General features: G+C 36.9%; 7 protein-coding genes, 2 long non-coding RNA genes and 1 other non-coding gene across 18 annotated transcripts; 3 read left to right on the plus strand and 7 right to left on the minus strand.

Annotated features, from left to right (window-relative positions):
- Nucleotides 1-2,111: 2,111 nt before the first annotated feature.
- On the plus strand, nt 2,112-19,843 carry slc7a10a (solute carrier family 7 member 10a). Its single transcript, XM_058781218.1, has 11 exons — nt 2,112-2,592; nt 6,110-6,314; nt 6,597-6,748; nt 12,178-12,303; nt 14,395-14,548; nt 15,860-15,983; nt 16,087-16,190; nt 16,279-16,375; nt 17,052-17,201; nt 17,885-18,062; nt 18,157-19,843. The coding sequence occupies exons 1-11, from the start codon at nt 2,445-2,447 to the stop codon at nt 18,252-18,254; spliced, it is 1,536 nt and encodes a 511-aa protein (XP_058637201.1). The 5' UTR covers nt 2,112-2,444; the 3' UTR covers nt 18,255-19,843.
- Nucleotides 19,844-20,584: 741 nt separating this feature from the next.
- On the minus strand, nt 20,585-38,265 carry lrp3 (low density lipoprotein receptor-related protein 3). The gene is made up of 9 exons (XM_058783550.1): nt 38,229-38,265; nt 37,495-37,726; nt 34,689-34,827; nt 30,345-30,550; nt 28,567-28,961; nt 28,259-28,480; nt 26,374-26,846; nt 24,856-24,988; nt 20,585-24,523 (listed from the first exon to the last, which is right to left on the minus strand). The coding sequence occupies exons 2-9, from the start codon at nt 37,577-37,579 to the stop codon at nt 23,672-23,674; spliced, it is 2,505 nt and encodes an 834-aa protein (XP_058639533.1). The 5' UTR covers nt 37,580-37,726; nt 38,229-38,265; the 3' UTR covers nt 20,585-23,671.
- Nucleotides 38,266-38,543: 278 nt separating this feature from the next.
- On the minus strand, nt 38,544-38,617 carry trnat-agu (transfer RNA threonine (anticodon AGU)). Its single transcript has one exon. It is a non-coding gene; the product is annotated as a tRNA-Thr (tRNA).
- An 801-nt stretch (nt 38,618-39,418) lies between these two features.
- gpatch1 (G patch domain containing 1) lies at nt 39,419-48,271 on the minus strand. 2 transcript variants are annotated; one of them, XM_058783634.1, is made up of 19 exons: nt 48,140-48,271; nt 47,849-47,983; nt 47,675-47,760; nt 47,408-47,571; nt 47,158-47,255; nt 46,995-47,050; nt 46,245-46,490; nt 45,997-46,147; nt 44,695-44,774; nt 44,390-44,594; nt 43,188-43,559; nt 42,910-43,088; nt 42,618-42,745; nt 41,747-42,065; nt 41,301-41,577; nt 41,058-41,198; nt 40,190-40,284; nt 39,944-40,077; nt 39,419-39,810 (listed from the first exon to the last, which is right to left on the minus strand). In XM_058783634.1, exons 1-19 carry the CDS (start codon nt 48,207-48,209, stop codon nt 39,783-39,785), a joined length of 2,964 nt encoding a protein of 987 aa, XP_058639617.1. In that variant the 5' UTR covers nt 48,210-48,271; the 3' UTR covers nt 39,419-39,782. The 2 variants fall into 2 exon arrangements, with proteins under 2 accessions (XP_058639617.1, XP_058639616.1); XM_058783633.1 differs by having other exon boundaries at nt 39,421-39,810; nt 39,944-40,080.
- Nucleotides 48,272-49,074: 803 nt separating this feature from the next.
- On the minus strand, nt 49,075-52,686 carry cnep1r1 (CTD nuclear envelope phosphatase 1 regulatory subunit 1). Of its 2 annotated transcripts, XM_058782135.1 has the most exons (7): nt 52,441-52,686; nt 51,573-51,702; nt 50,527-50,598; nt 50,236-50,309; nt 50,029-50,138; nt 49,851-49,905; nt 49,075-49,744 (listed from the first exon to the last, which is right to left on the minus strand). In XM_058782135.1, the coding sequence occupies exons 2-7, from the start codon at nt 51,595-51,597 to the stop codon at nt 49,703-49,705; spliced, it is 378 nt and encodes a 125-aa protein (XP_058638118.1). In that variant the 5' UTR covers nt 51,598-51,702; nt 52,441-52,686; the 3' UTR covers nt 49,075-49,702. The 2 variants fall into 2 exon arrangements, with proteins under 2 accessions (XP_058638118.1, XP_058638119.1); XM_058782136.1 differs by lacking the exon at nt 52,441-52,686 and having other exon boundaries at nt 51,573-51,720.
- Nucleotides 52,687-56,327: 3,641 nt separating this feature from the next.
- LOC131544392 (arylamine N-acetyltransferase, pineal gland isozyme NAT-10-like) lies at nt 56,328-58,550 on the minus strand. Its single transcript, XM_058782563.1, has 2 exons — nt 58,233-58,550; nt 56,328-57,673 (listed from the first exon to the last, which is right to left on the minus strand). Exon 2 carries the CDS (start codon nt 57,664-57,666, stop codon nt 56,800-56,802), a length of 867 nt encoding a protein of 288 aa, XP_058638546.1. The 5' UTR covers nt 57,667-57,673; nt 58,233-58,550; the 3' UTR covers nt 56,328-56,799.
- A 1,547-nt stretch (nt 58,551-60,097) lies between these two features.
- On the plus strand, nt 60,098-71,668 carry LOC131543709 (uncharacterized). The gene is made up of 3 exons (XR_009271966.1): nt 60,098-60,117; nt 71,017-71,120; nt 71,539-71,668. It is a non-coding gene; the product is annotated as an uncharacterized LOC131543709 (long non-coding RNA).
- Nucleotides 68,111-71,053, minus strand: LOC131543707 (arylamine N-acetyltransferase, pineal gland isozyme NAT-3-like). Its single transcript, XM_058781401.1, has 2 exons — nt 70,017-71,053; nt 68,111-69,432 (listed from the first exon to the last, which is right to left on the minus strand). The coding sequence occupies exons 1-2, from the start codon at nt 70,046-70,048 to the stop codon at nt 68,583-68,585; spliced, it is 882 nt and encodes a 293-aa protein (XP_058637384.1). The 5' UTR covers nt 70,049-71,053; the 3' UTR covers nt 68,111-68,582.
- On the minus strand, nt 71,150-78,895 carry LOC131543708 (uncharacterized). Of its 2 annotated transcripts, XR_009271965.1 has the most exons (5): nt 78,547-78,895; nt 73,386-73,708; nt 72,503-72,574; nt 72,288-72,373; nt 71,150-71,737 (listed from the first exon to the last, which is right to left on the minus strand). It is a non-coding gene; the product is annotated as an uncharacterized LOC131543708 (long non-coding RNA). The 2 variants fall into 2 exon arrangements; XR_009271964.1 differs by lacking the exon at nt 78,547-78,895 and having other exon boundaries at nt 71,152-71,737; nt 73,386-78,199.
- A 306-nt stretch (nt 78,896-79,201) lies between these two features.
- Nucleotides 79,202-104,783, plus strand: abcc12 (ATP-binding cassette, sub-family C (CFTR/MRP), member 12). Of its 6 annotated transcripts, none has more exons than XM_058781395.1 (32): nt 79,202-80,435; nt 82,204-82,418; nt 82,553-82,608; nt 82,743-82,888; nt 83,130-83,276; nt 83,494-83,641; nt 83,955-84,191; nt 84,384-84,557; nt 84,665-84,812; nt 84,911-85,059; nt 85,538-85,645; nt 86,008-86,202; nt 86,316-86,387; nt 86,481-86,605; nt 87,701-87,773; nt 87,885-88,088; nt 88,954-89,088; nt 89,258-89,354; nt 91,275-91,340; nt 91,453-91,542; nt 91,643-91,746; nt 91,856-92,038; nt 92,364-92,590; nt 92,718-92,855; nt 93,585-93,774; nt 93,878-93,967; nt 94,073-94,262; nt 94,525-94,684; nt 103,216-103,294; nt 103,845-103,958; nt 104,037-104,201; nt 104,282-104,783. In XM_058781395.1, exons 3-32 carry the CDS (start codon nt 82,564-82,566, stop codon nt 104,372-104,374), a joined length of 4,092 nt encoding a protein of 1,363 aa, XP_058637378.1. In that variant the 5' UTR covers nt 79,202-80,435; nt 82,204-82,418; nt 82,553-82,563; the 3' UTR covers nt 104,375-104,783. The 6 variants fall into 6 exon arrangements, with proteins under 6 accessions (XP_058637378.1, XP_058637379.1, XP_058637380.1 ...); XM_058781396.1 differs by lacking the exon at nt 79,202-80,435 and adding an exon at nt 80,463-81,230; XM_058781397.1 differs by lacking the exon at nt 79,202-80,435 and adding an exon at nt 80,463-81,214.
- Nucleotides 104,784-124,046: the final 19,263 nt, after the last annotated feature.

The following is a 124,046-nucleotide window of genomic DNA, read 5'->3' on the forward strand; positions in this document are numbered from 1 at the left end:
TGTGAGAATGGGTGATGAAGGGGGTTGGCATAGAAAGTTGTGATTGTATAATTAATGTGTGTGTGCATGTGTGTCCATGTGTATGGAAGTGAGCATGTATGGGTGAGAGTGTTTGTGTGTGAAAGACCACACGAGCTACATTGAACGTTTGACAAAGTGATTGATGACAGAATCGTTGGGTCCAGCAGTCTCCCATGCACAGATGCATTTTGTACTGGCAATCTAGACTATTAGAGTTCAGGAAGTGTCTCAACCATTAAACAACCCCTGTTTATTCACTTAAAACTGCCAAGAGGATGGAAAAGCCAAGAAGGAAAAATACATTCTGCTTTTTTTCCCCCATCAATTGGCTCACATCATGAACCATATCTGGAGATAGAGCTATTCGGTTTAGCCGCCTGATAAAATTTTCCATGACGGTAGAATAAAGGTTTCCACTCTGTATGTCCAAATGGTTGCTCTGCTGGTGATACTCTAAAGTTTTTACAGTCTCTACTCTAGAGAGATTATTTAAAATTTACTGTAAATGAAGTAATATGTTTTTTTTTTTTTTTTATTGTATTTAATTATTGCAAAATATTTTAATTACTATAAGCTTTGGTTTAATTAAACCTGAAGGAAAGAGAAAAGACCACTGTATATTTGAGAATGGGGTGGAGCTTCTGTCCTCACAGACTCCCACGGTGATTCAGAATGAGAGTTTCTTCAAATGCTGTGATATGTTTGTTTACAGGCTGACTACTCTCCATCACACACAGTGTCCTGTTTTTCTTTTTCCTAATGTTCACATTGCATTGGTTTTCTTTATGGGCATATAAAACCCTCTTAATTTTCTGCTTAAAAAACAACAAAAAAAAAACTCTTAGTCTTCACTCATTTTGTGGAATATGCAAAGTTTACAGTTCATATAATTTGCTAAACAAATTCAGCTCAGTGAACAAGCAGCACAGTACGTACTGCACATTATCATTTAAGTAACAGTGAGTTTTCAGCATTGTTTTCTTGTTTCTTTACATTATCAATATATTATTAAAAAAAGAATGATTATTTTTACTTTTTATATTTGCCATTTATTTTCATCTTTATTTAATCTAACTAATTTATTTAATTAGATGGATGAAATAATTGAATTTTGATATTTCTATACCAAAATACCAATTAAAAAGATATCATCAGGACATACATTTTACAAAAGATCTCAACATGTATAAGCAGATCAGTCTAAAGAGAATAATTTGTTGTTCAGGTGTCATTGGACCCCCATAACAGTCAGTATCACCTTACACACACTCAGTCACAAGAGGGCCACATCCACAATGAACAGGATCTTCTGGGATTTCTTTTGTTTTCCACTCACTCACAAAGAAAAGGCATGATTGTATCAAATCAGGTCTAGAGAAGTGAAGAGAGTTTGTTTAATGATGACTAATATTTCTTCTTCTTCTTTTTTTTGACGTTCAGCAAAGAGAATGAGAGGGGGAGAGATGGATGAACCATTTTTGAATTATTTCTGTACCATTTCAAGTTAAACATATCTTAATCCAAACCAATTAAACCGGTGCTTTTTGAGCACTTTGATCCTGTGCTCTCAGCTGTCTCAAGACTGTAATGATGTTTATGCAAATTTGTATTTACTTTGTACAGCAATGGAAAACAGAGTCAAACTGAAAGTCCATACCGTCATATCACACCGCTTCAACATAAATCCATGAACACACATGAGTACATATATTGAAACATTGTAAAGGCATTTGAGATCACTCCTGACACCCATGAAACCACATAAAATCCCCACAGAGCGGAAAGAGTGGGTGGCACTGCCAAAGGTCTAACACAATGTGTAATACCTGCACTGACGTCATGCCATAGTATCTAATGCAAGAACGTGAAGTGAAGAATGTGAGTGAAAGCATGGCATAGGTTTTAGCCGTGGGTTGTGGTGGGAAGTGCTATATAATTTTTTTGTTTTATATTATTTGTATATTGTACATATAATTAGGCTATTATTAATACTGAGAGTAAATTGAATATTTGTACTTGTGTTTGTAACACTGCAGAAAATGAAATGGTGATTTAAATTTTTTTTTTTTTTTTAGCTAGCCTAAATTAAAAAGAACATAAAAATGTTACATGTGAACTAACCATTTACACTATGTCACGGACCCACATACAGGCAGTCACACATTAACACCAATACTCAACCCCAATACAACTGGACACTGAATGCTGTGATATTGAGGTGCTGCAGTGCCACACAGGTGTCTAGCTCTTTGTTCGCGTGTGGTGCAGGTGAGCACGTGCCAGCGCACAGCACAACCTGTTGATCTCTACGGAGGCAGGCAGCAGGGGGTTCTGCGCATGCGCGAGCGCCTTGCGTCCTGCATCACCTCGCTATATGAGACCGGGCGCGGATACAGATGCAGTTTTCTTGAACAGCCGCACAAATGGATGGAACTGAAACGAACCGGAGAAACTGCGCGAAAACGGAGCAACAGAAGATGTTAGACTCCGGAGGAAACCAAAGTGGATCTAAGGACAGAGTGACTCTTAAAAAAGAAATTGGTCTCTTGAGCGCGTGCGCCATAATTATAGGTGAGATGTTTCCTTATATTTAATATGCCACCGCGTGCGCTCTAACCAGCTTCAACTTGCTCTCCGCATGTTCCTTTGTCTGTCATTTTATCATTCTCCGGTTCTCTTTCCAACATATATCATCAGCCCTCACTTTTCATATTCCTTCTCTTCAATGATATCAGTCCACATCTGCTAACAGAAATGCGCTTCGCTCTAAATGTCGAGTGTTAGAAATAAAGTATTAAAAACTAGGTCTCAATACTTATATTGTCACGCTGCACGGCTGTCTTACTTTGTTAGGACAACAGTCCAAAGCTTTGCTTGGTTTCCGTAGAGAAGAGCGTCTCGTGCCATGCCGCTGTTACAGTAGTCTCCATCAGCCTCTCTTCATAAGAGCGCGGATTGCATCATTGAGGAAGAGAATCAGGCTGAAACTCAACTCCGCGCTTACGTGGCTACAGCCCACTACACTGTGTCCTTCACGTGCCCCGAACAAACCCACCATATATGACTCCGTTGCTATATAAGTTACACTGCAGTGGAAAATATAAAATTAAAGTAGGCGGAAGTGTAGACTTTCGTGCAGACTAAGCAAACTCGTACTGTTGCCTTCGATGCAAACACAAATGTCTCGTGTTATGGATGTCATCTATCTGTAGGATTACCGTAGTCAGTAAATCATGGTATAAGATTAAATGAGTTTTGACAGGAAAATATCCTACATCACAATTCAGATTCAGATTTTCTAATGTACCGTATGACATCCTCAAAATTAAACACAAATAAAAAACTTTAGGCAACTTTTTTTTTTATCATTAGTGTGCTAGGCACATCCATCCAATGAATAATCCTCAGTGTGTATGTATATTCACTGTATACAATACATTTTACAGTGTTTTAATGTAAACTATTCATTGGAATGTGAGCTGATGATCTTCAACAAAACAGCATGAGATATTTTGTTGTTCAGATGAAGGTCATCTAATGGGAGCTTTAAAAAGATGGACACTATGCCTTTGTACTTTTGTTAATTTCATTTGTAATGTGTTGTGTCTCTCATAACAGTGATATCTGATTATAAGCCTTAAAGCAGCACTATCAAGGAGTAGTATCAAGGAGATTAGCAGTCACTCTTTTTACTCCAGCGAATATTTCTTGACATATTTTTATTTTTTAAAGTCGGTTTCAATACTGGAACTTACTTTAAAGAATTAGCAACATCAACAAAAAGCTAATCTAGGTTTCCACCTTTAATGTCCAGGATAAAAGGTACAGTTCACACAAGGTTTTTATAGAGATATATAAACAAGATTAAGGGATTAAGATATAATGTTAACTGTTTGATTATGGCTTTGACCTTACTGTAGTACGATCAAATGAAAGTGGTTCCTTTTTTGTGGTTGGTTTCCCTGTGGAACATCAACATACAGGTGCAGCTGTAGATTTCAGTTATGTTTATGGTTTAGTGGCTTTACGGGTAGGGTTGACACAATTTTGTTCACAGCCCTTCACTACTTTAAATGTTTGACATTATTCTGACAAGGACCTTTAAGTATAGAATCGCAGATTTCTTTAGATTCATCTTGTGAATAACTGCTGAAATTTAATTGGCGACTTATTTACCTCCTGACCATGGGAAAATTTCTCTGGGCTAGAATGTCCTCCTGATATTACTCAAGGTCAATAACAAATTTTATCAGTTACTTAACACATTTCTTTGCCAGTGCAGTTTATTTTCTTCTTTAAGTAATGTGGACACAGTGAAACCTCATTTACCCATATTAATTCTGTAGGGTTAAACCTTAATTAAATTAGTGGTTGACTAAAATTAGTTTGTCAATAGTCGTATCTAGATAGCAGAGTAACAAATAGCCTGAAATCGTTTAAGATAATCTTTTTTTTTTTTTTTTTTTTTTTTAAGATAACAAAAAATGATTTAATATCCAGGGGATGTGTCCAAATTTTGGAACTGACACGAGGCAAGAGGTGAAAAGTAACTAATTACAAATACTTTTGTACATTTTTCTACTTTCTTGAGTAAAATTGAATTGTACTTTTACCTTTACTTGAAATGTACAAAAATAAAGTCTTCAACTTCACTTTTTATTTTTCACCAAAGTAAAAAGTACAAAAAAAAAGCTGGCATTTGACAGGCACTTTTCAAACTGCTGGGGTGGAGCCCTGAGCTTCAGGCAAAAACATAGTCAAGTCTAACTCGTGTAGAAGGATAATCGGGACTATTTTTGAAAGGAATTGCAAATTGTATTTTCAATTGTGGACGAATAAATAGTGACATAATCCAAACGCAATTCTTGCATTACCATTTGCATTTTCACTCTCTAACCTGAAAAAAACACAAATGGAATCACGATTCTTCTTTTAAACGGACATTGCATGAAAATGTTTAATGCTCCATAATGCTCAAATTGCCTCATTTTGGGTAAAAATAGATAATGCAGTAACTTTTTCAGCACACTACTTTTTTACTCTTACTTGAGCCATATTTTTCAGTACTTTTACCTGTATTCAAGTTACATTTTTCCCTAAGTAGCAATATTTTATCTTAAGTACAGTTTTTTTGTATTCTTTCCACCACTGCACAAGGCAGAGTTAATACTTCTGTTAATCAGCCAAGTGGACATTGTTTTGTTATGCTGTCAGTTGTATGACCAGTCAGAGTCAAGTGTGGTGTAGTGTGACCCCATGAACTTCATTCAGGAGCTTTGAGCCTCATTTGACTGAGTGTTTTTGAGATGCGCTGGGCTCTGTCTCGTCAACTTTATTGCCTTATCCTCTATGCAGTTCTGAGGCGCTGGAAGCAAACATTCACATCCACTCACGATACTACCAAATTCTATTTCATGTGAACACCCGCAGACAAAGAGAGAACCCAAAAGGATTACATAATGCTTCTGCCCATAGCTGTGGCTGAGCCTCATATAATTGAAACTCTTTTGTTTAAGTTTCCTGAGGCATAATCATTCAGGCACTGCATATGCTCTGGGTGGTTTGACTAAGATGTACTGTATATGCAGTGATGCAGAACATTTACCTTTTACTGGATACTGGACTCTCATTTTGGATTTCGCAACTGATGTTGACACAAACACTGTTGATCTTATTTTTCGTGTCTGTTTGCCTGGAATGTGCAGCAGCGTTTTGACAGCTGTGAGAACAGATCTTTTAGAACACATTGTCTTGCACTGAAAAAAACCCAACAATATTGCAGATTTTTAAAAAAGATATTTCAAGTAAGAAACTGATATAAAAGCAAGAGATAGACAGCATAATTAAAATCTCACTTAAATATTCCCATGCACTTAGTACAAATAAACTCTTTAAAATGCTCTAATGGGAGAAATTGACAGTAAGATTTTTTATGTGTATTTATTTCTGATACAGAAAACCAATCATGTCTTGAGGTGAAGGGCTCATAATTCAGTCCAGTAATGTAGTTTATTTAGACTGAACAATATATGAAGACTAAACAACCCATTTCTTATTCATTGTTTTTTTATTTAAATTTTTTATTCAGGCAACATCATTGGCTCAGGGATCTTCATCTCTCCAAAGGGGGTTCTAGATCATGCAGGCAGTGTGGGGTTCTCACTCATTGTGTGGGTTCTAGGAGGAGGAATCTGTGCCTTGGGATCTCTTTGCTATGCCGAATTGGGCGTCACCATCCCCAAATCAGGTGGAGACTACTCATACGTGACTGAGATCTTCGGGGGACTGGTGGGGTAGGTCTATTGTTGCCCTCCAGAGTGTTACACTCAACATTCATGTAGCTCAAACAGTAGAGCATGGCACTAACAATGCAAAGGTCATCGGTTGGATTCCCAGGAAATGCATGAACAGATGCAATGTTAATTTCTTTGGATGAAAGTGTTTGCCAAATGCCTAAATGTCAATGTGGATGTATCAGTTTGTGTGAGAAACACATAGAAGAACTTCTCCTTGGGGAGATTCACATGTGTTTACTTGCTCGCTCAGATGCAACACTAACTGTTTTGTTTTCACAGATTCTTGTTGCTGTGGAGTGCTGTGTTGATCATGTACCCAACAACTCTGGCTGTGATTGCGCTCACCTTCTCCAACTATGTGCTGCAGCCTGCCTTCCCTAACTGCCTGCCTCCATACATCGCCACCCGGCTCCTCTCAACCACCTGTGTCAGTGAGTAAAGCACACACCATGAGTAATAATGCAGTCTTCTGCTTTTGCAGGTCAGCTCTGATTTGGTACTACCGTCATATGACTGCTTAATTAAGAATGTCTAGTTATAGCAAATCATTTGATAGAAATGCAGTGCATACTAGGGATGCACCTTTACAAAAAAAATGATATGATAATTAAAATTTTGGCCAATAATTATTTTCATGTTATGGCTGATAAGCAAGAAATAGCAGATATGAAAATTCTGGACTAATAAATTAAATAAAAAACATAAAAAATACAATTATTTGTTTTAAATTAAAAAAGGATATTTGAAGATTTGCTGAAGATTACATGTAATCCATCCATCCCTTTTTTTCCCAAACCGCTTATCCTCTGTAGGGTTGTGGTGATTACATGTAATAGTGTTATTAAATTTGTAGTGTTTTTAAAGATAATCTTTAATGAGTATTTGATGACAGCAAAGGTAATCTACATGTAAAAATAGAGGTAATGAGCATTAACAATTATATATCCAATATCCATCAATGCTGTTAAATTAAATAACCTTTAATATGGTGATGACATACCATATAGTTCATGCCTAGTGCATTTAGAATTGAATTCTGACTATTAGACATAGTCATGATGAGTCTACTTTGTCCTTCATTCGGTCTTTCTCTCTTTCTCAATCCCTTTCTTGTGTGTGTATATATATACCACTTCATTCTTGATCCAAGAACTTAACACTGGTGGGCACGTGGCAGGATATTTTTGGAGCTGGTGGAGATAAACCAGTCAAATGTATGTATATGCGTGTGTGCATGTGTGTTTGTTTCAGAAGAGCCCCGTGACTCAGCTGGTTTGGACCTGTCAGATCTGGACAGGGTCTTCCAGGAAGGAGTACTGGGGGTGTGTCAAAGTGAGGGCAGTGGTCCTAATGACAGTGCTGGCTGAGTTGAGCCATCCATCCCTATTTTTGGCAGCAGAATCCAGAAGCTGTCCTGAAGAACAGCCAACAAAAGCTTTGAGTCAGACATACTCCAAAGAGCACAGTGACGAGGGCCAGTGGCTCTATTTAAGGAACACACCTCATGTATGTGCCCTATCAAAAGATGCTAGACCTGCATCCCAAATCACTGCGCTCTCTTCCGATTAGCCAGATATTCGGGGAACGCATTTGTTTGGGTCTAGATAGCTGGGTGGGGTTGGTATCGATGTCGTGGTATTAGGGCACCTGATCCTCAGGCTGTGTGGCGTCAGACTCCGTAATGGTGCCAGGCTTTGAGCCGGCGGAACATGTGGGCGTCTCCTCTGTATTGTGTATTGTTTGGGGACCTTGCGGTTGCCCTAGTTACCCCAATGCTCTTTGATGGACAAGAGCATAGAGGCGGGACTTCGTGAATGCCGCTAAAATACCGTTAAACCTGACAAATGAGGAGCGAATTATGATCTTTTGATAAGCCGCTTGGAGTGTGTGAGTCATGCTTAGGAAGGGCACAGTTCTAACGCGCACCCTCCCACTGTCTGCCATTAACCTTTAGACCAAGTTAATACCCTGAAATAAGATGAGACATTCAAAGACCTCAGGAAATCACCTAAGGTCTTCATACACTTTTCACATACGGTTTCCACACAAATGCCCACAAAAATGCCCCTTGCATTGTAAAATAATAGCTCCCTTTCAGTTCATAGTTGGAATGTGAATTGAAGTGGGCATGCCCACAGGAAATTTGTTTTGTAAAATGACATGAGATCTACTGGATTACAACTAAAAAAAAAAAAAAATGCAACAGTAACACAAAAGTTATAACTACACAGAAGTAACTACATTAATTTTTTAATAATAAAATCTGAAATAAATATTGACAGCAATATGAATTGTTGGGAAATTAAGTGTTCTTTCACCATTCTCTAAAAAATGAAAGATATTTGATTAAATTTACTGTATATCAAATGCAATGGCTAATACAACAATTGATTATTGAAATTCAGGAACATGCTCTGTAAATACACAACCCTAGCTTGTACAAGTTTTTTTTCTAGCTGTCTGTGTTGATGCAGCAATGGATATTTTTAATGGTAAACTGATGCATTTGGAAACCTTTGCATGAACCCCTAGTTACGTGCGAGTGACTGTTCTTAGTTGCACTGTGTGAGAATTTGTCTATATTGCACCACGTGTTACATTTGCCCTCCCCTTCTGAATGTTCTGAATGAATGTCACAAGCTCTGTCTGCTGCAGTCAGATTACTCTCTCACACACACACACACACACACACACACACACACACACACAGCTCCTGCTGGTCTGGACACACAAACAAACACACAGACCTTTGCAGAGCATCTAACCTGCACAATTCAACTCAACTCAATCTCTCATTTGACTTGGAAAAAAATATGTGTGCCACATTACGTTTTTACAACTGTATCTTTAATGACAGCTAGTTTACTGTTCTAATGCTTTGTACCTTTTTATTGGTTTATGAGTGTGTGGAAAGCTTCTCCTGTAAAGGCCACACAACTCCAAAGATCTGTTCATGTGACTCAACTCTTGTTGCTCATGTCTGTTATATTATTTCAAAAACATTTATAAATACATAAATCCTGCCAAAGAAGTAAAAGGACAATACAAATCAAAATACCATCAAAAATATGAAATAAAACAATGCTTTTTCAAGCATTTTTAAGAAGTTCCCACATACGCTGTTTTTTTTTGATTAATGTCTTTTTAATAAAACTGTTTAAAAAGCCTGCCATTTTCAATACTGAGTAAAGATGAAAAACACTTATTTCAGGCTTTGGCCACAGAGAGTTGTAGTGTTTTGCACATTTTTGTGTATTTAGTGCATCTTTTGTTGGCTTTATCGGTCAATTAGCTGCAGAGGGATGCCCCTCTCGGGGGTTTGAAGTGAGTGGTTGTATTTTGGCAGATTTAAAGGCTGTTAGCACTTCATTAGAATTCTCCTCTCATTAGCTTTGTGTTCATTTAACTTCATTTGGCCACCCTTAGTCACTTCTGCACTGTGATTCAAAACAAGAAGGAGCTGGAGTCAGATCCGTTAAAGCCAAACAAGAGGAAACAAAACTCATGGCAAACACTGTAGTGCTCTGAAACCTATCGTATAAACTGGATGATACCCGTCACCGCATATTATGTAGTAATGTGTGTTATTATTAATTATATGCGTTATGGTAAAGTGTAATACAAAAAGTCATACAAGTTTAGAACAACATGAGAACAATATTCTTGGGTGAACTATCTCTTATACAAGTTGCTATGTTGCCTGGCTTGAACGTTGTGGCTTTGATCATACTGCTATTTCTGACATTTTAAGGTGCCTAAGAACACCTAAACCTGTGAAAAAGAAACACAGTGAGGCGTATTGTTTTAATCACACTGAACCAAGAAAAAAACATTGTTACACAATCAACGTATGAATCATTTTTTTCTGAATCAAATATGAAAAATACATTTGGATGCACTCTGGATGCAGGTTTAGGTTTTAAATGTGTTTTATTTTTTGCTTTTACCTGAGTTGTACTATCAAGAAAGAAATTCACTGAATGCTGTCTGGCATGAAGGTTGACAGGTGGTGTGTATTGAGCTCAGGATCACACGAGCTGATGAAGTTGTGCAGGTTAGCTGTTAGTTTGCAGGCCGTGAGCCTCTCTTGTCGACTGCCTACTCTCGCCAAAAATTCAGCTGGCGTCTGGGCCGTTTTGTTGTGGGGCATCGGAAGCTGTTTGTCTAGGGGGGTCTGACAGATGACCCGCATGTGTTTGCGTGTGTGGGCGGGTAATTCCGGCCATTGATGGATGAGTGGGGGGTAACCCGTCTCCCCTTTGCCCAGTGTCTCCCTCGGCATGCCTGGGTATACTGTGCCGTCAAGCCCTGGAGACGGACCGCTGTGTACCGGATCTACACCGGAGCTGTTACACAATGCGGCTCAACACAGAAGCCACTAACCTCAAACACAGATGTACAGACAAGCAGTGGCCTCTAACGCCTGTACTTCCGTCCGTTAATGTATAGTGTAGTTTTACTTTTTGAATCTGTCAGCTTTAGTCTGCTATGTATTGATGCCCCTTGATAAGGGATTTGTTTCCCAGTTGTCCCAATTGTAATGTGTAAAGATATAAAATAAATCTGTAAGGTAACCATATCAATCCGAGGCCCTTCATTGTTCACAACAATATTTGAAGACCTGACACTTCTAGTATCTGTAAATTACATTTCAGGATTCCTAAAGTTTTAAAAGCTGCATGTTTTTCAAGGCTCCCATTTATTTTTAAAACCAATGAATTTGCATTATTTTTCAAGTCATTAGTGATTTACAGTTTTTACCTGATGAAGTATTTTAGAGCTTGACAAGCATAACTATAAACATCTTTCCACATTCGACTGCTTTTATTTGGCAGTGAGTATCTGGTGTGGCCACTAGCTGCATTAACAGTGCATCTCATCCTCGTGGACTGTTCTTGCTGTGAGATATTACCCACTCTTCCAACAATGCATTTGCAAGTTCACGAACACAGGGACACATGGATACACATGGTTTTCCACTGCAAGGACGATTAGCTGATCTTCCTGTCTTCCTGTAGCACTGTCTTCTGCATCATACATTACAGACATTGCCGTTTATTGCTCTGTCTACATCTGCAGTCCTCATGTCTCTCTGCAGCAGGTCTATGGCATATGTTCACAGGTGATCAGGAACATCTTTCTTCTGGTGTTTTTCAGAGTCAGTAGTTAGGTCTCTTTAATGTCCAATGTGAATGTAACTGACCTTCATTGCCTATTGCCTGTAAACCGCAAGTGTCTTTAGTAATGTTTCAAAGCTGCATGTGCAATAATTGTTTATGGTTCATTGAACTACCATGAAAAGGGACGTTTGTTTATTTCTGAGTTTATATTTATTATAAAAATTACCCACAGAGTTTTAAGATTTTAGTAAGTTGATTTTTTTTTCAGGTCTAGAAATCACACTATAAGATATTCCAAGACAAAAATAAAGTTGCCGAGAAGTTGAATTAAAATAATATTTTTTGTTGTTTTAGCTGATTTTAATGTGTACTTTGTTTTATTTTCAATTATTAAATTATCTTGAGGTTCCCTTGGAGGTGTGCTGAGTGGGCCCCGGCTGTAGTCGAGAACCACTTAGCCATGAATGGGTTAGCGTTTTGCCTGCAGCAGTAAAATAAGTTACATCTGATCTTTATTTCCCCTCTTTAAACTAATAAAAATGGACCATGTGACCAGTTAGTGCTGCTCTGCCAACAAAATCACACTGCTTCCATTGCTGTGTCACAACCTGATTTGTCCCCATGACACTTAAGAGTTTGCGTTTTTGGGGTGAAAAAGCTCTGTTAAAACATCTGAAAAAATGTAAAACTGTTTGGAATATGTGAATGAATAACTGTGTGTTCACTGTGTGTGTTTACAGTGTTCCTAACTTGGGTGAACTGCTCCAGTGTGCGCTGGGGGACACGGATTCAGGATATTTTCACTGTGGGGAAACTGCTGGCCCTTGTCCTCATCATTGTAGTTGGAATGATCCAGATTGCCAAAGGTGTGTCAAGTACACTTAACACTTATGTTCTTGCCAGCCGTTGTTTTAAATGAAACATGCTACTTTATCTGAAAAAATGGTTTGTGCTGTCTAACATTAAAATCGATGCGGTATGTAAGTATCAAAGCATCTTAAATTAGATAAATGTGCAGTGACATTAATTATTAAAATTAAAGGGTATCACAATTCTATACTGTATTGATTTTTCCCTTCACTTTCAGTTGACTGGCCAAACTGTAGCACAGATAAGCCATTTAACATGTTTCCTGAACAAAATCTGCCTATGTACAGATACATTCAGTCCAAAATATGATGAAAAAAACTATATATTCCCAGTGATACTGCTAAGTATGTAGCCCACAGAAGCAGACAGTGAAGTAAAGAGATAAAAGAGATATAAGCAATAGGCAAAATAGAGAAAGGAGAAGAGTTTAATAAACTGACATCTGTGAATAATTCCCACAGTTGAATGCCATGAATCATCAAACACTCCCAACATTAAAGCCAGCTGCTGTCAGTCTAAACAGACCAGTTGCCTATTATCTAATGAATAAAAAGCAAAAGATTCACCTTAAATGGCACAGACCACTGAAATAATCCAGTAAACGCAAACAAATAATAGGCTATTTTGAAAAAAGAGAGAAACCCATCTAAACCCATCGTTTCTAAAACTTAAACCCTTTTGGAATATGCTAACATCTCACGAATAAATACAAATTCTCTCATTATTTACTCACCCTGATGTTGTTTATTCTTCTGCAGGTTTTGGGGAAAACCATTCCTTTAACTCCAATTTTTTTCAATAGTGACATCTAGTGGTAGATCTTGTATTATGTGTTACTATGCAAGGGTGCATTGCCCAAAAGCATTGTTAGCTAACTGTGGTCGTTAATTCCATTGAACTCTATTGGCGAAGATGGAACTTGTGACCATAGTTGCTTTCAGGGAAATGCACTCCTGATACTTACTTGTTCAAAGTGATTTACAGTGAAGCATCCTGCGGTTAAGTGCTTTGCTCAAGGGAACAATAAAATCACCCCTAGGTTCATAAATCACCCCTTCTAAAATGTGAACCAATGACCTTTAAGGATGCACTACACAATTTTTAAAGTCTAATCTGATTTTAAAACACTTTCCGATATCAGACATCATACACCTGCCGACTTTGGAAATGGCTACAGAGTAAGGTGACCAGATAAAAGCATAAGGAGCCGTCTGCTCTGCTCTCTAGCTCTTGCGGTTTGATATTGGCGCAGTGCAGCAGTCAACACCTGGTTATTTTAGGAAATTTAAAAATCCTGTGCCGAACGTGTCCCCAGAAAGTGGCACGTCTGGTCACCTTAATACAGAGAAAAACTGGACACCATGCACTACACAACTACCAGACTTTCAAGTTATTCCAAACACAACAAAAGTTGTGTATTGTATTCCAGCCTTTAGAAAACTCAATTTATTAAAACCTTCATTTTGCATTATCTAATTGGTTCAAACTTACAGTCAATGGAATGAACTTTAGTTAATTGAATCAGAAAATGTTATCTTATTAAGATGTTTTGATAGTGTTTTGAAGTGTTGCAATACAGTATAAAGCTGACTCATTTACTTTAGGCTTTTCACAACAAACTAAGCTAAGACTGTAGCAAAATGGCAATTTTAACCTCAATTTGCAGAATAGTTTTAACAATGTGATCTTTGTGTGACTTTGAGTGCTCTTACAATAAAGCAGTGGTGCTTAGTCATGCTCTGTTGTGTACTGTCCTGGGTCTAGAGTTGCAGGTAATGGCTATGACCCATTATGGGAAGGCTTTATTTTTATTTAGCGAGCTTGTCTGGAGGCATTCCCTAAACTGACAAGAGAAGGAATTGAGTAAACGAGAGAGCTAAGCACTGCAGTTTCACACATGAGTGACAGGAGAGAGAAAGGCTTTTTGGAGGCTTTGACTATCTAGTGGAATAATGAAATCAAATTGATGACTCTTGAGTGTCAAGATGAATATGAACAGATTATTCCCAAGAGCATCTGAAATATACAACATTTTATGCTATAGGGACAACCCTGAGGTCATAAGCATTTCTGTATTTTCTCTCTAGGACACTATGATGCATTGGAGCCCCAGACAGCGTTTGAGTTCATAAAGGATCCATCAGTAGGGCACATTGCTCTGGCCTTCCTGCAGGCCTCATTTGCCTACAGTGGATGGAACTTCCTGAACTACGTCACTGAAGAGGTGGTTGAGCCTCGCAAGTAAGTCTTTTATAGTCTATGCCACAATCATGGCCGTCCCATCTTACAGGCAATAGAAGCAGTGCCTGGGGGGCCTGGCGAGGAGATGTATGTGTTTTAGTATGGTTACTACAGAGTAAATATTCTTTGTTCTCCCTTAACAAAATGCAGTCGGACAACAGCATAGTGCACAAACAGGAATGCATGCATAGGCCTTGTTTAACACACAAACCACAGTGACCGTAAGCCTAAATAAGCCTATGTAAAAGGAGCTTTCGATCACCAAATCGCAAATAAATGACAAATACCTTCAATCACCAAGTGACAATAAATACTGCAACCATATAAATAAAAGCAGCCACTAGTGAAGCAAAAAAGTATTGTAATCTGCATAATACATTCATGTCACGTAGCTTCAAGTACCGTATTGTTCACAGATTCCAAACCATCCTCAAAAGTGCTCAAGTTGTCGGAAATACACAAAATAGGTCACAGAAAGGATTACTTTGCGGCCATTTGAGATGCTTTCTGTGTTTCAAGCACGTTTGGATGGCAGAAACAGCGCTTCTGTTGCCAAAGACAACATGTTTTCTCAAAAATAATCTGGGCAACGAATTAAAAGACAGTCAACAAAAAGATGCAAAAACTTTGAGCAAAAATGTGGCCAATTAAACTGGACATTAACCAATCTGCTCTCTAAGAGGTATGTGTACATAATCATTACTTATATTTCATAGTTTATTAGTTATTAGTGTATGTATGTAGGACCTATGTAAATTAATTATTTTATTTTTTCATACTTGATTTTCACTGATTTTAAACTTCAGTTCAGTTTTGCCCCACTATAAATAGTTCTGCCCCACTTTTTGTCTACACGTTTTACGTATATTTATTCTGCTACAGGAATGTACTTAAATGAAAATCTGTTATTTTACATTTACTATACAGTGTTATTATTTGTAACTAAAACTACTAAAATTAGAACTTAAGAGCCTAAGATACTAACTGAAATAAGTTGAATTAAAATTGCTAAAACTAAAACTGAAAAAATTTAAGCTAAATAAACGTATTAAAACAAATAAATAAGCACAATTACTAATTAAAAATAAAATTAATTTAGAAAACATACAAAAAAAAATTAAATATTAAAAATAATAATAAAATATAATAGCAAAGTAATACTGTTACATATCAAACATGTTGGTACTGTCAAGGCACCTTCTCTTGAATTAAAAGTATGCATTATAGTATGTACATAGGAAATGCTACTTAAAATACAATACCTTAGGTAACTCTTACAGCATATATTTTATGGTGTGGTTTCTGTTCTAGGAACCTTCCACGTGCAATCTACATCTCCATCCCCCTGGTGACACTCGTCTATACTCTCACCAACATTGCGTACTTCTCCTCCATGTCCCCTCAAGAGCTGCTGGAGTCTAACGCTGTCGCGGTGGTGAGTTTCTCTGACCTCTTCTGGCTTATTGTGCTAAAACAACGTACCATCTATTAGGTGCTTTGATGAAGTAGCATCTGTTTTTTTGTGTGTTGTGTTGCAGACATTTGGAGAGAAGCTGCTAGGAGTGTTCTCCTGGGTGATGCCCATCTCTGTAGCTCTTTCCACCTTTGGGGGGATCAATGGATACTTGTTTACATCTTCTAGGTAAAGAAACATTTGAGTATAAACTGGCCTAATACAACAACCCTTAAAACGTCAAACTAAAACTGGCTTCATTGTCCATCCTCCACAGGTTGTGTTTCTCAGGCGCCAGAGAGGGTCACCTGCCCTACCTGCTGGCTATGATCCACCTTAAGAGCTGCACACCAATCCCTGCCCTACTCGTTTGTGTGAGAGAGAAAGACCTATTCACACACACAGCACATGCAACACAACAATGCTTTCAGTCTGAATGATTTGGTTGATCCGATTCTGGTCTAAACGGGGTTCAGAATGTTTTCTGTACAGATCACACAAACCACATTTAGAGGTAATAGAAAACTCATGTGACTGTATTGAATTTGTTGTACAAACACTAGCTAATCTGTCCTGTTGTGTTCCGGACAACAGTAAAGGACCGCCTACTCACCTGTCAATCAACCATAGTAGTAAAACAGGGTTTAAACATTGCTGGTTATGTGCCCCTTTTACAAGAAAATTACTGTCCAGTTGAAACATTTGGGAAAAGCAACCGGTGACACAGATCAAGCACATTTAAAGTTCAAATATGTCCCAAAACATCTTGTTTTCCTTCGTTGTTTTTTCAAAATGGTGGATATGCATCTTATTGGATAAAGAAATTATTCCCCTAAATTGAGAACATAGACATTTTTTTGCACATTTTACGATTTTATGTGCATATTGGAATTTCCATTCCTTGCTGTTTCAGAAACGCCAGAGAAAATATATCTAATATGGCCAATATGGGCCTTCGAATATTGTGTTGGACAGTGGGGGCCTTGAGTCAAAAAGACTGAGAACTGCAGCATACAACATGTCAATAGTGTCTCCTCTTGTTCTCCATAGTGTACGGCGACCATAGTGATCCTGTGCATCGGGGACACGCATAACCTCATAAACTATGTATCATTTATAAACTACCTCTCATATGGAGTCACTATAGCTGGGCTGCTGTACTACAGATGGAAGAAACCCAAACTGGTCCGACCCATCAAGGTAATTCAGTCACCACCTACAGACCTAATCAGGAAGATTGATTAAAGTGTTACTCCACCCCAAAACTAACATTATGTCATTAATCACTTATGTGATGTCATTCCAAACCCATAAAAGCTTTGTTCGTCTTTGGAACACAATTTAAGATATTTTGGATGAAAACTGGGAGGCTTGTGACTGTCCCATTGACTGCCAAGTCAATAACACTGTCAAGGCCCAGAAAAGTATTTTGGAGAAAAAGCCGTTTTGGAGAGTATCCGCTGGACGCAAATTGCGTACGTCCAGTGGATATTCTCCAAAATGGTGCTACGGTGACGTGGAGGAGACAAATTGTTGAATAAAGTCGTTATTTTTGTTTTAAAAAGTATTCTCATCGCTTCATAACGTTACGATTGAACCACTGATGGCAGATGGACTATTCTGACGATGTCTTTAATACTTTTCTGGGCCTTGACAGTGTAATTTATTTGGCAGTCAGTGGGACAGTCACAAGCCTCCCGGTTTTCATCCAAAATATCTTAAATTGTGTTCCGAAGACGAATTAAGCTTTTACGGGTTTGGAACGACATGGGGGTAAGTGATTAATGACAAAATTTTCATTCTGGGGTGGAGTAATCCTTTAAGGTTGACTGGTCAGTGTTTAGGTGGTATTTATCTCCCTCTTCTTCTCTAACTTTGCGCAGGTAAACTTGTTGGTCCCTTGCAGCTATCTAGTGTTCTGGGCAGTGTTACTGGGCTTCAGTCTGTACTCGGAGCCAGTGGTGTGTGGTATGGGCCTGGTGATCATGCTCACTGGAGTCCCCATCTACTTCATTGGAGTGCAGTGGAAGAACAAACCACACTGCATTTCCAGTGCAGTGGGTGAGTAAGACCAGCCAAAACAGCTTTGCATTGTTTTGTTAGCACTCTGAAATGAAAAACCATCTGACATCTGTAAATTTCCTTTTTTTTTCAGAGAGAGTCACCTATCTGGGGCAGAGGTTGTGTTATGTGGTCTTCCCTCAGGATGATCCTTCTGAAATACAGCCTCTTACAGAGAAATCAGAGCTGTGAGCGGACTCCTCGCACTCCTTTTTGGAATAGCAAAGACCTGTTTTCCATCCGTTCTCGAGTGTTTTCCTTGTCTGATGCTGTGCGTGAGGAGATGCTCTCCAGAAGCTCCTCTGAGACTCAGCCATCACAGCAGAAGAAAAAGAAGTTGTATGTTTTCTCGCTCAGACGTCACATTTCTTAGTTGTAACTGTTCTCCCCTCGCATACATTTGATCGGACATCACCTTGTTATTGAACGCACCCTCCTCCTGTCCTGTCGGAGATGAATTCCCTTGACCTCTTCATGTTTTCTCTGGGAGTTGTTCAATTTTTGAGAACTGTTGGTGTATTCTTATGTGCCTTACAGGATCTCGCTCCGTTTTTGAGGTTTTTATCTTTACTTTAAGTAGACTTTTTATTAGTAATCCCCCTGTAAATGAGCAGAAGGGGACTTGTTGAAGCCCGTTTACCTCTTAACCCAGTCTGAAATCTAAACTCCATTTGTGAGTCTGAACTTTTTCACCTTGAGGGTTAGGCCTTGTCCTCTAGTCCTCCTAATAATTACTGACTCCCTCAAGCAAAAACGTAGTAACGTCTAGCTGCGCTCAAAATGTCTATGCAAGAATAGTCTAGGCACTTTAATTTACTTGCAAATTTTTAGCTCTTATTGCACGATAAACTTATTGCCTTGCTTCCTAAATAAGCAACAATCTCCTGCCACTGTTTAACGGAGGCTCTGCCCCAGCACTTATTAGCACTGCCAATCTCTTAACCTTATGCTAATGATAAGAACCATGGGAAGTTCATTCTTCTCGGAATAATGTTATTTACATAAAAGGTGCTTTACATAAAAAAACAAAATCCTCTTAGCCAGACACTTTCAACTGTTGTCCAAAAAGAAGATGAATGCCTTTAGATAACCATGGCATTTGTCTATTTTGACTGGGATGCATTTATTCTGGGCACTGACCATGGACATTCCACTGAGCTATGCAACAGCGATAATATCCATTTCTTCGTTTTAAACTGACCACCAAACCCCCAAAGTCCGTCAAACAGATTTTGAGAGTTTGGATCTGAAGGAGTTGTGATTAGCGATTTTGCACTTGAACGTCACTCGAGCGCCCTCTTCTGGTTAGATCTTTCTTGACGCCCGATCACAACCTTTATGAACACCCCAGTGCTCTTCTCTTTCCATGGGTCCAGCTCAGTGTCTCTCACTGAGGTCCATCAGACTAGCAGTGTTCATGCTCACATGGCCCACAGCGGCACGGTACATTGAAATTCACAGCACAGTGAAATCGTAATGTAAATATTGCTTCACGTTTCAAATATATCAGGGATTCATTGTGAGATCGCATTCCTGACATTAGTGAAGTGTTAGGCGTATGTATTAATTATACATATGCTCCATATTGTATGCACTATAGATATGTATGCTGATGTACTTGTGTTTTGTAAAAAAAAACAAAAAAAACAATGTTAAAAGGTGTTTATCAATAACAATATTAGCACATTAAATTTAATTCTGGAAAAGGTCGCAAATAATTGTGTGTTACTATGTGTGTGTTTGAGTAAAGACATGAGGCTACATTTGTCGGCCACATATGTCATTGAGTCTGCCTCATTTCAGAAAAGTAGCCATTATATTGCAAGAATGAGACATCCCCTGACAGAAATGACCATTGGAGAAGAAATATACTAACTCTAGAATCATATCTGTTTAGTAACTAGGATCTTAATACTTTTAACAGGAAGTTTCTGTTATACGGCCCCTGGTCTATATATGTAAAGGGGGGTAATTGCATACATTAGGGAAGATTAGGTTTATGAATGACTACACTTTATCCAGATAACAGTAAGTTAGTCTGAATATCTAATGAAGAAATGTGGATTTAATTCAAGGTACAGGTAAACAGTTTTTTCACCCTTCCAGCAAATGAAATGCATCAAAACCTTTTCAAACATGTAGCAACCTTGACCATTATTACCAACCACACAACCAGATTGGAAGAGGAAAAAAAAAATATTTACAAAATATGTTCAAGGCAACCATAGACTGCAATGAAAATGAAAAAGAGGAAAAGGGAAGTCAGTCTAGGACAGTGGTTCTCAACCAGGGGGCCTCAGTAAACATCCAAGAGGGGCACGGGATGACTTACAATTATTTAATTAATTATATGAATGTAATGCAATTAAAATGCTAAAAAAACTAAATATAATTTATTTTCCTCCCTCAATAACTATTGTTTTTATTCAAGAACATACAGTTCTTCAAAACTTTTGTAAACACAAAATGAATAATGGTGAATTGTTGTGGTCAAATATTGTGTTGGACAATGGGTGGCCTTCGAGTCAAAAAGGTTAAGAACCACTGGTCTAGGATTTCAAGCTGCTGGCCAAATAACTAATGTGTTGATTGATCTCTTCTATTGGATTTTACTTGAATTTCACAGAACATAAAATACACTATTAAAAAATGTCAAATAAGTAATGATGGATGTCGCAAGTAAAGTCTCTTAGAAGTGCTTTAATCTTCAGCCATTTAAAATGACAAGACAGAAAGTGCATGACCTCTATAATGGCACTGAATCTAAAGGCTTCACAATGTATTAAAACATCTGCGATTCTATAAAATCTGTCAATCTCTGAAATGGCACATTCTTAAACCTGTTGGATCAGACAAGAGATCCTGCAGTCAGAACATGGAGGATGGAAATGTGTGAAATAACAGGCAGTCAGCCAGCAGACAGAACGAAAGGAAGGAACAGACTGACCCTTCAGAGACAGGACCAGCTTTAGTTCTTATTTCAAAGCTTGGACCAGGACCAAGTGTGCTAAAGCAGCAAGTGTGACTTGCACTGAGTATGTAGCACTACATTTATTAACAGAACATACATGATATGGAAGCAACATAATTTTACTGGCAAACAAGTCTCTCAAGTACCAAATGCATGAACGCAGATGAAATTATAACAGCTGATATGAAAAACAAAGACACCAATGTGTGTGAGCTCAAGCACAAATGTGATTATTGAGTCATTTTCCCACGACTCTGTGATATTCTGATGGCTTCAGAACTCAACTGAGGCAGCAGTTCTTCTCAGTACACCTATAGACTACAGCTGTTAACAAGGAAATCCAGGTTAACTGCTTCTCTTTCATGAACCATTATACAATCCCTGAGTTCTGCTTCCCTTCAGGAAAGGCTCGCTGTCTTTTGCATGGGGAAAAAGCTTCTTAATATTAATTAATGTCAGTGGTGGACCTGCCCACAGAAATAAATTACAGCTGTTTTAAATTCTAATAATATTTCACAATATTACTGTTTTCATTGTATTTTTGAACAAAATGGTAACACTTTAGAATAGGGAACACTTATTCACTATTAACTACGACTTTTCCCTCAATAAATTCCTAATTTGCTGCTTATCAATAGTTAGTAAGATAGTTGTTAAGTTTAGGTATTGGGTAGGATTAGGGATGTAGAAGAAGGCATTAATATGTGCTTAATTGCTACTAATAAATGGCTAATATTCTAGTAATATGCATGCTAATAAGCAACTAGTTAAGAGACCCTAAAATAAAGTGTTACCAACAAAATAAATTCAGCCTTGGTGAGCATAAAAGACTTCTTTCAAAAACTTCAACTTTCAAAAAAATATCTTACCGACCTCAACCTTTCTGAACGGTAGTGTATTTATAATACAAGAGGTCAATATCCAATGTAGAGCACAACCAACATTCAAACATTCAGTGCTGAATCTATAAAGCATAATTCTGAGACAACTGGCTGGTTCTGATAGAAATGAAATGAGCGCAGGAACATTTCCCTCTGCGGGCGACATGGTGAATCTCTTATAAGGCGTTGGGGAGGTGAGAGGAGATCTCTGAAGTCTTTTCAGAGCTTCTGAAGGTCATGAGTCAGAATGTTACTGATGAAAACAGAGATCCAGGCAAATTAAGTTCTGTGTTATAATGATATTCCATGTGGGAGAGTATCATGGTAGTGAAATATTGTTATAGTGTCACATTCATAAGGTTTTTGGTGATTTCTAGCAAGTGAACAATCTGGAGCTGAACTGTGAAATGATCTACTTAAGCACGACACTGCAGAGCCTGAGCTGAGATTGAATCCTCCATCTTGTACTATGACGGAGTAAATGCCAAACATTCTACAAGTACAAGACTCAAAACTTTGTAAGCACACTACCGTTCAAAGGTTTTGGAGTCACTAAGATTTTTTACATTTCTGAACGTCTCTTACGCTCACCAAGGTTGCCTTTTTCTTTTATGAAAATACATAAAAAAACAGCAATATTATGAAATATTATTAGAGTTTAACATAACTGTTGAATTGTAATTCCCTGTGATGCAAAGCTGAATTTTCAGCAGCCATTACTCCAGTCTTCAGTGTCACATGATCCTTCAGAAATCATTCTTATATGCTGATCGGGTGCATACTTCTTATTATCAATGCTGAAAACAGTTGTGCCGCTTAATGCTTTTGTAGAAACTGTCAGTTTTTGCTTTTGATTCTTTGGTAAAAAGAAAGTTCAGAAGAACAGCATTTATTTGAAGTGGACATTTTTGTAACAATGTAGAATCCATTATTGTCACTTTTGATTTACATTCATTTCTTTAAAAAAAAAAAAAGAAATCTTTACTGAACCCAATCCTTTGAACGGTAGCATATGTTTATGTACACAAAGATCGATTCAGTCTTACTAAAGCAATAATTTGTCTTTTTAAAATGCATATAAATGCTGACTGAAATAGTACCAGTCTGTTTTTTGCAAAGTCACACTAACAGACTCAGATGTAATTGTAGCTTGATTTTGTCCAGCATGTATACATGTTAAAGGTATAGTCCACCCACCCACTGTCGTGGTACTGTCGTAAACGCACATTCATTTCTAAAACGGAAGAGAATAAATAGTTGAATAAAGTTATTTTTGTTTTCTTTGTGCACAAAAAGTATTCTCGTGGCTTAATAACATTAAGGTTGAGCCACTGATGTCACATGGACTATTTTATGGATGTCCTTACTACCTTTCTGGGCTTTGAACTTGGTAGTTGCATTGCTGTCTATGGAGGGTCAGAAAGCTCATCAAAAATAACTTAATTTGTGTTCTGAAGATAAACGAAGGTCTTATGGGTTTGGAACGACATGACGGTGAGTAATTCATGACAAAATGTTCATTTTTGGGTGAACTATCCCTTAAATCAGACTGCAATTGGCCTTGGCCTTGTGTATTTAATCCTTCATATATATGTATACTTATATAAAGAATGTAGCTTGACAATGCAAAAAACTTGATTAAACTGCGCATGTAAACGTACTGTACTTTATGACTCTGGATGGAAGGCTGTTGGTTGAACCTTGTAAGGCTCACTGTGTTGGCACAAAATCAGAACAGGTATGGTGATAAAGGTTATTCAGTGCACTAACAAAATCTCATCATCCTCTTCCTCGCTAGTTGTGAGTCTGCAAAGCCTGACACTATCACCAGGAACCTCTTCTGTTACTGAAGATTTCCTGACGTGTCCGTGAGCATCTGTGAGTGAGTCTGTATGTGCATCCATATGTGGATTTCTGAATGTAGGAAAGCTTCTCTGCTCCTCAGACTGACCGCTGGAGGACGTCGGTGACTCAGGGGAGGAAAGCGGCGAGATGCCCACAGAGGTATACCGTAAGAGAGAGACTCCTCTGAGCTCTGCAGCCAGTTCTTGCACCAGCCGTCTGGAGGATCTCGACCGGCTTGTGCTGCGTTTGGGGCTATCGGGGGGTCCGGGAGGGCTGTCGTCATCTTTATGTTTCGGAGACATGCCCTGTTTGGATCTCATTCTGATCCCCTCTAAACTTCTGTCATCTTCATCATCTTCATCCTCCAGGGTGTCAGAGGTGGAGCGGGGTGAGTTGGGGGAGGGCAGGGAGAGAGGAGAGGATGGAGACTCTCTGTCAGGTAGGCAGAGGGCCTCAGTGTGAGCCTGCAGGGCCAGTCCCAGCGCCACCGTCGAACAGGGTGGCGGAGTCTGTCCCGCACTTTCACGTGACTCCTCGATGCCATCGTCCGTTGTGTTGTAGCTGTGGAGGCTCAGATCGGGGTGTGTGTTTGTGTGTGTGTGGCCTGGAGGCGTGAGGAGAGGTATCTGACCACGTAACCGAGATCCACGATGGAACAGGCGATTCCACAGACGACCAAGTCGCCGCCGTGACGAGGAACGACGAGAAGAGTGACGACGAATCTGCCTCCGCATAGCTGAGCGGAGATTCTGCAGAACAGATGCCTGGGAGAAACAGAAAAAAAGCTTTATGAAAAAAGTGGTCCAGTCACATTTACCATTGCTCTGCATTATTTCACAAGCAAAGTCCTGCCATTTCAATAGGAACTGGGAATTTTCTCATCAGGGCAAAAAAGTTGCCCATACAGATTTTGCTTGTTGTTCGTGTAAATTTACTGCGTCGACCAATAGAAAGTTGTTTTGACTTCTGTGTGAGCAGTGCTATGTGCATTGCTACACTATTGACAATGGAAAACAGATCTGTTTTTGCCCTTATAAAATTTGAATTGAAATCCTATTTGCTACCTCAATTCAAATTCAGTGTCATATTCACACACCTGGGTTGGGTTGTACACTGGGAAGTCATCAACTGGAGGTATGAGACCTTGAGCTATCAGTTGACCATAAGAGGGTGGAGCCTCCCTCTGAACAAACTCCGCCTCTAGTCGAGTCATCTGGGTTTCAAAAGCTCTACGAGAAAGAGGAACACAAAAAGAGCTGTTTTATAAAGATGCTGATTGACGCTGTTTAAAAATGTAAGAAATACAAAGGCGTTTTAAAAAGGGAAGCTACTGAACACATTCAGGCAGGATCTCTCTTGAGAATCTCCAAGAGCTGTTACTTAACCAGCGATACTTTGACAGTTTGATGAAGTGCAGGTATTTTGGGTGCTGCTGTGTCTTTACAAGGCTAACTGGAGAAAAACTGTGCATCACCTCCCAGAGCAGCATACGGGCCTTTACTGCAGATCCAATTATGTTTGAAGTGAAACGAGAGAGTAAATCCTCTTTCTCCTCATGTGTTCTTTCTTTATCTCGTTGGGATAAACTTGTGCTTTTCTAGATTTTCAGCAATGGTTTTATTATGGAGGTAAAATGGTTTGGATAACAGTAGAAATCCATTTAGCAGAAAATAGAGTAAGTTACCAATAAAAAAGAAAGAGTGAGAAGCTGCAAAAATAATACATCTTTCATTTTCTTAATATTTTGTTTTGTTTTCCAGTAAAGATTTTGGTAATACTTTAGTATTGGGACCAATTCTTACTGTTAACTAGTATCTTATTTGCATGCCAATTATTAACATATTGGCTGTTTATTAGTACTTATAAAGCACATACTCTGCATTACCATCCATATTCTACATCCAAAATCCTACCCAATAACTAAACTTAACAACTACCTTACTAACTATTGATAAGCAGCAAATTATTAGTTTACTGAGGCAAAAGTCATAGCATAGTTTGTTAATACCGAGAATTGGACCTTAAAATAAAGTGTAACTAAAATTTCTAAACAAAACAGATAAAGACTTAGACAAAAAAATATTTTAAATATATTAAAACAGAAAGCAGTTATGTTAAATTGTAATAATATTTCACAATAGTATTGTTTTTACTGTATTGTAAAAACACTGATTAATTAAATTTAGCTTTGGTGAGCATCCATTTTACTTGTTTTAAGCAAAAACATCAAATTTAGTAAGAAAAACAGGTAACACTTTAGTATAGGGACCGATTCTCACTATTAACTAGTTGCTTATTAGAAAGCCTATTATTAACATATTGGCTGTTGATTAGCACATATGACCAAATTCCATAATCCTACCCAATACCTAAAACATAACATACCTTACTAACTATTAATAAGCAGCAAATTAGGAGTTTATTGAGGCAAAAGTCATCGATAAAAATAAATATAAAAAGTAATATACAGTACATATAATATACATAATATAAAGATACACTATAAAGCATGAAAAACCATGTAAGAAAATTTCATGAATTTTCACTATACATTTCCTGACACATTTTGCTCTGAGTTTAAATGCAGGCATAAAGAAGATGGAAATCACCTCACCTGTACTCTCTTGTCCTGAGCGAGTAGAGCTTAAAGGCACAACCCAGTGCAATGACCAGTAGCAGCCCACAGACCAAGCTGCCAATCAGAGCCGCTGTGATCACCTTCCTGGGCACAGATGCAAGACAGTCTCTTTCATCACTACCGTCGAGACAGTCCTCCTGCCCATCGCAGCGCCACGTCTCAAAGATGCACAGGTTGGTTCCACAGTGGAAGTTTCCAGGCTGGCAGTCAAAGCAGTTTTTCTCATCTGAGCCATCGGGGCACTTCTTCTGGTTGTTACACCTCTCGGAGGCTGAGTAACACGCCCCACTGCCACCCTCGCAGGGATACTCTCCCGGCTGACACAGTGGGCAGTCCTCCTCATCTCGCCCCCCAGGGCAATGCCAGTAGCCATCACAGCGCTGCAGCTCAGAGTAACAGCCCTCGTCTGTGCCACATGGATGCTCACCTGGAAAGCAGTACCCTTTAACCTGCAGAGAGAGGGATAGAGGTTGAACATTATTAGTGTCACAGTGTATCAATCCTATCCATAAACTGCAGTAAGTACAGATTACTTCACAGTTTTGCTTGTGGATATCTAGTTAAAGCTGCACTGTGAAATTTTGGCTTCTCTATAGCCATAGCATAGTATCTCTATAGCTTCAAACCATAATGTATTAACAAGACATGAACATTTTTCACTTTTTGAACTGATTTTTTTCTATACACACTACTGTTCGGTAAGATTTTTTGGTAACACTTAAGTTTAAACAACCAATTCGCACTATTAACTAGTTGCTTGTTAGCATTCATATTACTGGCATATTGGCTGTTTATTAGTACTTGTAAAGCACATATTAATTCCATACCATACCTAAACCTAACAACTACTTTACTGACTATTAATAAGCAGCAAATTAAGAGCTTGTTTAGGGAAAACTCTTAGTTAATAGTGAGTAGTATGAGTATGTATAGTGAATATATGTGTGGCTGTATTTTTTTTTTTTGAAAGAAGGCTGCATTTATTTGATTAAAAAACTACAGTAAAAATAACAACTATAGTAATGGATTTTAAAATGTTATATATAACAATTTTTTTTCTGTGATGGGAAATATTAATTTTTAGCAGCCATTACTCCAGCCTTTAGTGTCACATGATCCCTCAGAAATCATTCTAATATGTTGATTTGCTGGTCAAGAAACATTTCTTACTATTATCAATAAATATTATTAAAAACGACCGTGCTGCTTAATGTTTTTGTAGAAATCATAATACATTTTTAAAGAATTATTTGATTAATAGAAAGTTCAAAAGAACAGCATTTATTTGAAAAATGTTTTAAACATAACAGTCTTTATTGCCACTTTAAATAAATTCTATGTGTTCTTGCTGAATAGAAGTATTACTTTATTTCACATTTTTGTTTTTCACCCAAACTTGTCAACACATAAAGATCAGGATACATAACTTCATGATATCTTCATACAAGGTTTGAAAAAAACCAAGCTTTTAACTATGTACTAAAAGACAATTCTACACTGTACTTGTTAGGGTTATGGACTTCTAGTTTGTGTTTTTGTGCGTTTCTGTTCTCCTGTCTTGCCTTGATCTAGTTTTCCATTGTCTGTCATTCTCGGTTCACCTGTTGTCTATTAATTAGCCCATTAGTCCTTGTTTGGTTTAGTATTTATCGTCCTATGTTTCCTGAGTTAATTCGTCCTGTCTCTGTTTGTGCTAAGTTTAGATTAAATACTCTTGTTGCCTGTTCATGGTCTCCATGAGCTTTTGCTACAATGACCCATTACAGTACTACTGCAAAGTATTCAATCAAGACACACAATGTCAATGCAAATGGAGAACATAATTTATCATAATTTATCAGCATCACCAAGAATAAGAGACCTGGTAGGTGGCGTTGAATCCGTGTCCAGGGCTGTGTGGTTTGGCGTGGTAGAAGATGCTCATCTGTCCCTGGGACGACTCCAGCAGGGCTCGTCTGTGGTTATTATGGTGAGAGAGACTCTGTAGAAGGCGTTCTGCACGTTCTCCCAATCCATCGTAAACACGGACAGAATCTCCCACACCCAGCTGTAGATCCACCTGCAGCACCAACGGCTTTGGGTCCTGAAACAAAAACAGTCAAGCACAACGCTCAATCATAAGTGATTTAATGCAACCTAAAATGAGAAAAATTGAGGTTCTTATCATACTTGTGTGTCTAGGAACCACGTGCAGTGAAGATCTGTGCCAGCGCTCCTGTTTGGACGGAAAAAATCAGGTGAGGCAAACGTCCCATAGAAGTTGACTAAGCGTTTTCCACAGGACGTGTCGGGACAGTGGGCCTCGTCGGATCCATCAGGACAGTCCCGGGCTCCATTACAGCGCAGAGACACCGGCAGACAGCGGGTAGATTGGATATCAGAGCACTGCAAGGTACCAGGCGGACACAGACTGACCCGGGCGGGTGTTGGTGGGGCAGCACAGCTCCTTTCGTCTGTATTGTCTCCACACTCGTCCAATCCGTTACAGCGCCAGGAACGTGGAATGCACTTACCATTCCCACATAAAAATTCATCGTTCTCACAACTACTCTGACCCAGTCCACCTAATGAATAAAAAAACAGACAGAGACAAAGAGAGTCTTTTGCACACGTAAACACTGACTGTTTGCTGAAATAAGATGGTGATGGTGCAGATGGTGTTTGCCTGGTGACAGCTTAACAAACACAGCCGTACAGTATTATTGATTGAACTGCACCTCTGAGGAAAACGCACAAACACAGCATTTCACTCCTCACACGCACACACTCATGCACACATGCCCCGTGGAGTTGAGTAACGACAGCCAATTATCTCCTTCATCTTCATTAGCTACATATTAGATCTAACTACATAATCCACAGCTGAGATCTGTCTAATACACACTGACAGTAGTGCAATCCAAATATGCACATCAGTTTTCACAGATCATTATGCAACACGTGCTGCAAAGCATTAGCGTTTCATCAAGGCTCTATGGCCATATACTATTGATCTGCATTCGCCTGGTCAATCTGTGCTTACAGTAAATCTATATGCCACCACGGCAACAGATTTAGTGGCTCTCTAATGTAGGAAAACAACTAATCTGATGAAACATTACAACTCAAAAGGAAACGCATAAAGTATGATAAACCCTAATATTAAACCCTAGAACACAAATGCATAATATGGCACCACCACTATACTTGTTTGGTGTCTTGTGCACCCAAAAATGTAATTAAAAAAAAAAATTCACTGGAAAGGCAGATTATGCAGTACTGTTTAAACATTTTGGAGTTAGTATGATTTTGTTTTAATTAAAAAAATGTACTATTATTCAGAAAAGATGAAATAAAACAGTAAAGATTTCCACAAAAGTGTTCCTCAAAAAGTATTAAGAAGCATAACTGTTTGCAACAATGACAATAATAAGAAACATTTGCTGAGCACCAAATTAACATACTAGAATGATCTCTGAAGGATCATGTGACACTGAAGACTGAAGTAATGATTGCTGAAAATTCAGCTTTGCCATCACAGGAATAAAATATTTATATAAAAGAGTTATTCGTGATATTTTACAATATTAATGTTTTTGCTGTTATTTTGATCAAATAAATGCAACCTTTGTGAGCACTTAGATCAAAAATATTTTAAAAATCTCAGTGACGCTAGTCTATGCTTGTCTGTATTTATAACTCGTTGCATGACAATTAGTTATAAGGCACACAATAACAAATGACATCTGACGCATTGTGAGGCACCAGGTTTGAATGTGTACAAACATAAATGAAATTTGTGAGTATTGGCAGTAGAGAAAATGACAGAAAATGAGTTTTTCACACAGTCATCATATTAGAAGACTTGGAACATGGGGCACAAGTATTACCCACTTATACCCCACTATAAAACACAAATGAGCAGAAGGGGCTCTAATGGAACATATTCACACTCTAAGTTCACTCACCTCGTATGTAAGATAGTCTGAAGCCCTGTGCCTGTCCAGAGCTGTTAGCCTGAGAGTGGAAGTAGACCCAGACTCGTCCTCTGGAGGAGATGAAAGGAGGAGGAAGAACAGAGCCACAGAACCGATACTCAGCTTTCCATGTGGGGCCGAGCAGTAGCCAGTCGCCCCTGCAGTCCCCCGTGTCCTCCACATCAAAGCTGTGAAAACTGGACACAGCAAATACACGGTGCTTAATACATGGGCTGGAATCTCAGCTGCTTCAGCACGTCCACTGTATAATAATGTATACTACATAAAAAAATCTAGAACAATATCATCAAATGAAATGTCAGAGGCACAATAAATCGATATAAAGAAAAAGTCAAATTAACAATCGAAAAAATAAAACAACTTTTATCCAAGCATAGCAAAGCATTTCTTCTCTTCTCCTTATGTGACCCTTTTATGTGATTCGTTTTCATTTCAAGGTTACATTTGCAACCACGCCAACCCCTTCTGCTGTGACAATATAAGACAGTTCTGTTTGTGTACAAGGTGAACAGAAAATATTCTTAATGGGTCAATATCACGGTAGGGTGCCTTTTGGTGTCCTGTATGTAAATAACTCATTTGCCATGATAACTTAACATAAAAATGACTATGAAAGGGTGTGTTATATTAGTCTAAGTTTTTATATTCATAACAAAAGCATTACTTGGGTCTTTAGATACATTTTCTTGATTTTTATTTTAGTTTTATGTAAGAGGATGCGTGTTATTTTGCTTTGTCCCATGCACTGCTCATTAAATTTGAATGAGATTAGAATACAGTCAAGTCATAAAATAAAAAATTTGTTCTCTATTATTATATTGTTAAACTCAATTTGAGTGTATTGATCATTTGGTAATAAAAATGATATTTGTATTTAATAAAAAAGAAGACTTTGTCCATGTCCCTTGAATGGTTGTCCACCCTGTTGTGTTGGGAAATCCGCCCATTTAAGAAAAGGCCATCCCCTTTAGTGACATCAGGACAACAGATTTTTTGTCTCTTCAGTGGCGGAGGTGAATAAGTTGGTGACTTTTCAATTGACAAATTTTCTTAGTCTGAGTTTGCTTACTTGCTTTTCCCAAGCTTAACAGGTCCACCCTGTTGGCATAAAATATGCCAGAAGTGATTAGAATACAGTATTTTCAAAATATGTCAGTTTAAATATACCAAATTCTCTTCAACAACCAGACTAAATATTTAGCTAGACACAGTTTGTTGTAAGCTAATATGCTAATTGAAGCTTAAAATGTCCATGTCCACTGAATGAAAATGAATGGGAAGGAGACGGTATATCAATGTGATTGAGGATGTAATTATATTATTTATTATTATTATATTATTTTTTAGAAGTTGAATAAATGTTTCATTTTCATATTTTGTCATGATTTGCGTGGTCTGCATTATGTGTCCACACCGTCATGTGCTGGTCCACCCTGTCATCTTGATATTTTACAATAATATTTTAAATAATAATTAAATCATATCTATATAATCCAGTGTGTTCAATAGCTAGGTGTGGGGTCAATAACATGCAAACAAAAAACTGCATCCAAATATCACAGTTTTCTCCAAATAAGAAAAAATATTGTGTGAATTGTATGAGTTTCTTTAAAAACACAAGGTTTACATGAAGTCTTTTATGTATTTATGATCTGAAAGCAAACAAATAACCCTGTTTAGGAAAGGGACATCATACCTTTCAGAAAGTATAGTTTGCATCTTAATTTTGCAATGAAAACGTATTTAACAGTAATATATATGTCCATGACACGGTGGACATATCTTATGGTTTATGCTTTGAATAATGGCCCATAATTATCAAAAAAAAAAAATGTGTGGGAGCTCAGCTAATATGTTTCTATAGTACTTGAGTGTCTACTATTTATGATATGACAAAGCGAATGGGAAATTAAAATCAATTTTTGAGTATTGTGAGGGTTGAAAGGCACTCTATGGTGATATTGACCCTAATATACTTGGAGCATATTTTCATCTACCCATCATATTTATTTTAATATAAGATCTTAAACAATTTTAAAGATCAAATTTTTATATAAATGATCATGTAACTTGTATTTATATTACATTTAAAAATCATTAGTTTTATAATCAAGACACAAGTTTTATAATTTTTGGTTTAAATGGATGGTTTGAGCCATTTTTTTGCCATGCCATTAAAATAAAAAATGTCAATGTATTAAGAAATATTACAGGTGCTTCTTAATCGTTTTCCTTAGGAAAATTGTTTTAATTGATATCATAGTATTTCCTGTGATACCTCCTTAAATTACACAATCATATTGATTTTTCCACATAATAGGAATGACGCTATAACATTTCAGTGATACCATGGAATGGGAGAACATAAGCAAAAGAGAGAGAGAATATGTGCAGTGGAACTATTATCACAGAGTACTCTCTCTCTCTCTCTCATACACACACACACACACACACACACACAAATACTCAAGAGTGAGAGATAAAATCAGCATCCAGTACCATTACAGAAGAATGGGCTATTTGCAGCCAATAACTTGACAACGTTACTCATCTATTGCTCTGTTCTCTTTCTTACCTCTCTTTTCCCCATATACTCTCCAAATCTTGCTGCTTAAACAAAACTCTACTTAAACTCTACTGTTTGTTTTACGATAAATTAGTAATGTTTTGTGACCATTTGAGAGGCAAAACATGTCTAAGACATGTTCTCTTGAACAGATTTCACCTAATGATTTTATGTTTGTTATATCATATTTATATAATCACAAATATTATAGCCATAAGCAAGAATAAGCACTTCGCTAAAGTAAATGGTTCATTCATCAGAATGCAGAGATATTACTTTCACCCCTACTGTGTGACCCAATAACTGCAGAAACTATTTAAATTTATATGATAAAATACACATTATTAAACTGCACTTTCACAGTATAGTTATAGTCATTAAAATACAGACATTAAAATCTCCTCTGGCTGTCAATCAAATGGACACACACACACACACACATTATGCAAAGCTTCTGAATATTTCAGACAGGTCTCAACAATAAGGATGACCTGATGGCCTGGGGCCAGTGCCAGACAGTTTTGGGCCAGTTGGCATAACTGCCTCTTTACCTACCAGGCCAGTGCTGCATTGCTACAATATCTTATATTCAGTGATCTTACACACACACATATATATATATATATATATATATATATATATATATATATTAAGTGTTTGTTTGTTTGTTTTTGTGATGTATTAAACATCGTCTTAAAATTGGAAGAATTAAATCAAGGTTTTAACACTAGGATTAACAATGGCTGGCAGACGAAGATTAGGCTGCCAATATTAACTTGTGATAGTCATTAAACCTTAAGAAAATTATAAACAAATCATGCAGTACCATTAGTTTCCAGCAAAAATGTGTTCACTTCTAGATATATGGGATTACATTATAGTAGTCTAGTTTCCATTATTGCAATGGACTAAATTAAAGCTTACTTTAAAAAACATCAAAACCCATTAATTATCTTTAAAAAGTAAAACTTTTTCTTTTTTTTACTTTGTAACATTTCATTTTGTAACATTTCTCATTTTTTCAAATGGGAATAGAGAAAATATAAGCAGGAATAAAAATCTCATCGCAGTACTGGATGAGCGAGTACGATTCCAGTCTGTCTGAGGCAATTTGAGAAAATGAGATTGATCAAGTGTTGCATAAATGCCTCTACTTCAGCTTTTAGACAATGAGTAATTAGCCAGTATGGATTAAAAGAAATTAAAATTCAATTTATCAGAACTATTATCCTTTTCCACTAAGAACCAGGTTTCCTCTAAGAACAAATCTCTGAGGAGATGATGTCATGCTTTTAGATAATATCATTAAAGCGGTGACGAAGCCCACAAACACACACAACAGTGGCAGGAGAGGCAAGAAAAAGTACATTATAAAATCCCTGCAGTCAGCTCTAGTCATACAGCAGTCTAAGCACTTTCATATGGAAGAATGCGCAAACCAATATGCACTTGCAAACAGGCTCATAAACACTGAAATGCAAAAAACAATTAAAATTGAAAAAACCTTACATTGGGTTTTTGTTTGGAAATACCATACAGTCATACAATTGAGTATATAAATAAAAGCTGTTGGGGTCTCTACCGGTGTGAAAGTTGCTGTGACTAATTGATGTTCATGAAAAGCAGCATTTCTTGCTTGGACAGAGGAGAAATACAAATGCACAAGAACAGGACAGTTGGCGTGTTATGTATCATGGTAATAGAAATAATCAAGTCACCACTGTGAGAGACTGCTTGTGTGCGTCTACCTGATTGTGATCACATCTCCGCGGATCCCCTGTATATTCCAGCTGCAGTTCACTCCGGGCGGGTAGTTGAGGGGCCATGATGGGCTGTAGATCACTCCTCTCCTCTCGGTGTGTAACTCCACTTTCCCACCACAGGCAGCTGAGGAACACACACAGAAGACATGTGCATTGTTTGTGTGTGGCAGAGTGACTCATGAGTGACCACAGCTGACACACTGGGATTGAGACGACATCAACACATCACACCAGGCTTTATGGAGTCCTGAGGTATATATGATGGTAAGAATTTGATCCACTCACTCAAGAAGGAAAAGAGAGAGCCTGTGGAATTGCCATGACACATAATACTCAATTTAGTGGGGAAGTGTGTGAGAGTGTGTGCTAATGATTACGAATCTCAACAGAAATACAATAAGACAAGAAAGAAATAGCCTGGGAAGCAACAGAAATAGTCCAGGAAGAAAGAGTAAGTCCAAGTAAGCGTATAAACAATTAACTGTTTTCTATAGCATTTTCTTCTCCTTTTATTTACGCTAAAGTCTCTTGAAGAAGAAAAAACAACAGTAAAGAACTTATGGACCTTTAGACTCATGAATTTCCCAGACTTTTCCAATTATTCGTTATTTCTGGATTTTTAAACAATAATAATAAAATAATAATAATCTTTGACTTATCCAGTCATTTGTGATTACTGGATTTAAAAATATTTTATACAATATATATAAATATCAAAATATAATCTATCATTATTATTAATAATAATAATAGTCCTTGACTTTTCCGGTCATTAGTGATTACAGGGTTTTATATAATAATATATATTAAAATATGTAATACATTTAGAGCTGAACAACAAGAAAAATATTCTCTTCAATAGTTCCATGACCTTTTAAGAACTAGAAATCACAATTATAAAATTCCCTGATATTTCTGTTTTGCATGACGTGATGGCAGCACATGTTGTGATGTAACTCTCTTCTCAGCTCCATCCTCGACACTTCCTCACTACCCTCCAGGATGAACACACATCTCTCACACACCCAGCGACTGCTTCTACTCTATATATAATATGATGATGTCTAGGAGCGTCTGAATGCCTGAAGGCAAAGCTGAAAAGAAGCAGCTAATAATACCCTGTTCTCCGTGTGAGAGAACAGGACAGAGATCAGGGGAATCCCAGCATATGAGCACAAATCATTTTATGATGTTGAGTCTCAAGGCTCACTGACATCCTTTTAGTTTCCGAGATACATACAGCACACATTATAATCTTAATCAGGGTAGACAACACATTGAATTTTACACAGATGAAAATAAGGCAGTGAGGCTTAAATGACCTGAACTCAAAACAGTCTTCCCCATATTCTTTCTGTGTCTGCTTTTGTTACTTTCCCTAAATTAAATCCTATCAAATCACCTCTACACAAAGGAAGGAGAACATTTTGCTGTTATTGAGATACCTGGATTTGTTGTTTTTAATTTCAGAACTATTGCAAACTATTACAGTTGAATATAATGCACATGCTCATTGTCTTCGTCTAGCAGATGGAACATCCTCAACAGGGAAACACTGTGTAAATATCAGTGACTAACACTCACATTTAGTGGGGAAAACATATCTGAACATGGAAGATCCATAGTCAAAGGGAAAGGCTTGTATTTGGGTGTGTGAGCGTGATAAAGAAACAGAGAAGAAGGTCCCTTTGTCTGTCTGTGTGTGAGAGAAGAAGAGCTCTAGGTGTCATTGGTACTATCATCATGCCCCCACCCCCAACCAAACCCTCTTTTGTCACCACCCCTTCACTGGATACCACCTCCAATATACCACAGCCATTCGTTCCCTTTCTGTGCTTCCGTCTCTGGTATAAGAGCATCTGCTTGAGCAAAAGCAGGCGTCTCTTTCTCACTCTTTTATCTGCGGTTGTTTGTTGAGCATTTAGCTGACCTCAACAGATCATGTGTTACTCAAACAAGCCTAGAGTGCTATCTAGGAATAGATTATGGGTGAGATCAGATGCCCAAGGCTTGGCAGACCGTGAGAGCATTGCTGTCTAGTTGTGAACATAGATTTTATGCTCGAAACAACCAATGCTCAGAATGCTGAGGAGGTCGAAAAAGTGCATCAGATCTTATCTTAATAGAGTAGCTAGTTATGTTTTGTTGGACAGGTTTAAGCCGGTCTCCAAACCTGGAAGATGCTGGTGCTCAGTAGGTGTGCTACCAGTCTGACCTACTGAAAAGTGTCCCAAACATTTCTAAAACCAACTAATAGACCAGTCTAGGGAAACCAGTGAACCATTTTAGCAAAATTGGTAAGTGGTATACATAATGTTTGCATTTTAATTACAACAAGGTGTGTAGAATTGCACGTGAACAACTCCACTTGCTTTTTATCCGCGAAAGGCTGCACAATAATTCACTTTTTTTTTTTTTTTTAGAAAAACACACAATCAGCCAGCCGGTCTCGGAGGAGATCAGGCTGATACCGCCGTGTTTATAACTGCCATGGCAACAAGCCGAACGCGGATCCGTCCTCCTCGGTTCTCCCGGTATGAATGCTGCAAAACCTGCGTGCGCCGCTTAACCTTTCTTTGTCATCGCTGCCATTCGCATACTTCAACCTGCAATCATCTGCCTATGCTCTGAATGAAATATTTAATATGATTCTGACACGTGGGCTGAAAAAGGTAGAATGCAATAAAAAGTGAGCTAGAGCATGACTGCTAATTTAAATAAACCGTGCGCCTTTTGTTCTATTAAATACATGACAAATTATAATATCACAATCCTTAAGAAGTCTACTTACCCACACAAACCCAAGCCCAGCGTAGACAAATCCATTTCATGAGGTAAAGCCGAATCGCCCCGATCCTCTCCATCATCACGGTCATCTTCTTCTCGTTCACACTCAGCTCATTTCCTCAGCATCCAGACAGATGTTGCTCGCGTCGGTTTAGCGTCTTGCTCGAGCATCAAAAGCAGCGTCTCTCCCTCTTTCCGAGAGTCTCATTGCGCTGTCTGGAGAAAGGCAGAGAGACCTTCAGAGGAGAGACGGGATTGGAGGTTCAGCGGGGACAGCACAGGGCACACAATGATTCTTCATCAATGAAATGCTCTTCTTAGGGCGATCTAAGCCTGTTCCATTTACTTATTAATCACTACATCTTTTTCTTTTCGCAATATATCTTTACGAGTGATAATATCGTTCCACTACTTCCATATAGTTCCACAGTGTGCCAATTATGTAATAAGATGTATGGTGAAGTAATAGCGGCAATGCAGCTCAGTGGACTTCATCTGTCCATCGAAGACTACTGAAGCGCATTTCATGCAAAATAACGCTGAGATCATAATTCAAAACACCAAGATAACATGATGCCGATGTAAACGCCAATGTTTAACTTAAATGTTACATCTTAATAAAAAGGCCTGGATGCATTCGTGTAAGATCTTATGATGGAGTCATGTAAACAGTTTTTTTTTTTTTTTTCATAGAATTTGCCTTGGTTTGTTTTCATGGTTTGTCTGGAGGAGACTTACCAGCTGGCAGTGAAAGCCTGCGCTCTTGTGGACGGAGGGATGCATCGCTGGATATCATGGCGTGTGCACCATTTTATTATTTACATGCTTAGCAATAAATACAAGATCGTGTTAGAGTCATTTTGAAAGATTTGTGGACCGACTGGTTTCAAATTCAAAAGTTTTTGCTCAGTTTCTACAACGTACATACGACTAGACTGTCTTGGCGATACATTTCCAGTCGCATTAGTCCATTTTGAATGCAGTGTTTTTTAAAATTGTTATTTTATCTGGTGTTACGTACTTAAAAGTATTGTTGTGCCTGCACGGTACAAAAGGCACCGCTGGGATTCGAACCCAGGATCTCCTGTTTACTAGACAGGCGCTTTAACCAACTAAGCCACGGCGCCGCTGCGTGATTGGTCCTTTTCAATGTATATATAGGCTACTTCATCCAGAACGAAGTAAAGTATGTTTGTGAAGCACGAAAGGACAGAAAGGTTACGAATCTGTTAATGGACTGAACACAGCGCTTAGAAACATCATAGTATTGACACCGTTTTGACCATTTGTTTAGGTTGTATAGGTTTCGCTTAACATTTTTACACATCAAAATGCGCGCTGTGCGATCTGGTGTAACGTTAGATTGTTGCTCAGAGAGAACACTGTACAAATGTGATGAACGTGATTAATTGACAGTATTTTTTGTCGACTATATCCCTTTAAGACACAAAATCTGCTGACTGTCTGTGCCTGACCTATCCTTGCCACTTTTGCAGTATACGTCCTGACAGAACACAATGCAGATCGTGACCAGATCATGTAGATTGTTTTTTAATCCTGAAGAATAAACCCCAAGAGAGCAGAATACATATATTTAAATTTTGTACTGTATTAGATTTTATCAAAAACCTAGTTACACATGGTGTAAATGTTTATAGCAGATATGTTCTAATCTATTGGTATTTTTCCCCCTATATTTTTATCTCCACATAGCTATTATTATTATTATTTTTTTTTAAATGTATTGTCTATTCTCTTTGTTATTTGTGCTATATTTCATTTTAATACATGTACAGACAGTGAAGACTTACCTTTTTTTTTTTTTTAGCACTATAAGCTAATGTCAACCAAGACAAATTCCTTGTGTAAACACACTTGTCTTTTCTGATTCTGATTCAGATGTTAATAGACAATTAACATCTGGGTGAGGGTAGGTCGGGTGTACTGTATGGGTGGGGAATAGTTTTATTAATCTGGAATGTTTTATCTGCTCCACTTACAGCACCTAAACTGTCAGCAACTTTTCAATTAATGAAACAGAGTACAGAATTAGCATGCAGCTGGTTGACATTTTATTATAATAATCACTCATCTTTTTGTATTTATGAATTTATTACTAAAAATATCTGCAATCATAACACATTCGCCATCAGGTACACTTAAATGCACCAACACACGCGCACGCACACACACACACAAAAACATACGTAACATTCTCACACACACAAAATTAGTATTCATCTTGAAGTTTCTGTAAGACAAAATCTTCACTCTCGGTTCTTCAGACACATTCTATCTCTTGTTACTGATGTTTTTTAACCTAAGCCAGAGAGAGAGAGAAAGAGAAATAATCATATTTCAAGCATTAAATTACTAATATGTATACCAAGACAACCTTACCATTTACAAGATGCATTATAAAATGCTTTATGATAAAAAATATGAGCTCTGACCTCTGGAGCAGTTCACTAGTAGACACAACTCTACTTTCATCTTCACTGTTGGAGTCTGTGTCTTCTGAGCTGCTATTAGACTCCTCTACCCTCTTCTTTTGTTTCCCTTTATGCTTATGTTTTTTGTTCTTTTTCTTCTAAAAAAAAAAAAAAAAAAAAAAAAAAAAAGTTAAATTAAATGTACTTTCTAATTTTGCAAAGATGTCTGGCACTCAGACTGGGCTCATCTGCTCCAGAAGAACCCACCTTTTTCTCTTTTTTGTGTTTCTTGGCTTTGTGTTTCTCTTTATCTTTCTTCTTTTGTTTCTTTAGCTGCGGCGAGTGTGCAGATGGAATAAACCCTGGTAAAGAGACACACAATGTAAAACGTTATGTTAATATAAAAGACAGGCTAGTGAAAAGATAAAAAAGTAATAACTAATATTACTGCATCCGTATATTCAGAAGTCTCAGATATTAAAGAAACTATGTCTTGTGTGATTAAAGGCTGGAATACACTACACGACATTTAAATTCTGAACAGATTTTAAATTCTGAACAGATTCTGAACTGAACAGTTTAAAACACTTTGTAAATAGTGACAGAGGAAACTGGCCTTCACACACTAAACGACTGAGGATCATTATCAGACATTAAAGTTGTTCCAATTACAACAAACTCAGGCAGAAACAAGCGCACTGTTGCTAGGAGACGGTGAAAACAACAAATGAAAACAACATGTGTTCTAAAATCGGCTGAAAATATCAAGCAATTTCCAACCAACTGGATGGAATTATAGACTAAAGCTTAAAAAACCAAAACAATTCGGAGTCTGTGACCATTAATACACTACTTGAAATTCTATGGAATTTGTCACTCAAATCTGCAGGCTGGCTTTGACTTTCATCATCTAGCTTCAACTACTCCAGACTGCAAATCGGTGGAAATTTGGAGCAAAAATCGTGTAGTGTATTCCAGGCTTTAGCTGAAAACAATTCCATAATTTTAGGATCTCTAGTGACATTCATGCTTTAGACATTTATTTACTCCAAATGCAAGTTACTATTATTGCTTTAACGTGTTGTTCACATGATAAATGAGGGGGATGGTGACTGCAGTGAGTATGTTGACTGACCAGGAGGTGGCAGTCTGGGGCCAAACTCCTCTTCATCCAGGCCTTGAGATTTATCAGGAGCACTCTGTGAGGAGGACTGGGTATTTTGTGCTGTAGTTGTTTCAGCAGATGGCTTGCTCTGGACTGTAAGATGCTTTAAATCTGAGGGGAAGAGAAAACAGTCAATAAATTATTATGATAATTAGACACTGACATCTGAATCAATGAAAGATTTTTGTGGAACAGCTTATCTTCAGAATATACCTGGCACTTTGCTGATGTCAGGAGCAGGAGTGAGCTGAGCAGAGATGGGTGGGTTGAGTGTCTCTGCACTGCTCTGGATTGGTTCAGATGTTGAAGGGGCCACCTCTTCTTCTTCTTCACTATCCTCTTCAGATGATGAGCTCTTCTCATCTGACGAGCTGGCAAAGATGGCTTTAAAGAGATCCATAGGAGGCCTCACTTCTTCTTCATCCTCTTCCTTCTCCTCCTCTTCAGTCTTTGGCTCAGTCTGCTTCTCATCGGACTGAGCCACTTTTACCTGCATAAAAGTGTGATTGTTACATTGAGATTATGTTGTATACAGTACTAAATGAAAACTACTTTAGCGTTAAATTTATTTCTGTAAAAGAGAAATGTTCTAAATGTATTCTTTAGGAGGCTTTTTAATAATTAGAGTTAAATGAATACAGTCAAGTATCCACTGGTACCTCTGGATTGGCAGAAGCATGTGAAGAGTCGGTCTGGTTCTTGTCCCCAGGTTCGATTTGCTTGGCCGCTGAAACCTCACTGCGCGTTTCGCTGAGGAACGCACTAAGTGGGTCTTTAGGTTCAGATACCTGCCCTGCTATGTCCCATCTGGATTTCTTATTGACTTCTGGAGTCAAATGGGGAAGGGTTGTGCTGGAGCTGGGAGGTTTGGAAGCACTCTGGGCCTCCCTGCTGACCTGACTGCTATCCGTTACGGTCAGGAAGTTAAAGACCGAGTACTTATCTCTCTTTATTTTAGGCATTCCCACAGTACTGGACCTGCAAATGCCAGACAAGATAAATGGAACACATGGAGAAAAATGAAAGTAATACATTTTCTTCCAATGAAAGTAATACATTTTTAGAACGACAAAAATCCACAAAATATTAGAAAAAATAAAAAAATAAAATATTGTAAATTTTATAGTGACAATGTATCAATGTCAATAAAAAAATACAATACAAACGATTGATCTATTTTTATTTAATTTTACTACAATATTGTTAGAATGAAAAGAAAAACATATCTAAGCAATAAAAGTGACTGAATATAAATTTAAATGTAATCATTTTAAATCAAATGTTTAAAAATGTTACATTTATTTAAAAGAAGTTGGTGGAAAGTACAAAAAATACACATTGCATTAACAGTACTTGTATTTTCTTTGAGGCTGAAAATGATCATAATTGTATTGTGTATTCTTTCAATTAGTGCAAATCACCAATGTTGTTTTTTTTGCCCTGCCTTGACCTTTATATACTCAAATAATAAAGGAATATCTTCAGATACAGCATATGATTTGATCCACCAAAACTGAAAGTCTGTCTTACCCTGGATAAGGGTCCGGAATGTTGAACCTTTTACACAGTAGTTTATCAGGGTGCCAATCAAATGTTTCTCTGGTCAGCTTTCCAAACATCTTCATCTTCACAGCGGCCTGCTTGTCATCCATATCATTCTAAAAAAAACAGAGTGAATATTAAAGTACAATTATAATATACAGTGGACTATTCTTGATCCATAAGCACCTTTTAGTTCCATTTTATCCAAACAAATTACCTGAACTTATTACTAAAGTTTAATGTGAAAAGTTAACTTATTGTACTGAAGGTAACTCCGTACCTCTTGATCCCGTGTGACCTCAACACTGTCTGTATCATCCTCATGTTTGCCACGTGTGAAACGTGAAGAGAGAGAAGAGTTGCTGGGCTTATAGAGTAATGCAGCACGCACAAATTCATCACTTTCTCTCCCTCTCTCCCACTCCGTCATGGAAGAGTCCAGACTCGACTCCAGGGCATCTACAAATCACCGCCACAGAGTGGAAATCAGATATTTAGCCAAGCCCAAATGAACAAAGTCTAGGATACATCACACCAAACATAACTGATCCAATTCACCTTTATCGCCCTTTTTGAGTTTGTTGATGTACAGATCATAGCGAGCCTGTTTCTGAGGAATTTTTGCAAAAGGTTTAAAGGTTTTGCTAGCATCTGCAGTGGGACCGGACCAAGCATTCAAAGCCATCTGTGTTTCAGAGGAAGCCTGAGTTTTGGCTGGAGAGGTTAGAGAATCGGGCTGTGGGGTGTTTGACTGGAAGCGGCTGGACAGGGCCTGTAGAGCGGCAGCTTTAGCCGAAGCCACCAGAGCAGCTCGATCTTCAGCTGAGGAAAGGTTTACCACGGACTTTTTCTGCTCCTTGGCTGCACTGCGGATCTCATTCAGCCGCTCTCGGTCCTTACTGCCAAGCAGCTCAAACACAGAGCTTGGGCCTACAAAACAAACACATTTTAAATTAAGTTTGGCTTAAAAAATTGCCCATAATACATTATTGGTTTAAAAAAAAAGAAAAAGAAAAGAAAAGTGTATTCATTAAGATTTTCTCACATTCAAAACAAACGGAAATTCGTAATTTATTCACATTCAAAACAAATGGTAAATAACAAACAGACCCTGATTTTGTGCTACATATTTTAGATATAGATTACATTTTAATTCACAGAAGGGGTTGTGTGGCTCTGTCATAATATACCAGTATTGACAAAAACCATGGTATCTGAAAAATGAAATCTTTATAGAATGCTAATACTAAACTTAAAATAATATCATCAATTGCCAGTAACTATCTGGTTGACACTTCAACCAGTGAAATGGTTGTCACTAGTCATAAAAGAGGAAAAAAAGACAACAACAGTGTGTAGCTACTACTGCTGAACAAAATCATGACGGAGGAGATGATAGACGCCAGTCTGGGAGCTTTTTGGATTCTGGTAAAAAGTTGGGATGTGCAACACCTCAGAATGCAGGAAGTGCATTAAGTACAGTAAGTTATTTTGTAAAGTTATGGTTACTAACTCTCTCTCCGACTACCTATACTCTTTCTGAGTGATACATCAGCCAAAAAGAGAGAAAACACAAAAGATCAATTTGACTGATTGCAATATTTCTATAGATATCACAATAATAGTATTTCCATGGATCATTTCACTCTTGATAACCGTGTAGTGAAAATCAGCCTTAATCTGAATTCAATTGCAATTACAAATCTATGATTCAAATTATTTTTTAAACAATCTCAACACATACGCAGGCACATCATTACCCTGTAGAGGTGTTTCTCCCAGCATGTCACGTCTCTGAGAAGAGTCTAAGCTGTGACGACCCTGCTGCGGTGCTTCCTGTGATAGGTGTCCACGTGAAGTCTGCAGTGCCTGGGCAATGATGGGGCTGACGGTGGATGAATCAACCACAGGACGGAAGTAATGTACGGGCCGAAAATCACGGGGCAAATCAGGGGGAGGATAGACCTAGAAAACAAAACCAATTAGCCTATTTTAACTGCACAACTTACAAGCTAATAAAGGAACTCAAGCCTAGTAGTGTTATTGTGAATAAAGTGTATATTACTATTTTAATCTCTGTGATTTCGGAGGCCAATGTAAACCCATCCAGAATCCTGCCAGAATATACCACATCTCTTTTTGAGTCTGGAACAAAAACAAATTAATTTGTCATGGAGAAAAACACTCAAATAGCATTCTGTTCTGACATCCTGATACAACCAAAGTGATTGGAAGTAGGGGTGTGCGATATTGAAAAAAAATAATCTCTCGATATTTTTGGGGATAAGGATAATTAGACGATAATTTGCCAAGTGTGTTATTGTGCTGATATCTGACTACCATGGACAGCTGCAGTTTTTGATATTCTTCATTCTGTGCGGTCAGTTCACATCAGTGAACAGAAATTAGTCTTTTCATTTCAGTTTAAATTGGTTTTACCTTTTATTGGCATTTTTACCTTTAATAAAACCATTTCTTCTTGAGTCAAATCGTTACATTTAATCAGTCAATTAGAATAATAAGAAATTTAGGCTGTTACCAAACAAATGAAACCAGTATTAACAAAATTTATCTTTGCAGAAGTTGCATCTGAAGTGGCATTTAGATGTATTTACACACTGTTTAATTCAGCTCAGAGGGAGTGCTTCAACCTGCAGTTACAAATGCTTAATGTTTTGATATTTTAAATATAAAACATTGAAAACTGATGTTTGAAATTATTTAAAAAATGAAAAGATACTTTAAATGTGAAATTAAAACCGCCAGTAGGTGGCAGCAAGTCACTATTAACAAGTGAGTCAATGAACAGAATCATTTAAACAGGTTGATTCATTCAGGAACAAAACACCATCATGTTGCTCAGAGATGCAAAACTGTTCTGTGGTGGAAAAGAGAGCAAAAACAGGCAATATGGTGTCTAAAACGTAAGTCTCTTAATATTAACTTATTGTTTATTGAACTGCTGTATAAAATCAGTATCACATTTGTAATCAAGCTTATTTTTGAAGGAAAAAACACGTCACTCTTCTTGTGATTTTAACTATATAAAATGATATAAATATGTACATTTTCTGCCCCTATATCTTGAATTTTGTGATCTTTCAAAATGCATTTTAATAGACTGAATCATGCAGTGAAAAAACACACTCTGAATGCGCACGCGCACTGTTTAACCCACTTGACATCGTCACATAATGTATGCGTGCACTGTTTTGTTTGGTTTTTGCAGAATACTCGATAATGTCAAATTGCACATTGTTAAAACAACAATTACAATATTAATCGCAGAAGATATATATCGCACACCCCTAATTGGAAGTATCATGACATTATAAGAACACAGAAAAGTACTTCCTGTCAGACCAACCATTCTTTTTCCTGCTGTACTGATGGGGAGCGGTCCATCCGTAGAGTCCATCCCCTGGTTCTTCTCCTCCCAGAACAGTATCATAGTTGGACATGGAGTCTTTATGATAAATATCAGCATCTTCGTTCTCCATTGCACCAACACCAAAAGCCTACACACATGTATACACTAATGTCAGCATGTATCTTCAAATAGAAGTGTTCAAATTAATTTTTTTTAGGTCATTACTGATTGTACTTTGGCCTTACCTGTCCTGCAATCCCACCCCTGCGTTGCTGTCCTGAATTTCTGCCCCCAAATAAGCTGCTTGTTCTGTCAGACTGAACCGTAAAGAGGTTTATATGTGCTGATTCTGATCCGCCACCCAAGGCCTGAAGTGGGTTCAGCCCTCGGTAACCCAGACCATGGGAGTCAACTTTAGGGGTGAAGTCCACTGGGACCACATCTTTGGGGGCAAAGGTCACATTCTCTGGAGCGAATTCATCATCATCCTCCTTTAAAAAAGAAAATTGGGTATATGTTTTTCAGTCTGACTAAAGAAAGTTCAGCAGTAAGTCTATTCTTCACATTATAATCACATAGGCTGCATCCGAATATCCACACTTCCCAACTAAACAGTAGGCTAAAAACAGAATGCGAAAAGAGCAGTGTATCTGAATTCACAGTATTCATACAACAGTAGATGAAAAGTACCCAGATGATCTACTACTTTCTGAATTGCGCATCTAGTGGACACTTTACTATGCCATGATGCCAAGACACGGGAGGGGATTTGTGAATAGAAGTAAAGCGACGCAGCTGACCCTAGTAAGTCACATAACAATAATGACAACATTGGAAGTACATCCACTTCACTACATCCAAGATGTAGTACATCCAGATTACATTTATACTAGAACACACTTTTTAAACAGTTATGAAAGTATATGATTCCAGACACAGCCATAATAAGTTTCAATTGAATCTGATGAAAAACCCATACACCAAACAATGCCCACCTCTGACTCCTCTGATCCATTGAGCGGCAACGCACAGCCGTAAAGCTTAGCCACATCTGAAAGATGAGAAAGAGCAAATGTTAACATGTAGGCTTTCCAAATCTAAAACCTAAAAATGGCAGTACAGTTAAAGCAAAACATTTATGATATTTTCTCTCATTACCAGTGTTTTGCTTGCGTTGCTTTCTCTTCAGTCTTGGTCCGACTCCCTGGCCATCTTTCCAGCCCATTTTTCTCAGCAGCTCCACACCAATGGATGACCTGGAATTACACAATGCAATGTAAAAACTTCAATTTACAACTACATTTTAGTTAGATTAACTATATATATATATATATATATATATATATATATATATATATATATATCTATCTATATATATATATATATATAGTTAGAGAGTGATGAGTACCTTGCAGGGGCAATAAGCTCTTCCAGCAGTCCGGGGTCTCCAGGTATCAGAGCAGCAAGAGAGTTGACCACTCGTGCCTTGTCCTTTAACTGATCCTTCCTCTCAGATGCAAAATCATCTGTAGTGATAATCTCTTGAGGGGCAATACCATGCTCACTAAAATCCTTCAAGTAAACATATTCTTTATTAGACACAACATGTCAAGAACTTCACAGGTATTTAAGGCACAGTATTATTGACTAGGAGAACTGAGATCCACACACAAACCTCCTCATCCATAAAGTCCTCTGGTCTAGCATTCTGTCTCCCTGCCTTTTGCTGTCGAGTTGATACAAATGTTGATGGAGCCCAGCCTAAAGAACACAGCAGACTAGTTAAACTTAGACAAGACCCGGTTAACAGAATTAAAACATCAGTGCACTGAGCAAGGCTGCCACTGACCTTCTTTAGAGCCGACTGTGTTGAAGTAACCAGCGGAGAAGCCACCAGTGAAAGCACCGTGAAATCTCTTGAAACGGCCCTTCTCGTCTTTAACCGTCTGTTCATGCACAGGCACCGGCTTTCTGATGGGTTCATCTGAAATACACATAACGTTACACGAACACCGTGGATTTGCGTAGAGAAGTGTGCGCTTTCTACGCCTGCATTTTTTATTAAAACATTCACAGCTCCTAAGTATCAAAAACCTGCAATTTCACACAAATGACAGCTTCACTGCACACATTTTAGTACCTTCTTCCAGAGGCTCTAAAGGAATTCCATAAGTCACGAAATCCTCATCGCTATCTTCGTCGGACGCCATGTTTACAACAAGTACGGTGGCCACATGAGCTCCTGAGATGTCTGATTCGTGAACCAATCTCTCTTTTGGTTCGGATCTTTTCAATGAATCGGTTGAACCGGTTCACCGGTCTGAACAGTTGTTTCACGAGTCTGACTGAATCGGTCCGAGCGGTTCTCACCGGTCAACTCACTGACACAAATGATTCACAATGTGCCGATAGAAAGAGAATTTGAAGTGATAAGACGTTTGACTGATAGTGTAAATAAAAAAGGATTGACATGGTGTGGAATTGCGTTTTATTATAGTTTTTGAGTTTCATTATAATCTGGTTGGAAAACACGAAATTGCAGTAAAACCTATACTATCCATTTTATAAACCTTATTTTATTATCATTGTAACATAAATGTGGATTTTCGAATCGTTTTTGAAATATGTAATATATCACCATGAAGACTTGCGGAAATGGCTCATGTCTTTACGCGAAATAAGGCTGCTTTGTGTTGCTCAAAATTCAGTGTAAAATGCTGCTTAAACGCCAGACCCACCTTAGCCCCCAGTATCAAATTATACAGTTGTAATTGCTGTGTACATGCATTTATACCATCTTTGATCAGAAATAGTGTGTAAAGACAGCTATGACACTTCAGAAGCACATTTGCAGTTTAAATTTGGCCCAGTACCTTCACATTTATGCATTTGGTAGTCACTTTTATCCAAATCGACTTCCATTCAAAGTTTACATTTCATCATGCACTACCTGAAACAGAACCCGCCATGACCTTTGTATTGCTAGCACCATGCTATACCATTTGGACTACAGGAATTTGATAACTGGTTTTCAGGTTAAGAAACATTAATAATAATAAAAAGCAAAAAACAATGTACAACAAACAACTTTTATTATTGCCAACACAACTTATTTAAAGATTTTCTTGTAGACTTTGACTCTGGAGTGAAAGTAAATAAAATCTCAGCCAACAATGACACTCATTAAAGATGCATTTGACTGTTTCCCTTATATGTTAAACATCTAGTGCAGCCTTTGGTTGCATAAAAGTACTTTTTAAAAACAACAAAAAGCAGCACATCATGTCATAGGCATTGACATTCTACAAATGTTGCCTACATATATAAAGGTCAGCTTAAGGTGAACAAATATCTACACTTTAATATTTATTATGTGTTCAGCAATTTACTTAAAAATACATACACCGTATGCATCTAAAATAGGACAACAGCTTTACAAATGAGGATATCAAAATCCACAATCAAATAAAACTCAAATTTTCCAACAGAAATATAAGGATGTTATCTAAAAATAGAAGAAAAAATGGGCATTTCCATTTGAGCTCCCATTGCTTCTTCATAAATTGCAGAGGGAAGTTAGAGTCCTATTTGGGAGGTCGACCTTCACACACTTTGGATAATCTCCCGGCATTGAGGCCTATGTGCAATCTTGATGAATAATATGATGACACGAAATACTCTCCACTGCTGTCTCTTCAAGGTGCTATTGGATATGAGGCCGTGGTTTCAAAATAAGTTTCCCCGTCTAGTATGTGAGAGGGAAAAATACAAATGTTTGCATTTACTTTGCATTCATAAACCAGTGAAACTGAGAGATCACAAAGGGCAATTCAGAGGACACAAGTACTCACATCATCACAGGACATGTTATATTCTGCTAGTACTGTCCGACAGCGTGCTGCAATACTGCAAGTGGTTAAGGAGAGATTTGGCAGTCACTGATCATTTGCAGTTTTGTAATAGTCAATAGTCAACTGATTGGCTGAATACAATGAAGACAGTACAAATCTCCTGTATTAAAAAGGATACATAGATGGTGCAACAACTCGTTTGTGTATTCCAGCAAAGAAAAGGCCAATCAGAGTCACACAGCTGATTGTGAAAAATGGATGATTCCATAAAGATGAGAAGAAAGAAACCTGTGGAAAGAGAGAACATGACAGACAAACAACTATAAGGGCAAACAGGCAGAACGTGGCATTTGACGCTAATCTGACATCTCTAAATATTACATACTTTCTGAGTGTCTGGATCTATCAGCCAGTTCCAGGCGCCTGTGGCTGTGCAAACAGACACCACTATCAGAATCACTGCAAAAAGAAAAAAAAAAAGAAAAAAAAAAAGCAGAATTTATTAATTAAATTGAGGCAATGTAAGGCACAATTTCAGTCCTTGTTGATTAACATGTTATGGACACTTGGACAAAGCATGTACAGATCTTGGCTCAGACCAGACACACAGTCCAGGTTTTAAACTGCTTGAAACAGATTCAATAAAGATTTGACCAGACAAGCTGGACTGACTTACTGCGCCAACGACCTGTAGCCGGTTGCAAACAAGACACATACTCCGTCAGTCTCCTCTCAAAAGCCTTCAGGTCTGCAAAGGAGCAAAACAACTGTATCAGCACAGGACTTACAGTGAGGTAAGCAACATCTGTTTTCTAATTTGAACAAATTTTAGTTTTAAATGACAAAGAATTCAACCACCACTTAAAAGGACAAGTACAAGGACAGCTTTGCATCATTACAATGTCGGTAGTACAAATAAATGAACAATGTGTATTTTTTCGCCATGTGACCTGTACCCAAATCACCCAATTTATTTATCAGCTAAAGTGATCTGACAGCTGCAGGGCTTTTATTAAAACTACAGATGGCACTTCCGCATTTCTGTATTCTCGACCATGGACAGTTGGATCGAGCCCAGAGCATTATGAGTGTTGAAGTCATGTAACACCTCTTTCAAAAACATTTAGCCTTTCTACTGTATAGACAGCCAAGTGTTACTAAAAGACCATATTGTCAGCGGTGAATTAAGACACTTTAAGACACCATGCTGCTGTGTTTCACACCACTCTGAAAAACGCATAATGAAGAAAACCTAAAAATGTAGATGGGCAAAAGAGTTTATAGGGTCAGAAACATTAGCTGTACCATGCATATCAATGCACAGGCAGCTTTATAGCTTTTATATTTTCGGGAAAATGTGCACTACTTTGCATGTATTATACATCAGTGTCAGATATGATGGCATTATGATTGGCCAATGTTTAAAAGCCAAGACCGGGTTTTACAATGCCAGAGGAGCTGCACTCCTTGTTGAGGCACCAGTCTTGCGAGATTTCGGTTTACATACTTACGTTCATAATGTTGCTGTAGTGCATGTCAGCAAAATAAATCACGCTTTTATCAGCTGAAGGGTCTTAGAATCTTAGCTTAGATGCTAGCAGCACTGTGTCAACACTATACATCTAACCTGCCATAACAAACACATGGACGCTGCGCTAATACTCGGATATGACACTTGGAGATGAGAACACTAAACTGATAATCGATCTATTAAAAAAATACCTTCGGCTTGTTCTAATGAATTCATTGCTCTTCTCCCAAGTGCTGTAGTCGCCGAGTGTAGGCCTGCAAACACACACCACTGCCGTCAGCGTGCGCCAGCCAATCGCGGAAGCTCTCTTCTCATTGGCTCCTAGAGAACAGGGCGTCATCTTAAAGAAATATTTTGTTGGTTTGTTTAATAGATGCTTCGATATTTAGTTGTTTACTATTCTTTCAGCTAAGTATATATTATCTAAATAAATGCTTGCTTACTTTTTTAAAATTACTTTTAAAATTGCTTGCTTACTTTTTGTTCAATTGTACAATTGTTGCAACTAGTTGAAATGACAGCCAATCTGATTATACTTAAAAATGTAATGCAACTTACTTTTTCAACCTGAAGTGGGTAGATTTTCTGTGTTCAAAGGAAATTTCGTACCAAAAATATATTGTTGAAAACAAAATTACATCTCTAGCAATTCATCTGTAAAAGCGAAAGTGAAGTGACATACGGCCAAGTATGGTGACCCATACTCGGAATTTGTGCTCTGCATTTAACCCATCCAACGTGCACACACACACAGTGAACACACACCCGGAGCAGAGGGCAGCCATTTATGCTGCGGCGCCCGGGGAGCAGTTGGGGGTTCGGTGCCTTGCTCAAGGGCACCCCAGTCATGGTATTGAGGGTGGAGAGAGCACTGGACATTCACTCCCCCCACCTACAATTCCTGAGTCCGACTCTCTAACCATTAGGCCACGACTTCCCCTAAGCTTAAAGGGGTGGTTGACTGTTTTTTTTCTAGGCTTGATTGTGTTTATGGGGTGCAGTCTAACATGTGTTCATGCTTCGTTTTTTTAAAAACGCATTATTTTTCATATAATTTACCTTTATTCCACACCGCTCTGTCCCTTCTCTGACAAACGCCTCGATTATTTCCTGTTTTTATGAAGTCCCTCCCTCAGAAATATGTGATGGGCTCTGATTGGTTAGATGGCTCAGTGTGTTGTGATTCACTAAACCGCTGAGCGTGTCTAAATGTCCCGCTCCTCAGCTCAGCGGCATGTGCTCCGGTTGTATTGTAAACATTGCGGCGCGTCTTGGACGGTGAGGGCGTCAAGGTATGGAAGGCCTTATTATTAAATTTGTCTTTACACGTAACGTATAGAGACGAAATAACGCCTGTACACGTTATTGCGTCTACACGCGTTATTTCGTGTACAGACGTTCTGACGTGTAGACGCGCAATTACGCATAGCCGCGTAAACACAAGATTTCCGGTGTCAAAATAAAAGTCCACTAGCACTAAAAACCCTACACTTTTTTCTAATCTTTAACCTAAATAATCTAAATACTAAATTGTGTAGCATAACATCATTTTTGGATTAATAAATACAATAATTATATTAATAAAAAAAGAAAAATTAATTCATTTATAATTCCTTTTTTTAATCATGGCGCCCCCGAGGCAGACTCGTTTGCTCGCTCCCTGCTCGAATGCCGTTTTTTTTTTTTTTTTTTCTTGTTTTCTCTGCAGTGCACAAATACAATGCACTGCTAACATGCAACAGACAGGCATTGCTGGATATCGCCAATTCAGCCAACCATTTATATCACCGGAACTACAACTCGCTCCCACAACCACCCCCTCACCCCCATGAAGGCCTAGAAGAAGCACCTAGCTCGAGCGAGGAAGCTGACCCGAGGAAAATGCTCCGTTTATAACAGTAATCTTGGGGGGGAGACTCATTTAAATTAATGTAATACTCTGGTTTTAGCCAGGTCTCTGTCATACAGAGAACATCTGGGTTATGATAAGTAATTGTACCATTTACTAAAAGTGCTTTTGTAGAAAGGGACCTAATATTTAATAAGTCAAGCTTTATCATTTGTTTCTCTGTATTGAACAATTTTTTTATTTGTTGAACATCAATTAAATAGTTACTCTTAAGATAGTTTGCTCTTCTAGTTCGGGGAACAGACACAGTCTCTGTAGTGTGATATCCAGGTGAAAGAGTCTCTATGTGCTGAGAATTAACTGACTTCTGTGACATGAGGCAGCTAGCAGATGATATATTAAAAATAATTTTAACATTGACAAAACATAGGTAACATTAAAGGTCTACTGAAGTGCCTTGAAATGCACAGCATTATGTGGTGTGTTAAACATATAGCCTAATCATTTTCATAAATACACGCCAATAAAAAGATATAAAATAACATGAAAATATCCCTTACGAAAATTAACCGTGGTTACAACCAAAAAACATGGTTATTATAGGTAAGCCATGGTAAAAACAAATTAAACATGTTTTGCTACACTAACCATAGTTTAACCATGGTATTTGTAGTAAAACTGTGGTAATAAGCTACAACTCGTAATAAAAACGCCCAAAAAACACGGTTAGCCTAGCCTACATTTACTATAGTAATACCATTTTTAATCTTCTCGTTGAGGAATTTTGTAAACAACTGTAAACAAACAAAAAAACAAAACAAAAAAAGCACGGAGAGGGCAAGATAAATTCATTGTCTAACGAAATCCTGCATTACAACATTTTTGAGAACTTTTGAAATAATCAAGCTATGACATGCCCATCATGCTTTGTCGGTACATTTGATTGGTCAGGTACTTATGTTCTGTGGGTCATATTTCCATAACAAAACATCAGAAAATGTTGTAGTGCAGGATTTTTTTTTAAGAACTTCTGAAATAATCAAGTTATGACATGCAAGAACAAAACAGTGAATTGTACCCTTGAAAAATCCAGAAAACCGAATGAACTGTATGCAATTAACGCACCTCAGAAATAAAGCTTATAACCACTTTTTCAGTTTGTTTACAGTTGTTTACAAAATTCCTCAACGCCATAACTCTACTGCATGTATTTTGAAATGCCGCCTCTTTCTAGGTTGTAATACAACGTCATTATCATGTGACTATAGATAGCGCTGACATGTCCGGAAAGAGAATGACATACTACCAAGTGCGTTGGTATGTATATTGGTACGTCACTTTTAAATGTATTATTTATTAATGACAAGTCATTATGTTGAGATTTACGTGACTATTATATGTTTAATCAATTTTATGCAAATTTGGATGACTTTGGCCTTGCCATTGGCCAAAACACTAACGTCTGTACACAAAATAACGCGTGTAGACGCAATAACGTGTACAGGCGTTATTTCGTCTGTACACGTTACGTGTAAAGACAAATTTAATAATACGGCCTTCCATATCAAGGAGAGTTGAAGTAAGGTCAACTTTATGGTAATGAGCTATGACGCGGTTGGGCGGCAACCAATCGGAATGTAGAAGTTCTCCGCTTGAGAGGAGTCCAGAGAACGCAGTCCTGTAAACTTTGGTTCCGACCACATTAGTTCCCAAGCATTTTCACGCTAGAACGCTTGTTTTTAAGCGGGAATACAATTAATTTGCTCAAAACAACACCGATTTGACCAATTGGCATTTATTGGTTTATTTCGTTAGTAAACATGTAACTATAATTGTTGTAACTATAAGTTCTTTCCATTGATAAATTTCTTACTTTCAAAATTAAAATATTTCATGAGGTTAATTTATACCCTACTTGTGGTCAGTCTGCACAAGATCAGCATCCTTGTTTCCTTTTCGGCTCCTTTAAATACAAGACCTAGCTTGGATGTTGTAAACTACTTTTGCCATGTTGCCGTAGCTTAGCTTGCTACATTTCCCAGGCTGTAGCTTTAGTGTAGTTAAGCTTCATTTAAAGAAGAGTAACTGTTAGCTTAGCTCACTACATTTTCCAAGTAGCTTGCCCAACACTGATAATATGTTTGCAGATATTTAAGAAACATGCTAAGTTAACATACTTGTTTATCTGAAAAACAATGCTACAGTCAGTTATTCTCCTTTGAAAATGTGCGTTCCGGCCCGGAATGTCTGTGTTTGTTATGGTTTGTGAAACCCGCCAACTGTCAGTTTACCCAATTGTATTTCGGCACCCCGAGTTGCCAGTTGGCGGAAAACACAGTGTATTTAATTGTATTCATCGTCATGTGCGCTTGTTCCTGTTGATGTCCTTAATCTGGCAACCTGCGTGTGCGTCAAGTCTGAGGAGGAGGGGCCGGGTGAAAATAACCGTCTCCAATATTTTGAATTTGAACTGCAATACCTAGTTCAACCACTCGGTGTTAATCCTACATACAGCACCTTTAAGAACGGCTGTTTTAGAACATTGATTTTGAAACTTAGAATCGTTAGAAGACAGAATCGCGATTCATATATGAATAGATTTTTACGTGCACCCCTATGTTTTCTCTTCCTCTTCTCTAAAGCAGCACAGCATGGCCTCGCCCCCTTCCTTACATGTTCCCGAGGGCGGGGTTTATCTGGGTATCAGACCCGGGAAGTAGTTCGTTGTAGTCCCTTACCAGCCGTTTTTGTAGGCATTAAACTTCCAAAATTTTAAAAGGCGATATCTCCGTTTGCATTGAACTTTCAGTGCTGCAACTTTGCAGATATTGTTTATGCTCAAACAGCAACATTACACACTAACTAACGTTAAAAAAGTGAAATTGCAATCAACCACCCCTTTAAGATTTTGAGTTTCTTATTAATTAAATAATTTTTTGTAATGTGCTGATGGGGTTCTCCCCTTAATTATTCCCCTTGTATTATTCTTGGAAGAAGAAAAAAATTGTGTGTTTCTTTCTCTCTTCTACAAGTTTTATCTCCCCATCTTTCTCTTTTATAATCATGTGCTTTATGAGATAAACATGAGAAATGCATCTGACATCATATATTGTTTATTTGTTTGTAGACTAACAAAATTTCACATGTATCAAACATTTATACCAGCCCAGCAGTGAGGCAGAATATGCAAGAAAAGAGCTGAAAGTAGGAGACAAAGTAGACAAAGGTAATAATGAGCACAGTCTACTGAATGATGCTAATTACATCCTTCTCGGTGTAGTTCATCTGACAAGTACAAATCCAACGACTCAACGAGTAGGCCTATTGTTATGTCAAGCAAATGCAATGGAAAATTATTCCTCCACATCGTTCTATGACATTTGCAACCTTAAAATGGAGACATGGTTTCACAGCCTAAATAACAAAAATATTGAAAAATGATTAAATGTATATAGAGAGCATTAACAAAATAATAAAAGACAACAAAGCAGAGCCTTCAGAGAGTACCATTTTTATCTCAATATTCAAGCAAACACCCTGATTACTAAAATTATTAGATGAGCTGAGTTCTAGATGCAATAATCAGCTTTGTTGTTTTGGGGTGTGAATTTATTTACTAGCACCAGGTTAAACTTTTCCCTCAGTAAAGCCTCTATCTCACAGTCTGGGACTTCCTTCATGTCCACCAAGTCTGAGTCTTCTTTGAATGTGACCTCGCTGTACGTCCAACCAATCAGAGCTCTGAAGCCTGTGGGCGTCTGAAGGGAGCAAATGGATTTGAGCATGAACAGAGAGTCTGGACTAGTCTGCAGTAAATCAGACATCTCTCGGAAATGATCTGCATCACGGGGTGTTAATGTGAAGGAGTATAATGTTTTGATGAGCCGTTTATCAACGAGGCTGGAATTAGCAAAGGCGTTATCTTGGACCAATTGCTTCCTTCTGGTCCTCTCCAAAACCCACTGCATGCCATTATTTATGAGGCGGAATACACCTGGAGGCTGCGGCTGGTATTTACCTGAGATCAACTCTAAGGGATGCCAGATTTGGCACGACACTCCAAAGCTCACATCTGCAATGTACTGCTTCCCATCAATCTCCACCAGATTGATAAGATGAGAGTCCATGGTGAAGAACTCCTGTTCCAGTGAGTTGAACACTTTGGAGCCTAGCATGGTGAATTTGTATCCCATTTCCTTCAGGACCCATGAGAACAAGAGGTTGTTTTCACAACACCAGCCTCCCCGGTTGCTCTTGACTATTTTATCATAGATGATGTGCAGGTCCATAGTGTTCTTCTCGCCAGAATGGATGCTGAGGTTCTCAAATGGAATTTTCATAACATGCAGCTTGTGGATGGTGAACAAATTGTCCAGGTCGGGTTTGTCATATTGGCCAGTAAACCCAATCCTGTTCAAGTACTCTTTCAGGTCCATTATATCCCTACAAGCAACAATGTACAAAGTTTTAACATAAAATGTCTAGTCATTTTACATGGTTATATGAAAATATATAATTTACAAGCATGGTAAAATATGTTAAATAGTGTGGCTTGAGGAAATACATTTTTTATTGTTATTATCACATGTAATCTTTCAAATGCCATAATATATTTAAAGTAGCAAGATAATATGTTAAAATCTTAAAATACATTTCAGATTAATGAAATTCTTTAATTAACTGTACATCTAAATAAACATGGAAATCTAGATATTTTAGGTAAATAAAATGTATCAAAAAAGTTATTTGAAAAAATCTATATCAGTTTATGTTTTGCTTTTTGCATATATTAAAAATAAATAAATACACACACACACACGCATATATATATATATATATATATATATATATATATATTTGCAATGCAGGTAATTTAGTTTTGAGACATAACAGGGTGAATTCAGCTTAACTGGGACATTTTACCAGTCATCTCAATGGCAAAAGTGTCCCAAATATACAACAATCAATAAAGAAAATTCTTTAGAATTTAAGAAAATCCTACCGTTAAGATGAATCCAGTGAGAGCTGAAGGAAGCGCAATACTCAGAAAGAATGTCTGCAGAATGAGGGAACTGAATAACACGCCCTTGAACCACAGAGTAATAAATCAACTATGAATGATAAACAAAGGGCAAAATCCACAAAGGCCGAACATTTCTGTACGACTCAACACAGCATTCGTTACTACTGCTTTTCAAAGTATTGTTTCACAGAAGAGCATTGCTGGTGATGAACACTGAAACCAGTGCTTATCTGTTTGTTTCATTTGGGAACCATTACACAACATGCTTCCTGTCTTGTGACTGTTGCTAAAATGAGTTTGGCAGATACAGTATGACCCCTAATCTTTTGTGTAAGCTAATGTCTCTACTAGAACTGGCTGAGAATATTGTTTCTTAGATTTCCTGCCTTGCTCTTGCTCTCTCTCTCTCCAGGCTACTGCTTTGCATAATGCCTAATATTAAATTCATCACAATATAAACAGTTTGTTTACTTCAAATATTTTCATATTACTGTGAAACATAATGTCATGCAAACCCATGATATCTAAATTAGAAATTTATATTAAGGCACTTATGAACACCTGCGACTTGGGTAGAGGTACAATAATAATAGGGCTAAAATCAGGAGCCTTTTGTTTTACAGCGTCCTCAAGTGGTCAAATTAAACTAATGTTTCAGATTAAGATTCATTTTCATTTTTTGCATAAATAATGGTCTCAGCATGCATCAATGTCATTCCTCAAATAACAGCTTATAAAAGGTCTGTTTAATTGCTAAATAAAAATACCACCAATACTATGTAGCAATTAATAAATATTAATTCTGATGTTCTCAAGCAACACCAGTTTGATATTTATCTAAACTAACAGAAAATATGAACATTTCCTGAGAAAAATGCTTTAAACTGTCACATTTCCTAACACAATCAGTACTTAATAAGCTGTTTTATAATAGTGCATTTGCCAAATTATGATCCACTGTAAAATACAATTCTCTGATAAAACAGACTTCTTACAACCTCCAATCATATTACCAAGCACGTTCAACCTGTTCTGTCCTACTGTACTTATTGTGCAAACAAAAGCGTGATTTATGTATAAGCTTCCATAAAATGAATAAGACAAACAGCAGTACGTGATATGACCCATTTCCAACAGTGTGGGACACTGCAGCTGAATTATATGCAGACTCACTGTGATGATTGTGCAACATAAAGTACATTTAAAGTATTTCAGTGGCATCTTCTGGCTGCTACAAAATCACCACATCCCTTATATAGATTTATAACTTTTGTGGTCTTACACATCTACATTGGTCTGAATCCATTCAAACCTTTTTCTACTATTCATACAATATTATATCAAAAACCTCCCTTATTCTATATGTATATGTTTATTTATTCGGTTTCTATTACTTTGCCTGCATTTTTATATATGCCTTGTTGACTGTCTATATGTTACAGTTGTCTGTCTGTATGCAATATCATCAAATGATTTTACTTTTTCAGCAGTTTGGTTTTCATTGGATTGATATGGCTGGTTGAAACACATACAAGCAATAATCAGTATATGGAGTGAAAAAAACTCATAGGACAGTTTTTATCTTGAGACCGACTTTATTCTTCATGTTCTGTTATAGTTCCAACCGAAGAAAAGCAGAGAAAGTGAGCAAGAGTTTCACATGGTTTGGTCCGTAGACACAGAGCTGTTGTTGTGGAAAACATGCATCACTGAGCAAACTCCAAGGCTTGTGTATCTGAAACACTTGCTGCTTGATTTGGAGACAAACATGCTGTATCACGAGTTAGCCACAAAATGAAAGGAGGAAATTCCCTTTTCCTGTGTTCTTTGGACAGAAAAAATGAGAAGATTTAAGTCATGCAAGGTATTTTCTGTTTAATTTTCTCTCTTTGAAATAGGATCTGCTCGTAGACAAAGATAAATAAAAAAAGCTGAATTTTATATCAGCATGTTATATTGCTAATAATTGATCATGAGCATGTTAAATACTTGTTTTGAGAGTTTCAGAAAATATAGGCTATATAGCTATTCAACAGCACCATAAAATCACATCTAATGATTTAGAACGAATTCTTGAGTTTTTATCACTATAGCCTACCAGGCTTATTTCTTGGGACATTTATGAAATCATTTACTGCAGAGATGGAGCGAAGGGTTCATCTATGATATTTTTTGGGGGGGAATAGAGATCAGATAAAGGCATTTTAGACAGGATGCTAAAGAGACAGGATGTTACGCAATTATTGGATTATTTCGGACGTGCTTTGATGTCTGCAGCCACAGCCTATGCCGAGTCTTTTTCTTTTCATTTATGTATTGCCAAGTTGAAGCTATTCTCCATTTTGAGACAGCAACCCAATTTCCACTTGCAGGTTCTTTTATAATTTTCCTTTAGTCCACGGTCCTTAGACGATGCTAGCTAATATCATGTGCTATTTTGAATCGGTCATTTTTCGTGAATATGAATATAGCTTTTCGTGAATCTTTTGGAGCAGAACCAAACATTTGATTTTCCGGTTGAGAAGGAATTAGTTAAAACGACTGAATATTGAAGGGCTCTCTGGACGCTTTCAGTCCAGCGCACTGCTGCATGAATGACAGGATGTCGAGAGCGCATGCGCAGGAGGATTTGTTGGAAAAAAGGTGATCTATGATAACGGTAATGCGCAAGAGGCGAGTTTGTTTTTGTAATGCAATAAAACAAGTTTAATTAAAATATAATAAGTAATTTATAATTCAAATAAATATGCAGCATATGCAGAGGAAGAGTTTGTGGACCGCGCTGCTGAGATGCAGGCGCCACGCTTGTAAATGATAACAGTGCAACCAGTGTTAATTTCGTTGACGAATAATTTTGGTCATAATTGTCGTCAACAACATTTTTTTCACCTACGACAACGAGACGATGACGATCGAAAACTCTTTTTGAATGACAAAAATCTATTGACATGTTCCTCAACGAATAAAAACGAGACGAAAATGTTAGGGAGGGACGATTCGGGAAGAGATTCATTCAGAACGAATCTGCTGCGTAGCTTGGTTAGATGCATACATATGAACCGGCAGGACATAAGCTATAATACATTGCTGCACGTCTCATAAAACGTTCAAAAATGTCAATATGTGGGAGTAAGAGAAGAGCAGACATATGGATAAATCTGACGACGCAAGAGAGAACTCGATTCGGTCCGGTTTTCTGAGCGCAGACACTGAGGCATACACACACAGAAAGCGCGTCTCACAGCGCGCGAGTACAGTCTCGCGTCGCATGAACGGAGAAATACACACGAAATCATGCCGAATTGTCCGTTTTAACGAGCATTCACATACACACAGTCGATTACGTCTTAAGTGAACGTAAACAGTAGGGAGAACGTGTATCCGTACAATGCATCTATTGCAGCTGTGCATTCGGTTTTAAAGGGATAGTAGTTGCTGTTGTCTGTGGCATTGATGTTAATCAAGCAACAAAAGAAAGACAGAAAATCATTCACTGCTCTTGACTGAAAAACCTTAGTAGCTCTAAAGATTAATCTAAATTTATTTATAGAAATAAATATGTCTGCTTGAAAGAATGAAGAATATGGCAAACAAATTGCTACAAAGAATGCATAATTATCTTCCCACCCATATTCGGAGTACTGGATCCCTGTCAATCTTCAAGCAACAGCTGAAAACTCATCTCTTTCGACACTACTTGACTTCAACCTACACATAAAAAAAAAAATAAAAAAAAAAATCTTTCTCCTTACTTATTCCTTCCCTTGCTAGCTTGTACTTATTTAAACAATGCCTGAGACTTGGTGTTACAAGCACTTCCTTTGTCGAATTGCCTCTTCAAGATGAATCGCTTCATGTGTTCCCCAAATTGTAAGTCGCTTTGGATAAAAGCGTCTGCAAAATGACTAAATGTAAATGTAAATGTAATTATCCTATATAACCATTGGTATTTCATTAAAAGGAAGACCATGTTCTTGTTTATGAGAAGTGTTTTTTATTTACAACATAAAGGCATGTTGTGTGTCACCGCAGTTAAATCGGTGTCTATCATGATAAAACCTTAATATCAAATCTATATAACGAGTTTGGAAATTTTAGAGAAATGCTTAATAAATGCACTGTAACTAAACCCATTAGATTGTAGCCGACTAAATTTACTGTAGATTTAGTCAACTAAAACTAGACTAAAACTAAAAACAATTCAAATGACTAAAATATGACTAAAACTAAATGGTATTTTAGTCAAAGGACTATGACTAAAACTAAATCAAAATTTGCTGTCAAAATTAACACTGAGTGCAACACAAAGCGCGTCAGACTTTTTACGCGTTCCCAAATGATGATGATGGCATTATGATTGGCCAATGTTTAAAAGCCAAGACCGGGTTTTACAATGCCAGAGGAGCTGCACTCCTTGTTGAGGCACCAGTCTTGCGAGATTTCGGTTTACATACTTACGTTCATAATGTTGCTGTAGTGCATGTCAGCAAAATAAATCACGCTTTTATCAGCTGAAGGGTCTTAGAATCTTAGCTTAGATGCTAGCAGCACTGTGTCAACCATAGACATAATATACGTAGACGCCTCATGACATGCTGGAACGTATTCCAGCGTCGCCGCCATATTGCTTGGGTCTCCTCGCTCTACGATAGCAGCGGAGTCAACGGAGAGCGAGCAATTTATGCCCGTATTTTGTGCAGTTTACTGTTGCAATAACCCGCGCAGATACCAGATCGCGTGGGATTACCTTTCACAAGTAAGATTGAACAATAATTTTGGTTATTTTACCATTTATAATATTATGTCATCGTAACTAACGTTACTTACGTGTAACATTATTACAGCAGGAACTGGTACTCTCTCATTATCTCTTGCTGTTTTTTTTTTTCTGTTCTTCAACGTTCAGAGGATGTGTTCTTACTGGGACATCATTTCATGCTTGTGTCATTTGTGGTCAGTGGCGCCTGCAGGTGTACGGCTGGACGCACTGTGTGTACCATGAGCTCAGACTGACCTGAGATTTGCCCCGCAAACATTTCAGCAGTAGATTATAGCCGTATTTCTATCGACTATCTACCCGTAAAATTTATAGTGAAAAGTTCTTTAAAATCATCTGGATTAAAGTAATTTTTACAGCTGTTTTAAAGCATTTTGCTGCATGGATAAAAAAATAGGCTAATAAATAATTCACATATCATGCAGACAAAATTTCGTTGCAGAAAACCCTTTAAATGTTAAGGAATTAAGAGCAGAGCAACGTAAAAATCTGAAAAAATATAATCGGGCCTGTTTTAGGCTTTTCCTTATTTTTATATTTTAGACGGTGATGAAAAATGACTTGCCATCTCCTCATTGGACGTGCCTTTAGAGAGAAATGCATCTTTACGGATTACATAATGAAAGAGTTTTTGTTTTCGATTTGAATTATTTCGTTTTAAAGTAGTAATTTAAAGCTTTCTATAGATATATTTATCATATTTGTGACTCAATTCGTTTCAGTTCATCATTGTGAAGCGCTCCTGTTCAAGACGAGACGGCAAGCGCATCTGTTTTCCTATTTATTTTAATAAAAGCACAATGTTTTTTTATATTGTGAATGCACACAAATAAAAGTAGACCCTTTACAGTTCCGAATGATGTATTACTCTTACCTTTATGAGCAAACATTATGGCGTATTTTAAGTTGTTTCCACTATTATTTTAAGTTCTTTTCACGCGTGTGTGTTTGAGTGTGTGCGTGAGAGACAGAGAGAGAAATAAATTCAAATGAACAATCAAACTTGTTTCTTTATTAAAATATAAAATTCATTCATTTATCAATATGCCATAGCCTACCATATGTCTTTATTGTTAAAGAGCATAATACAAAGTCTTTTAGCATGAAAGCACGTATTTTTTAATGTGTGACAGCGTCTAAATCTAAAAAACTAAATCTCTGCAGTTTGTAACAAACCAAACCGTGTGAAAATCCGGTAAAAATTCGCGGAGTTATGATTATTGTAGTTGGGGATACACATTCCTCAGTAGAAACTAATGCAGGGGGGGCGCGCTGTACGTCAGCTCCAATAGGCAGCGTCAGTCTATGAGGCGTCTACGTATATTAATTCTATGGTGTCAACACTATACATCTAACCTGCCATAACAAACACATGGACGCTGCGCTAATACTCGGATATGACACTTGGAGATGAGAACACTAAACTGATAATCGATCTATTCAAAAATACCTTCGGCTTGTTCTAATGAATTCATTGCTCTTCTCCCAAGTGCTGTAGTCGCCGAGTGTAGGCCTGCAAACACACACCACTGCCGTCAGCGTGCGCCAGCCAATCGCGGAAGCTCTCTTCTCATTGGCTCCTAGAGAACAGGGCGTCATCTTAAAGAAATATTTTGTTTGTTTGTTTGTTTAATAGATGCTTCGATATTTAGTTGTTTACTATTCTTTCAGCTAAGTATATATTATCTAAATAAATGCTTGCTTACTTTTTAAATTACTTTTAAAATTGCTTGCTTACTTTTATTGTTACAAGGAGTTGAAATGACAGCCAATCTGATTATACTTAAAAATGTAATGCAACTTACTTTTTCAACTTGAAGTAGGTAGATTTTCTGTGTTCAAAGGAAATTTCGTACCAAAAGTATATTGTTGAAAACAAAATTACATCTCTAGCAATTCATCTGTAAGCTTAAAGGGGTGGTTGACTGTTCTTTTTCTAGGCTTGATTGTGTTTATGGGGTGCAGTCTAACATGTGTTCATGCTTCGTTTTTTAAAAACGCATTATTTTTCATATAATTTACCTTTATTCCACACCGCTCTGTCCCTTCTCTGACAAACGCCTCGATTATTTCCTGTTTTTATGAAGCCCCTCCCTCAGAAATATGTGATGGGCTCTGATTGGTTAGCTGGCTCAGTGTGTTGTGATTCACTAAACCGCCGAGGGTGCGTCTAAACGTCCCGCCCCTCAACTCAGCAGCATGTGCTCCGGTTGTATTGTAAACAATGGCGTCGTCTATATTGCTTATCAATTTGAGCCCGATTGAGATGCAGAGGATATTAGTGAAGAGGATCGTGCAGAACCTGTACAAGCACGGCTCTTAATGGTATGTTTGTTTGTTTGTTTGTTGTCTCATACTTTTAGATATGCTGTTATTATGCTACTGCTTATGTTAGCTTTTAATATACGGTTTTATTCTGATTAAAGGTTTAATACAGTACGGCAACCGCACACGCCTCCATGTATAACGCTTCTCATTGCTATGTGAAAATGTATAATTGTAACAGTTTGTTGGAGCTGATCTGACGATCTGAATGAGAGAAAGAGAGAAAGAGAGAGATGCAGAGCAGGGCGACGCGAGGAACATTATTCAACATTATGAAGCTGCAGACTCGGAGCCTGCTGCATCCACAGTCCCGCACCCAGAGTCCCGCATTCTCAGACCCCTCGTTTTTCGAGACAGCGCCTCCTGCTGTTCGGAAGATCGTATAACACCCTTATCCAACCGCACCCAGATGCCATTGAAAACATTAGAATGCAGTATTACGGTCTCTTTTTATTTAAAGTTATCCAAATAAATATTTGCGTTCCCTGCTTAATGCATGTGGCAAAAAAAAAAATCATTGTGTTCTCAAACTAACTAATTACCCAGTATTTATTTTTTGAGCGTGGGTGTAATTGAAAGGAAATTATTGATGTAACGGATACACATACAGATTGAACTATCTTCTGAAAAATATTATGTGATATTATATTGCTACAATGTTTGTTTTTGTACAATGTTTCAAATTCCATTTTTTCTTTCAGTTCAACATATAATGGTCTAATTAACATTATACCATGCTAACATTACAAAACCTGTTTTTTGATATTTTGAATGTGAAGCAAAACTCAAATAATAGACAAAACACCAATAATAAACAATTCTGTACTTTATTTAACGATCGCCTTAATCACTGTCATCTTGCTGTAAACAGGAGAAAGCAAAGAAAAAAGGAAGAAAGAATTGTGTTAGTGACTTTATTTTCGTCTTCAATTGCATTCAAAAAAACCTCCTCATTTATAAGTCGCTTTGGATAAAAGCGTCTGCTAAATGAATAAATGTAAAATGTAATGTAAATGCATAAGGCAAAATAATTACTTTCTGGTAGGCAAATGTTGCTTCTTTTCTCATTCTTTTTGCAATCACCCGGTCAAATTCCTCAACTTCACTACAATAAAAGATGAATGCCATTGTCAAAAATACTGTGTAATAATAAACATTTTTTTGCAAATGCAAATTACAAGCATACCTAGGGTGATAAGTAGGGCCACGAAGGAACACCTCCTCAGCCTCCTGCCAGGATAATGCAACAAAAAGTGTTGTTTATATATACACAAGCCATCAATGAATAATTGGCATAACCATTAAAAATATAGCTAAAGAGCATACTGGATAATCAATTGACAATGTTGAAGTTGACAATGATCACAGCCCTGGGTGAGTAATTTAGGAATGCTCATCTTTAAATGGTGAAAAATGACCATTTGAGTACCACTAAATGCTGCTCTGTTCCCTTTGAAGTCACAATGCAGTCCACCAGTGCTTCTTCAGTTCTTGTCCGATCTTGGACTGCTTGGACGTGCTGTGGGACATCTTGTGTGATGCTTCTGCTTCTTTTTAGCCTATACAGAGGTTGAGTTTTTGCCTCTAATAAGCATTTTGCCTCGTCTGTCCAGAAGGCAAACCTGCGCCCATAGCTTGCAAAAAATAATAAATAAAAAATTATAGGAAAAAAGAAATTGTCGCTTAAGAGAGTTATTAAGGGTGTTTTGTTACTCATGCTAAATAAAATGTTGTATTGAAAAAATATTCAAAAGTAATATGACAAATTGAACTCATATATGGGACCTCTGAATAATATTTTACCAAAATGTACAATACTTTTTGACATACCCGTCAATTTGAAATCGTTCCATTAGCATAAGGCACCACCATTTTCTAATCATGGGCATGTCAACCTGAAATAAATGCCCAGTTAAAGGTCATACTGTTTTCTACTTTTACCAAATAAACTTAAAGTAAATAAAATAAACATAAATTTCCTTTTATTAACTTAGTCGATGTCACAGACCATTGAGAGGGTGTACTGAAATACACAAATGTTTTTCCGATCCAATTTGATAGGAGGCGCTGTCTCGAAAAACGAGGGGTCTGAAAATGCGGGACTCTAGGTGCGGGACTGTGGATGCAGCAGGCTCCGAGTCTGCAGCTTCATAATGTTCACATTATTGAGAACCGCTGTTTTAGAACATTAATTTTGAAACTTGTGAATCCATTAGAATCGTTAGAAGACAGAATCGCGATTCATATATGAATAGATTTTTACGTGCACCCCTATGTTTTCTCTTCCTCTTCTCTAAAGCAGCACAGCATGGCCTCGCCCCCTTCCTTACATGTTCCCGAGGGCGGGGTTTATCTGGGTATCAGACCCGGGAAGTAGTTCGTTGTAGTCCCTTACCAGCCGTTTTTGTAGGCATTAAACTTCCAAAATTTTAAAAGGCGATATCTCCGTTTGCATTGAACTTTCAGTGCTGCAACTTTGCAGATATTGTTTATGCTCAAACAGCAACATTACACACTAACTAACGTTAAAAAAGTGAAATTGCAATCAACCACCCCTTTAAGATTTTGAGTTTCTTATTAATTAAATTATTTTTTGTAATGTGCTGATGGGGTTCTCCCCTTAATTATTCCCCTTGTATTATTCTTGGAAGAAGAAAAAAATTGTGTGTTTCTTTCTCTCTTCTACAAGTTTTTATCTCCCCATCTTTCTCTTTTATAATCATGTGCTTTATGAGATAAACATGAGAAATGGATCTGACATCATATATTGTTTATTTGTTTGTAGACTAACAAAATTTCACATGTATCAAACATTTATACCAGCCCAGCAGTGAGGCAGAATATGCAAGAAAAGAGCTGAAAGTAGGAGACAAAGTAGACAAAGGTAATAATGAGCACAGTCTACTGAATGATGCTAATTACGTCCTTCTCGGTGTAGTTCATCTGACAAGTACAAATCCAACGACTCAACGAGTAGGCCTATTGTTATGTCAAGCAAATGCAATGGAAAATTATTCCTCCACATCGTTCTATGACATTTGCAACCTTAAAATGGAGACATGGTTTCACAGCCTAAATAACAAAAATATTGAAAAATGATTAAATGTATATAGAGAGCATTAACAAAATAATAAAAGACAACAAAGCAGAGCCTTCAGAGAGTACAATTTTTATCTCAATATTCAAGCAAACACCCTGATTACTAAAATTATTAGATGAGCTGAGTTCTAGATGCAATAATCAGCTTTGTTGTTTTGGGGTGTGAATTTATTTACTAGCACCAGGTTAAACTTTTCCCTCAGTAAAGCCTCTATCTCACAGTCTGGGACTTCCTTCATGTCCACCAAGTCTGAGTCTTCTTTGAATGTGACCTCGCTGTACGTCCAACCAATCAGAGCTCTGAAGCCTGTGGGCGTCTGAAGGGAGCAAATGGATTTGAGCATGAACAGAGAGTCTGGACTAGTCTGCAGTAAATCAGACATCTCTCGGAAATGATCTGCATCACGGGGTGTTAATGTGAAGGAATATACTGTTTTGATGAGCCGTTTATCAGCGAGGCTGGAATTAGCAAAGGCGTTATCTTGGAACAATAGCTTCCTTCTGGTCCTCTCCAAAACCCACTGCATGCCATTATTTATGAGGCGGAATACACCTGGAGGCTGCGGCTGGTATTTACCTGAGATCAACTCTAAGGGATGCCAGATTTGGCACGACACTCCAAAGCTCACATCTGCAATGTACTGCTTCCCATCAATCTCCACCAGATTGATAAGATGAGAGTCCATGGTGAACACTTTGGAGCTTAGCATGGTGAATTTGTATCCCATTTCCTTCAGGACCCATGAGAACAAGAGGTTGTTTTCACAACACCAGCCTCCCCGGTTGCTCTTGACTATTTTATCATAGATGATGTGCAGGTCCAGAGTGTTCTTCTCGCCAGAATGGATGCTGAGGTTCTCAAATGGAATTTTCATAACATGCAGCTTGTGGATGGTGAACAAATTGTCCAGGTCGGGTTTGTCATATTGGCCAGTAAACCCAATCCTGTTCAAGTACTCTTTCAGGTCCATTATATCCCTACAAGCAACAATGTACAAAGTTTTAATTCCCCCGGTCTCTGCATCAACTGAATGAATCTTTTTTTCCCCCCCATTTATTTTTTATTAAAACTCCCACCCGGATGACAATAACAGACAATGCAAAATACCAAAAAATAAAAATAAATAAATAATAATAATAATAATATCTTTAAAATACTGCCAAGTAACGTTGCAAACAACAATAAAATCACAGAAGGACTTTAACTGTAAGTGACACAAGTATACGGAAAACAAAGGTATTGTTTACTATTTTTTCCTGATGTTTGTTATTATTTCAAAAGTTCTATATATTTTTATAAACTTTTATTTATTTATTTACTACTTAGGCATGTTGACAATAACGCCATCAACATTGTCTATGACCAGATATGTTTTTAGTGGACTTTCAAAATTTGCTTTGCTTGAGAAAGCATGAAAATATACAGTTATGATGTTTTTTGTTTTTTTCATATGATTTCGTCGGGTTAGTTTTGCATCAAACACAATATAATTTTCGGCAATCGAGATCTGGCAGCAACAGAGCATTTTTCCACTTGGGCGAGCGCTTCGCGGACAGCTTACCTCGCGCATGAAATCAGCCGCATACCAGCCATAGACTGTAAAAAAGATGGACGACGCGTCTCCGCTTCCTTCCACTATAGAAAAGTGAAGCGCATACATCTCAGTATGGCGAGAGGGGTCTGGCTGCAGACCTGTCTGCGGACTGCAAGAGAGGGGCGTAACTTGAAGAAGGGGGCGTAACTTGAAGTTGTCCAAATCACACAGAACCACGCGAGATGTCAAAACGAGATGTTGTCGGGCTGCGTCCGAAACCTCATACTTTCTTCAATAAGTTCTTACTTAACGAGCGCTAAAAGAGTACATACTCTACAGCCTGAATGCGTTGAGTATGAATGTGATTTGGATATCATCCGCTATGTTGACGTTATCATGTGACCTTAGACGTTATAACAAGCGCAACAACTTAAAATATATGAGTGACAGGTTTAATTAATCTATCTAAAGTATCTTGATAATGATGAAATTTGCTCATTTTGTGGTCTTGTTGAAGAAACAGCTGCCCTTTTATTTTGCCAATACATTTAGTGTTGATTTAAGTTCTTATATTTGTAACTCCACTAATGTGATCCAGTTTTATCCTTAAAGCATTTTTCATTTTTTTTTTTATTATGAAAACCCAAAATTGTTATCTCTTGAATATTTTGTTAATTATTTTATTTTTTCATCCACAAGCAAAAGTGGCTTAAATCTCCTGTTTTCTTCTTTTTCTTGTTGAATTTAACTTTTTTCATCCCTCAGGCTTCTAAAAAAAAGCATCATGATGAATTATTCAAAGATATTTAACCTTGTCACTGTGCTTTTTTTCTGTGTATATAATCTCATACTATGATGAACACATGACATTTTTGTTTACTGTTTTATGCCATTAAGATTGTTCATCGTTAGATACAACCATCTTTCCCTGATATTTTATGTAATAAGTTCGGCAATACTAATAATAATAATAAAAAGAGGGACAGGTGCACTAACACCTCATATCATCACTAACTCAACGATCTAGTACGGTTTTCCTCAGCGTTTGAGATGTCAGCACAAAGGACATGTCGGGCAGCTGCTCGAAGATCTCGCCTTTGGAGAAGACTGTTGATTTTATACTCTAAAAATGTAAGTATTTCAACTTAAAAATTAAGATTACCCCAGAATGAATTGCATCATTTGCCCACCCCAACACTTACACGCAATAATAGTGATAAGTGCCAACCAATAATTATATGACTTTCTTTTTTTTTTTTTTTACTTAAAATTACATTTTAGTAAAACAAGCAAAATCTAATTTTTGTCGTGACATAGCTAGTTGAACAAATGCAGTCGATGTGAATACATCAATTTTCAGTCAAGCAATTAATACATGAATTAATAAAATATATTTTATTTAATGACAACAATAAGAAACATGAATAAATGAGTAAAATAATTAATAAAAGCAAGCATCACAATAAATACATATATATACACACAAGTCAACAACAGATGAAACAAAGCTTCAATCAAACGTATTGTTCTAACAATCATGTATTTACAGATGGTGAACCCCACATCCTACTGCCACCTCAACACAGATGTGTCAATTCTGCAGCTGCGCTGTGCTTCACTGTGTTGAGCCAGAGGATGAGGAAGACCATGATGACACCCCTGAACCACACAACCTTGAGACAAGAGCAGGAGAACATGTGCAGGACAATCTGGCTGCCGCTGTGTCTGCTCTCCATGAGCACGACTACCTGTAAAACATTTAAACAGAGTTAAACATTTACAATTCATGTTGTCAGCTTTCCATTTCTTGCCAAATATCACTTCATGTTTACAATTACATGCATTTTCAGGGGATTGGGGATCCAGGGGATTGTAGGTCCCTGTAATAAGAGTACTGTAAATCACTTTGGATAAAAGCTTCATGACATTTTTTGATGATGCTTTTGAAGCTTCTGAAAGTCAGCCTTCATTGTATGAACAGAAACCAGCAGAACAAACTTGACCAAAATCACATCCTCAGTGTCTTTTGGTCTTTCTCTAGATGTTCTCGCTAGCTCTGGGGTCACTGATGATGAAGAGACCACAGCAGCATCTGGTCCAGATGAGGGCAGGTGCAGTGATGGAGCGACTCATTCATGGCACTGGATCATTTCCAGGATGCTGCTGTGGACTCTCCATCCTCACCAGTCTGCAGACATTTCAGATCATACAAAAACGCCCAAACATAATACACAAGCAGTCATTTTAACAGCATAATGTCATCTGATCTCTGTATTAGAAGTAACAAAATGATCTTACTTTATCCTTTTGTTTGAGGTTTTCCCTTTTTTTTCACAAATGCCGCTGTCACCTTGCCTTGCAGGTCCTGCTCCACCACAGAAGATCTGCAGCAAATGCACAGGAATCAAGAATCAGAAAAGTGCTGTAATAGCTCTGTTTGAAATTACAATAATTAAAATAAACTACAACTTAAGATTTAAAAGCTGTTTTATTGATGTCAGTAGTGTACTCACTGAGAGGCTTTGATGGCAGCATTGCTTCATCAGTCACTCTTCAGCGGATAAACACACGTGACTCTTCTGTCCCTGTAACATCCAGACAAGAGTCAGTGATTTATCTGATCAATACTGCATTCACATGTTGAGGTAGTTGCTGATGTAACTCCCTTTTTATCCAACACAAATGTTCCTCAATTTATCAACAGTACTAATGAACTAATAAAATAGATAACTTATGTTCAGTTACTTTACGTAGATTTGTTTGTTTACTTACATTCATCTAAAGCAGTGTTGACAACAGTGAATTCTACATAACAACACACATACATAACACACTCAGATCTGTTTCATGTCTATTAGATGTGCTCATCTGCAATATTTATCAAAGATAATCCTGTCAGATGTTAAATAGACATTTAGTAATCATCTTTAAGATGTATATGGTTTATGTAAATCCACTTTTGAGACGTATGTGTACTTAATGGAGCTCCCGTTATGCATTATAAAACGTGTTTTTACAGCAAAATCACAAATATGCTATATATTATGTAGGTCACAGACAGGGTTTAGATTAAGCCAGGATTAGGTCATAGTTCAATTAGGACATCTGAGTAGCTTTTATAAACGTGCCTTGGATAAAAAAAACTGATGTGCATCTTGAGACAAAACAATTATTTTAAGATCAGTCAGTTCAAGTTGCTTTCAGTTAAAACAGCCCAGACATGCATTTTAGTCTGGGACTACTCTTGACTAGCCTTGTCTGTGAAATCGGGGATAACATCTTTACACCTTTTGAATTATATATTGCTTATTAACTCCATAAACAATACCACTGTATGAAAATGACTTACACACTTCAATTTAAATGGTTATTTCGGGGGGAAAAAAATACACTCACCTTGTCTCTATACAAGCGGCCATCTTGCCAACAACATCTCGTTTTGACATCTCGCGTAGTTCTGTGTGATTTGGACAACTTCAAGTTACGCCCCCTTCTTCAAGTTACGCCTCCTTCCAGTTACGGACCGCAAGAGAGGGGCGTAACTGGAAGAAGGGGACAGCTTCTAGCTGTGTCTCATTTAGAAGGCTGCGTCCTCCGGAGGTCTCATTCGAAGGGTGCATACGTCATCGAGGCTGTCTCATTTCAGAAAAGCAAGCAGGACACTCCGAATGCGACCTTCTTTCACAGGAATTCGGAGGATGCATCAGGTGTATCCTTCGCTGCAACAGATAACCCACAATTCTTTGCGTCAATAAACAACTGTCGTTAATTTGAAAAATGCCGGTGCCGGCAGATGTACACAGAAGCGCAGATGTGGTGTTTTCAACTTAACTTAAATAGCCTCCAATAAAAACTTTGAGGTTGATATAGGTTAAACTTTGTTCTTAATATCCTCCTCCTTTTTTTCCTCTAACAGCTGTCTGTTGTACGAACGTTGCAGCTCCTCAAACATTGAGCGAAATAAAACAAGCTTTTTTTTAATTACTTTCCAAATTTAGAAACATTTTTCCTTAATTTAAGTAGTGTGAGAGTGCAATGATGCTCTAAAATGTGTTGGCAAATCAACGTGATACTTGTTTTTTTTCCCGCCCGTCCTACGAAGGCCGTCTCGTTTAATTCTAGGTTGAGGACACTTCGTATACGTTATGCATCCTACAGAGGATGCAACCTCCGGAGGACGCAGCCTTCTACACAGCTAGAGTTGCGACAACGGAAGTTCAAAACGCTCGATCGTCACGTGATTCTCGTAGACCTCAATAGTTCCAGGAAGTTCATAGCGGGCAATTTGAATGCATTGAGTTAGAGAGACAGAACTGTGATTTTTGGTAATTAGTAGACAATAAAATAATTTACTTACATTATTTATAAAATAAAGTATACATAGTATATGTAGCTGTATCAGTGTTGCTTTAAAAGATAAAATCCGCTAATATTTGAGGATTAATGTGGTCAGCTATCCTTACCTGCCATGTTAACATATTTTAGGCTGACGTTACCATGGTAAAAGTCCATGTTTGCTATATAAACGACATTGTGGCCTTTTACCAAGTAACTTCAGCCTCTCTGTATAAATATAATTATGTGTGTGTGTGTGTGCTTTCTAACAACTTGTATGTTAGTCGAGTGCAATCACATCTTGATGTTCATTGTCGTTTTACTAATCTCATGGTGAATGTTAAGTTTGTTGTCTTTGAAAATTCATTCCAAATAAGTGAAGATATTTTAAGATTAAGTGGGAATTAATGTTTTTGATTCTTGTGCACCCCTCCATTATTAATATTTAAATATATATTTGTAGTATATTCAAATTTAAAATAACTTAAAACATTTTTACCCATTTAATCATATATTTGATGTATGTTAACTTTTGTTATGCACTTATTTACATGCTATAAAGCATGCTGTCCTTGAACAGTCTCCACTATAGTTTGCTGTGCTGCATGGGAGCGCTCCAGGGAGATTCACATTTATTTGTATAGCACTTTTTATTACAAACATTGTTTCAAAGCAGCTTTACAGAAAATGAATGTTTCTTCATTTACAAATAAGATTTGTTAACAGGTGTAACTGTGTCAAAGTAATGTTCTCTCTATATGGCTCTGGGCGAGTGGAGCTCCACTCTTGAACAGGAAATACGTCACCTCCATTCAGTGTTGCCAAGTCCTCGGAATTTTTTTTATTGATGCCAAAACACTTAACAAGCACATAACCACAACAACCTCAAAAATAATAGAGGACAAAATACAAAAATAATACAAGATCGAAAGTAAAATAAGTAAATAAATAAACTAAAAGACAACAAATAAATAACATAAACCAAAGGGGGGAAATTATACAAATTTAAACATTGAAAGCAATTTTTGACTTTTTAATAAATTTTTTGTTTGTTTGTTTTTTATGCCCATTAAAGACAAAACTTAAGAATTATAGTCAACCAGAAAAATTTTACAGTACTGGGTTCTTACCCCAAAATTTACACCTGTGAATAAAACATTTGCCAAGTATATAATAAAAAGATTAACAATATATTGAATACAGGAGTTAGAGTTATAATAAAAGAAAAATAATATCAAAAGTGTTGATACATATTCTAACATTTGTTTTATCTGAGAGGTATAACTCATTCCAAAAATGTTTTACATAAACACATTCACAAAAAAGTTGTACAATGGTCTCTTCTATAACAGAAAGTCCCTTTTTCCTCCAATATTTTGCATATACTTATTAAATACACTATTACAAGGGTGACACCTATGTAATATTTTAAATGTGACTTTTTTTATTTTGTTTATTAATAAATATTTGTGCGGAAGAGACCAAGCAGCATTCCAATTAATGTTGTACAATGCCATCCATTTAATGCCATTCCTAGTGGTATAAAAACTCTATTGAAAGAATAGCAAACCTCTAATCCTGTTTCTATATATAGGCCTAACAATTCTATTTCAGTAGAAGGATTTTGATTGTTGAGGACAAATTCAATAACCGCTTTGTTTGAAATCATATCAACAGAAAATCTATTCCAGCATCTGTTATATTCCAGCAATGTTATATTCTTTTAACGAAGCCCCAAAATCAAATTTCCTGGAAAATTCTGAAAAGGAATATAGCTGACCATTGTCATCTATCAACTGATTTTTTCCCTCGGAATTGGGCTACTTCAAAATATGTTGCTGAAACCAATAACGTGATATTTAGCCCCTGCAATGCGATTTTTACCATTTACCATTGGGATGGTTTTGGGCTATTTTATTTTTATTCAAAGAACAATACGATACAATATATTATCAAGAAATAACATCAAAAAAGAAAAGGAAAATAAAAAGGAAAAGGATTGAAAAATAATTTACAACAAATAGGAGTTGCCGGGGGAGGTAAGTATAAAAGTTGTAAACAAAGACACAAAACCATAGGCCCTATATATACATACACGTATACATATATCAAAATCAAATAAATAAATATATTATAAAGTTCACAAGCTTTCAAAGTTCTTAAAGCTTTCTTATTCAAAGAATCTCTTATACTGTCAATTTATATATATATATATATATATATATATATTTATTTATTTCAGTCAACAAAACCATAAAATGTGAGTGCATGAAGAGATTGAACCAATAACAATTGAGTAATTGGTATTTTACAATAAAAAAGGAATTCATTATAATCAAAGAGTGTTCCTTCTTTGTTGTATATTTAATATCGTTGTGAAACCAGTTCTTAAAAAAAAAAAAGAGAGATTTCTGTTTGTGTTTTGTTAACTGCTTAAAAATTTGCATTTTCACCATGGGTGTGTGTAATTTGCATTGTAGAGCAAAAGTATTGTCAAGTTATGTTTATCACAGACCATATTTTATTCATTATTTGTAAAAAACCCATTATAAAAACCCATAGGAAAATCTTGAGGGAACCAGTGGAGAATTACATCTAAAACACTCTATTCTCAGGGAAAGCAAGAACTGAAATCTATTATAAACCTATTATAAATCTATTATTATCTCACTTACATGTTATTGTCTTGTTGTACTCACTATTTTATTATCACTTTACTACAATTTGTACTATACTTTTTAAATATCACATATCACTTTTACTATATGTTTACTATATTACTATATTTATTATTAGTGCATAATGTTTTATAACTGTAACTTTTACTGGATCCATAAAAGATTATCAGTTATATTTCTTATTGTTTGTTGTGGAGTTTATATCTGTATCCATAGACTGCTATGAAAATATAGAAAGCAGACTACCAGTGTGTACATTTTTTATTTGTATTTACTGATTTTATTCCATTTCATCAATGATGGTCAATTATTAGTACTTAAAGATGTATTTGTATTCCGTATTTCAAAGGGAATGATGTGTTCTGACCTGAAGCACAAGACAAGCTGAAATGTTGGGGTTGAAGACACGGAAAGCAATTTCCACAAAGAAAAAACTTAATTTCATTTCATGTACATTAGATTATTTTACACGTGGTGTCACAGTTATACTAAGTATTAGAATTGTTACCATAAAAATAGCCAAATCAACAAGCGTGTGAGCTTCAATTTTTAACGAAAATTAATCATTTTCCAAGCATAACTAAATAACTGGAGACAGTTATTTTTAATTCCATGTAGATCACAAATCACTGAAATCGACTGATAAATGTAAACATCATCGTGTTTTTATGCAGAAAAAAACGCAGCTCCGTTTACCTTCATTAGTTTTATGGCAGTCTTGCCCGGACCAACATGGCGGACGCGTCGCTAGTGGAGGTGACGTATTTCCGCTCTTGAGTGGAGCTCCACTCGCCCCTATGTCTGCAGCCAGACCCTCTTGGAGTATGGCCGCTGCCATCATGTGTAAATGACGTCATTTGGAGCCCGAGTCTGCGCAGTAGTGTCGTGAGGTGGAGCCGCAGACCCAATCAACCATAACGACACGCCCCGTTTTTATAGCATCAAATTACAACAATTAATAAAGAAAATTCTTTAGAAAATTCTTTAAAGTTTTAACATAAAATGTCTAGTCATTTTACATGGTTATATGAAAATATATAATTTATAAGCATGGTAAAATATGTTAAATAGTGTGGCTTGAGGAAATACATTTTTTATTGTTATTATCACATGTAATCTTTCAAATGCCATAATATATTTAAAGTAGCAAGATAATATGTTAAAATCTTAAAATACATTTCAGATTAATGAAATTCTTTAATTAACTGTACATCTAAATAAACATGGAAATCTAGATATTTTAGGTAAATAAAATGTATCAAAAAAGTTATTTGAAAAAATCTATATCAGTTTATGTTTTGCTTTTTTGCATATATTAAAAATAAATAAATACACACACACACACGCATATATATATATATATATATATATATATATATATATATATATATATATATATTTGCAATGCAGGTAATTTAGTTTTGAGACATAACAGGGTGAATTCAGCTTAACTGGGACATTTTACCAGTCATCTCAATGGCAAAAGTGTCCCAAATATACAACAATCAATAAAGAAAATTCTTTAGAATTTAAGAAAATCCTACCGTTAAGATGAATCCAGTGAGAGCTGAAGGAAGCGCAATACTCAGAAAGAATGTCTGCAGAATGAGGGAACTGAATAACACGCCCTTGAACCACAGAGTAATAAATCAACTATGAATGATAAACAAAGGGCAAAATCCACAAAGGCCGAACATTTCTGTACGACTCAACACAGCATTCGTTACTACTGCTTTTCAAAGTATTGTTTCACAGAAGAGCATTGCTGGTGATGAACACTGAAACCAGTGCTTATCTGTTTGTTTCATTTGGGAACCATTACACAACATGCTTCCTGTCTTGTGACTGTTGCTAAAATGAGTTTGGCAGATACAGTATGACCCCTAATCTTTTGTGTAAGCTAATGTCTCTACTAGAACTGGCTGAGAATATTGTTTCTTAGATTTCCTGCCTTGCTCTTGCTCTCTCTCTCTCCAGGCTACTGCTTTGCATAATGCCCTAATATTAAATTCATCACAATATAAACAGTTTATTTACTTCAAATATTTTCATATTACTGTGAAACATAATGTCATGCAAACCCATGATATCTAAATTAGAAATTTATATTAAGGCACTTATGAACACCTGCGACTTGGGTAGAGGTACAATAATAATAGGGCTAAAATCAGGAGCCTTTTGTTTTACAGCGTCCTCAAGTGGTCAAATTAAACTAATGTTTCAGATTAAGATTCATTTTCATTTTTTGCATAAATAATGGTCTCAGCATGCATCAATGTCATTCCTCAAATAACAGCTTATAAAAGGTCTGTTTAATTGCTAAATAAAAATACCACCAATACTATGTAGCAATTAATAAATATTAATTCTGATGTTCTCAAGCAACACCAGTTTGATATTTATCTAAACTAACAGAAAATATGAACATTTCCTGAGAAAAATGCTTTAAACTGTCACATTTCCTAACACAATCAGTACTTAATAAGCTGTTTTATAATAGTGCATTTGCCAAATTATGATCCACTGTAAAATACAATTCTCTGATAAAACAGACTTCTTACAACCTCCAATCATATTACCAAGCGCACGTTCAACCTGTTCTGTCCTACTGTACTTATTGTGCAAACAAAAGCGTGATTTATGTATAAGCTTCCATAAAATGAATAAGACAAACAGCAGTACGTGATATGACCCATTTCCAACAGTGTGGGACACTGCAGCTGAATTATATGCAGACTCACTGTGATGATTGTGCAACATAAAGTACATTTAAAGTATTTCAGTGGCATCTTCTGGCTGCTACAAAAATCACCACATCCCTTATATAGATTTATAACTTTTGTGGTCTTACACATCTACATTGGTCTGAATCCATTCAAACCTTTTTCTACTATTCATACAATATTATATCAAATACCTCCCTTATTCTATATGTATATGTTTATTTATTCGGTTTCTATTACTTTGCCTGCATTTTTATATATGCCTTGTTGACTGTCTATATGTTACAGTTGTCTGTCTGTATGCAATATCATCAAATGATTTTACTTTTTCAGCAGTTTGGTTTTCATTGGATTGATATGGCTGGTTGAAACACATACAAGCAATAATCAGTATATGGAGTGAAAAAAACTCATAGGACAGTTTTTATCTTGAGACCGACTTTATTCTTCATGTTCTGTTATAGTTCCAACCGAAGAAAAGCAGAGAAAGTGAGCAAGAGTTTCACATGGTTTGGTCCGTAGACACAGAGCTGTTGTTGTGGAAAACATGCATCACTGAGCAAACTCCAAGGCTTGTGTATCTGAAACACTTGCTGCTTGATTTGGAGACAAACATGCTGTATCACGAGTTAGCCACAAAATGAAAGGAGGAAATTCCCTTTTCCTGTGTTCTTTGGACAGAAAAAATGAGAAGATTTAAGTCATGCAAGGTATTTTCTGTTTAATTTTCTCTCTTTGAAATAGGATCTGCTCGTAGACAAAGATAAGTAAAAAAAGCTGAATTTTATATCAGCATGTTATATTGCTAATAATTGATCATGAGCATGATAAATACTTGTTTTGAGAGTTTCAGAGAATATAGGCTATATAGCTATTCAACAGCACCATAAAATCACATCTAATGATTTAGAACGAATTCTTGAGTTTTTATCACTATAGCCTACCAGGCTTATTTCTTGGGACATTTATGAAATCATTTACTGCAGAGATGGAGCGAAGGGTTCATCTATGATATTTTTTTGGGGGAAAACGAGATCAGATAAAGGCATTTTAGACAGGATGCTAAAGAGACAGGATGTTACGCAATTATTGGATTATTTCGGACGTGCTTTGATGTCTGCAGCCACAGCCTATGCCGAGTCTTTTTCTTTTCATTTATGTATTGCCAAGTTGAAGCTATTCTCCATTTTGAGACAGCAACCCAATTTCCACTTGCAGGTTCTTTTATAATTTTCCTTTAGTCCACGGTCCTTAGACGATGCTAGCTAATATCATGTGCTATTTTGAATCGGTCATTTTTCGTGAATATGAATATAGCTTTTCGTGAATCTTTTGGAGCAGAACCAAACATTTGATTTTCCGGTTGAGAAGGAATTAGTTAAAACGACTGAATATTGAAGGGCTCTCTGAACGCTTTCAGTCCAGCGCACTGCTGCATGAATGACAGGATGTCGAGAGCGCATGCGCAGGAGGATTTGTTGGAAAAAAGGTGATCTATGATAACGGTAATGCGCAAGAGGCGAGTTTGTTTTTGTAATGCAATAAAACAAGTTTAATGAAAATATAATAAGTAAATTATAATTCAAATAAATTATTAAAGCATTGGTATTCTATAAATATAAACGTAGCCTTGCTACTGTTTGGTATTAAACGTGTTGCTACTCCTCTGCCAAGTGTATGTAATAACGTTACTTGACTTGGTCTAAAAACCTGGGCCGAATTTGGTTTTATTTTCCTTTTACTACACAGTTTACAAGATGTTGAGTAGTTAGCCTGCTGTTGGACAGGGAGCCTACGCTTCTTTTTTGTTCTTTGTTGTGTTCAGCTACATAAAATAATCCAGAACATTTGAACGTGTGAATAAGCCATTGATAAGATAATAAGAAATTATAAAATGATAATATTATTTTATCTACACCGTGTTAATTATAAATGTAATGTGACGCAGTGCATGGGCAGGTTAATGGATAGTAAACTTAGCTAACTGTCATGTCAACAAAACTGACTCGTCAGAAATAAGTGTTCATAGTTCAGGAGGCTTTAAAGCAGCATTGACCTGTACTGAGGTCAGGTGCACCATCACCTACTGAGAAGTTATGATGGTTAATATATAAACAAACAGGACAGACCTCACATTTTGATTGATAAAAAGATGAAAGTATTCAATAAGTTGTCAAGAATGCAAATAATGGTCGGTGTTTCTTTTATTAAAATAATTGCTAAAGTTATTTGCCCTAGTGCCCTTTCTGTTGCTGAGAGAAATAAAAGCTTTAGAGTCTGCCAATTCATTGTTAAAATTTGTATTCATAGAAACTGTAACTCGTTTTGACCTTAATTGTGGTGACTGACACTCATCAACAGTAACATAACAACTACGTAAAAAAACAGTAGGTGAAAGAAACTTCTTGTTTCTTTGCCTTCTCACCCAGAGTTAGTTTCCTCAGGGCTGTTATAAAGTGACTTTGGTTTATTTCACAGGCTGAAAAAAAGACTGAATTTGCAGCATCTGACAGGTGGTGAGAGAGACAGAGGAGTGGCAAGACCTCTGCTTATGTTAACCTTTGAGCCTGGTAAAACAGTGATGTAACTCAGCTACAGCGTCAGGACATTAAAGCTTGTTAGAGTATTAAAGCATTCGTGATTAGCCTGACAAATACATTGACCAGTACATAGACAAAGACAGCAGATAAAGGGTAAGTAACTTTTACTACTATTAATATATTAGAATGACTGTTTTTGACATAAAGGGTACTGTTTTTATTCATTCGAGACATTATATTTCATGTTTCCTCAAGTTCATGTAAAGTTCTTGATTAATAACTTACAGAAACGGAAAAAATGAGGAACTCCACAGAGAAACAGAATGTGGAAGGAGTTTCTTTTGTAAGTGAGATGCTGACTGTATATTTTCCTTTTTTTCTGTCAAAACATTTGTCCTCTAATGAGATATTGTTGACTCAAAATCCCTTTTATTTGATGATATCCATATCTCTTTGTTTTTCTCTCTTATTGTGCAGAAACAGAGAAGAGATAGTGCTTCAGTTATGAGTGCTTTTCCTGAAGGTCCTCCGGTTCTAGATTACAGGGAACCAGAACCTCCTCCTAAGAAGCACAAGTACCAGCAAAGCTTGAAAACCCTCATCCCATTCCGTTTTGGCTCAAAGTAAGACATTCACCAGATTTCTCAATAAATTATAAACATATTACATATTTTTTATATCAATACTGAAAGTGATCTGTCCATTTCATCAATAAATCAGAGAAAAAACTAAAATAACATCTATTTTCTTTATTGCTAATGAAAGAAATGCCCCAGTGTTTGTGTTTATGAGTCTGTCATTCATATATCATATCTGAAAAATTCATAATGTGATCTTAAATGTGCATTTTCTAACTTTTTACAGCTCACATCCAGTTGATGATGCTGGTTTCTTCTCCTTCACATCATTTGCATGGATGACACCCATGATGTGGAAGCTCTTTAGGAATCGGTTAGATGAGGATTCACTTTATCTCTCACCTCATGATGGAGCCCACGCCAATGGAGAGAGGTACAACAATTAAGCAAATTCTTCATATGCTTTCCATTCCAATCTTAACATAGTTTAGGAAGTCTCAGCAGAATGAGTAGCTCCAGTGTAGCACTTGGCGAACATGAAACCACAAGTCATTGTCTGATGTCTTTTCAGTCTGGGAAAATGTATTTGTGGGGAAATGGATTATGTTCAAAAAATGGGGGAAAAAACTTGTGATTTCTGTTGTGTTCAGGCTCCAAAGACTGTGGGATGAGGAAGTCGCCCGTGTGGGTCTAGAGAAGGCATCTCTTCCTGCAGTGGTCATGCGTTTCCAGAAGACAAGATTTATAGTGTCATTCTTCATCTCTGTCCTGTTTGCTTTCGGAGCATTTGTTGGTCCGGTATGTAAAATGGCTTAGAAGTACACAGCATCATTCAGTTGAAAAATTAATAAAACATATTATAACCCTTTTGAGGGACCCACTTGCAAAAAATATAGTAGCAACTGTATATTTTTCATGTATAAATAAATACCTATTTATACTTTGTGAGAAAAAAAGTAAGCATGCTATTATAAAGTTGTTTCATTGAATAATTTATATTGCCATTGTACTAAAGGCAAATAGTTCTAATTAAATGTGAAAACCTCTGATCTAGTGTGCATGATTTCTTATAATGTTTTTTTGTTTGAATGTTATTTTTTTTACATTTTAGTCTATTTTAGTAAATGAAATCCTGAGCTACATTGAGCAGCCTGAGTCATCTACACTGTTGCATGGCGTTGGTTTGTGTGTGGCCCTGTTCGTGGGTGAATTTGGCAAGGCGTATTTTGCATCATGCCTGTGGGCTTTGAACTTGCGAACCGCTGTGAGAGCAAAGGGAGCTTTCTCAATGCTCGCTTTCAAGAAAATCATCTCTCTCAGGAGTCTAACCAGCATTAGTATAGGAGAGGTAAGCTATTGATTGTTGATTCAGCAGTGAATATCATCACTTTATCGTTTGTAGAATCTAGTTATTGGTTATTTGATGGGGGATTTATTTGTGATTATTTGTTCTTTTTTACTAATCACTTTTAAATTACTTAAATTACATACAATACAAACAGAGCTTGTTGTGTTAATGCTTTGTTTCTCTATGGTGTAGACGATAAATGTGTTGACGAGTGATGGCTATCGAATGTTTGAGGCTGTCTTGTTTGGAACATTTCTGCTGTGTGTTCCGTTCCTGCTGATCATTTGTATCATATATGCCTGCGTCATTCTGGGATACACAGCAATTATTGGAATTCTGGTCTACTTGATCTTCCTACCAATACAGGTGTGCTGTTCTCTTCTGCAAGGTGTTTTGAGATCTGTATTTGATATTTACTCATCTCAGTAATGTTTTGTTGATTTTCCCTGTGTGTCTGTATGTGTGCGCTGTAGTTCTCAATTGCCAGGCTGATTGGCATGTTTAGACGGCGGACTGTATCTGTGACAGACAAACGTGTTCGCACTATGAACGAAGTCCTGACCTGCATCAAACTCATTAAGATGTATGCATGGGAGGAGTCTTTTGAAAAAACAGTCACAGGTTGTCCATCCATCCATTTTATTTTCTCATGACTCTATGGAATGCAATAGGCATTCCATTTTCACTCATCTATTCCTACCTTATTTTTTCAAACCTAGATATCAGGAAAAAGGAGAAGTTGCTATTACAAAAGGCTGGTTATGTTCAGAGTTTAAACTCTTCCTTTACAACGATAGTTCCCACACTAGCAACCATCCTCACCTTCATTGTCCACACTGCACTGAACCTGCCTCTTCTTCCTTCTACCGTGAGTGCAAAAAACAAAAATCGGTTTATATTCTGCTAAATTAATAAATAGGCACTACCAGTCAAAAAGTTTGATGCCAGGAAAAAAATTTATACTTTTATTACTTTTTAATTAAATGCTGTTTTTTTTTAAACTTTATATTCATCAAAGACTTCTGAAAAATATCAAAAATAGCACCAGATCAGCATATTAGAATGATTTCTGAAGGATCATGTGACACTGACTGGAGTAATGGCTGCTGAAAATTCAGCTTTGCCATCACAGGAATAAATTGCATTTTAAAATATTTTTTAATAGAAATAAAAGTTATATTTTACTGTATATTTGTTTTGCTGTATTTTTGATCAAATAAATGCTGACGATATAATCTTACTGACCCCAGTGGACTTTTGGTACTGTAGATATAAATTTGAGTATTTTAACTTCATTACTTTTATACTGTTGAGTTATCTCTAACCATCTTATTGTTTCTCCACAGGCCTACACTATCATTGCTGTATTTAACTGCATGAGGATGTCTATGGGTGTGCTGCCATTTTCTGTTAAAGCGGTGGCTGAGGGTAAAGTGGCTCTCGCTAGACTCAAGGTTGGACTCTTTCATGTTTCTCACATTTTATCCAAAACCAAAGATAAATATCTCTCCTTTATACCTAAACCATTGTTGAAAAGGTATTCTCTTTTCCCTGTGATTTTGTACCTTTGGCCCCATTATCTGCTCTAATCTGGTATCAGTTCAGGACATATTGAGGAAGATTTAAATATCGTTCATACAAGTGACTCTGATAAGTGTTTAGGAAACATATTTCCAGAGTATTTTGCACACGCTGTAGGTTGATACTCTGACATGTCGATCATGTCTGTTACATTGAATGAACATTTTGAATGAACCTGATTTTTCTCGACAGTACGATGCAAATAACCAAACATTTAATGCTTGTATCTCTACAGAAGCTCATGTTGGTACAGAACCCCAAAGGTTATCTCACACAGGATAAGAATATGGACTTAGCGTTGGCCATGGAAAAGGCCTCATTCTCATGGAGCCTGCCAGATGCCACGAACTCGACCGAGAAGCTTCAAGATCCCTCTGAAAATGCAGACTTCAAACCTTCACTCAGAAATGTCAGCTTCACTCTTTCAAAGGTGTGATATGACTATATTATATGGGACGTTATGCCATTCCAATAGTTGATAAACATTCGGGTTGTGTTCTAGCACTACAGCAGAGTCTAATGAATCTCTCTGTTCATTTATAGGGAAGTCTGCTTGGGGTGTGTGGCAATGTTGGAAGTGGAAAAACATCTCTGATTTCAAGTATTCTTGAGCAGGTGTGGTGCCTCCGTCTTTTCTGCATCCTAACGAACAGATTCAGATATGATGTGATGAGGTGTGACTGACAGTATAATCATTTATTCCGGCAGATGCATCTTCTGAGTGGGTCTGTGTCAGCTAATGGAACATTAGCATATGTTTCCCAGCAAGCATGGATATTCCACGGGACTGTAAGGGACAATATCCTCATGGGAGAACCATTTGAACAAACCAGGTGAAATGAAAAACATCAAAGACTAAACAGGTCAAAGACTTTGGTCAACAGTTACATTTTTGTTTTTTAAAAATGGACAGTAGAGTTCACTTCTATTCAGTAAACTTTACAATCCAAAACAGGCAGTGCGGTTGCCAGAGCTTTACTAAACCACAAAGCCACATTTGAAGTTATATTATGACATTTTACTGGAGGCCAAATGCCAACACCAAGTCTATCATGTCAGCATCTTTACTGGCCAGAAGAGGAGAGATTAATGCAGTGGAAGTTTTAAAATGGTAAACGCAGCACTAAATTGAACTTAGAAGAGAACGTACAGTCATGTCTTAAAGCAATGAAATTATTCATGACCACAGCCTTTCACCTTTCATTTTGTCATGGGTTTTCAGCTACAATATTTAGCTAATATATGAATAAAAGCGTCCCACAGTCTTGGCAAAATATTGCAGCCAAAAAAGATCAATTGTCTGTTGTCAACAGTGTAGCGATGCATGTAGCACAGCTCACACAGAATCACTTTAAACCAAGCATCCTGTTGCAAAATCTGCATAGGGAAGTCTTTCACCCTCACACAAAATTCCAGATTGTGTGGACTCTTGAAATGACTGGATTCCACCTGCAAAAATGGCCAAACAGTGGTAAATGTGAGCACTCTTATTCTCTCAAAATCTAAATATTAGGCGGTGGGATTGCAAGACAGACAGAAGAAGAGTAGTTTAGTATGAAACTCTACATTATTTCACTGAACAGCTAAATTTAGTGAACGGGTCTCCGACATACACAGTTTAGACACCACTGACCCATTCATCTTGAAATTACAAATATAGCAAGTATTAATTTACCTGCATGTCAGTCCTGTCATTCTAGGAAGTTGCCCCTCACCTTTCTAACACATGTAATTTACCAGATCCTGTTTTAATGCCAAGACGACAATGAACTGCTTTATGGCGTTTTTTTATTGCTTGTAATGACTTTTATTGGATGGGGTAAATTTCTGGCTCTGGTCAGTCTTAGCTGTTTTTGTTGTTGAACATTGATCCTTTGTACTGATTTGCTGCATCCTATAAAATATGGTACATGCTTGCTGTGTTTTAGATATGCCAGAGTTATTCATGCCTGCTCTCTGAAACCTGATCTAGCAATACTTCCATATGGAGACCAGACAGAGGTCTGTTTCCACATTTTACCAACGTACAGTACTCTAATCAGATAATTGAATTCAGTTAAATAGCATGTGAGTATGATAATATTACTTGTGTGTGTGTGTGTGTGTGTCTAGATTGGAGAGCGAGGTATTAATCTTTCAGGTGGTCAGAAGCAGAGGGTCAGTTTGGCCAGGGCAGTGTATTCTAATAAAGACATCTTCCTTTTGGATGATCCTCTGTCTGCTGTTGATGCACATGTTGGGAAGCACATATTTGAAGAATGCATCAAGAAAGAGCTGAAGGGCAAATCAGTCATTCTGGTCACTCATCAACTGCAGGTAATTCGCTCCATTATGTCCTGTTCATTGGCTTTGCAAGCCTCTTTTCTCTTCGAAAGATTTGAACTGTTAGTGGAGTAAATATTTGCTCCTACCAGAGAACATATTGATATGATTCCCAGTAGCTTCTGAAAACATGAAAATATCAGGGAATTTTGAGTGGTGCTTGTGGAAAAGTCATGGTTATCAATAAAATCTTAAAGACATTATATTATCTAATAAAAAAGCTACAAATGCTAAAATCAGGCCAGTTTCTTTAATGATATAGATTATTCTATTTGATCTAAAACACTGTTGACCAGTTCTTGTGTATACAGAAACCTGCTCCAAAAATGACATTAGATAAATAATCTTTGCTGAGTTATACATTACTTTTTGTCATCAGATGTTTCAGAGCTTAAAGGCTGTAGTTGTGTGTACGTGAAGTTAATGTATTAACTGTCCTGGAAGAAGATACAATATAAAACATGCATGGAAATACACATAAACCTCATGTAGACAGTTTCATGATGTAAACAGTAATGATTAATTGGTATTGTAGTAATACATTTAATGCATAACCTCCTGGGGTTGGGAAAACGGTCATATAAGCCTGCCTCTCTGATTATGTAATGGCGGGAACACATTTTCTTTCACGTGCATTCACAAAATTAACCATTATAGAAAGCTCAAACCTTTTGTTGACTCACGTCACATGGCATGTCTTAGCAACTGTGTGAGTCAGTGTTACTCAGCACAGCTGCCTTTAATGTGTAACTCCACATAATGATCTGAAAATCATAACTTTTAATTAGTAATTCCCAGATTTTTTTGCATGCTCATCTCAACCGATGTCATCAGGCGCTCCTCTCTGTTGTGTTCGCAGTATTTGGAGTTTTGTAATCAGGTGTTGCTGTTGGATAATGGGGAGATAAAGGAGGCAGGGACTCACAGTGATTTGATGAAATCTAAAGGCCGCTACGCTCACCTCATTAACAACTTCCAGATGGAACAGAGCAATGTAACCACTCTCACTTACTCCTTTCAATTGCTTTATCAATGAAATAGGCCATTAAAATAAACTTATGTTGACATGTACCAGTTTCCAATACTAAGCAAAAACTAAATCTGAGAACGGAATGATTTGTGTCACTGAATTTCTTCTTAATTTTCATTTTTGGATCATATAGGAAAATTCAGAGTCTGATTCCAAAACACATGCTGAACACAATGACTCTAAAGAGACCAATCCAGATGAGCCCAAAGTCAACGGAATCGAAAATCCAGGTTAGTGGTTAAATATGTTATTAACAAGAGTTAAAAGAATCTACTTTTCTTTCATTTTGGATCCCTTTAGGTCAGAGAACAACAACAAATCAAATTGTCCAAGTCTAAAAAATGTCTACTACTGTGAATCATATTATATTTTCCTGAGATAATTTTATTTTGTAATAAATAACAAGAAATAAATAAGTGCAATTTATTTATAAATATATCTATATAGGCTTTTATAAATGTTTTATAAGAAATATGTGACCCTGGACCACAAAACCAGTCTTAAAGGTGCAGTAGGAGATCTCGGAAAATGCTAACTTTAGCCTGATAGCACTGAAAGCGAACGTCCCGCCCTCCCTGCAATCGCGGTCCAAAGCCACGCCCCCTGAATGCACATACGCTCAAAGAGCAGAATACCAGAGACAACATTAAATTACTACAATAGGCTACATCAACGGTTTCCAATGACAGTCCTTGCACCCTCCCTGCTCTGCACATGTATATCTTATCACATCAGACGGTTGTTCTGTTCGACCGTAAGTCATAAGTGCCCTGCGAAGTGGACATGACCAGACATTCCGCCATGATTCCAGTTCAAAGCGAGCGTATATGTTCCATACAAAGGACATTAAAGTGTGCGAGACGTGAATTTAAATTGTATTTATTTACAGAGGTATATTATGTCACACTTAACACTTATCTAGTAAGTTTCGTCTGTGTGTAAGACCCTGCGCAGTGCAAATCCGTGAATGAATGTTCTGAAGTGAAATAAACTTCAACGGATTTCCCTGCTCAGGGAGTAGGGAGCAATGAACACTTTGTAGGGAGCATGTCAGTGGGAACACAGCTCATGCACGGAGCTCTCTTCTAACGAGCTGGTTATATGAATCAGGTGTGTTAAGTTAGACATGCAAAATATGCGGGGGTTTGCACAATTTTGGACACAGAAGGCCACCAAATGGGAATTAAATATTCAATGGAGGGATTTACCAAATATTTAAAAATAAATATGGTGGGTAACTCGAAGCCAGGGTTTACAGATCACGATGTAAGCGGGAGAAGTCTCATATTACAGTCATCATTTTTGAAGCGTAAACCCCATAAAACCGATGCGAGCTTCGGATCTTTCAATGTTTCTCTATGGCACTGAAACCTAAAGATGTCCGAGTTCCGCTCCCCGTGCAACTGATACTCGACTGCCATTGGCTAGTCTGCGTTTGAGGGGAGGGGCTTACCAATAGGTTAATTAAAACGCTCAGACCGAGCGTTTTGATTGGACAAACGTTTCTTGGTCCTAGGCCTTCCACAGAATATATAAATACACATAAATACATTTAGACCACAACTTAATGATTGCTATCAGGATGTGAAGAGACTTTTAACCAGAATAACAAAAAATGTTTCTGAAGACAATCACCTATGACACCTTTAAGTCGCTGGGGTATATTTGTAGCAATAGCCAAAAATACATTGTATGGGTCAAAATTATCGATTTTTTTTTTTATGCCAAAAATCATTAGGATATTAAGTAAAGATATATTTTGTAAATTTCTTACCGTAAATGTATCAAAACTTAATTTTTTATTATTCTCAATTTTGAAAAATTGACACTTAAGACTGGTTTTGTCGTCCAGGGTCACATAATTAAATAATAGCTGAACGTGATTAAAAGATTGTCTAAACAAAGCATCATGGCTTCCATATAAATTAAAAGTTTTGTATGAACATTTTAAGTTCAGCATTGTGTTTTACAGATAGATATAAGGCTGGAGGATTGTGCCAAATTTGTTTTCATGTGACTTGAGCGCTGTATGAGATGTTACAGTTTAAATATGCAGTCCCTACGCCTGCTAATTATCATTAAATGTAATGAATAATTGTTTTGGTAAAACAGACATCTGCTTAAAACTTCTCTTTCTTTTCTGTTGATAGCTTTTGATATGTCTGATGAGAAACATGTAACAAATGAATTACCCAAAGACTCCACAGAAACAAAAGGTAGATAAAAGAAAACATTCACAATATATAATCACAATATAATCAAGAAAATATCCACTATATTCATATCGGTTAACTTTGAATCACACAATGGTCTGTATGTGTGTCACAGGGAAAAAGGATCAGTTAGTAACACGAGAAGTGTCGCTTGAAGGTTCAGTTACGTGGAGGACTTATCACGAATACTGCAAAGCTGCCGGAGGTTTTTTCTTCCTTCTCTAGCTCTGTCTCTTTGTACTTTATAAATGCTGTTAACACTGTTTCTAATTTATACCTTTATCTTTGTCTATATACCTTTGTAGGGTATTTACTGCTGTTCATTGTTATTCTTTTCTTCATTCTTCTCGTGGGATCGTCTGTTTTCAGCAGTTGGTGGCTGAGTTACTGGTTACAACAGGGATCAGGGGTAAATACATACAAATACACACACACACACACACACACACATTCATGTGACTCATCAAGACCTTACCATCTTGCTATCAAATCACGGTTTTCTCTGTCTTTTCTTATAGAACAGCAGTAGTAATTCATCAAGCAGTGGTAATATCTCAGAGAATCCAGACCTGCCATTCTACCAAATGATTTATGGCATTATTATTGTTGTTATGGTGCTGCTGTGTATTGCCAAGGGCTACGCCTTCACTAAAGTCACTTTGCATGCTTCTTCCAAACTGCATGACACCATGTTCAAACGGGTACGATATATTATTAGCAGATTACCCCATATAATAAGATATTTCCACTATTTTTCCACTGTAATTATGAAAATTTTTATCAGAAATTGGGATTGTATTAATAATATATTAGTGATATAGTAGATTAATTTACTATGATTCCTGTACTGTTTTTTTTTTTTTTTTTAGAATTTTAATTTATTGTTATTGGTTCATGGCAAAGGAATTTGTTATTATAATGTGAGTGATCAAGTTTAAGTTGAAGTGATCAAGCATTGTGCTACTATTTGTTCTGTAAAATGAGAACTGCAACATTTTGATACCATGTGACTGTACTTTTCATCAGATCCTTGGCAGCCCAATAAGTTTTTTTGACACAACTCCAACTGGCCGCCTGGTGAACCGCTTCAGTAAAGACCAAGATGAGGTTGATTCAGTTTTGCCATTCAACATGGAGAACTTTTTACAGTTCTGTCTGATCGTCACTTTCACCCTTCTCACCATCTGCGTAGTGTTCCCATACCTCCTGATCGCCGTGGCAATTCTCGCAGTCATCTTTGCCACAATCCTATAGTGAGACATAAACATTAAACCTTAACAGCATAAGATGAGATTTTGTTTTCATCACAATCACTGATTCACCAAACAGGTTTCAATGGCATGAAATATATAACCCATCTGTGTTTTCTCTTTGCCCTAGTGTTTTCCAAAGGAGCATTCGCCAGATGAAGAGGATGGAGAATGTGAGTCGATCTCCCTGGATCTCTCTCACCACCTCGACCATACAGGGACTCAGCACCATCCATGCTTATGACAAAAGAAAGCAGTACATTGAACAGTAAGATATCACTGTCAATATATTTGGATCTATGAAAATATATTAAGATATTCATTTATATTAAAAAAAGAAAAAAAAAAAGTCATACAATACATGTTGTGGTACTTGCCAAAATAAATATGAATCACCATTATGACACTGATGAATCATCTCAGAATACAGCATACCTAAGCAATAGCAGGCAAGCATAAGTGTTAATATTTAGACCAGCAACATGATTACAAGTGGGATATTGCTTTTATGCAACAGTCCAGTTAATATTGAAACCGAAATTGAATTGTAACTTACATTTTAGACACAATATTGCCAGTTACTTCATCTGTTTCTGCTCCACCAATGAAACCAGAACAGAATTAGTTTTTTTTTTTTTTAAATCAAATCAGTTGAGTCTATGACTCAAAGACAGCTGTGTGTTGCCACCTACTGGTGTAATGATGTAACTTTCAGAAATAGACTCTAAAAAGACCCGGTGCTGTTGGACCATATACGGCCAAATAGATTCAAGGACCAGAACTAACTGTTGTATAGTTTACATTTATGCCATACGATCTATGGCTATTGAAGAGAACTCAGTAGAAAAAGTTAAGAATTTTTTTTTTGTTCTTCACACAGAAGCTGTCACTAATTGTTTAGTTGTTCAACTGACTGTATATTGACTTCACATTAAATAAACGTAGAAAACAAACCAATGGATTGAGAGTCACGTATCGTTTGTGTTTCCAATGACAGGTTTAAGATGCTGAGTGACATCAACTCAAACCACTTCATGCTGTATAATTGTGGGAATCGCTGGCTGTCATTTTGGTTAGACTTCCTGTCTGCTACTGTTACTCTGATAGTGGCACTTTTTGTAGTGCTCAGCTCCAATGAGGCCATAAACACTTCTCAAAAGGGCCTGGCCTTATCTTATACAATACAGGTAACTCTCACAGACTAGAACAGTAGGTTAACAAATGAAAGTTTATATTATGTCATATTCAACTAGATGTCTGAGCACGTTTCTTGCGTTTCTGTCATTGCAGTTGACAGGAATCCTTCAGTTTGTGGTGAGATTGTCCACGGAGGTGGAGGCGAAGTTTACCAGTGTAGAGAGGCTGCTGGAGTATATTACGGTACGAGACTTAAACATTAAGCTTACCTCAGTATATCATGCATTCATATTCAGTTTAGAAGATAGTTTTGATTTCTTCTTACCCCTGCATGCTTGTGTGATGTAGAGTTGTGTATCAGAGGCTCCACGAAGTGTCAAGGAAGCGAATATTCCCGCCGGCTGGCCACAGGAGGGCGCCATTACCTTTAAAAACTACAGTATGAGATACAGGGACAACACGCCCATAGTCCTCAATAATCTCCACATAAATATTAAACCAGGGGAAAAAGTCGGCATTGTGGGACGCACTGGCTCTGGTGAGAGAGAATCTTATTTTTTAAGATTTTTAAATTTTTACGTTTAATTTTCTCTTATTATTGTCATAAGTTAATATCGACAGTTACCTGGGTTAAGTTCAGAAATGGAAAGTTATGTACTAAAATATGTTGTTGCCTTGATAAAATGCATAAAGCAGCTTGTGCATATCAGTAAAAGCATTTGCAATATGAATGAGGATGTTCTGCCAGATCTTTCTGAAATTGATCATTCATTGACCCTCTCTTTCTCTTTCTGATTCAGGGAAGTCCTCTCTGGGTGTGGCATTGTTCCGTTTGGCAGAGCCGGCTGAGGGCACTATATTTATAGATGATGTGGACATCTGCAAGCTGGGGTTGAGTGATCTTCGCAGCCAACTCTCCGTCATACCACAGGATCCTGTACTCTTCATCGGCACAGTCAGGTGACCTCTCAACCTTTCAACTCTTCCACTATCTTATTCTACCAGTGAATCACCTCAATTAAAATTACTTGAAACTGAAATTTACAACAGCCATTGTGAAATATCACAACTGCAAAAATTAATTAGCTATTACAAGGATTATGCAATTATGAAAAATAAATTGGCAGTGATCTTTGATACTTAGAACCTTAATCTACATATTTTGTGTATTATAATCTTGTACATTTTGTGGTCACTATAAAAATAGTCACTATAGTTGGCATGAACCAGAAATTGTTACTGATGTAAATCGAAGTAAAATGGCTACTCAAACTGAAAAAAAGGGTAGGGCTTAATTTTGTCTATCTGGAATTTATTAGGGCCCGAGCACCGAGGTGCGAGGACCCTCTTGGAATTGCTCCGTTTCTTCTTCTTCTTCTTCTTCTCCAAAGTGAATCGCATTTTGGAAGGCCTAAACATGCTCCAAAACTCATGAAACTTTGCAGACGGGTCAGAAATGGCGAAAATTTACATCTGATATGGGTTTCAGAAGTGGGTGTGGCAAAATGGCTCGATAGCGCCACCTATAATATTTCAAAAGAGTGCGCCTCGAGCTACGTTTTATGTACATGCACGAAAATCGGTACACACGTGTAACACACCATTACCTATAAAAAAGCCTCTTGGTACAAAATCCAAAACCCAACAGGAAGTACGTTATTTTGAATTTCCTGTTCGATTTTTGTGCAGTTTTTGCAATTTCCAGGCTTCGTACTTTGACAAACTCCTCCTACAGTTTTAATCGGATCGTCTTCAAATTTGCTGAGTGTCATCATAAGGCCTTTGCGATGTTAAATTGCGAAGATCTAGAGTCCCTGGGGGCCTGACAAAGTTTGATGTTTCGCCATGAAACAGGAAGTTGCTGTAACTCAGGCAAGCAATGTCCGATCTGCCCCAAACTTCACACGTTTCATAGGAGTTCAGTCCTGAACACATCTGCATGCTCATATTCAGATATAGTCATAGCGCCACCTGCTGGCAACAGGAAGTGACATGTTTAACACTGTAATGGACTCCTAGGTGCATATTAAAAAGTGTCAACAAGTGATAAATATGCTGGCAGCATGCTACAAGCATACTAAAACATGCTAGCAACACTTAGCTAAGTGCTAAAGCATGCTAGTAATGCAGTGAAACAGGAAGTTGCTGTAACTCAGGCATGCTGTGTTCAATCTGCCCCAAATTTAACAAGTTTGATAAGAGGCCTGTCCTGAACACATACATTCCCGTATTTGGTTATAGTCATAGCGCCACCTGCTGGCAACAGGAAGTGATATGTTTTAGACTGTGATGCACTATTAGCAACACATTAAAATATGCCATTGTGTGCTAAACATGTTAGCAACATGCTCAAACATGTCAGCAACACTTAGCTAAGTGCTAAAGTATGCTACTAACTCCATCAAAAAGGAAGTTGTTGTAACTCAGGCATACAATGTCCAATCTGCCTCCAACTTCACATGTTTGATTACAGTCCTGGCCTGAAGACATCTACATGCTCACATTCGGTTATATGTGATAGCGCCACCTACTGACAACAGGAAGTGACATGTTTTACACAGTGATGCACTTTTAGCAACACTGTAAATTATGCCATTGTGTGCTAAACATGCTAGAATAATGGTCAAACATGCTAGCAACACTTACTAAGTACTAAAACATGTTATTAATACCATGACACAGGAAGTTGTTGTAACTCATGCATACAATGTCTTATCTGCCCCAAACTTCACACCTTTTATAATAGTCCTGGCCTAAACACATCAAAAGGCCAATATTCAGTTAAAATTATAGCGCCACCTGCTGGTGACAGGAAATGACTTGTTTCACACTAACTTAAACACACAATGTCTGCCCCAAACTTCACATGTTTGGTAAGAGTCCTGGCCTGAACACATCTTAAGGCCAATATTCATTTATAGTGATAGTGCCACCTGTTGGCAACAGGAAATTACTTGTTTTAAACTAACTTAAACATGCAATGTTCAATCTGCACCAAACTTCATATGTTTGATAAATGTGCTGGCCTGAAGACATCTACATGCCAATTTCCAGTTATATACATAGCGCCACCAGCTGGCAGCATGAAATTACTTGTTTCACACTAACTTAAATATGCAATGTCCGATCTGTCCCAGACTTCACACGTTTTATAAGAGTAATGGTCTTAACACATCTTAAGGCCAATATTCAGTTATAAACATACCGCCACCTGTTGGCAATAGGAAATTACTTGTTTTACACTAACTTAAACATGCAATGTCCAATCTGCACAAAACTTCACAAGTTCGATAAGAGTCCGGGCCTGAACTCATCTAAAGGCCAAAATCCCATTATAATCATAGCGCCACCTGCTGGCAACAGGAAATGGCTTGTTTTACACTAACTTAAACATGCAATGTCCAATCTGCACCAAACTTCACATGTTTGGTAAGAGTCATGGCCTGAAGACACCTAAAGGCCAATATTCAGTTATAATCATAGCGCCACCTTTGGCAATAGGAAATGTCATGCTTAATAGTAACTCAAACATACTACTTTCAATCTGCATCAAACTTCATATGTTTGATAAAAGTGCTGCCCTGAAGACATCTACATGCCAATATTCAGTTATAGACATAGTGCCACCAGCTGGCAGCAGGTTTGGCACATATAAATAACTTTGACATATTCCTCTATGTTTGCCTTTTTAAATGCATATTGCTCACCGTTCCCTCTCTCCCTGAAGCAACCGGTCAGCAGTGAGCCCGGGTGCGAGGGTCCATTCATCGCTGCTTGCAGCTTTAATTTGGATTGTTGCTGTCTGCTAATTTCTGTGACCTTTTCACATGAGTAACACGGTTGCTTGAGGGAATGCAACTGGTCTGGTTACTGGACAACTTTTTTGCCCAGCATTCATTCGTGCACGTCATCAGTGAAGAGCAGTGTAATTTTAGTATTATTGATATGGTACCCTCTCAGAAAAAAAGGTACAAAAGCTGTCAATGGGGTGGTACCCTTTCACAGTGTACTAATATACACACTTTAGGTACTAATATGTATCTTTTAGGGGTGAATACAGTACAAAGGTGTACCTTTTGAAAGGGTACTTTTATTTCTGAGAGTGTATTATAACTTTTATTAATATTTTTAAATATTTTTAATTTTATGTTTTCTTTCAGGGTTCGTACAGAAACTGCAAAATGAAATTCCAGGACTTTCAAGACTTTAAGCACTACTTTTTTTGGTTTTCAAGGACTAAAATCAGAGATCACAATATCATTATTATCTTTCAAATTCTAATAAATAAATGAATAAAACAAAATGGTACAAATAACATGCAGCACATGCAAAGCATGCAATGGCTGTGGCAACTTTAACATTTGAAAGGATACTATGGCAAATTTATCAATTTCCTTATTGAAAGTGATTTTCTTTCATGAATATATGATTAACCTGAAGAGTAAAGCTTCATCATACATTTGGAAAATTATGAGCTATATCACGTTCATGGACACTAGGGGTGTGACAATACGTTTAGCTCGTGAGATGAGACAAAATAAAGATGCTTAGTTCACTAGAACGAGACAATACTTTAATACTATTTTTAAGAAATTTTCAATGACAAAATATTTGTCTTTTAATCACAAAAAGCAAGACGCTGAGCTCCGCAAAAAAATGTAGTTATATTTTGAAATATTTAAACTAATCTAGAGCCGTAACTAACAATTATTTTGGTAATCAAGTAATCTACTGATTATTTTGACAATTGAGTAATCTGATATTTTTAAGTAATAAGAATAAACCTAAGTGATACACAGGCTTCAGTATGACTACATTTATATATATATATATATATATATTAAACTAATGATGAGACAATAATAACTGGTTTGAATAAAGTATCAAAACCAAGTAATTACATAGTTTTATTGAACAACACTTAAAATACATAAAGTAATATGCCTATACTATATAATATGAACATAACTAACTTAAATACATTACGTATGATAAGTTTATAACAAATACCTGCAGAGGGCGCCAGCGGCCTGGTGATGTTTCACTTTACAGCTTGATTCAATGACATTTAAATCCATAATCATTTTAATATTTGGTCACATGCAAACTCAGAGCAAGGGTTTAAACTTTTATTTTGAAATCGCAAGCACATAAAAAATATGTTGATGTATTCTCCTGTGCTGGCATAGGTTTCTAAAATATTTACTTTATAAGTCTAGTGAGCAGTGGCGCCTCCAGGATTTTTTTTATAGGGTGGCCGAAAGGGGCCAGTATAAAATGTTAGGGTGGCACAATTCAAAAAAGTGTTGCATGCCTAAATCTAATGGCAGACAATAATTTTTGGTGTTACCAATAATTCTAGGTGCATATAAAGTTCAGTAGGCTATTACTATACAGAGCAAAATGTAAAAAAATCTGTATGGAGCAAAACAGAAAAAAAGTCGCTCTGCAATTCAACTGCAAGTACCCTCATATTTATTTGGAGTGCAAATTCATTTCAAATGAGAGTAAAAGTAAACAAGAAGCATAGATGTTTAACCCATCACTTCATCAAAACAATTGGTACACTGACTGTTGCAGTAAATTAAGCCCTAAATGTTCTCAGAATTTACAGACCTTTTGCTGAAGAAGGTGGATGTTGACTGCTTTCCTCTTCATTTCGATTATTTATCATAAACCCTACATTTTTGTGGAAATATGCTGTCAGTGCTTAATTTAAATATTTTCTGTTTCTGTTGTCAGACATAAATTAATAAAATACTACTTGTCTGTCTGGGTAACAAAAACTGTTCTACATATGTGACTTTAAGAGCCAAAGATAGTGCATTAAATGTTGCCCAAATCTGCAATAATTTACATATCAACTCATGGAGTAACAGGGCTCTACACTTACTTTTCTTTTTACGAGTACGGTCAAAATTCAGGAGCACCTTCTAATCAATAATTAAAAATCCCATTACGAGGTGATATTTGACTCCTTAAAGTGATTTACAGGGAATTTTGTTTTTACCTTTGTAATGGCATTTTTCTAACTTTATTAAAAGTATGTCATCTTCAAAAATGTATAAGCTTTTTAACATTTCTAATTAAAACAACAGAATAAAAAGTAGAATAACAATAAGTTATCAATCAAATGCAATCAGTATTTAAGGAATAAATTTGTACTACAGAGGTGGCACAGAAGACCACACAAGTGGCTTGTAGGTGTATTTTCAAATGTTTAATGAAGCTGAGAGTGCAATTAAATTCATAAATTCATGTTGAGGTTAATGTTTTAAATATAACATTTTGAATATAGAAATATTAAATTATTTAAATAACAGGAAATACACTTTAAAAATTAAACTAAAACTGCCAGCAGGTGGCGGCATGTCACTGATTTTATCACTGAATCATTCATTTATTTGATTCGTTTGAACTGCTGATTCATTCAGGAACGAAGTACATGACTGTCTTTATTGACACTAGATTCGTTTAAAAACGCAGCTCATGCATAAACAAAACAGCTGTGTTTGAATGGAGATCTTGTGACTCAGCTGTTACTTTGTCGGAAACTATTTTCGTTGACCAAATAGAGCAAAATAAGGCAATACTGTTGTAGTCAGAAAATATAAGTCACTTAAATTAATATTAACTTCTTGTTTAATGAACTGTTGTATTAAATCCATCACATTTGCAAACTCCCTTAATAATCATTAAAAGCTGTCACTCATCTTAGTTTGCAATCTCACAAAACTCTATTATAATCAGCTCCTTACACTGCACAGTGAATCTAATTTACAGTCCGTCTTCGCGTTGTTTGTTATAATGAGTGGATAGGTCAGTAAGTGATAGGCTACATTACTCAACGCAGCCACTGAGTATGTTAGAAACCTTTGAAGCTCCTTCAGCGCAAACTCAAATATGCTGATTTGAGTCAGTCGCACGTTTCTCCTAAATATTTTTTTCATAGTCGCACTCAGTAGTCTAGTTTTCAGCCTCAAATGCAACTGAAATGGTCGCACTGTAGAGCCCCGAGTAATATTAATCTAATAAAAACTTAGATCAGTTCGTAATTAATGCTTTAGTGACGCCTAATCTATAGCCAAACAGTATTGTATTATGTGAGTTTGACAGAATAAACTAAGTTTTATATAACATACGAAAACGAAGTTTTACTTGTAAGTTTCTCCCGCGTTGATTGCATCTCTCGAACTTGAACAGACCATGTGCTGCAGTATGCTTCGATAGTGCGGCTGTGTGAGCGCGCGAAGTCTCTCGCCGCAACGCAGGTAAAGAGGGGGAGGGGTTGAGAGCGAACTCTACGGTACACATAATACAAGTTTATTATATTTATTTTTAATGTAGTGTTTCGTCAATGTCCGTGTTAATTTATGTAAAAAAATATATATTATTCTAAAAAAAACTCTTTCTGTTTGGGGGGGGGCAGTGGGGTGGCCAGTGTCATTTTAGGGGTGGCCGTGGCCCCCCCTGGCCCCCCCTTGGAGGCGCCACTGCTAGTGAGATATCGCACACTGTTTTCTCAGATGAATAAACTCACAGCATATGCAGAGGAAGAGTTTGTGGACCGCGCTGCTGAGATGCAGACGCGCGCCACGCTTGTAAATGATAACAGTGCAACCAGTGTTAATTTCGTTGACGAATAATTTTGGTCATAATTGTGGTCAACAACATTTTTTTTTCACCGACGACAACAAGACGATGACGAACGAAAACTCTTTTTGAATGACAAAAATCTATTGACATGTTCCTCAACGAATAAAAACGAGACGAAAATGTTAGGGAGGGACGATTCGGGAAGAGATTCATTCAGAACGAATCTGCTGCGTAGCTTGGTTAGATGCATACATATGAACCGGCAGGACATAAGCTATAATACATTGCTGCACGTCTCATAAAACGTTCAAAAATGTCAATATGTGGGAGTTAGAGAAGAGCAGACATATGGATAAATCTGACGACGCAAGAGAGAACTCGATTCGGTCCGGTTTTCTGAGCGCAGACACTGAGGCATACACACACAGAAAGCGCGTCTCACAGCGCGCGAGTACAGTCTCGCGTCGCATGAACGGAGAAATACACACGAAATCATGCCGAATTGTCCGTTTTAACGAGCATTCACATAAACACAGTCGATTACGTCTTAAGTGAACGTAAACAGTAGGGAGAACGTGTATCAGTACAATGCATCCATTGCAGCTGTGCATTCGGTTTTAAAGGGATAGTAGTCTAATTAAGTTGCTGTTGTCTGTGGCATTGATGTTAATCAAGCAACAGAAGAAAGACAGAAAATCATTCACTGCTCTTGACTGAAAAACCTTAGTAGCTCTAAAGATTAATCTAAATTTATTTATAGAAATAAATATGTCTGCTTGAAAGAATGAAGAATATGGCAAACAAGTTGCTACAAAGAATGCATAATTAGCCTATATAACCATTGGTATTTCATTAAAAGGAAGACCATGTTCTTGTTTATGAGAAGTGGTTTTTATTTACAACATAAAGGCATGTTGTGTGTCACCGCAGTTAAATCGGTGTCTATCATGATAAAACCTTAATATCAAATCTATATAACGAGTTTGAAATTTTTGAGAAATGCTTAATAAATGCACTGTAACTAAACCCATTAGATTGTAGCCGACTAAATTTACTGTAGATTTAGTCGACTAAAACCTGACTAAAACTAAAAACAATTCAAATGACTAAAATATGACTAAAACTAAATGGTATTTTAGTCAAAGGACTATGACTAAAACTAAATCAAAATTTGCTGTCAAAATTAACACTGAGTGCAACACAAAGCGCGTCAGACTTTTTACGCGTTCCCAAATGAAACCCAAACAAACAGCACATGCAATAAAAGACCGAACAATATAATGCAAGCACCATTAAAGGTGTTACCACAAACTCAACTTTATACTGATATCGCGAGACCGCTTTTCACCCCAAGGAGTAATATCGCGAGATCGCATGCGCTCCGGGCAGCCGGGTGAATTTAGACGCGTTGTATCGTTAATAGTGAAAAAGATGTTTTTTGTTGAAAACAAAAATTAACACTAATTTCATATATACTGCCTTTTAAACATTCAAGTACTTTTCAAGTACCTTTTTTGTTACATTGTTATTATTATTATTTTTTTTATAAATATGTCCATATAATTTTAATTCATTTTTGTTTTAGTTGTAATTATTAGCACATCAAGTTAAACTCAATGAAAATGAGAAATGTTGCCTTGGCAAAAATAAAATACTTAAATTTTTTTTTTATATCACACACACACACACACACACACACACACACACACACATATATATATATATATATAAATAATTTCAAACAATACATTTTAGTTAACTTTAAAAAATAACGATTTGCACCGATAAATCATTTAAAATAAACATTGCAACATTCCATTCAAAAAAAATATTATTGTTGATTTAGATTTTATGGTGACTTCAAAGTGTTTTCTTTGTGTGTTTACTTTATACAGGTATAACCTGGACCCTTTTAACAACTACAAAGATGAGGAGCTCTGGCTTGCTTTAGAAAAGACCTTCATGAAGGACACGGTAAAGACTTGAATGAGGCCTACAAGCAATACATGTTTCACATAGCAGAAAACAGCTCGGATGCTCACACTTTTTCAGCTACAGGCTTCCGAAGTTTCAAACTTGATGAACAAAACCTTTTCATATAAGTATTTGGCATTTGATCAATTGGCACTATAACTCCATTCACTTATTATGATAAAGTTAGCTTTCAGGTGATCCGTGGGGTGCCATGATTTCATTGTGATTTCAACAGTCACGGTTTCTACAAGGAGCAGCTCAAACATCATTAAGTTAATCTAGCCTTTTATGTGAGGATATAATTTATTGAGAGAGCAAAGAAAAATCACAATATAAGAGTGGGCATGTTAGTGTGAGCTGCACTATAGTGATGAAACATAGACGTAACATCTGCTTAAATTCCTCTCAATACCTTTCAGACTTTGGGCCATGGTAACATAAAAAAGAATAGAGAAACAGCAATAGAATATAATAGCCATAGAATATAAAAGAAACACTCAGGCATTCAGGTGTTAAATCATCCACACCTCTCTTTCTCTCTCTCTCGTAGATTGCTAAGCTGCCAGAGAAGTTGCACTCTCCAGTAGTGGAGAATGGAGAGAATTTCTCGGTCGGAGAGCGGCAGCTCATGTGTATGGCTAGAGCGCTCCTTCGCAATTCAAAAGTAAGAACACAAACACACCCAGAATCCCATCGAAAATATTCCTTGCTCTTGAAGTGTCTGATAAAATTGTGTTCATAGATCATTCTACTGGACGAGGCGACAGCGTCTATAGACTCTGAGACTGACAGCATGATCCAGCACACCATCAGAGATGGCTTCCAGCACTGCACTATGCTCACAATCGCCCACAGAATCAACACGGTATTGGAGAGCGACCGCATACTCGTCATGGACCAGGGCAAGGTGATCCACTGCAAACAACATATATATTGTAAATATATAATAGCATCATTAAATAAGCCTAATTTTATGTTTTCCTCCAGGTGGTTGAGTTTGATCCACCACAGGACCTGATACAGAGGCCGAACTCTTTATTTGCATCACTTCTAGCAGCAGCTAATCAAGTGAACTCATGAAGCACTCACATATAGACCTTCACACTGTTGCAAGAGTCTGCGGCAGAGCATACAAACTGGGGGGCAATTGTTTTTCTAAAAGGGGGTCACAGGGCCACAGAACTTAACATTTATAATTAAAAACACATTGCACTTTTTTGAGCTTCACATTATTAGTGTAATTTCCTTGTAAAACTTCAATGGGCTCTGCACATTTTTGTTCATGTGCTTTATATGTCTACTGTGATCTTTATATTTTGTATCTTACCGAGACTGGATTTCAAAATCTATTTACTTATAGCCACAACACTTATAGACTAAGTTTAAATGTTCCATCATTTTTCATAGGTTCATCAAATGTACATATTTAAAATATTTATTTGATTTTTATATCTATGAAACAGACATAAAATGCACAAATAAAGCTGTGTTTCTCTCTTGTAAGCTTGTATTTCACTTAATAGCATAAGATGTTATATAGTACATTTAATTTATGCTTGGAGAATGTTCTAGTTGGGTCGGTGTGTGTTTGTGTGTGTGTTTCTCATCTTGGACACTTGGTGTCTCTCTCCTCCTCCAGTACCAGTGCTTATTGGGCCATGGTTGCATCAGTGGAGACACTAACTGATGAAATGTGTTGAAATTTCAGCATCAGCGTGCATCTCAGACTGATGAGGGATTGAGGGAATTATTTTAACTCAGTGAAGAGACAGCGTGAAAGACATTAATCAGATATCAGTGACTTTTTATTGCTTGTGTCCAATATTCTTCAGCATAACTTCTGCAGTGACGCTCATGCACCCATATGACGAATTTAAAACACTTACTTCCAGAGACTTGTATTTTAAGTTATATATTTTTTTGTAATTTGAGAAATTTTGAGCAGTGCACCATCAATGCACCATCAACTTATTTAGGCCAATACCTTTCAGCACACACACACACATTATTTGAGTACACCAAGTTTCCATTGGCAGTTATTGTTTTTTGATGGTAATGTCATCCTGTTCTGTCAGTCTGTCATCAGGTGAGAGGATGAACCAACCCCCGTGACTTCCTGTCAAAGACTTTTCACGTCATTTTCGGATTGTGTTTAACTACAGCGTTAGTCATGATTTACACTTTAGGCGCAGATTTACTCAACAATGAACAAACTGAACATGGGAACATGCACACCAACACAAAGTGTCATTGCCAGTACCTGTGTCAGTACCGTATGAGTCATCTATTCAAATATTCCTTGACGTGACGCCAAAGTCTCACTTCCCTTTAACCTAGAATTCAACCGTATATTGAATCTTCAACCTTTAAACATTTAATTAAGGCTTTAGTGATTACTTGTTCATGGAATAAAAATACAAGGTAACTCTTTACAATGGTGTAACAAACTTCTTTGTCTTGCACCCACTAGGGTGCAGTGTTGTCTGAGAAAGTTGGGAACTTTAGAGCAAAAACTAAAAGCACAAGTATCTTGGCAATGAAACACATACAGTGGCCCCAAAATGTATTTGGACACTTAAGTCACACTTAACAATGTATCCATGCCATTGCGTTAGGTGATAAAATATCAAACCAAGTGACATTTCTTTTAAAGAAAGCATACTTTTCAGGCAAAACATTAATGTTTAAATGATAAAATAATTGCTATACGGTTTAAAAAAAGTATTTGGACACCTTGTTTACAAACAAGTGCAACATGTCCATAGTTAATACTTTGCAGATACTGTTTGGTTAGATATTTTAATTGTGACTCAGTGTCCTAACACTTTTAGGTACATACTGTATGTACAAGTCAACAACAACTCAAACTTAATCTGCATCACAGGTTAATTGGTGTTAAATAATGGAAATATGTTCACCAGCCTGAACGCCAAGACTAACCAATGATGCAAAGATCTGCAGTTGTTTTACAAACCTTTGTTGAACTAAAACTGATTTAGTGTTTTATCAAGGACCTGTTTCTCTCTCTTTCTCTCTCTCATCCGGTTGGTAGTTTGCTAGAACAATAAATCATTGACAAATGTGAACTCTATTCTTAGCCTTGTATTACAGTTGGCCCTAACTAGTTCTTTCCTAACACTGTTGGACAAAGCTGAATGCATTGTTTCTGATCAGTGAAAGGGATCTTTGATCAGGCCAAGGCTTAATTGAAGATGATAAAGACAGTAAGCAGGCATGCTCAGCGAGGCCAGATGTGCCTGTAATAGTCCCCAAAGCTTTGCACACGCACAACAATCGCAATATAATTTTGTTTTCCCTTTTGGAGAGTTTGGCCAAACGATGTTAGTGGAGGAAGTCTTCAATCACTCAGCAGTGAAGCTGTTCCTCAATACAAGAAAAAAAGAAGAATTATTACACCTCTCAGTCTGTTTGTGAAGTCCTGCTGTGACCTGTCAGCTTTGGCATGATGGAACTTTTTTTTTTTTTTTTTCTGCTTATAAAATAATATTAGCAAAAAATAATAATATTCATCATTATTATCATAATCATAGTCATTTGTTCAAAATGTAATGGAATGTTTTGGGCTCTGCTGAACTCAGGCATCAAGTGTATTTGAAATCAGAGAATTAAGAGTGATAATTGCAAGTCATTTCAGGCAGGCACTGACACTGAACAGCTGACTAATTTAGTTAACCTATACTGTTGCACAACATATGCACGTTATATTGCTGCAGTGTTCATCTCGTTATAGGCTGATTGTTTCGCATATTGCAATGGACCATTTTTTCTTAGTGGAAGCTTTAACTTATAAAATGGTTTTAACAGAAATTTCATGTCCAAGTTATTATTTTATTTTGTAAGTGAAAATAGCCATGCAATAGGCAGGATAATGTATAGTTATGCCTTAATTCTTGCCCTAATCGAGAAATTGTTTTACACATTACTACAATTTTGGTAACCACAAATTAACCATGGGTTTTGCTACACTAACCATAGTGTATAACCATGGTTATACAAATGGTAATCAATTAAAAAAAAATACCTAAAAGTATTTATACCGTTTGCTTTTTTGCAAGTAAAACAACATGACTATGCTTCCAGGATGACTGGCAGCCTTGACTGGGTCTGCGAATATTTCAAGAAACAAGCCCACCGTATCTTCACTCCCCTCCACAAGCACTAAACCCCAATGATAAGAGAACCCTCCGGAAAACATTTCCAAATAAAAACAAGAGATGTAATTAATCCAAGTACTCCAAACATACCTGCGCATTCTGTTTCTAAAAACAATAATACAATGTTAAACAAGAATAATAAAAAACCTGACCTTAAAAACTAACACACTTAATCATGTTGGCTAAATCACACTCCAGAATCCTCAGTACAACTTTATTCAACACACTGAATGAAAGTCAGCTACCCTTCAATTCACATAACATTTTTTTTTTTAAAAGTCATGCATCTGGATACTACATGATAATCATAGTTGCTGTTATTGCTACATTGCTTCTGACAACTAAGAATAAAATATTAAAGTTAGATGTTACAATCACAGACATGCACAAGCATATGCACACAAACAGACATCCACATTCCAGGATTATTTGTTAAAGACTCTTCAAAGAATAGGATAATACTGACAAATAGCATTTTGAAGCTTTTAAAAGCTGTTTAAATGGGAGCAGACATTTTGATTAGCTCTTTAGCATTTGTTTGTTCTTGTATTTTGCCAGTATGTAAGTTTGTGCTTTCTATTTTTTTTTTTGTCCTACATTTTTTTCGGTTCTCCGCACATAAACACCCTCAGACTGTCTCCTTTCATAATTAGTCCTGTCGCTCTTACTCTTCACTCTTACCTCTCTTTCTTTCTCTCTCACACACACACGCACACACACACACACACACACACACACACACACACACACACACACACACACACACACACACACACAGGCACATTAACATGCACACAACAACAGCCTAAAAGGTCCATCACTCCCAACTCTGTCAACTGGTTGTGGTGGTGATAATGACACATGGTTTCACAGGAAAAAAGTCCCACATTGTGATTTACAGAGGATGCTCAAGACCATAAATCACAAGTCCTGGTTTACATTACCTTTCAGCCAGTTGAATATGCACAGAGCTATACTGGGTGTGGTATATGTGGGATATATTGAGGTGGATTCAAAGTATGAAATCAAATCCAGTGTCATGACTCTGCAGCAGGAGAATGTACTTGCGGTAACACGGCATTTCCTGTCTCACCCTTTTACAAGGAAATAATTCCCAATCTGAGTCAGCTAAATCAGGTATATCTGGAACCAGGTTGTTTACCTGCTACACCAGGGACATTTTTTTTATCAGATATCAGATTTAAATGCACCGTTTTTTGACCAAATGAAATAGTATTAAGAGGTCATGCCACCACATTCAGCTTTGTATGAACGACACCTGTTAATCCGCAGGAATGTTTCCACGAACACCTAAAAACCCTGCTCTCTCTGGATAAGATATGGTAGTCAGTGAGCTGTAAAACTAGACCATTGAACCTAACAGGGACTGAGATTGATCTGTGGACTTTAAACACAAAGGACATTCTTTTACCCTCGTCCTTATCTCTTTTTTTTCCGTGCGGTTTGTTCCTGAGTCTCGAACTCAAAGTTTGATGGTGATAATATATCACCAGCTATTATGCTGAGTACGTGTCTGATAAAGCTAATCCACTGATATTCTTCTGCACTCGAACAGACTGGCCTTTCGGGATTTAGCTGGATCTTCAGTATTTAAATGGCAAAGGGACAAAAACATCAGCATGTTTTTGCACCACTGCCATTTGAAAGCGCAACACTGCTGGCAGCAAGTGAGGACAAGCACCTGAAGTTAATGGCATCACTGCTGCCATAAATCCAGTTTAGCATCTCTACTTCTGTGAGGCCGCTCTTCCCCTGTGTATGGACAAGATGCGTCCCAGGTTCCCTTAATGGATTAGTTCACCCAAAAAAATAAAAAAACCTGTGATTATTTAAACTTCATCCAAACTCACCATATGCCAGAACACGAAGGAGAAATTCTGAAGACAATATTGGTAACTGTTTTTCATAATTACAATGGGACTGAAGCTTTCTAGCTACAAAGAGGATGCAATACACCATAAAAGGCTTTATGATGCTTTAAGGTCATTAATACAATAGCATAATGAGATAAAGAGGCATCAAGTCACATCCAAATCTTATCTTGACTTAATTAAATTAAGTCCTATTATTTAATGTCCATTTTTTCTTAACTTTGACTCAACAGAAACTATTTATTTGGTCTAATGCTTACTCAAAGGTATAGGTCATTAGACATGAACATACGGTGCTTTGTCTAAAAACTGTTTCCTCACAAGTTGCCTTTATTCAAAAAACTGTGGCCTGTAAAGTCATTGACTAACTAGGCCGCAAAGCAGTAAGGTTTCGGACGTAGCATTCGTAATCACGGGGTCTGATGATACCCTTTCACCCATCCAAGCCTTTTACATTGCAACATTTGATGACATATTGGCCCCATTAACAGTGTGAAGTGATTGACTACAATGCAATAACCTTTTCCCTACTGAAACCCTCCATATGAACAGATAAGCTGTGTAAATCACCTCTGAGTGAATGCAGATGTATGCTCATCTCTAGCTCTCAGGCAACCTTTCTGTTAGGTGAAGAGCCTACAAGTGTGGAGCTATACCTGCATTATGTTAGGCAAACACTAAATTATTATATCGTTTGACAGATTAATAAATCCAAATAAATAATTTAAAAAAAAAATTAAATAAAAAATGATGGAGTGTGGTGAACAAACCATATTATGCGCCAATTATAATATATTTTTATTAGACATACTGCACATGGTGTTGGTGAATGTCACTCATTTGTAACCTGAAAACAAGTGTCTGAATGTACTTCTACAGAATATATAAACAAAAACCGAAGAGGAACATAAAAATCATGTTTAATTTCAGTAGGCAATAACTATAATTGAATTGACTGATCTCACAAAAAATGGCAATGGGATTTTTTAAAAATACTTTCTAATGCATTTCAGAATCGGCCCCCTGGTACTGCTACTCAGCACTTTTACGCAACACACTGCACAAACGAAAAAGCAGTTGTTTTTTATGTGTTTTTTTTTTGGGACACAGCGCTCTCCCTTCCCCAGTAAAAAAAAAGTAACATATTTAAAATACATTTATTTCATACTAAATATAGTTCAAATCTATTAACACATTTACTCACATATCACTCGAGACATAATGATATAAAAATGCTAATTAAACTTTATTTGGAGAATTTCTTGTGCACAATGCACATTTCTTAATATTAAGCCTAAAATGTGTTTTTATGTTACTACTGATGAGGACTGTATGATCTTTGAATGATATCGGTCTTTAAAAGCAAGATATTTTAAATTATACTTGCAATAGCTCCACTTTAGTTGGACTTCCACACAATTAAAGTGCATTAAGTACAAAATTAGTTTAGTTTATTACCAGTTTAGTATACCAAAAGTACAATTGCAAGGTATTTTCAGTATGTACATAAATATATAAATGTATCTGTAGTACACTTAGCATGAAATACATGCATTTCAAATACATTTTAGTATATTTATTTTTCACTAGGGTTGTCTATAATGTTCAGAAAGATTTATAATAAATTTACATCTATCCCAAATTGTAAACATAACCCAAATATTACAGACACCAAAAGAGCATTACCTCAAATTATGCGTAAATTAAGGACACAAGGAACTAATGCCATTCCTGTGTGGAATATAAGGGATATTGTTACGGTGCACACAGCAGGGAGGAACGAGGAACACGCAGACGAGGAGTAACTTCAAAATAACAGTCTTTAATGAGGACATCAGGACAGGGCAAGACAAGGCAAGGCAGACACGGACAGGAACACCGGGGAATAACGAGTAGACCAGACGAAATCTAACTAAACAGGCAGGAACTAAATACACATGACAATCACAGATAAATACCAAAACACGGCTGGACAACACTTAACTAATAATCACACTTAACAAGGACAGGAACAAGACCAAATATGGAAACAAGAGGCGGGAACACATGACACACACGACAGAGGACGTGACAGATATAAGGTGTAATATTATAGTATAATATATAACGGAATATATAAACTCAATTTTTATAATTTTTCCATATACTGTATATAGGCTATGTAATGCCCCATTCTTTACATAAAAATCCTTAATGCCACCCACACACTAGCTTTGATTTTCCTTTCATCGGCACTTAATAGAGACTTAATGTATCAGCAATGCCTGAGAGATATCTAGCAGCTGAAATATTTTGACCCGTCTGATCCAAGTCCTGCAGTGTGAAATGACAGTGATGACAGTCAGAACTTTGAAAGTCATGTAGTGTATGGACATGAAAAGCTGCCTAAGACGAAAGAAAATTGATCAAACTAAAATGTTAACGTCCTGTAACACTGAGACTGAATTGGCCATCTGTCCTCAGACAAATGTTACAGTTTATGATAAGCTGTTTGCTGACCAAACCATGGGTGTGGACTTTGGTCTTCATTCACATTGTTTGATCAAGTTCAAAACCCTGACAACTGTATGAGCTCCACCTGGACACAATATGTAATTTTCCTGTTTTTGGATCCCACCTCGGTCTCTCTGCCTCACCAGTATCCTGAGCCCACTATCAGCACTATCAAGGGACTGGTCCATTGCACAATAACAGCACCCAGCCACAAAAAGTATCAACGAAAAATCGTATTAAAAAAACGGTGTGTCATATTAGGAGAGTGTGGTCTAGAGTAATGACTGTCAGGGGTCTTATTTGCGTGTTATGCAACATCAGTTCTATTGCGTTATAAAAAATGGGCACACAAACACTGTAGTTTTTTTGCATGATGGTTCAGCAGCAGAGCCAGAGCACATATGACCTGAAGGTCTGTCCCTAAAAGCCTCGGAGGGATGGGGGCGGAGCTTGGCGAGACAGGGCAGTGGGTGGCATCATGGCACAGAGCTTCTAAGAAATGCTGGCATGACGGCCAAACTGAGTCCCATTAGAGATAAAGGTCTGATGAGTAATAGTCAGTTCTGTAATATTGTAAGAAATGACCATCACACATGGTTAACAGCTATGTAGGGCAAGAGTTGATGTTATTTAGTGTGTTCAGCAGGTCTATCAGTAGAACTAGTTTTGAAATATAAAATTAAACCTACTGGGATACCAACAAATACACTTAATGTTGAATTTGGATTATTCAAAGATAAGTTTGGCAAAGTTTTAAACCTAGTGAACACTCCACAGAATACATTAGCACTGCTTCCAGCACAGAAATGAATTCATCCTTTGAGGAACATAAATGTGTTGTGCAGGGAAATTAAGGAGCCATGAGTGTATGAGTGTGTATATGTGTGCTTGAATCACCATAAAACTGTCACTTTGCTAAGATCTCTGCTTGAGTCACACAGGCTCCACATTAAACTTGAAATACTCAACACTAGTCAGACATTGTTATGGCAGTCGTTTTAATAACCTCATTCATACAGGTGTGGGAGTGCATAAGGAAATTATAGATGAAAGATGACCTTGAGAAAGCAATTACCATTTTTTTTTTACACACTTCATGATCATTTATTGTACTTTTTATCATCTGAAAGAACAGTGTGGGCACCTTCTGGTGAAGTTTTTCCACAACTATTCGGTGCAGGGCAGTCCAACAGACCTCTGTACCAATGAGCCATATTATTATTGCAATAAAGATAGAATATTAAAATACAGTTTAAAGATTCATTATTGAATATTTAAACTGTGTTTTTTTGTGTAAATTTATACAGTTTTATACAGTTATACAATTTATTTTATTTTATTTATACAGACTGGAGTAATGCCTTCTGAAAATTCAGCTTTGTCATCGCAGGAATAAGTTACATTTTTAAAAGGATTAAAATAGAAAACAGTCATTTTCACTATAGTGCTATTTTACTGTAGTTTACTGTATCTTTGAAGAGAAATAATATACTTAATAAATATATTAATAAATTAATAATAATAAATAAATTAATTTAATTTAATAAGTAATTAATAAATTTATAATATACTTATAAAAATACGTATTTGTTTTTAACACAGTAAGATGAGACACTTTTAATATATTATAAATAAAATTCTCCAGATAAAAAACAAATATATATATTCCATTTCAAACTGAATATACAAGTCTCCCAACTTCATGGACAGGACCTGCCAGTTGCTGCTTCTCTGTTCATTTCTTTTTTGTTGCTTAAAATGTTTTGTTAATGCAGAAAATGTTGACTAGATGCCACTAGGCTTTCCAGACCAGCTAAAATGACACTCGGAGACCTTGTGATGTGGCCCTTAAAACAATATAGTGTAAAACAGTGACATCAGATGGCAAAAAAGTCCTCAATCACCATAATGTAGATAATGCAATACAAATAAAGTGTGAATGGAACCGGGCCTCTTAACTTATCAAATTACTTTAATAAGTGGTCATTAGAGTTTATCTCCTCCTGACAGCATACAGACTTTACTCGGAATCAGACAAGTCAGATGACACATTTACACTAACCAATGGAAAACTTCTGAGGTGTGTCCATGGTAACGTCACACAAGGCTGAAGGCAAGGCTGTCTGGCTATATCAGACACAGGTGCTGCCCTGTCTGTTCTTTGACTGTTTGCTTTGAGTTTTACGTCATTTAAAAGGTATAACAAGAGGTCAAACAGAACGGTCAGACTCAATTCCTTCCATCAAATCATTATACTGTATATGTGTAAATGTGCAACTGTTCTTTTTTAAAATGGAATGTGCTGCGAACTAACAGATCAATGCTGTTGGTCACACTGTAATGTGTTTTGTGTTTGCCTGTTCCATATAAAGATCCCAAAATTTGGATCTGGACTCAAATGGGATAATTTTACTTTCTCAACTGATGGTTTTAGCTATAATACATTTTATTAATAAAGAATCATGGAACTTTCCAGTTTCAAATAAACACTAACATGTAACAAAATCTCCTGCAATAAAACAATTGTACACGCACATGCAAAAACTCACAAACTGACACCAAAGTGGACCAAAGGTGATAGCCTTTCACTGTTGCAACAAGATTGTTCACCAAAGATCTCTTCTGTGGATTAATCAGAACATCAGTTTATAAATGGTTTATTTTCCTTGTATGTGCTCTTTCAGCAAACACACTGGAAGTCATTAATTTCTGGCATTAATTTTCCTTTTAGATTGTGTCCCAAATCCCTAAAGAAGTTTCAAAATCGACGAATGAGCTGTCGGAAGACGCTGGGTGTAGGGGGTTGGTAACAGGACAGCGTGAGGCCGAGGATGAAACTCAAACCAGTAGATCACTGTGACAGGTGAAAGACAATGAAAGGAAAGAAGTGAAGAAAGCAGAAATATTCGTTGCTTAGTGATTCTTCCTGTTGATGGAACGGTGGAATCATGTGGCATAGTTGCCAAACCTCAGAAACAAGAAGACCCACAAGGAGCAAGTCATGAAGAACAAGTCATTAAGTCTTTACTGTTCCCTTGAACAATGCACTCAAGTTGCTCCTGCTGGAACGTAATGTACAGCAAGTGTCTGCTAAATGTCTACTTGCAATTTAATAGCAACAAAAACAGTAGTGATTGAGTTTTTCTTCTGGATGTATGTTTAGTCAAGCCATAAGAATCACATTAACAGCAAAAACGGTATTTAACATTAGAACCACTATTATTGACAACTGAGCACTAATAATAATTGAACACCAAATGAGCAAAATGATTTCTAAAATGTGATGACTGGAGAAGACTGGCTGCTGAAAATTCAACTTTGGCATAACAAGAATAAATGACATTTTAATATATATTCAAACAGAAAATAGTTCTATTGTAAACAGTTATAATATTTCACAATATTACTTATTTTAGTCTTTGTGAGCATAATAGACTCCTTCTAGAAATATTTAAAACTCTTTATTCTAAACTTTTGGTTAGCAGTGCATATTTTTTATTGTCAGTATATATACAGAACTACAAATTTTTGGATTTGACATGGTTAAAAAGAGAACAATTATGATGTAATTATGATATGCTATTTTTAGAACACTTATCAAGTAAGCAAATTTGTGTCACTGACCATGTTAACTGTCTGTACTAAAGGTCAGTTGCATTCACTGAAGGACAAAAAGCCCTTTGGATGATCTCAAATCATGCTGTATCACATGATCATTAGGTTTTGCACAAACTTCTGGAGCTTGTGTTCAGCTGTCACTTAAGAGAAATATCAAACATTAATTTAGAATGTTTAACACATTTAATTAGAAAAATAGAAGCATTGTTACTAGCAGCTCCAGACTCTTGTCCTCCACGTGACAATAGCATGTGTGTATGTCCGTACATGAAAGTGTGTTCTTTCATATGCGTGCACGAGTGCTTGTGTCTGTCCTGAACTAACCCCAGCAGTCTCTCAGTGCTGGAAACAGATAAGGCAGCTGTGAAGGCCACAGATTGAGTGCCAGATGCTGTAAATTCAGGTTGCACTCACTCTCTACTGTGCACTGTATTGCAAACCTCCCTTAGGGATCTGCGCCACATCTATCTCATGCCTGATCCACACTATAGTCACTGTCCTTTAGAACATACACTATTTTACAATACCATTCAAAATTTCAGGCTGTATGATTTTTTTTTTTTTAAAGAAATTATCATTTTCATTCATAAAGGATACATTAAATGTATCAAAACTGACAGTAAAGACTTAAACTATGTCTTATGTATTCTATGTCTATTTAAATGCATTTTTAAAAATTTCTTCTTTTTTTTTTATTACTGTTTTCAGCATTATAATAATTGTTTCATCAGCAGCAAAGACTGGAGTAACGGTTACTGAAAACTCAGCTTTGCATCACAGGAATACACTCTTAAAAATAAAGTTGCTTCACAATGCCATAGATAGAAGGACCTTTTTGTCGAAATGGTTCCATAAAGAACCTTTTAACATCTGAAGAACCTTTTTGTTTCACAAAAGGTTCTTTGTTGGCGAAAGAAGGTTCTTCAGATTATAAAAAGGTAAGAAAGAGATGGTTCTTCTATGGCATCGCTGTGAAGAACCTTTTAAGCACCTTTATTTTTAAGAGTGTAAACTACATTTTAAAATATTTTACAATAAAGTCACTTTAAATTGTAGTAATATTTCACAATTTTACGAAATTTTTGATTAAATAAATGCAATGACTATCAAAACATGAAAAAAAAATTTCATATGTACATAATCCCAGACTGGACAAAATTAATATAAAACACAGAGGCTCTATAAAAAAATATGGGAGCATTTGTCATGGGTTGAAGTGATTTGTGGATTGAAACACTACCAATCATATTTTACTGATGTGGGGAAAAACTGTAGCTGTTGTACTAAATCTTAATGTATGTCCAGCCTCCCTTTCCACATTCACTTAACCACTGCCATCCTTTATCTGTTGCTGGTTATTGCTGTCTGGATTGTGTTAATGTTAAGTTAAGTGGCAAGAACGCTATCAGAAGCGCCATCAAACGAGACACGTAACCCCAGGATGTTCTGTGGGAACTCTCAGAAGTGTTTTTGTAAAATAACTCGCTTTGTTAGAAAGGCATCTCCTAAATGATAAGCAATAAGTGGTTTTGACAGCAATGCTGCAACGTGGATTCAGCTTTTGGGCATCTTAAATATACAGAAGATGTAGGACGAGAACATCTCTGTCAAAATATGGTTAAATGGTTCAGTCTGAGTGGCTGTTAGTCAGTTTTAATATCTCTCTTAAGCTGAAAAGGACAATTATTAAAGTCAGCGGAAAGCACTAAAGTGAGCTACTTTTGATAATGTTTGGCTAAGAGAAGACATCCAGCTTTAAGTGTTAAAAACTCCAGTAGATTCCTAGTCTGCATAAAGTAAGAAAAACGAGACAGAATGTGATAAATGTTTCTCTTAGAGTTTACGGTTTCCAGTGTGTTTGAGGCCATATTCCACTATGTGAATGATTCACCCTGAAGTAGTTAGTCCTCTTAAATTATGAGATGTTTGGTAGTTTGGGAATGCTGCTCTGTCCTCAGAATTTCACAATATTATATTATCTCATATTTAAACACCTTCCAGTTAGGCACTAAATATCATTCTAAATCATCTGAACAAGATGGTTTGTGGTTTGTTTTTATGCAACTGTGTGTGCAATTCAGTGTGAAAGTGAAAAAAGATGTCTAATTTTAATCTTGTTGGTGAGTTCAAACTAAGGGAATTCTCAAAATGTCTTGATTTCTGTGTTGAATTATCCTAAACGAGGCTCTGGTGGAAAATAATTCAGAATAAAGTTTGCTCACACTTGGGCTGTTGCTATGGAAAGACCCACAAAGGGGATAAAGGTATAGGACAGTTTCAGAGACGAGTGCAAGTTAACTGAAACACAGCGGCCAAGGGCAGCATACAAACGGCATACAGTACATCCATCCATACAAAACGGTCTAAACTGCAAAAACTTGACAACACACTCTAGTTTTTGGTTCAAAAAAGGTTCTTAAAGGATTAGTTCTTCCAAAAATCAACATTTTGTCATTACTTACACACAGGGCCTAAATCTAACATTGTTCTGCACCTGCCAATGGCTGGAGACTTGGGAAAATTTACCGGCCATGAGACTGTATGTGCTATATTTCAGTAAAAAAACAGGCACAACAACTAGGGGAAACATTGCAATATCATCGCAATATCATCAGTTTTATTTATTATTATTATTATTAAAAAATAAATCAGTGAAGGAGAGTCACTATAATACTAATGAACAGAACTATTTAATTTAAATAATAAATTAAATTTTTTTTTTTTTTTTTTTTTTTTAATATAATCAAACAATACCCATAGAGCTTTAATTCTGTCAGAAAACTACAGGGAAACTCAAATGACAAATTTATATAATTACAACACAGTCTTTGTGATTTGATAATTGCATGCATTCTCAGGCATTTCTAGAATTAATATATAAAAAAGTTAGAAGCCAACTGGTGAGTAATACTGTTTCATACTTGCCAACACAAATTTTTAATTGCATTTGGGGCTTGGCGAGTGTTAATTGTAATTCATGTTATATGTAGGCTACATGATATTTTATTTCAATTGAATTTCAATTAGCATAATAATAATAATAATAATTATAGTAATAGTTTTAATTTTAGATAATAACAACACTGGTTTGTTCCTCACACAAACTTAGCATTTGGTACATTCTCGAAAATGTCCTTTTGAGTTCTGCAGAAGAAAGATTTTGGATCATTTTGGATGACCTACTCCTTTCATGTTCTTTTCCTGCTGGTGTAATAAAACTAGATAGACTAACTGTCCTCACAGTCATAGAAAGCTTTGTTGGTGTGTAACCAGATATATGCAAGACCTCTGTGTGTAGGTGTATTTTTTATGACCATTCTGTGCTGAAGAACTGATTATGACAATGTTAAATCTTAGACAAACCACAATAACAGACACAGAGATGGTATTATCTTTTATTTTCTATCAAACCCAGCCACAACTTCTAAAACCATTTTAATTCTGATGCAATACGGTATATTGCTGCTAATGCAACTGTATGTTCCTCCTTTTAAATCGTTTATCTTTAACCCTAACATAACCTCAGACTCCTCCCTAACCTTAATCCTACTACTGTCTCTATCCCTAAGCCTTACACAAGGGTTAACCCTGCCTCAAACTGACCCCAAACGTGCCTCAAACCTTAAGCCCAAGGGGTTAAGCATGACCTCGAGCCTCGAAGGAAAAGATCAACATATCATGCACTTACTGTGGGTGTAAATGGTGTGTTATGCATACAGTGACAGGGTTTGTTTAGCTTCTGTGGCACATTACAGCACCCTCTGGCTCTGCGTGAGAGAGAGATGGCCCAGAGCAGGGGAAAGGGCTTGTTTGGATTATATCCCACTGTCTGCATTTAGTCATCTCCTGGAAGCACAAATCCATGAACATTTGTTCTGTCTTCCTGTAGAAGAACCGAAATTGTGGGAGATCTCTCGTTCACTCCCTTGCTCACTTTTTTTTACTGCCCTCTCCAATTATTTTTTGATTCCTCTTTCGCTTTTAATCCTATCTTTCCTATTCCTCCCTCGACTCTTTTTATCTCCCTCTGCTATTTTTACTTTGCCTTCCCACCTTTGCATTCGTGCTTTATTGACAGTGGAGTTTCATATTTTTATTATGTGTCGTGGAATAATAGTACAGAAAGAGTTCACAAAAACATGAAAGACTGGAGTAAGGAGCATATTCTACAGCATAAAGCTTATAGTAGATGAGAGAAAGATATTGCAAGAATGCCGCAATATCTAATACCTCTTCTAATCTGATGAAATAGTGGATGTGAGAGTGAAAAGAGAAATTGTGATGTGAAAGTTGGTTTAAAATTGACTGGACTTTGTTGCTATTTTGACTTTGTTTGCATGTGTGTTGTAGCAGTAGGATCCAAGGAAAAAGAAAAATTGAAGCCTTGAGAGTTTTGGGAAATGCATTCATGAACATTCATTTACTATATGTGTGTGTGTGTGTGTGTGTGTGCGTGTGCGTGTGGTGAATGTTTAAAAGTTCACTGTAAAAGACAAAAATATTTATATCTATGTTTTACTAAACTTTGCCAAGGTCTTGTTGGTAACTTATTTGCAGAAATTCATTTTAAGTATATAAAATAAGCAAATGCTGTGAAAAAATTAATTCCTGCATTTTAGCTAGGTGCCATTTTCAGTTGAAAAACATTCAGAAATTTATTCATTTATACAGCTCCCCATCTAAATAATTATTGCAGGATATAATAGAGTAAACTAAGGAAAAAAACAAAAGTGATAAGTAATAACTGTAAGAGTAATAACTGTAATATACTGTATACATACTGTACAGTATGTTCTATAATTTAGAAAATTTGCTTGAAAATAAGCTTAAAATAAAAATGAAATTGATGATATAAAGTTTTTAATTGTATGCCAGAAAACAGGGGTTGTCTGATCACTATACTCTCCCTCTTTCCTTTTTATTATTTCCAATTGAACTATAGAAGAATTTGCAAAAAACTAAAATAAAAATAAAAGTGAAATCATTATAGTGTCTAACTGTAATCAAAAAACAAAAAAGGGTGGAGATCTGGTCTCTAAATGATACACTAATACTAATGACCATAAAAAGTCGCTCTTGCAGTTACTCTTCAGACCATTATACTGTAAAATAAACACTTGATCACCTATGTTTGAGCTGAACTGTGTAACCTGTGCTCACAGTACCACCAAGTACATTTTAGTCGCTGTGTGTGCATGCATCTGCTTCATGCCAGCAGAAGCACTTGGGTTGACAATCCAAAGACCAAACATGCACTTCATTCCAAACAACAGCATTGCAAAAGAGCCCAACGTTTTCCCTTCTCAGTCTCTTTCTCTCTCATATACACTGTCCATCTCTCCTTTGCTCTATTGGGTAATAAAGGCGTGTGCGAGTCGTGCCTGCACTGCATGCTTTGAGGATTGGTGCTGAACTTTTTCCTCATTTAAGTACGTCGGTGGCCTAGACAATATCGTCCCTAAAGAGCTGTTGGCCACTCTACCCTCCCTGTGTATGTGAGTTTGCTGTGGAAGGCACTCACTGTCCTGTAACTGACCGTTGTTCTGGCTCTACAGTCAGACATACCAGAGCAAGACCCAGCCCAAGCTGTCTAATTACAGCTTTTCATTTCTTATTCTATTCTCCTGTCTCTCTTTATATCTGTCTATCACTGTTTGGATGTTGTTATAATTGCTTCTCCCCCTTATATCTGCTTTACCATGGTGAAAGGTCACACTGTTGGAGACCCTAACCAGAGCGGGGAATTCTTGATTTTTTTCCCTGGTATGTGTGAGTGTGTTTGTGTGTCAGACATTGTCTAGCCATGCAGAGGTTTTAGCCCAACTAGGTAAAATGAGTGAACTTGGTTATAATTTTGTGCTCCAACAGCTGCTCTTATGCTCTCTCTTTATATAACGCATAAACTTTGTACTAAAGTTATATATATACACAACTAATACATTTTAACATCTATTAAAGTGATAGTTTACTCTTTATTCTATACATTTTGTATAGAACACAAGAGAATTTTTGAAGAATCTTAACTTCAGTCTTCACTCCATGTCTGTCAAGCACTAAAAGAAATAAAATGATGACTACATGTAAGTTAAAGGGAAGATTTTAATTTAAATTTAAAATGCATGATTTAAATGCATTTACATTGCTATTAAATGAAAACCTTCCCTTTCTTTTAACCTAGCTCTCAAATATGGCATCTTTAGAAGTGTCATATTAGGTTGAATGTCATTGACTTTTTGTCACGCTTTCTCTCAATTTCTTTTCTTTGTTTCTCTTGCTAGTCAGGTCTTGCATTTTTTGTTTCTTATCTGATTTTATAAATTGAAAAGCAAAAAAAAAAGTAGTGCAGTAAAGGGTTTAAAAATAGTTTACCCAAAAATGAAAATGTTGTCATTAATTACTCAGCCTTTTGTCATTCCACACTTGTAAGACCTTTGTTCATCTTCGGAACACAAATTAAGATATTTTTTAAAGAAATCCGAGAGCTTTCTATTCTAACCCTGCATAGACAGCATTGCAACTACCACCTTCAAGGCCCAGAAATTAAGGACATTGTTAAAATACCCCATTTGACTTTAGCAGTTCAACCTTAATTTTTAGATATTAACATTAATTCTTCAGATATTAAAAGCAGGGAATGTGTCGTATCAGTTATATCCATTACTTCTGCATTCTGAATCTTGCATTTGATGATGACACACACAAACCAGGATGAAGATGAGGGAGCTGACTTTGAGATAAAAGCAAGCAATTTGGATGCTAAAAGAAAAGAGGAAGTCGATTAGAGCTCTAGCAAAAACAAAGGGCATGGAGAAATCAAGAGTTTGGAAACCACCAGCGACACCAGCAACCAACAACTACCTGATCGGCTGAGAAAACAACAGTAGTTGATGACAGACAAATCATAAAAGCTGTGAAAATGAACCCTAAAAGACGAATCTGTATAATCACCAACAACTTCCAGAGAGCTGGGGTGATGCTCTGACAATCTACTGTCCTCAGGAGACTTTGACACAGAATTACAGATGCTACACAGCAAGATACAAACCTCTGACCAGCTCCAAAAATAGAAAGGCAAGATTAGAGTTTGCAAAAAAGCACAAAGGTGAGCCAGAAGAGTTTTGGAACTGTGTTTATGGACCGATGAGACAAAGATGAACCTTTATCGAAGTGATGGGAAAGCAAAAATGTGGAGAAAAAAAGGGAACTGCAATGATCCCAAGCATACAGCCTCATCTGTAAAGCATGGTGGAGGTGGTGTCATGGCACGGGCATGCATGGCTGCCTCTGGAACAGGCCCCTCAACTTTACTGATGACTTAATGTATGATGACAGTAGCAGAATGAATTTGGAAGGGTACAAAACCATCTTGCCTACCAATATTCAAGAAAATGCCACCAGATTCATTGGGAAGTGCTTCATATTGCATCAGGACAATGACCCAAAACACCCTGCCAGTTCAGTCAAGGAATTTATAAGGGCAAAGAAATGGAAAGTCTTAGATTGACCAAGTCAATCTCCAGATTTAAATCCGATTGAACATGAATTTCACCAGTTGAAGAGGAGAGTAAAGGCAGAAACTCCCCAAAACAAGCAACAATTGGAATTGGCTGCACTAAAGGCTGGGAAAAGTATCTCAAAGGATGAGAGCAAGAGTCTGGTGATGTCTATGGGTCACAGACTCACTGCTGTGATAGTGCGCAAGGGATCTGCAACTAAATAATAGCTTTTAATCTTTTATATCTGACTTATGTTCAACTGTCCCAATACTTATGCTCACATCAATGAGGGGGATGAACTCTAAAAGTGCTGTTCTTTTTATTTGGTAAAACATCTATGTGTTGAAATGGCTAATAATAAAATGTGACATTCTGTAGTTTTGGCTCATATTCAACTTTTCATCATATTCGCAAATGTCTTGACTCCACAGCCAACAGAACAATTTTGCCTTCACTGTTCCAATACTTTTGGAGGGCACTGTATACACACACACACACACACACACACATACACATTATATATTATTTTTATATTACACAAAGATAATGTGGGCAAATACAAAATGCAGTTTTTAAATAATGATTCCATTTATTAAGGGAAAAAAGGCTTTCCAAAACTAACTGGCCCCAAGTGAAAAAGTAATTGCCCCCTCCTGTTAAATCATGAATGAATTGTGATTAACCACATTTTGTTTAGAAAGCTGAGTTAAATTTCACTAGCCAAACCCAGACCTGATTACTGCCAGACCTGTTGAATCAAGAAATCACTTAATTAGAACCTGTCTGACAAAATTAAGCACGCTAAAAGATCTCAAAAAGCAACACATCATGCCACGATCTAAAGAAATTCAACAACAGATGAGAAACAGATGAGAAATAAGTAATTGTCAGCATCAGTTTAGAAAGGGTTACAAAGCCTTCTAAACCATGGTGAGAGCCATTACCCACAAATGGAGAAAACTTGGGACAGTGGTGAACCTTGCCAGCCTACCAAAATTACTCCAAGAGCGCAATGACGACTCATCCAGGAGGTCATAAAAGAACCCAGAACAAAATCTAAAGAACTGCAGGCCTCACT

This window comes from Onychostoma macrolepis, chromosome 07, assembly GCF_012432095.1.
Source record: "Onychostoma macrolepis isolate SWU-2019 chromosome 07, ASM1243209v1, whole genome shotgun sequence".
In the NCBI taxonomy this organism is placed as follows: domain Eukaryota; kingdom Metazoa; phylum Chordata; class Actinopteri; order Cypriniformes; family Cyprinidae; genus Onychostoma; species Onychostoma macrolepis.

Coding starts and splice junctions, on each gene's coding strand:
- slc7a10a (XM_058781218.1), top strand. CDS start 2,445: ATGGATGGAACTGAAACGAACCGGAGAAACTGCGCGAAAACGGAGCAA. Junction 16,191..16,278: donor TACTTGTTTACATCTTCTAG/GTAAAGAAACAT, acceptor CATCCTCCACAG/GTTGTGTTTCTCAGGCGCCA. Junction 17,202..17,884: donor AACTGGTCCGACCCATCAAG/GTAATTCAGTCA, acceptor AACTTTGCGCAG/GTAAACTTGTTGGTCCCTTG.
- lrp3 (XM_058783550.1), bottom strand. CDS start 37,579: ATGACCGTGATGATGGAGAGGATCGGGGCGATTCGGCTTTACCTCATG. Junction 30,551..34,688: donor GGAGATGTGATCACAATCAG/GTAGACGCACAC, acceptor TGCTGTGTCCAG/TTTTCACAGCTTTGATGTGG. Junction 24,524..24,855: donor CAGTGTACAACCCAACCCAG/GTGTGTGAATAT, acceptor TGTTTCTCCCAG/GCATCTGTTCTGCAGAATCT.
- gpatch1 (XM_058783633.1), bottom strand. CDS start 48,209: ATGGCGTCCGACGAAGATAGCGATGAGGATTTCGTGACTTATGGAATT. Junction 44,775..45,996: donor GTACAGCAGGAAAAAGAATG/GTTGGTCTGACA, acceptor TTTTTGTTCCAG/ACTCAAAAAGAGATGTGGTA. Junction 41,578..41,746: donor ATGCTTCTGCCAATCCAGAG/GTACCAGTGGAT, acceptor ACTTTTATGCAG/GTAAAAGTGGCTCAGTCCGA.
- cnep1r1 (XM_058782135.1), bottom strand. CDS start 51,597: ATGAATTCATTAGAACAAGCCGAAG. Junction 50,139..50,235: donor TAGATCCAGACACTCAGAAA/GTATGTAATATT, acceptor CTCTTTCCACAG/GTTTCTTTCTTCTCATCTTT. Junction 49,745..49,850: donor ATAACATGTCCTGTGATGAT/GTGAGTACTTGT, acceptor CTCACATACTAG/ACGGGGAAACTTATTTTGAA.
- LOC131544392 (XM_058782563.1), bottom strand. CDS start 57,666: ATGGACCTGAAAGAGTACTTGAACAGGATTGGGTTTACTGGCCAATAT.
- LOC131543707 (XM_058781401.1), bottom strand. CDS start 70,048: ATGGCTGGTATGCGGCTGATTTCATGCGCGAG. Junction 69,433..70,016: donor CGGCTGATTTCATGCGCGAG/GTAAGCTGTCCG, acceptor TGTTGCTTGTAG/GGATATAATGGACCTGAAAG.
- abcc12 (XM_058781395.1), top strand. CDS start 82,564: ATGAGGAACTCCACAGAGAAACAGAATGTGGAAGGAGTTTCTTTT. Junction 84,813..84,910: donor TTTTGAAAAAACAGTCACAG/GTTGTCCATCCA, acceptor TTTCAAACCTAG/ATATCAGGAAAAAGGAGAAG. Junction 86,203..86,315: donor TCAGCTTCACTCTTTCAAAG/GTGTGATATGAC, acceptor GTTCATTTATAG/GGAAGTCTGCTTGGGGTGTG.